The sequence below is a fragment of the Nuphar pumila genome, chromosome 11, assembly GCF_984573655.1.
Source record: "Nuphar pumila chromosome 11, dmNupPumi1.hap1.1, whole genome shotgun sequence".
NCBI lineage: Eukaryota > Viridiplantae > Streptophyta > Magnoliopsida > Nymphaeales > Nymphaeaceae > Nuphar > Nuphar pumila.
In genome coordinates, this window is record NC_143259.1 from 16,076,968 (window position 1) to 16,221,146 (window position 144,179).

At 37.3% G+C, this 144,179-nt stretch overlaps 3 protein-coding genes across 4 annotated transcripts; 1 reads left to right on the forward strand and 2 right to left on the reverse strand.

Annotated features, from left to right (window-relative positions):
- The first annotated feature begins 1,464 nt into the window (after nucleotides 1–1,464).
- Nucleotides 1,465–6,243, forward strand: LOC149822096 (cinnamoyl-CoA reductase 1-like). Its single transcript, XM_089980789.1, has 5 exons — nucleotides 1,465–1,685; nucleotides 2,781–2,941; nucleotides 4,383–4,571; nucleotides 5,553–5,887; nucleotides 5,996–6,243. The coding sequence occupies exons 1-5, from the start codon at nucleotides 1,553–1,555 to the stop codon at nucleotides 6,084–6,086; spliced, it is 909 nt and encodes a 302-aa protein (XP_089836915.1). The 5' UTR covers nucleotides 1,465–1,552; the 3' UTR covers nucleotides 6,087–6,243.
- Nucleotides 6,244–37,386: 31,143 nt separating this feature from the next.
- Nucleotides 37,387–62,407, reverse strand: LOC149822097 (plasma protein). Of its 2 annotated transcripts, none has more exons than XM_089980642.1 (7): nucleotides 62,188–62,407; nucleotides 61,743–61,844; nucleotides 61,481–61,595; nucleotides 58,697–58,812; nucleotides 52,451–52,639; nucleotides 38,222–38,321; nucleotides 37,387–37,741 (listed from the first exon to the last, which is right to left on the reverse strand). In XM_089980642.1, exons 1-7 carry the CDS (start codon nucleotides 62,307–62,309, stop codon nucleotides 37,670–37,672), a joined length of 816 nt encoding a protein of 271 aa, XP_089836768.1. In that variant the 5' UTR covers nucleotides 62,310–62,407; the 3' UTR covers nucleotides 37,387–37,669. The 2 variants fall into 2 exon arrangements, with proteins under 2 accessions (XP_089836768.1, XP_089836767.1); XM_089980641.1 differs by having other exon boundaries at nucleotides 38,176–38,321.
- Nucleotides 62,408–86,835: 24,428 nt separating this feature from the next.
- Nucleotides 86,836–90,348, reverse strand: LOC149822098 (WEB family protein At5g16730, chloroplastic-like). The gene is made up of 3 exons (XM_089980838.1): nucleotides 90,138–90,348; nucleotides 89,596–89,815; nucleotides 86,836–89,480 (listed from the first exon to the last, which is right to left on the reverse strand). Exons 1-3 carry the CDS (start codon nucleotides 90,155–90,157, stop codon nucleotides 87,156–87,158), a joined length of 2,565 nt encoding a protein of 854 aa, XP_089836964.1. The 5' UTR covers nucleotides 90,158–90,348; the 3' UTR covers nucleotides 86,836–87,155.
- Nucleotides 90,349–144,179: the final 53,831 nt, after the last annotated feature.

Consider the following 144,179-nt stretch of genomic DNA (forward strand, 5'->3'; position numbering starts at 1 on the left):
GTTTTGAAAAATAAAAAAACCAAAAACTTTGTAAATTTGTGAGGCTCAAAATGTTATTTTTTATTAAAAACACACGAATTAGGTGTGGATGCTTAGTAAATTGATCATGCCCAATAAATGCATTTATGGAGTTGAAACCACGAAAAAAAATATCAAAAAAACCACTCAGCAAGGATGTATTACCCATATATAAAGGGAAATGGAAACCTACAAAATACAAAACCTAGTAAATGAAACATGCTATTAGATTTTTATGAATTTTTTGATGTTTTTCAAAATTCTGACAGTACAAATGTGATCTATATCCTTGTTTTTATAGGAAATCTTTTTGAAATATTTGATTGCTATGCATAGATAGTTTTTATAAGGTTTAAAAATTAATAGCTTACAATTTTCATAAATTTTGGAAACTCCAAATACCATTTTTTCATTCAAAATGCATAACCCAAGTGTTAACTTCTAATAAATGAATCATGTCACGTTCTGATTGATACAAAATATTTTTTAATTATTTTTTTTTAGCCGCATTCATAAAGATTCACTTGAGAATTGGTATCGGCCGATTCATCTGAATGGTTGGCCAAACCATTAGGGACCGATACTGATACCGACAACATTGATTCAGACCTTTTCACCCCATCCTTTTGGTCTCATTAAAAACCAAGCTACAACCCTGCCTACTAATAAATGGGCCAAGGTTGTTCCGGAGCCGGGTGATCACTTCCAAAAACACATTGGACCAAGGCTAAACAGAGTAAGGTCGGAACGGCCCGTTAGTCCTTGTGTTTAGCGTTCAAATAACTAGTGAATCCCGCTTAGGGATGGCGATGGACCGGGGCGGTTTCAAAATCTGAACCTTCATCCCCGCACCTGGATGGATTTCAACCTCCCCCCCCTCCCCATGTCCTCCATCCCTGGTCCAAATGGGGGCGAGGCAGGGCTGGGGCCCGTTTCCCCTTAGTCTATAGTCATCCCTTAAAGGATTAGAGACCGGGCGGGGTGGGGTTAGGCGGAGATTGGGACGGAGACAGAGTGGGGCAGGGAGAAGCTTAAGTCCATCCCCGCCTCCATCCCCGCACGGGGATAGATTTTAACCTTCATCCCCTCTTCCATCAACGTTTCATGCCCTTCATCCCCGGTCTAAACGGGGCGGAGCCCCGTTGTCCCCTGGTCCACTGCCATCCCTAATCCCGCTATGCTGGACAGTGTGGACACAGGTTACTCTTGTATTACGATTTTCACTTAAAACCGTTTTACGAGAGCCGTTGTTTGCACTTGAAACCGTTTTGCTAGGGTCTCTCTCTCTCTCTCTGCCAGTACTTCTACTCGGACCAACTTCAATAACTCTCTCTCTCTCTCTCTCTCTCAACAAGCACCGGCAACCCGTCTCCTCAGACACTCATTGAATGCTGCTTCCTCCATCCTTTAAATACTCAGCCCCATCTTCTAACTCAAACCAACCCCATCTCTCTCTCTCTCTCTAAAACCTTCAGCTTTTCTTTTCTCCTCCAGTAGTAATTGGGTTGAGAGAGTCCTCTGTGGTCGCACCAACATGGCGCCTGCCTCAAACTCAGTCACACCAAAGTCCGTGTGCGTCATGGACGCCTCTGGCTACCTGGGATCGCGCTTGGTTGGTCAGCTCCTCCTCAAGGGCTATGCCGTTCATGCTGCTGTCAACAATGGAGGTTCGTTCCTTCAATTCCCCTCCCCTCATTTTTCTGTTCTTGTTCTTGTTTCTGTTTCTAATTATGGAGATGGTTTTCGTGTAAGTGGCAAAATTTTTTTGTCAAAGGACAAACAGGACTAGCAAAGCCAACCCATGTAGATAGGACCAAGGCCTGATGAAGAGATTGATGATGGTGATGATGTATATCATTTGATTACGTCAATAAAATATTTGTTTCTCATACACCAAGTTAACTGTTTAGAGTTTAGAGCTTAGAGTGCTCCCCTTTAAAGGTTGTTTGGGATGCATGAATTTCAGAAATCTCGGTATTGGGGTTTTCTCAGCAAGGGAAATCTCACACTAGATTAAGATTTTTTTTTCTTGGAAAAATCTTGCAAAAATATGGGTATATATAGAATTTACAAATATAAGAAGATACATAACACACAAAGAAAAGTATAAAGATTTTGTGCAATATCACCATAAAATCATGATATTTTTATTTGAAATATCACTTTATGGGGGATTATCTTTTCAAAATATTGCTGATAATTGGTGACTATTTGATCCACCCACTTATGCAAAAATGTTTGTGTAAGTTGGGAACTTGGATTGTTATTTTTTTTTTACTCGGATAAACTGCTCCAGGCGTAGAGACCTAGCAGTGTTGGCTCAGCCAGACGTAATTACGGTCTCTGTTCATGTCAGCATAAAACTCCAAAAGGCTTACCCCTCGTCCTCAGGGAGTCACCAAGCTTCACCTTACGCCGCTCATGGGATTTGAACCTAAACTGCCGTACGTATGGTCTCCGTCCAAGTCAGCGTAAATTAGATTGTTAACTGCCATGTAATTCCACAGTTTTATGGATGAGTGGGTGCATCCAAATACCAAATTAACTCTAAGGACAAGCTTTTCAATTCAAAAGAAAAAATATGGCAGCTCCTCATATCCCTCATTCTTGTGGTGTTTCTTATTATGGAAAAAAGAAATTTTTTTTTAAGGAAAATTATGGACAAAATAATCAATATGTTAGTTTTCAATTGAAGCAAAAGTAGAAAATAAAGTTGGAATTTAAATCCCCTGATGGCTTTTCTTTTTTCTTTTGGTGTGCAGGGGAGATGGAGTTCCTGCAAAACCTAGCAGTGGAGAATTGTAAGAATTTGAAGATCTACTCATGTGATCCATTAGATTACCAGAGCATAGAGGACGCCCTCAAGGGTTGCAGTGGGCTGTTCTACACGTTTGAGCCTCCTCACTATCAGCCAACCTATGATGTAAGTGCACAAATGAAAAACCCCATATTGTCGGATGGAGGATCAGGTTTAATGTGATTACACACTTTTAGGGTGCTGCTGCCTATGAGTAGGGATAGCAATTGGGGGGGGGGACAAGGTCTCCACCCCTACCCCATTTCAAAATCTGAACCTTCATCCCTGCCTCCATCCCTGCACGGGGATGGATTTTAACCTCCACCCCGGTCTCCATATCCCCGTTTCATGTCCTCTATCCCCGGTCCAAACGGGGGGCGAGGCGGGCCCCCGTTTCTCCTTAATCTATAGTCATCCCTTAAAGGATTCGAGATGGGGCAGGGCGGAGAAAAGCTTAAGTCCATCCCCGCCTCCATCCCTGCACGGGGATAGAATTTTAAACTTCAGCCCCGCCTTCATCCCCGTTTCATGCCCTTCGTCCCCGGTCCAAACGGGGTGAGGCGGGCGGAGCCCGCGTTGCCCCCCCGGTCACCGCCACCCCTACCTATGAGCCCAACAGCAGATGCAGCATCACACTTAAAGTGTCAAATCACATCGCATCTGATTTCAAATCAAATGGTCCCAACTAGTTAAAACTTGTTCACTCTCTGTGCCACCCACAACAGCTCTTCTCATTGTTACAGCACGGTTCAATCACTCAATATAAAGGGCATCCATAATGTTTTTTACTTTTTTATAGTGTTACTGCACTTACTATATCAGTAATGATAGGGTGCACCATGCTCCTACACCCATCTAGCTGAAAAAAATAGGTGTCGGCTGCATCTGCTCCATTAAATATTTAACCAATAAATGTATTCAGCATTGTCTGTTCGCTAGGGATCACACCTTGAATCATGTTTTCTTGAGGCAAAAACGCGATTTTTCTAGTCATAAAATTTTAATATGTTGTGGGCTATTGATTTTTGATGCCCTTGTAAATCCTTCTTATGCATCCCACTCACGGGATCCAAAATCTCTTCTTTACTAAACAAACAATGTAGATCATTTTTGTAGGTTTATGTTTGTATGTGTGCTTGCTCGATGGTAATTTCAAGGGCAAAATAATTAAAAAAAAAAAACCATCCTCCTAAACTTACTCCAATTTTCATTAACCATAGAAAAAATAAAGTATGCTTTTAAATTACAGGATTTATTGTGTGTGTCATTTTCACATGATCCATTCATCAAACCTTTTGGAGTTATAGGACGCTTTACAGCACTGACACAGCTAAGCCATATGCCATATGATGAAAAGGACCACCAAAATAGATATAAAACTCAATGGTGCATTAGGGTCCTGTCTTTGGCCGAGTAGATGATAATATCAAGCCAGTTTACTGCTAATAATATTAGACCATTGGGCTAAATATTTGGATTGATTTCATGCAGCTAGTGTTACAAAACTTGAGCACTTTAGAGGTTATACTTAGAGACTTAATTAAGTAATAATAATCATGTTTTGCAGGAATTGATGATGGAGGTAGAGGTCCGGGCGGCGCACAACGTCTTGGAAGCCTGCGCGCAAACGGCGACCATGGAGAAGGTCGTGTTTACGTCGTCTGTTGCGGCCATCATCTGGAAGGAAAACCGGAAGATGATGACTGAATTTGATGAGCGAAGTTGGAGTGAGGCCAATTTCTGCAGAAATTTTAAGGTAATTTTTACTATGATAAAAATATGTAGGTGTCTAGGAGGGCTGGTTTATTCACTTGACATGGGATGACCACTGTTCTAAACCCACAGGGAGCAACCCTTCTTGTAGGGTTGAAGCTAGGTATATTCCTTGGTGGACAAGGAGAACCTTTAGGGTTTTACCAGCCGGAGGTCTACCAATTTGTAGTAAGTGGGAGGTTGTTTTTTTTTTTTATGACTAAAGAGCCTTTACCGGGAACCGGGTCACTTAATGGACCCGCCTCCTTCAAGGTAAAACTCTGGGTTGATGACACGACCATCCAGCCTTACGTGCCCCCACCCATGATAAAAACAACGGCAGCTCCTAGCCTCCATGCGCCAGTGGGATTTGATCCTGGGCCTTCAGCTTGACACAGGACCCTGCTGACTACATTGGTAACAACGGTGGTGGTGGTGGGAGGTTCCTTCTTGGTGTAGCTGGGAAAAAAATTGTGAACAGACGGGATTCGGTTCAGATCTTTGCATAACTATGCATAACTCGATCCAATATAATTAATCAGATTTGAAGTATGAGATCCTTAGTTGCAACTGGACTCAGGTTTAGCAGAGTCCATAACTATATTTATGCAATTAGCTGTCTCATTTCCCCCTATACAGATTTGCATGTAAAATATTCTAACTGGATCAGGCTCTTTATTGGATCCAGATACTTTGGATTCTTATCAGACCCAGATGTAAACGGGCTAACCAATCATATCCAACATTCCAATCCAAAATCATGCAAACATATAAGAAAACACTATTATCATGATAAGATCACGATATATCAAAATATATGATTTTTAATTTCTCGTACATTTTACTTTTTCACATCATGTGAATTTCTCGCGATAAAATTGCAATAAATTCAAAATATCAGCGATGTTTGTGACTATTTGCTGCAATCAACCTTCTTTGTATTTCCATTAGTAACTAAAATGCCCTTTTGTTTTGGTAATCCCAGTTGTGGTACGCCTTGACCAAGACGTTGGCTGAGAAGACTGCATGGGCACTTGCTATGGACCGGGGAGTCAACATGGTGTCGGTCAACTGCGGGCTATTGATGAGCCCGAACCTAGCGGCGACACACCCATACCTCAAGGGTGCGGCCGAGATGTACGAGGATGGAGTCTTGGTCACGATGGACATCGACTACGTCGTTGACGCCCACATCGGCGTCTTCACCAAGCCGTCAACTTATGGACGGTACATCTGCTTCAACCGGCTCATCAACCGTGAAGAAGACGCGGTCAAACTGGCCCAGCTGTTGACTCCGTCTGCGACCAACCTACCCCAAAGGTATCCTTTTTGCTTCCTTTCATAAACTTAACTGCAATTTAACAGAGTGGCGAAATAATTGTATTGAGATAAATAAAGCCTAATGTTGTTTTTTTTCTTTCTTTGCAGCAAGGAGTCAAAAATACACCAGCAAAGGATCAGCAACAAAAAGCTGAACAAACTCATGGTGGATTTTACTGGTGGAGCCAACCTGGATTAAACTAAAAAGTGTATTTTGGGTTCTCTAAAAAAAAAGTGTTATATTTTGGGCACGTCAATAAGGGCTGTCAATTGTACACATACCATCCATGTTTATTTCTACTTATGAAGAATTATGTATTAATTATTATTTTTAAGCAAGAATGCAACATTTTGAAGTTTTTTTTGTTTCTTCCTATTGAACTTCTATATACACACAACAAATCATGGTGTCAACGGGCCTGGTTTACCTGGACCCGACCCGACCCAAACCCTATAGGGTCCGGGTATAGTGATAAATAAGAAGACCCAATTCTTGATCCGAAGGTCCGATTAATACATGGACCCAGGTATAGTTTGTGAAATTTTATACAGACCCGGACCCAACCCGAGTTCCGATTAAGACCCACAAATTTTCAATGTAAAAATGAAAAAAATTATGGTTTCACCGGGTATGGTCCAGGTTTGATTCATGTAGTTCTTATCGGATCCGGGTATGTTTTTTCTTATAGTGGACACGATTAGACCCAGGTCTGGACCCGATACCATACCCAAAAATCTGATCCAAGTCTGGTTACACCTGGGTCTGAACCAAACTCGACCCGTTGATACCCCTAGTTGCATACTCCATGATGCTTGCTCCTACCAGTGCCCCAAGAAAAAGACCCAATTTGGCACAGAAGTGTACCAGATTACCTGATATGAGAGAGGATTCAATGATCAGGCGGAGTACTTAAGGCGTCACATTCAGCGATTTTCTGTGTTTTGTGTAGTCTGAGTAATTTGTTAAATACTCGGTGTGATTACCTGATTTGCAGAGGATTCAATGATCAGGCCCAGTGCTCAACCCCGCGTAACATGCAGTGCTTTTTGCTATTTCATGCAGCGATTTTGTGTTTTGTATAGGCTGAGTACTTTGTTAAATACTCGGCCCGATTACCAGATTACCTGATATGGGAGAGGACTCGATGATCAGGCCGAGTACCGAACGATGCGTCACACTCACTGATTTTTTGCTATTTAATACAGCAATCTAATGTGTTTTGTGTAGGCTGACTACTCTGCCCGATGATCACTATTTTCGTTCTCCTGAATGGGCTTAAGTTTGGACTCATCACAGGCCTCATGATCGTCTAGACTTGAGCCTGAATGCACTATTGGTTTTGTGATATCTCGTGATTTTTAGGGCTTTTAGAATTGAATTAATAACCTTTTATGCAAATAATAATGGTTTATGCAATTTTGGTGTAAACTAATGATAGAAGATTTCTTTTATGTAATAAATGTGGGTTCAAGCTTTGGATCCCAAGTGGATCGTGGACTCATTAGCTGAGGTATAGTTTGATTTTTATGTAATAATGGTATAGTTTTTTTTTTTTTTATATATCTATTGGGTTTTTTTATTGAACCCAAGAAGTTGTCCGAAACCAGATTCACAATGGACTTGGGGTAATGAAAGAAAAGAAGGAAACTTTATTTTTTTGGAAGTTCAAGGTGGATCGTTTTGACTGAACCAAGAATCAATCTTTGGAGGGTTCATTTTGATATCTTTGACTGAACCAAGAGTCGATTTTCTTGGTGGGCTCAACCCCAATTTTGGACAAAACCAGGCATTGAATTTTTGTTGGTTTAATTTAGACTTTGCGACTGATCTGAATCAAGGGGATCATTTCATCGTTGCTTTATGTCATATTTTTGGGACTGAATGCTAAAAATCTGTTTTATTTTATTATCCACAAGTATTGAATATTCTTTTTATATACATACATCTGCTGAATGTAGATTTTATATATGCCTAGGATAGAATTTTAAATCTGTCAAACTTTGATTTATTGATTCATGAATGTTTTGATTCATGATACGCGGATGCACGCCCACATTGTTTTCGTCATATCGTGTTGAGATTTATATTCTTGTTCATATCATGTTCAAATCGTGTATTTAAGCTGGGTTTTGAATTTATGAATATAGAAAATTTTTAATACACGTTAAATCCGGGATTTAGTTTGAGATGAGTGAACCTGAATTTTTATGTATTAAATTTGAGTTAGAATTTAAGCTATAAAATCTGATTGTAGATTTAACTAAATCTAAATTTGTCTGATCAAATTAAATCTGAAGTTTTGAGAAAATAGAACCGGAGTTTTCGGTTGAGTGGAATTTAATAGAAAACAATATGAGTTTTAAATATGTGAATCTGGATTTTTACTGAAGAAAATCTGAGTTTTTGCTTGAATTCAAATTCTGGTTTTAGGTTTGAGAACTATGTAACTGGTCAAAATCTGATTCGATCTTTTTTCAGCCTTATGAAACTAACTTTTGGCCGATCTTAAAACTAAATTACTAATTTTAGAATCTAAATGAACAAGCTTTAGATTAAGAGTCTAAGAGTAGTCGTAAATCTGGTTTTAGATTGAATACTAATCCAAGTCTTATGGCATAATTTAAAGCTAAATTTAATTAAAGTAAAAATTTGATTTTGGTCTGTTATAAAAATCAGACTTTAGTCTGTCATAAAAATTTGATTTTTTTCCATTATAGAATTTGATTTCAGCCTGTTATAAAAATCTGGTTGTGGTATGTTATAAAAATCCTTTTTGTCATGATATCAATTGGATTTTTGGGAGGGTTATAAATTTGATTTTATTATGATGTGCAATCAATTTCTAGCTATGAATTTGCATGTTTCAGGTGAAATTAATATGAATACAAATCAGTATTCTTTTATTTATGTGAGTTTGGTTTTCACTTAAATTTGTAATATTATTTAAGTATATTAAATTGTATAGTGGTTTTGGTTGAACTACTTGTAAGCCTTTGGAGGCTAAATGCTTTTGCGTTGTTATTACACCATTAAAATTAATGGGTGTAAAGGCCTAATAAGATAATGCATGTTGTTTTTGTGTTGAAAACTTTTAATTAATTAAGAATGGTATAAGAGACCAAACAATGTAAATTAATGGTTTTTCTTTGGTTGCCCTCTAAAATGGTGGGTCCTATGATGGCGGTCATGGGGACCGTAAGGATACTGAACGCCATGCGTATTGTTTACCTCAAGAATTCAATGAGTGGTTTATGTTCTCAGCCATGGTTGTAGAGAATATCTACCACTTTGCTTGGGAGTGGTGTTGTCTGACTCAGCTGCAGTTATTGGTATACCAAGAAAGTGGCGTCGAAGGGTGATGATGCCCTTGTCATCACGACATTAGGTGATGATTTATAATGTTCTGATTTAGGATGATGGTTCTTGACATTGATCAAGAGGCATGCATGAGACCTAGTTAATAAAATACAATTGTATGATTAAAATACAAACTAGGGACTACCTTGGACTTTGAAATTTGACTTATTTTTAGTATCTGTGAGTTTTATGTAAGATGAAACTTAAATGTGCTGCAATAAGTAGAGACATGCATTCAAAAGCAATACTTGATAATAAAATTAATAATCCATTCATGAAAGTTACACTCACTCATGCATCCCTAAATGTTGATGTAGGATGTGGTTTTTAGGTGCCTTAATTAAATTGGTTTATATTGCAATCGTGTTTTAAGTGTGAATTGTATGTTAAGACCCTCTTAAAATTATGTTTGATTTGATATATGTTTTTTTTTATTATTATTGAATTTTGGGAGGGTCTTGTACGAGAACTTCAATTTTTACCCATTTTCTCTAAACCTTTTTCAGGTATTAAGACTCAGTGATAGTGGAACCAGCTTTCTGCAGGAAGCGACAATTTATGATTTGGTGGATCAGATTATGATCGTTATATAAGTTTAATATTTTTAGATAACCTATTGAACTTGAATTTTGATTATTCAGTTAAATTATATTTAATTTAAATTTGTAAGTTGAATAAACTGTAATGTGCCTCAGATCCCTAGGATATATTTCTTTAATATTTTAAAATTATTTATTTATTTAAAAATAATAATATTTTTTTAAGGTCAATTTGTTGTCATTACATATTTATATTTGTCAGATCTATTGATTATGACTTGAATGAGTCTTTATGAAATTAGGACTCACATATCATATAAATAAGTCTCTTTTGAACTCTTATTTAGAATCTCATATGAGATGAGAAATATGAATCATATGAGGTTCGTTGTTGTATAAAGATTCTAGCTTTGAGAATAGAAAGAGAGTGTGTACTATCTTTTAAAAAAGAAATAAAGTTTTTTTTGCCTGAGAGATAGAAATTTGTGTCTTCTCTAGGGTTTTTAAGATTCTTTTGGGTTTTAGAGCTTCTCTTGGGTTTTGAGAGGAGTGTGAGAGAGAAGGTGTCAATTTTCCTTGACGATGAAAAAGAAGATCTTGAGTCGCATACATTGATCTTCTTGGTGGGTTAAATGACATGTGCAATTGTTCTCTTTTGGCTTTATTTATTCTCTCTTATATCAGTGATTGATTATATGAATAAAAACTCTTGATACTCTTCTCATGAATATAGGCAATTTTGTCGAACCACGTAAAATTCTCATGTTGTGGTTATTTATTTTTTTATAAATTTTATTATGATTATTTGTGTTTTTTAATCGCATCAATATTAGATCTGACCTAGTGTGACCTCGGGCACCGGGCTCAAAATCAGGACAAGATCTGAGCACCATGGTGATGAAAGTTTAAAATGAGAGAGGATCCTATAAAATGCTGAGTGCTCACCCAACGTTTACAACCACAAACCGACCAGTGTAATATAGCTCAGTACAAGTGGGACCACAAGTGGGGTGGGTGTTGTGGTTGTAAATGATGGGTGAGATTGCTAATCTCACCTAGCGTTTTACAAACCACTCTTTGTTTAAAATGGCAATTATTCAACTATGAATTTCTAGTGAGATGTTCAACTTTTTTTCCTATTTTTCTTGAATATTTTAAATAAAAAAGTAAAATTCAAATAATAAAATAAAATATCTTATGAGAAGACCGTGGTTAAAAATTTTATCATAAAAATAATCATGAAGAAATAAAAGGGTTATATATCACATTACAATATCTTATCATTTTTTATTTTAAAACAATAATATTTTCATATATTAAATATACCATGATACATTAAACATTTAAATGGCTAATAAAATATGGTATTTAGCACTTGTTTGAAAAGGGACGTGATATCTGTTACCATGTTGATGCAAGTAGTGTTCTGGATATGAACCCGAACCTTTGCAATCCATAAGTTGCTGATAGATAAAATAAAAGAAAAATTTTCAAATACCTCTCAAACATTTCAGCCTAATTCATCAGCACATCAAACCTTTCATACTTTGCAAATGTCCACCAAAGTATTTACTTAGGTTAATCAAATGACCCCAATCATAAACTAATGTTGGGTTATTCTTGGGTTAATCTAACTCATGTTGTAAAGTTATCATTTTACCCTTTTAACTAGGAAAATAAAATGTATGTATTTAGCAAAAAACTTATTACCTACAATTATACTTAAATCAGTAACCTTCCTAACATAAGCCACAACCCTAACCACTACACCATAAAGCTTATTATTGATTCTTTTATGAAAAAAAAAATATTTAGATTGTGATAAGCCAATCAACCCAACAATTACTTGACCCACTAAAATCTGATCATACATGCTTAATTTTATATGAATAGACTTAAAAAAGTGGTAGCTAACTAATACTTTTTGAGCTTATCGCGAGCCTATCACCAGTAAATAGTGGTTTTAGGTTGTTTTCTGCAAATCTGACCTTGCATGTGTTCGACATAATTGATTTGCTAAAAAATGATACTTGAATCATATTTTTTTGATAAAAAACATGATTTTCTAAGCATTGACTATTTTTTAAAATTATAGACTGTTGTTATTTAAATCTTATAAAAACCTAACTAGGTGTCATAATCCGAAGATTCAACAGTCGATTCCTATAAAATTAAGCACATAGATCACATCCCTATGATCAGATTTAGTGGGTTGAGTAATTGTTGGGTTGATTGGTTTATTACAATCTAAATATATAATTATTTTTATAAAATATTCATCAACAAGCTTCATGGTGTAGTGGTTAGAGTTGTGATTTTTGTTTGGGAGGTAGGCATTGGCAGCTTTACACATTTTAGTTATAATGAAAAGTTTGGTGTGCGGATGGATTAGGCCAAAAAATTTGGGGGTATTTTGAAAAATTTCTCAACATAAAAGAGTAAATTTGTAAATTAACCAGGTTCTTTACTTTATTTTGTGTAGATTCAAACCAAGAACCCTCAGTGGGGCTGACAACGGGTCAAGTACCTGGGCCAGAAAACTGTACCCAAATATGCCCAAGTAACAAAACAATGGGATTGGGTTATGTCGGATCAAGGGAAAAAAATGGAATCCCAAACATAGACCACATAATTTAGGGAGTATCTAGAACATATCTTTTTAAATAAAAGTATTGAGAGAACAATCGGGTCAGCCAGATCGGGATGGATATCTGACAGAAAATCATAGTCCAAACTAGGGGTGTCAATGGATTGGGCTTGACCCGGACCCGACCCATACCAAACCCTATAGGGTCAGGGTTTGGTGATAAATAAGAAAGTCCGATTATAATCCCGGTCAGACCCAAAGGGTCCGGTTAGTGTATGCAGTTGGGTATTGCTTGTGAAATTTCATATCAGACCTGAGTTTTGATTATGATCCATGATTTTTCAATGTAAAAGAGATAAAAAAATTTATTTTATAGAGTATGGACCAGGTCTGGTTCATGTAATTCTTTAAGAGTCATGTATGGTTTTCCTTATGGTGGTCCTGATTACACCTGGGTCCGAACCCAGTACCCGCACCTCAAAGTGAGATCCAGTTTCGGACTCAACTGGGTCCGAACCAGATCTGACCCTTTGACTCCCCTAGTCCAGACATAACCCACACGTTATTTGGGTCAATTTCAGGTCGGCTCAAATAACAATCTGCCTATGTCACAGGCACCATTTTAGTAGTGTGCTCCTGATGACACAAGCGGACATGCTCCGACACCGACACAGACACCGACACCGACACCGACACCGACAGGTATGGTGAATATTTAATATCAATTTAATAATTTTTAATGTTTTACGTATTATTTCAGTAAAAATACATTTTTATATTAAAATATAAAAAAATAGTTTCTATTGATTAAAAAAAAAATCCATGTTCTTGTGTCCTATTTTCCAAAAAAAAATAGAACTTGCGAGTCAAATCCATATACCGCGTCCTCTTGTCCATGTGTCTTTGTGACATATCATTCTGTCAGCAAATTTTAGGCTCATACCCTGGATATCTGGGTTTGGATCGGGTCAAGTACCATTGACAGCCCTACCACTCAGCCCCCACCTCCTAATTGGGAAAAGGGATAAAGTGATGGAGGCTATTATCTGATCACTTTTTCAAACAATCCTGTGAGAGAACGTCCTTGTGGGCCCCATGCTTTGTTAGCTGTGGGGCCCAAATCGGTTGCTAACCATTTTCCCCAACTCCGGGTGCAAATGGGTTGTATTATGTAGATCTTCGATTTGAAACCAGATAAATTATTTTATAATATGGATCTTATAATCGAGGATCAGATTCTGAAGATTCAGATTGAGATTGGTCTTTTTATTGGATATGTTTCCAGATCCGGGTCTGGCCTAATTTGCTTGAACCTTTTACATGTGGATACTTCCTCCCAAAATTTTCTTTTTATCAGTCCCAAGAGGGGTTAGCGTAGTGGGGTGGGGCCTTGGCTGCTAGACAAGCAGTCAAGGTTCAATTCCCATGAGCGCCGCCTCTTTGCGCAAGCGGACGCCCATCATAGGCCTTGGAGGCAAGGGTCCTAGCTTTGGAGTTTTATGTCGCCCGCCTGACAGCTAAAGGTATAATAGGCTGAGTCAGCACAATCAGATCTTTATGCCGGGTGGGAAAAAAACTTTTCTTTTTATTGGCTGAATAAGAATTTTAATTTTAGGCAAATAAGTTTAAATCTGAAACCTTATTACTTTGGATCCAGTTCAGTTTCACATCTAAACTTGTTTGCTCAAAATTCAAATTCAAATTCAAATTAAAATTCTTATTAGGATATATACTTATGATCCTATCTATATTTAATTCTTTTGCACCACCATGCCCAAAACAGAAAAGGACAAATATTTAAATACCCATTCAACCCCTTAGTGAAGCTTTTATAAAAAAGTAGTTTTGGGCATAGTCACAAATATCACTAATATTTCCAAAGTATTGATTTTATTGCTGATGAAATAGTACCTAAAAATGTGATATTGTCATTGACTATTTTAAAAATATCATGTTAATGAGATAAAAACATTTCTTGTAGAGTTTTTTTATCACAATTTTATTTACATTTTATCTGATTCTTACATCATTACCTAAAAATACATTTTAGAACTGTGTTATTTAAGAAAATTTGATGGTAATGGGACATTTATGTTTCTTCAAGTTTGTTGAAGAGCATTTATAGTTAGGCAGGATTTGGTCATGAAGTGAATGCAAGGAGGACACCCTTTGTTTCATTCACACAACTCACCTCACAATAAAAAAAAATAACCAAGGGGTTTGGTGCACTGTGATGGGCTTATTTTTGGTGAGATTCAAAAGCTTGTGGATCTTTGTCACGCTCATCTTATGCATAATTGGTTTCGTCATGGCAAACACCTGTCATGGCTTTGGCTTGCTTGTAGAGGGAGAGGGTGGTGTGTGTTCTCCCGAAACACAAATTCGTGTGTTCTTGTGTGTACGAAGGAATATCTTGGGACCCATGATAATTCATATGCTAATGTTTTCCATGATGATTTTATAACAAAATAACATGTAAAAAAGGTAGATATGCTTTTGATGAAAATGTCCTCCTGTAAGATAGATATGCGTTGGATGAAAATATCATTCCATTCCCCATAAATAAATTTGCACGTTTCGCCTTTGTTTTTAGTTTGTGTTACAAAATATGGCTACCTTTTCGTTTCTGCCTGATGAGTTGTGGAGCTTGATTCATAGTTTTTTCTCTTACAAAAAGGGGGTTCGGGGGGGGGGGGGGGGGGCAACTCCCCCCGGAAGAAATTTTTTTGGGCTTATGTTTGAGACTCGGTTTCGTATAGATCAGACCCAACTTGTTTAGGTTTAGGGTTGTCGCCCTTACCTTGTATACATTCTTTTTTTTTTCCTCTCTTGTAATTGTTGAAAAGTGCAATAAGATTTCTCTCTGAGCAGTCGTGGTTTTTTTTATTCTCTCTCTATTGAAAAAAACAATTTACAGTAGAAATCAAATCAAAGAGTAATGATTTACAGTAGAAATCAAATCAGAGAGTGACGATTTACAGTAAAAATCATATCAGAAAATAGCGATTTACAATAGAAATCAGATAAGAGAGTAGCGATTTACAATAGAAATCAAATAAGAGAGTAAAGATTTACAGTAGAAATCAAATAAGAAATTAACGATTTACAATAGAAATTAGATAAGAGAGTCGCGATTTACAGTGAAAATTAAATCAGAGAGTAGCGATTTACAATAGAAATCAGATAAGAGAGTAGTGATTTACAATAGAAATCAAATAAGGGAGTAGCGATTTACAGTAGAAATCAAATAAGAAATTAGCGATTTACAGTAGAAATTAGATAAAAGTGTCGCGATTTACAGTGAAAATTAAATCAGAGAGTAGCGATTTACAATAGAAATCAGATAAGAGAGTAGTGATTTACAGTAGAAATCAAATCAGAGAGTAGCGATTTATAGTAGAAATCAGATCAAAGAATAACGATTTACAGTAGAAATCTGATTTGTACTGTAAATCGCTACTTTCTGATTTGATTTGTACTGTAAATCGTTACTTCTGATCTGATTTCTACTGTAAATCGCTATCTCTAATTTAATTTTTATTGTAAATCGCTACTCTCTGATTTGATTTCTACTGTAAATCGCTACTCTCTTATCTGATTTATACTGTAAATCGCTACTCTCTGATTTGATTTCTACTGTAAATCGCTACTCTTTTGTCTGATTTCTACTGTAAATTGATACTCTCTTATCTGATTTCTACTGTAAATCGCTACTCTTTTGTCTGATTTCTACTGTAAATTGATACTCTCTTATCTGATTTTTACTATAAATCGCTACTCGCTTATTTGATTTCTACTATAAATCGCTACTTTTTAAATTGATTTCTACTATAAATCGCTACTCGTTTATTTGATTTCTACTATAAATCGCTACTCTACTCAGTTTGACGTTGTCACCATTATCGCTGTTGTAAATCGTTATTCTCTGTCTACTCAATTCGACGCTTGCACCCTAGTATCATGATGAATAATAGATAAAATGCTGATTTTTTGGTAGTTCAACTATTTCTCATGAATAGATGACGACAAAGGGTGCTCCAACGATAATAGACGACGACGATAAAGGGTACTCCGGCGGCAGCAGACAACGATAAAGGGTACTCCGACTATAACTGAAAGCGATAAAGGGTGCTCTGGCGGCAACAGACGATGACAAATGATGCATCGTCAATCAAAGCTCCTGTTACAGCAGATGATACATTGTCAAAGGGTGATCCAGAATATTTAGGGCGACATATTGCGAGGAGCTCCTATTAAAGCAGATGAATTTACTCCTTAAGGCAAAAACGATGATGATTTTAACCATTTCTGACGAGAGGACATTTTTGTTATTTTCTCAAAACATCATTTTATGACGCTAATGGCGGAAAATGGTACTTAAGTCTTTGCAAATGTACCAGACTCTGATGCTAAGTGATGTCGACGCACACGGGGAAACGAGCCCCACGTGATTATATATGTGGTGCTCATTCAAACCCGAGAATAAGCACCTGCGTGCAGGGGTGTTGCTAGGATTCATGTGACGGGGGGGGGGGGCAAACAGGGGTGTAGCAAAAAAAAATTTATTTGTGACATAGTTGGGGGTTCGGGGGCAGCGCCCCCGAAAAATTTTTTTTGAGATAAAATAAAAAATGGCTACAATTATTAATAAAAATCTATTTCATATGGACAAATCAAACTATTTGCTGCAATCAGGGCTGGGCTACAAAAATGGATAAAAATCTATTTCATATGGAATCGGGGCTGGGCAAGGACTGGGCTTTTAAAAAAAAAAAAAAAATTTAACTGTTTTGGGAGTCAGGACTGGGCTACAGCCCAGTCCTGCCCCCCCCCCCCCCCCTAGCTACGCCCCTGCCTGCGTGTTCCGGGGGGGAACAAATAACCTGCTTCGTTGTAGAGGACCTAAGCTTTGTTGGTAGTAAAGTCTTCTTAAAAATTTGGTTTTATGAGCACGTTTGCGACTTTAAACCTTAACTTCTTTTGACAGAGAATCAGTCGGAGAAGTATGCTGACTTTGAAGGATCCTGAAGACATCGATCCTTTAAAGTTTATTGGAGAATGCTCAACAATTCAAAGGATGATTCCATCACTTAGACCGGAAGCTTAGGTTCAAATCCCATGGGCATCACCCCTGCATAAGCCAAAGTTTGGCGACTTTCTTGGGGAGGAGTAAGCCCTCAGAGTTTTACACTGACAGGACAGTGACCATAAGTATGGCAGGCTGAGTCACTGGGGCTAGGTGTCTAAACCTGGGGCGGTTTCTCAGAGTAAAAAAAAAACACCTCACAAAAAAGTTTGCTTGTGCTTACAGCTTTACAACTTGAGTCAGTTCTACCTCTCTTGTTGAAAGCAACAAGACTCAATTGATTGGCATACTTTGAGTTATGACAAGGACTCATTGGTCAATGACCCTTGAGATTGGACTCAAACATTCAATGTAAGTCACACCAAGTTGGTTATATGATGATAAGAATTCAGCCAAGAACAAACTTTGCCAGCACGTTGGTTTGACTTGACCAACTATGTTCTCTCGCTAAGCTGACTCCTACATTAATGTCTATTGACTCTTAAGGCTGGAAGCCCTATTTGATTTGCAGACCTTTGTTTGGTCCCAAGTCTCACAGACCCTTGAGACCGAGGTCTATCTTACAAAGGTAACTTGCAAAACAAGTTAGATTTTTTTAAAAAAGACACGACAATTTTTTTTTTTATTTTTTAATGGATAAAAAACATTTTGATATTTTAATATACAAAAATATATCTGATTTAAATATTATTAAAAATCATTAAAATATTAAAAAAAAATGTGTGTATCCGTCTAGGTCGTGCCAATACATGAAAGAGTGTTAAACTTGTATCACCAAAATGGTGTCTCCTATATGTGATATAGGTGTAGGTTGTGCATAAGAGGAACACTAGTAAAAAGGTATCATCAAAATGGTGTGTCCTATATGTGATATAGGTGTAGGTTGTGCATAAGAGGAGCACTAGTAAAAAGGTAATTTCTTGTAGTAATATAACATAGCCAACTTTGTTCGGCCTTCATTTTTTAGACTAGTACACAGTTTCTGCATTCATGTGGCACCTCAATATCAAAGGCTACGAGTACTATTTGACTTACATGTCTTGATCATATCATACTTACTAGATACCAATGATATCAACTCATGCATTCAATTTCAGTCAGACCAAGTTGGTTGTCTATATAATTATAAAATGCAGTTGAGTGAGACCAAGCATATCCACCATGGTTTTTGACTATGCTTATAAATTCAAAAGTTAACAAAACGTATCCTTTCTGACTATGTGAATATAAAATCATGATAATCTTCAACCTTTAAAAAACTTGATTATCATGGTTTTTGACTATGTGAATATAAAATCAAGTATTTGAAATGCAGATGGGCTCGTTAAGAGAGAACACTCTAGAAGGTCAGGATCACATAGTATACTTTCTGCACCTGACTGCTTTTTTGGGCTCTACAACTGACAGACTGTCAGCAAAAGATGAACGGCACCAGGTGCAGCGGCACACTTCAAAGTGTGACATGTGATGGCACCTTATCCTGGCTTCTAGAAGGACAGCTACCAACAATGAAGGTAGTTGCAGGTAGCGGTTCAAATTATGACACAACCACTCTCCATGCTGTCCATCTTGTGAGTGATCGTGAAAGCAATAAATGGTGACAACTAAAAATCAATGAAAAGATTTTGACATCATCCATGAGCAAAGAAAAGTAAGTTTGCTCAAGTTGCTTTTGACATCATCCATGAGCAAAGATGATTATGCAATACTTACACCCATTTGCAAAAAATAAATAAATCAATAAACAATTCCAAACTGTCTTTATCATATTTTTTTCGAAAACAAATAAAAAGATTTTAAAAATAGAAAGAACATCATATTTTCAAGTGATATTTTACTAAGGTTTTGTTAGGTTCACAAGATACTAAGCTCATTATTGGTTATTTAATTCGGTCAAAGAAATTATTGATGAACTGCAACATGAGTATACCAATTATTGGTGAACTGCACATTCCTAACCAATGTTGTCAGTATCGGAATCGGACCAGTATAGAATTTGGCCAACGATTCAGGTGAATGGGGGATACGGATTCAGTGAATCGTTCTGTTAAAAAAATAATTAAAAAATATCCTGTTATTTCTTTCTTCCCATACCTTCCACTAAGCACAACAGAACCACCGTTTCCAAATTTTCCTTCATTTGATTCACCGGCGGATTTTATCAGGGCCAAATATGAGCTGTCGAAAGCAGGAAACCGGATCAACCTGCAAACAAGTATCTAATCAGATCGATTTGAAAATCACTTAGAAAGAGCTACAAAACCAAAAGAGATGTGAGGCTCATTCAGAATCATTCCTACACATAAGGCACTGATAAGAAAGATGACAACCCCTTCTTTGTAGTTGATCTCGTGTATTAATTAATATGATCAGCAACGAGTAGCCAAGCTAAAAATCGTGCTCTAGGTGAGTGACATTCAATAAAATTGGATCGATATAGAGAAGATTAGGATGACCCCTAACTAGGGGTAGCAAAATCTAACATGACAGCCAACCCGACCCGGCTTCTTAGCCGGGTTCGTGTCGTAAACGGGTCGACCTGCCTAACCCGTTTAATAAACGGGTTAGGCGGGTGGGTCAATCCGTTTACCCGAACCCGCTAACCCGCTCACCAACCCATTTACCCCAACCCAACCCACTAACCTGTTTACCTGACCCGACCCGCTTATTAAACGGGTTAACAGTGTCGTGTCGGGTTACCCGTTTAATAAATGGGTCGGGTTCGTGTTTGCCACAGCCGATCTGTTTAATAAATGGGTCGGGTTAGTGTTGAGGTATGCTGACCCGCCAACCCGACCAGATTGTGACCCCTACCCCTGACCATGGATGACAGACACAAATTGAGTAAAAAGGCAGAAGTGTTTAAGGGTGTGTTTGCTTGTCACGGAAGAAGGTGCTGTGGCAGCACCTGCCACGCCACCTTCTTCTACAGAAAATGAATCGGCGCACCCCTCCACGGGAACTGAATCCGTGGAAAGCGGCTCCTATGCAGTGGAAAACTCTCCTTTTCAGTGACATGCAAACGGCTCCCAAGTAAGACTATGTTTGTTATATTTTTATTTCAAGGTAGTAATGGTATTTTCAATAAAAGTGGGGGCTATCTATGTTATTGCATAAAAAGATATCTATTTTATCCCTACTATAAGTTTTGAAATAGCATGATATTGTAACATGAATACGTGATGTCCTATCTTTAGCAAACAAACCATGCCGCTTAGATTGAGTCAACAGTTCCTACCTTTATTAGAGACAAATGTTTACCCACATTTATTTGCTTAAAAATTAGGGATGGCAGTGGACCGGGGCGCTGGCAGGGGACAAACTATCCACCCCTGCCCTGTCTCAAAATCCTGCCCTCTATCCACGCTTTCATCTCTGCACGGGTTTTTGATTTTAACCACTATCCCTGTTTCATGTCCTCCATCCCTAGTTCAAACGGGGTGAGGTGGGTGGGGCCCCATTTTCCCCCGGTCCACTGCCATCCCTAAAAAAGGATCAAGGGCGGGGCGGGGGAAAGCGTAAGTACATCCCCGCCTCCATCCCTGCATTGGTTTTAATTTTAACTTCCATCCCCGTTTTGTGTTCTCCATCCTCTATCCAAATGGGATGAGGTGGGGGCAGGGCTCCGTTTTCTCCCCAGTTCACTGTCATCCCTATTAAAAATGTGCAAACGTTTTAACTTGTATTTCATTACGAGAGCGGATCCTGTCAAACACAGTCTCACCCCGCATTTACAACCACAAAACCCACCTTCTGTGGGTCCCACTTGTACTGTAGCTACAATACAAAGAGGTGGGTTTTGTGGTTATAAACGCTGGGTGCGTTTGACACGATCTGCTCTCCTTTATAGACCTATTAATATACACTAGTCGTGGACATTCAAAACATTGTTAAAGAATGATACAGTGGTGGCTACACTACAAGAAAAATGTTAATTAGCGACAGACTCTATCCAACACTAATCCATCACAAATCCATCGTTAAATGGATTTGCGATGGATTAGTGTCAGATAGAGTCCATCTCAAATTCTTGGTTTCTAATTAGCGACAAAACTGATTTATTGCTAATTTTGTCGCTAATTTGCGATGGATAATCGACGGACATGATCCGTCATGAGTTCGTCATTAAATTTGGTTTTGTGATAGATAAATATTCGTCCATAATTCGTCGCTAAATTGGTAATAGATATTAGCGACAGATAATATCTGTCGTTAATCCATCACAAAATAAAAATAAAATAAAAATTTTAAAAAAAATCTTGCTCTTTTCTTTTTCCGTTTAGGGTTTAGGGTTTTTGGTCTTAGCCCGCGTTGCTGCCTCCAGATCTGCCTGCGTCGATTCTCTCGCCTCACGGATTGAGCAATTGGCCTATTCGCCATGGGATCCCAGAGACACCAACGATCTGAAATGGGTCATCGACGACCTCAGGAAAGGAGCGGAGCTGAGAGATGAAGACGGATCATCACCAATGGACCTCTCCAACTCGGTGGTCTTGCTGGAGAAGTGCCCGTTGGGGAGCTGGCCATCGATCTGCAGTAACGAGGGAAGCGATGGCCAGCCGCAGAGGTGCGACACAGGTGTGCTGAGGTCCGCGAGGCATCGACAAAGCAGACAGAGACGATCAAGTGGTGGTGGAGGGAGCTCGGTCAGGACTAGCGAGAGCTCCTACCGGCGGGTGTTCTCAGCCTCATTATCATCGTCGGCGAAAGTGAGGGGTTGTGATCGTGCTCGATACCGAAACTCGCGAAGCCACGAGATTGTCGAGAGAGCAGCAACGGGTCTGGTCGGAGTACAACCAGGCGTAGGCGCAGTTGCGTTCATAGGTCTGGCCGGAGGAGAGGATGACGGGGTTAGCCTTATGCGATTGGGTCACCGACGATGAGGAACCAGGAGATGGCGATGTACTTATATAGGTTTGAGGTGCACGACACTTTGTGCTTTGATTGGTAGAACATTGTCTCACACGGATTGCCAACGTGGCAACCAACTACAAATTAGCGATGGATTTTGCGAAGGAAAAAATCTGTCACTAATCTATCGCTAATTAGCGACAGATTAGTGACAAATTTTTTTCGTCGCAAAATCCATCACAAATTCGCGATGGATAAATTCTACCGCTCATTCGTCGCTAATTTGCGACAGATTTTGAAATGGATTGTTTCCGTTGCTAATTAGCGACGGATTTTGAGACAAAATGTATCCATCGCTAATTCCAATTTTAAGGACGACTGGTTTTCTCTAGCTAATCTGTCGCAAATTTACGATGGATTATTTCCATCGCTAATTAACGTTTTTCTTATAGTGCTAGGGGTGTAACTTGGTCAAGACTTATCAGACCCAATTCTGAATCGAGTTTAGAAGTAAGACCCAAATATGGCCCAATCTAATTCGGGTTCGATTTCAGCTAGAAACTGTGAACCCATATGGGTTAATGGATTCAATTATACATTGTGTCGGGTATAACCGAGTTAGATCTTTTGTAGTCCTATTTTGATTCAGGTCGGTTTCGGGTCGGGGTATGGCTGAAAAAGGTAGACATGTAGGTTAAAGGGTTCGGGTTTCAGTTCAAATCTTAATATGATCAGTATTCTAGACCTAATTACACCAATAAAAGATATGTAAATTAATAGAATCAAGTGTTTATTGAGAAGATTATATGCTAACAAAATAGAAGCTTATGAAATATTCTAAATCATATCAAAATCTTAATATAAAAAGAATATATCCATGCCAACCAAACATTTTAAGTTGAAACAAAAAAAACAATGATATATCATATTCAAAATATATCAAATTCAATGAGTTCTTGAGTATTATTCTGAGATTCATTTCAATGTGACAATTTTCACCATAAAAGGGCAATAGAAAGTATATTAAAAAATGAATTAAGGTTTATATTACTAAAATATAATACATATTAATTCTAAGTTTATCAATGTCTTTAAATGTTTGAATGAATATATAATATTTGTCAATTAGAAACTTTCAAATGGATCAGGTATGAACTGGGTTCAGGTATGGGTTGTTTCGGGTTTGGGTGTATAGTTGATTCTGGTTCAAAGCTGGTTTGGATAGATAATCAAGTCAGTTCGGTTTTAAAATATGGAAAATCATTTGGGTCTGGGTACACAATTGGGTTGGGTCTGCTTGGGTTCAGGTCTTCATTTACAATGCCCAACACCCAACCAGTTCTCACTATGGGTCTATATTTTGGGCCCAACCCAAACTCATGGATTCACCAATATCAGTTTGGGTCGGGTATAATGGGTACCCGACCCTGTTGCACTCCTAATGGTGGCTTGATGTACATGAATAACCCATCATATAACAACGGATATTAGAAACACCTATGTTGGCTGACCCCATAGTTAACTTAAAAGTAATTATGATTTCCATTCTCACTGACTAACTCAAGTTCCAACATATCTGATTTGCAAATGAATTCACCAAAAATGCACATGCATTCAATAGGCCGCTCCAATTAAAAATAAAGTGACCTTTTACCATGTAAAGATTCAAAAGATTGATCACAATGAGGGTATGAAACCTTTCAATTCTTTGTATCGTTCTTATTTCGGTAGTCAACCCACCCAAATGAGGGGATTCTATAGAGAACGTATCCTAAACTTTTGGCCATTCTACATGTGAATGGGCCTAAATTAAAATTTATAAAATTAGTGCTAAATCCTTTATCTGATCATCTCAATGCTTGTTTGTTCTAGATACTTCTTGTTAAAATCATCTTAAAAATTTTGGCCTCAAAGATAAAAATGATTATAAACCCGATAATTTTCAATTTTTAAAGTGCATTCATTCCCGATAGAAGGCTTCATGAATCTTGCATTGTGGCCCATGAGGTCATTCATTTTACGAAGGCCTTTGGCAAACCTCTTTTCATTTTGAAAATTGATTTAGAGAAAGCTTTTGATTCACTTGATTGGTGGTTCCTCTTTATATTGAATGCAATGTATAGGGTTTGGCGACAAATGACACTCATAGATAGAGAGTCTTCTAAATGCAACCTCTATTGTGGTGTCTATTAATGGGCAAAGAGGTAAAATTTTCAAACCCAAGCGGGGGTTACATCAAGGTGACCCACTCTCACCTCTTCTCTTTATCATGGCTATGGAGGCCCTTTCAGTTATAATATCCTCTATGGAAGCCACAGGGAAGTTTCACGGGTGTAAGGTCTCTTCGAGTGTTTCAATTTCTCACCTTCTATTTGCTGATGACCTCTTGGTTTTTGGGGAGGCTACTGGTCAAACTTTTGCAATGGTTATTTTTAAAACATTATTTTTATCGAAGTATCTTTGGGAAAATCGCCAACCAAGTAATAATATCGATCTTCCACGTAAGTGGTGAGTTCAGATCGATCCACAGAAACATAATATACTCAATTAAAAATAAAATTTGCAGTTTATTGATATTGAACTTGTTCAATTACAAGGAATAATATATTGAAACTTAAATTGAATAAGTCTTAAAAAGAAACTACACAGTGACTTAAGCCGACAAATGCAAGGGCATTTTTGTCAAACTTTCACTAATGAGTTACGCTACCACTTGAACGAATTGCTCTTAATATGCAACTTAATATCACCTGCACAACACGAAAACAAAGTTAGTAAAACTACGTAAATGATTGAAACGATTAAATCTATGTTAATGCTTGAATTAACTAATAATCTAATTTTTACGTAAAACGAGAAATAACCATAGTTAATTCACTGACTAAACTAACCTAATGCTAAATTAACTATGTATTAATACTAGAATTCTAATAAAACACTTAAAAATGAAATTAGAAAAACTACGTAAAAATAAAAATGATAACTATGCCCCTCGCCCTACGTGAAACTCTAATTTCTGATAGGTGGTCAGAAAATGAACAGTAGACGGCTCAAACGAAGTCCAATTGGAGTGATTTTTGTTTTGTTGTATTTCTGACATGATAAAAAATTCAGCGAAACTTTCAGATCCCAAATATCACTCCAGGAGCTTCGGATATAGGCATCACAAATCTAGACAAAACTACGTAATGGACCTATCTAGAAAATCAAATGTTGCGAAGGGCAAAACAATGAAGAAATTAAACCTAAAATGCTAATTATTGAACTAACACATGCATACACTAATTATTAACCTAAGTATATTGTTAAACTACAGAAAACAGTAATTTACCTAGGAATTTTCTTCTCACAAATTGACAAATCTGGCTAGATACACGATTATAGTCGGTTTTGGCGTAGGAGTTAAGAATCGTTGCGATGAAGATATAAAACACACGGGAAAGCTAATTTAAGCTAACTACAACCTATATAAGACTAAATACTACCTAATTGAAAGTAAAAACAAGCTGAAAACACAAATCTAACAGCTCTGCAAAAATTTAGACAATATCCTCAATCGACTAGAGTAATTCTAGTCGAGTTATGGGGTTTGAGCAAACTAACTATGACAAACAATAACATTCACTACAACAGCTAATCTAACTTATTTAAATGAAGTAACACACTATATGCTGACTAACTAACATCTAAACTTGGCTGGAAACACGGAAAAACACAGAAATCACACAAACCTAATCTAATGCTCAATACCAAACTCGCTTAGAGGGAAAATGCATGTAAGCAATGCTTAATGCAAGAGCTCAACTAACACATAAGCAAATTCTGCAAATTAACCTATTCTACTCTAAACTAATTCATCAAACAACAAATACACTAACAACATTACATTACCAAAACAACAACTAACTAATTACTTATTCCTTGGAATACACCTAAACCGAGTAGACAAAGGCTACTCGGTTTTTGGGTTGATCAATCCCTAAAAAGCTAAAAACTAAACAAGAAACAACAATTGATATCTAATCTAAATTAGTACAATCATTGAACATACTATAAAATAACTAATGTAACAGGAAAAACATGTGGAACAGAAAAATGACAGTCACTACAAAGACCTATGCTATTGAGCAAACACAAAAATCGCCTAACACAAAATTACCTCGAAGCAAGGCTAAAATTAGAATTCAGCTACCCTACTAACAACTTTCAGCCAAATACTACTACTCTATGCTAACTTATCCTCCTACACTGTAGCTAAATGACCACAGTCATGATGCTGGAGTAGAAAATAATAATCTATGTGCTACCTAACAAAAATGCCTAAAATGAAATATCATCTAAGTATGGCTAATATGAAAACTATTTTGATTCACACACAATATTCAACAAACTAGCATCACACCACACTGAAATCTGATACTAACACAGGAAATCAACAATTACAACCTATCTACACAAGACACATAAATTGAAATAACATCTAAGACATACCAAAACAGAATTGAAACTAACATTTGATTAACACTATACTACTATAACCTAACTAAATTCTTTAATCAACAATTAAACACCTACAGAAAAGCTGCTAATCACAGAAAATAAATTGAGATTACTAACTACACCCTAATTGATAAAACGCCCATCTCGGTTAGAAAGGATTCTAACCGAGCTTTGGCAATAGGGCCCCTACAAATGCACAATTAAAATTCCAAACTGATTATGATAATTACAGAAACTTAAGCAGCTAATAGACATTCAAAACTAACAAATTTACACCTAATAAGCATACGTCAATCTCTAGGCTAACCAAACCACCACCGGCTAGAATCATTCTAGCCGGTTTTGGCGCTAGAGAGGAAATTGATTTTATCTAATTCTGAAACAACAAGAGCAACAAAACAACAACTAATACTACTACTTAGACTCGATCCAGGTGATATTAGACACACCAACTACACACTAAGGCTGACAGTCACACCAAAGACACAAAAAATAGAAAACAAAAAACAAAAAATGCGCTTAATGGGTTTCTAGCTACAAGAGAAGGATGAGAAGATATACCGGTTGTCCGACGAGTGAGGATGTAGGAGGTGAGCGGTTCAAGCCGTAGGAAGGATGCCATCTAGGCTGCTGAGGTGTTGCTACCTCCACGTTAATGGCTGTGTGTGCTGGAGCTGCTTTCACGAGAGAGAGGCAAGTTATGGAGGGAGAATCAAGTCTAGCTCAGGTGGAAGGGAACTGGCAAAGGAGGGCCGATCTTCCACGTAGTGTAGACGACACACTTGTGGAAGAAACCACTCCCCACGACCTGCTATACCTGTACAACACAACCAAAAACGATTTAGGAGTCAACAAAGGAGGAATGGAAGATGAAGAAGAAAAGGAAGAAGAGATGGTGAGGAAGAAGGTGATGGAACTGAATGGGCGACTAAGGAAATGGAAGAGGCAAAGAAGGAGAGCAATGAAGAAGAAGAAGAAGATTGGAGAAGATGGTAGAGGGAAGGAAGAGAGCAGTTGAGCAGTGCATTTCCCAAGGCAAGAATGCCCTTCTTAGGGTTGATCATGCATTTTATAGCAAAACCTCATGTTTTGGGTATTTCTAAAACAAGGATTAAAAACAAAATATTGACTAGGCACCTTTTTCTGAAGGGTATTTAGCAATTACTTTTAAAAATCGAGTTTGGGGCTGGATTGGGTTGGATTTGGTATGTTTTGTACTTATCCAAGATCCAAATTGGTCGTTTGGATTGGATCTTGACTCTGTTTGCCTCGAGGTCCAAATTGATGCACTGTAAATGCAATATCTTTCTCATTTTAACTCCGATTCGATTGAAATTCAAATTGTAGCTCAATCATACTTAAATGCATCTAAGTGCAAGTTTTAAACCTAAATATGATGCTGAAATGCATGAATATTTGGTTATCTTGATGTGCATTTTATGCTTCATCAACTACCAAAATGAATATGCGGACATTATGGATTATTCTTAGATGCTTTGCTGAAACATTGGGCTTGCATATGAATAAGGAGAAAAGTCAAATTTTTGTATTGAATGACCCCTCTTGTCAGTTGCACCTATTGACATCAAACATATTTGGCGTTAAAGGTGTTGAATGTAGGAAGAGATGAGGAGGTAATTCAAAGAAGAAAACAATTGGGGGCCACTCCTTTATGGAGTGCTTTTGGACTTTGATGATGTGGAATAGTCCCATATTGAAGAATCTCAAAAAGGTTGTGGGCTTTATAACCTACATGAATATTCTATCACTTGTTCCAAAGAACAAGGGGATGGGATGACTACCACACACATACTCACGTGCGCGCATGCCTACCGGGTCGGGTTCAGGTTCGGGTAATTGGCCCTTTAGGGCCATATCCATTCGAAGTTCAATATTCTTTTTGTCCTGCATTTATTGTTTCTATTTGGATTAAATATTGGAAAAAGAGAAATAAATAACTGATTATTCCGTTAACAGGTCACATTACTTCATAAATAGTAATGGGTCTCTTCCACGTTTTGTTACCCGTTCAGGGGTTATAAAACGTGGTTAGAGGGCTATGGTTACGCAGATACACAGACCGAAGCAAGTGACTCTCAGTTTTCTCTCTTCCTGCTCTTTCTCTCTTTTGCTCCTCTGTAGGTGTTTCTCGGAAAGGGAAGTTCTGCATCAGTCGTTCGTTGAGGTTGTCTTCGAAGGGCGATCTATCATCGGAGTGCACCGACTCAGATCACCGAGGCTATTGTATCCTGAGAGAAGGATGCCAGACCATTTTTGCACCGTATGTGGGGGTGAATCTTCTCTAAGGGGAGTATTCTTATACACCTTAACCTTTCTCAGAATAATAACATATTTTATTTGTTGTTCTTATTATATTTCGTACATATATTTGATTTGTTGCCTTTGTCTGAATTTTGGTTTCAAACCGAATATGACATGCTTGAACCCTGTAACGATTTGAATCAAATGTTTTATTTGCATATCATCTTATATGAAAATTTGATTTATATCATGATTCTGTTTTTTATTCTAACAGTCCTAGACAAGATTCTAAGCATGTCAATTTCATCTGGTTTTATACCAAAAGTAGACATGTTCGGTATGCCTAAAAAATTCGCAGATCAAAATTTCAAGTGTTGGAAACAATGCATGAAAATATGGTTCACGATAATAGGCTTGTTATTTGTTCTGGAGTTCGAATGCCCTTCAATTTCTGAGATTGATTCTGATCCAGCCGTTGTCAATGCGGCTGTAGAGTAGAAAGAAAAGGATGGTATATATCATGGTTGCATTCTGTTGGCTCTATCCAACACCTTGTTCGATGTTATTTGTTCTAGAGTTTGAATGCCCTTCGATTTTTGAGATTGATCCTGATCTCACTGCTATCAATGCAGCTGTAGAGTAGAAAGAAAAGGATGGTATGTATCGTGGTTGCATTTTGTTGGATCTATCCAATACCTTGTTCGATGTATACAGTTCCTCTTCTACCACTATTAAAGCCTTATGGAATCAACTTGACAAAAAGTACAATACCGAAGACCAAGGTCTTAAAAAGTACTATGTTGCCAAGTTTCTAAAATATCAGATGGTTGAGGGCAAGTCGGTCACTGAATAGGTACATGAGTTTCTACTATTGCTTCATAGTTTGGTTGAGGCTGATATGAAACTTCCTGAGAAGTTTCAAGTAATGACCATCATGGAAAAATTTCCTAAGTCTTGGGTAGACTTTTGCATGTCTCTCAAGCACCGTAGATGAAAGATCTCTCTGGATTATCTTATGGTAGCCATAGCCATTGAGGAAGAGCATAAGAGTCAAAAACAAGTTGTGATGCCAACTGAATAGCATAAAGTGAATATGATGACCGGACCTTTTAAATGCAAGAGACAAAAAGTGAAACCTGCAATGAAAAACTAATTTAAACCTAAGGTCAAAATCTAGAAGAAGGCAAAGAACAAACCTTGCTGGAATTATGGACATGTTGAGCACTGGGCTAAGGAATGTCCTTCGAAGAAGGCCAATGTTCATGGGACTACAAATGGTACACATCAAGTCAATATGGTGACTGAGGTCGTTGGGACCAATGCTGGGTATGTTTTTGTTAACCTGCAAATCTATCATGTTTATAAGCCAACTGAGTGGCTGATTGACACTGGGGCAAATATGCACGTTTGTACTGATAAGTCTGTCTTTGTCTCCTACTAGGCAGCTGCAAGCAGATCCGTGACTATGGGCAACTCCACAGCTACAAAGGTGTTAGGGATTGGACGTGTAGACCTGAAGTTTCCTTCAGAATGAGTTCTATTTTTACATAGTGCACCATGTGCCTATAGTTAGAAGGAATATTTTAAGTGGTTCATGTCTAGTTAGATAGGGTTATGTGAGTTTAATTTTAAATATAATAAAGTTATTATTTTATATTCTGAAATATTTATTGGCAAGGGGTATTTAGATGATGGCACTAAATACTGCTATGTGTATCTGATAAAATCAAAAGATGACACTTTTGATAAGTTTTTTATTTTTAAGAATGAAACAGAAACACAAACTGGTAGAAAACTTGAAAGATTGAGATCTGATAGAGGGGGAGAATATACGTCTAACAAACTTGATGAGTATTGTCGATCTGTTGACATAGTTTATGAGTTTACCGCTTCATATTCTTCGCAATCTAATGAGATTGCAAAAAAAAAGAATAGAACTCTAACTGATATGATAAATGCTCTACTTGAGAGTTCTGGATTACCTACCTATATGTGGGAGGATGATCTGAATACGGCTTGCCATATTATGAATAGAGTTTCTCAGAAGCATAAGGATAGTAGCCCATTTGAACTTTGGAGAAATAAGAAATCTAGCTTAAAATACCTCAAAGTGTGGGGGTGCCTTACAAAGGTGTTTGTCTAAGAGTACAATAGGAAGAAGTTGAGTCCTAAAACTATAGATGTTGTCTTCTTGGGTTATATAGAGAACAATTATGCCTATAAGTTCTTAGTAATTAAGTCTGAGATATTTGGCCTAGATGTAAACTTTATCGTTGAGCTTCGAGAAGCTACATTCTTTGAGGATGTATTTCCCATGAAAGTTAGTGTACCTTAGAATCTATCTTCTTTAGATGTGCCTTCAACTTCTGGTTTCATTCCTGAACATGTGAAAAGGATGACAGATGTGGGGGCTAAGTCATCTTGTTTCCACTCGGGACCAATTGTGTCTGAGGAAGTGGTTGAAACAAGAAGGAGCAAGAGACCACAGATTACCAAGGATTTGGGAAATGATTATATCACTTACCTTATCGAGAATGATCCTCTCACTTTTCGAGATGCAATGGCTTCACCTAAAGCAAGGCATTGAAAAGAAGCTATAAATAGTGAAATGAACTCCATTGTCTCTAATGACACTTGGGAACTGGTTGACCTCCCTCGTGGTAGCTCCACTATTTGGTGCAAATGAATCTTTAAGAAGAAGTTAAAACCATATGGATCCATTGATAAATACAAGGCTAAACTAGTTGTCAAGGGGTTCAAACAAAAGAAAGGAATAAATTAATTTGACACCTATTCTTCGGTTACTCGAATGACCACAATTAGGGTGCTTATTGCACTGACCTCCATTTATGATCTCTCGATCCATCAAATGGACGTGAAGATTGCCTTTTTGCATGGCGATCTTGAAGAAGAGATCTGTATTGATCAATCTGAGGGTTTTGTGGGTCCTGGTAATGAAAATAGAGTTTATAGACTTGTTAAGTCATTATATGAACTAAAACAAGCCCCTAAATAATGGCATGAGAAATTTGATAAAGTGATTTTATCATTTGACTTTGTTGTCAATGAATCTAATAAATGTGTTTATTACAAAGTTAAAAGTGATGCATGTATCATTCTATGTCTGTATGTAGATGACATTTTATTGTTTGGTTCTAATATGAGAATTGTGAATGAGACGAAGTCGTTTCTTAGTAGTAAATTTAATATGAAGGATATGTGAATTGCAAATGTGATCTTAAGCTTAAAGCTGACTCGTTCAGCTAATGGAATAGCTAATTCTCAATCTCACTTTGTTGAGAAAGTACTCGAAAAATTTAGTTATAACCAAGAAAGATCTGTAGCAACTTCATATGATCATTTCACTCCTCTTTATAAGAGTACGACTGGTGTTCCTATGTCTCAATTAAGGTATTCTCAGACTATTAAAAGTTTGATATATCTTACAAATTGTACGAGACCGAATATTTTGTTCTCTGCGACAAAATTAAGTAGATACACAAGTTGTTCAAATCGCACTCATTGGAAGGCATTGGACAGGGTACTTAGGTACCTGAAAGAAACTATTTCCTTAAGTTTGTATTACAAGAGATTCTCTGCCGTTCTTGAGGGATATAGTGATGTGAGTTGGATAGCCATGAACTCTGGGAGTTATGGCGTAACATGATATATATTTACCTTAGGTAGCAACGCAGTCGCCTGAAGATCAGTAAAGCAAACCATCTTGTCACGGTCTACTGTTGAGGCTAAGCTCTATGCTTTAGAAATTATAGGAATGAAAGTTGAATGGTTAAAGAGACTTTTAGAGGAACTTTCTTTAATGAGCAAACCAATTCTTACAATAACTGTGCATTGTGACAATATGGCCACAATTACAAAAATCAAAAGCATAAAATATAATAAAAAATAAAGAAGACACATTCAAGTCAGAATAAAAACTATAAGGAAACTAATATCTCAGTTAGTGATTGTTGTGGACTATGTTGGATCCAAAGAGAACACAACTGATCCATTAACGAAAGGACTAGATAAGTCATTGGTCTTGAAATCTAGAGAGGGGGTGAGACTGAAACCCATCAGTAGTTCATCTACAGTGGCAACCCAACCTATCTGAGTGGAGATCCCACAAAGTAGGTTCAATGTAGTAATAACAAGCTGTAGGGTGAACTGGATAGCACCTTCTTAATGTGATACTATGTATCTGTGTCTTTTCTCTTGATTACTCTAGAAAGGTGATGTAGTTGCAAGTTAAGGAATAGTTACAACTCTGAATGAGTTCAAAGCCTTTTAGGCGAGATGTTAGCAGTGCATCTCTGGAGAAGTTCACCTATGTGAGTGTGACTGTGTAGCCGCAATTTAAGGAATTGGGTTATTCATAAAGTCACTCATGAAACAGGATTCAGGCGCATGGCCTTTAACACGCTGCCCTTAAAGATTACAACCATAACCTTTATCATGTTATTTTTAATGGACACTCTCACTCCAAAGGTTCAAGTTCAAGACTTTAGTTCACTTCGTTCCTGTGGGAGTAAAGTTAGTTAACTAGGATAGTGGTTCAAACCAGATACCATTACTGAAAGCATGGTATGTCCTGCTGCAGATTACTCAATCTTGCATCTTTGTTTCCTCCTATTTTCATACTTTGAATTTGTGGGGGAATGTTGGATGTAGAAGAGATGCGGAGGTAATTCAAAAAAGAAAATAATTGGGGACCACTCCTTTATGAAGTGCTTTTAGACTTTGATGATGTGGAATAGTCCCATATTAAAGAATCTCGAAAAGGTTGTGAGCTTTATAACCTACATGGAGATTCTATCACTTGTTCCAAAGAACAAGAGGATGGGATGACTACCACAGACACATGCGCGTGCGCACGCCCGTCGGGTCAGGTTCGGGTAATTGGCCCTTTAGGGTCATATCCATTCTAAGTTCAATGTTTTTTTTGTCCTGCATTTATTGTTTCTATTTGGATTAAATATTGAAAAAAGAGAAATGGATAACAGATCATTCCGTTAATGGGTCACATTACTTCGTAAATAGTAATGGGTCTCTTTCACATTTTGGTACCTGTTCAGGGGTTATAAAACGTGGTTAGAGGGCTGCGATTATGCAGATACACAAACTGAAGCAAGTGATTCTTGGTTTCTCTCTCCCTGCTCTCTCTCTCTTTTGCTCCTCTGTGGGTGTTTCCTGGAAAGGGAAGTTCTGCATCAGTCATTCGCTGAGGTTGTCTTCGAAGGGTGATCTATCATCAGAGTGCACCAACTCAGATCGTCGAGGCTATTGTATCCTGGGGGAAGAATGTCAGACCCTTTTTGCACCGTATGTGAGGGTGAATCTTCTCTAAGGGGAGTATTCTTATACGCCTTAGCCTTTCGCAGAATAATAACATGTTTTATTTGTTGTTCTTATTCTGTTTCGTGCATATGTTTGATTTGTTACTTGTATCTGGATTTTGGTTTCAAACCGAATATGGCATGCTTGAACCTTGTTACGATTTGAATCAAATATTTTATTTGCATATCATGTTATATGAAAATCTGATTTATATCATGATTCTGTTTTTTATTCTAACAAAAGGTGGTTCCCTTCCTATGAAATACCTAGGTCTACTCTTGCACTTGGGTGTTTCAAGGGAGTGACATTGGAGTGCGTTGGAGGACCGTGTGAGGGCTAAGACCTAATCTTATGTTGCTTGCTTCTTATCTCTTGCAGGTCACATTAATCCAGTGAGGTTCAACATATCACTCATGTTACTACACTTCTTGCATATTTTCAAATTGCTCAAGAAAGTGGAAAAGCATCTTATTAATATTTTTCAGAGGTTTGTCTAGTCGAGTAAATCTGAAGGCACTTTCACTTTTCTAGTGGCTTGGTCTACTATCTCTAAACCTCGTGATTTAGGGGGCTTGAGAATCCATAATTTACACATTTGGAACAAGGCCTTACTCGCTAAATGGTTGTGGGTAATTTGTAGCAAGGAGAGTTGGATTGCAAATATTTACATTGAAAAATAAGGTCATTGTGGATGGCCTTCTAGCTGGTCCAAAAATCAGAAGTGGAAGAAGGGATCGGGGATTTGGAAGGGTTCAGTCTCCATTCTGCCCAACTTTTGTCATGGTGTTCGTTTGGTCGTTGGGAACAATCGACGCACATTGTTTTGGCAAGACAAATGGTGGAGCGAGGGAAGCCTTCGGAAAACATTACCTAATCTCTATGATGTGCCATGGGAAAGTATTCTATGGTTAGGGATGTGTGGTCGTCTTGATATAGCTTTTCAGCAATGGTCAGTTCTCACTTCCCAGCTCGCTTCCTTTTCACTCTCGCAACGTGAGGACCAACCTAAATGGCTGTTTGCTAGTGATGGTTCTTATGGTCGAACGCCACTAACTTGTACATCAGGAAACCTGAAAAAAAAAAATCTCTTCAAGCCACTTCTCAGAAGCAAACTTCATCTGATATGAAGCTTTCTGTGCACTGGGGACCAAGGAATTGTTCAAGAGTTGCATACCCAATAGGATACCACGTCTGTGTCAAGCCTACTACAAGTGTGACGTGCGTTGGTTGCAAATAGGCGATTTGATTTGGAGCCAAGTTTTGCACCAGTGTTGCCTTTTTTTTATTTTTATTGATGGCCTTGTTGATGCATCATGTATCATTGCCAACCCCCGAGCAGCTGTCTGGTTGTCATCGCCCATCAGTTTGGACTTGCGTGTGCCATGTTGATCTTCAGATTTTTTTTTTTTGAAAGAAAGTATAAATATGAATTGATAGAGTTAACAGAAGATGCATAGACGAGTGTGATGAGATGTCACACCCACTATGTCAAGGATACATAGGGACACGAATCTGGTAAAGGTAAGAAACCAGACCCGAAAAACCGGAAACATATCAGATTTAAAGAACAATAACGCATTGTCGGGGATCCATCAAAAGATCTCCTGGTTCCTCCAGATCCATTCAATTGGGGGTCCAGGCCATTTAGAGCAGGCCCTTTTCAAAATTTTCCACCGTATTCAATTCATATAGGCAGCCCAATTACTGCACAACCCTCTGAAAATGCGTTGATTACGTTCCTTCTAAATAATCTCCCATGTCATAAGTAACCATATGCACCAGACGAACTTTCACCGTTTCCCTCTGTCATCCAGGTGTGGAGCAATAAGGTTGTCTCTAGGAAAGAATAGGCCACCCCAGATCACCCCAAGCATTTTCTAACATGTGCCTCATATAGTCACATTCTCCAAAAAGATGGGAAAGTGATTCCTCCGCATGCTGGCATAAACTGCATCGACTTGCAAGGAAAATACCGTATCTCTTTCCCATGTAAAATTTTCCAATCACCATCCACCTGTCTCATTCAACCCCAGCTTGAAGAAAGTTAAGCCAATGCCAAACATCAATGACTGCCTGAACATCTTGCAGAGGCTTAAGCCAAAAATCAACTGGCCTACCTCATAGAGACATCAAGAAGAAACTCACCGTAAATAGCCCACTACGATCAACTAGGCAACTTCCACAGATAACTAGTTGGATTGCTGAGACTCGCAGGCTGGATATGAGAGAGAGAGAGAGACCATGAAACGCAATCTATCTTGCCAGCATTGCACATTACCTCAACATCAATAAATGTTTTTTGGCTAACAATTACATAAAAGAACTTGAATGAAAATAATTGGCACAACATGGTGATACCTCAACTATTGCCTTCAATGTTCTTAGGAAAAGGTGATTTGTTTCCTTTGATAAATTTCTTTGTCAGTCTCTTATCAAATGACAACTCTTATCAATCAACAGAAATGTCTGCTTGCCTGCTAGCATCCCCTCTGATTTTTGTGGCACCTTGCCCAATGACCTTAAAATTAAATTTCCATGCCCATGGACATGCTCTACATACGGATTGCATTAAAGTCATGTAGCATAATTGCCGAAGAAAATAACCTAATTTTGTTCCTAAGATATGATTAAATTCACACATAAACCAAGTATTCATTTGATAAAAATGTCGTCCCAAAATTATGATTATTGTATATTAACATGACGAAACAAAATACCATACCATTACATTCTAATCGTGAAACTTATCAGACTTCACACATCTTTCATATAGATACCCTGGGCCATTACTTCTAGTTCATCAGGATTTTTAATCAGGCTGATGGGTTCATGTTATCTAATGACCTGATATTTTCAGCCTTGGAATCCTGGCAATGGTTGGTGGCTGAAGTAATCACCAATTCGATAAAGTCCAAAGTTCCACAGTCAATCTTTCTTAATTCACCCAAAGTCAGCTTCAGCATGACAACAAAAAAAATATGCAAAACAGTGGCCTGATGTTCCTTTCGCATGATGCATTGATCATTTAGATGTATGTGGTTCTGTTTATCTTGCCAGCATTTGTAAGGCCGGTATTTCTCAGTTATATTTGATAACTACAAACATTTACATTACATGTCCTCTTGTTCATAGAGAAATGCTGAGAGCTCTCCTCAGGCGCTCAGTGTGAGAGACGTGATTTTTGAAAGCCTAAACTTTGTAGTTTTCTTTGATTCCAATTGCTGAAATACAACCTCAGTTTTATTCTGTACCGTGATTTCTTTCAGTTCACATGCAGAAGATCCTTCACTACGATAATCACGAAGACTGTACTGCACCACGATCTGTGATCCACCTGCAAAACATCCGTGTTTCACATCAATATGTTTCTTTTGTTTTTTATAGTCGAGCAAAAAATTTCTCCCAGTGGAATTTGAACCTGATCCCTCAGCTAAGATAGTGTGCCAACTCTAACTGGGTCTATGCATAAAAAATGACAAAAAATGAAAATAAGAACTGTCACTAAAGCCAGCAATAACACTGACGAACTACAACTGGAAAACATAAAAAAGATGGATGAATATCCAATTAACTATTAAGACTCGATAAAGAAAAACTGGAGGCGCTCTTAGATGGGCAAGCGCATTACAGAGGTTGCCAAACTGAATTGAGGGCGCACAATTTCAGACAAGTCATGTGCATCATTAAGCTAATAAAGATTGAAGAAACAATTTAAAATAAAGTGGCCAATGTTCTTAAACAAATTAAAGTCGAATGGAGTTTACTAACCTAAAAAGCCAAACACGGTTGACTTTTGGATGATCAATCTACTCACTTTAGATCTCTTCAAATTTCTCAATGTTTGCATATCTGCAGCCTTTCCTTTAAATTCAATAAATTCTCCAAGAACACGTCTACCACTTCTAAGTTCCAATCTGCACATGAAAATAATTAAATAAGTTGAACCAGAAAACTGAAAATTTTGAAAGTCGAAAACGTGCCCCTGATATTTATTCCACGAGGGGATTGCAGCAGATGTAATACTGATGGATGATTTCAACTATGGAATAAAAACTACAGTTACAGTCAATGAAAACCTATGTCACATGGGTACGGGTATGACACGGTGATTTCAAAAATTGTAGGTACGAGGACACGGCTATATATATATATATATATATATATATATATATATATATAGTCATAGATATCGGAGATATTTTCAAAATATCGCGATAATATCGCTGTATTTTCAGCAAACAATATTATAGGTATAATATCACAAGAATATCATGATATTCATGTGATAATATTGTGATATTATCTGTAATTTTTTAGTTATTTATTTTATTACATATGTATTTCATTAATATAAACATGATATTTTCTTACTTATATATATATATATATACATATATATATATATACATATATATATATATATATATATATTTTTTTTTAAGCCCCGAGATTTTCCCAAGATTTATCACCAAACCTATAATATTGTGAGAAATAACCGATACTGATATTTGTGACTATGATATATATATATATATATATACAACAACAACAACAACTACGCCTTCATCCCAAAAAAATTGGGGTCAGCGATATATATATATATATTGTTTGGACTTTGGATCAGGATGGATCCAATCCATAATGTATATATACATATATGAGAGGATGATAATTTGGGGAGATTGAGGGGGTTGGACAAAATTTTTTGAGAAGAAGAGGGGGTTGTTTGATAGTTTGGTTTATAAAATAAAATGCAAAAAGAGAGGGTTTGGGGCTTGTGACCTCTCCCTCTCTCTCTCTCTCTCCACCGCTTTCTTCCCCCCCCCCCCAATCTTCTTCTTCTTCACTCTGATTTTTTATCAAAGAAAAACGAGTTTCAAAAACTAGGTTTTGGGTTGGGTCATAGTTGGAACCGACCCAAATGACCCACAACATACCCATGCCGCACCCGGTACCCATACCCAGGCATGTCGACACAGGTATGGTGGGTCATATGCCGCGTCTATGTTACATAGATGAAAACTTTAAGTTTACTATATTGAAGATTTTAAAACATTCCTCATCGCCTCTTGTTTATAGGATGCATACAAGATATTAAACTAGAAAACTGGATGGAAAAAAAATTTGAAATATGACGAAGCCACATGAGAAATTTTTTTCACTCCCTGCAATTTAGTACTCTGGAAGCCTTGAATCGATTTTCAAAACGATTCAGACTCTGGACCAAATCGAGCTGAATCAGCCAATTTTTAACCAGCAGATGACACATGCCAATTCAGGCTGATTTGCAACAATTCTTATAACAGTGCTCTGAAAGGCAGCAAGATTGAAAAATGGTTTCTCAGAACTTAATAGCTCTACAACTTGCAGGTACGTTGCAAACAATGCTGAATATGAGAACGGAAAAAGAATGGCAATCAAGACATACATGGAGGTCAAAGAACTAATCCTTCATACAGGAAGCAGGGATATGCAAAATCCCACCAGAATCAGAAATCCCTCATATAGACAAGCCAATTTCGCTAACCCATTGACAGACCCTATTCTTACATGAAAAAATAAATCACTCTCTAATATAATAAAGAATAACTAAGGTTGTCCATTGGATCGTCTGTGCCATAGCTATTCATAGGAATCAGTATCTTGGTCTAAGTGTATCATATTGTTCAAGGATAGGATTACCCTTGCCATTTATCATGCTGTTTTGTAGTGGTTTAGTTCTTGGTCTTGATGATGGTAGTTTCAGTATGTTGCAAAAGGAATTTTAATCTTCTCTTCTTATGTTGTAAGAAGTACAATGAAAGGCTATCAATTGGCTGGTCAGTATCATAGCTGCTCAAAGGAATCAGTATTGTGGTCTATATGTGTTATGTATGCTTGTTGCTCAAGGATAGGATTATACCTCTCTCCCTCTCTCTCTCTCTTTATATATATATATTGTTAAATTATGTATATATAAATATATATATATACATATACTTATATATATACATTAGTATATATATATAAGTATATATACGTATATATGTATATATACATAATTATATTTTCTTTTTCTGTTTTGTATAAACCAAAAACCCGATAGGGGTATTTTGGTAATTCCCAAATGTACCTTTTTCTTTTTCACTTTTTTCTCTTTTTCCCTTTTTTCTTTTTCCTTTTTTATTTCTTCTTTTTGCTTTTTGGAATCATAAAGGGGCCCCACCCATCTAGTCGTTGGGGCCCCAACAGTCATATTTATGACCGTTGGGGCTCCCAACGACTAGAAGGGAGCCCCCTTTATGGGTCCTCTTTAGTGCTTCCCTCCTCTATTTAAAGAGGAGGTTCCCCCTTGTAAATGTATGGGTTTTTACACCCTTCTCTTCCTCTCTTCAATAAATCCAACTTATGACTTTAAGTCATTTCCTATATTTGTGAGTTTTGTGTGTGCACATTTGGTGTTTGGGTTCTTGGCTCTTGTAGTCACTCTTAAGGAGTGACTTTTGCTCTATTGGTGCTTCCGCCTCTTTTCATTACATGGTATCAGAGCTCGGTTGGTGATTGGGCTTCTCTTTTGACATCTTGGAAAGCGTGCCTCTCAAAGTTTTGAAGAAAGGAAGTATATTTGGTGCCGATGGAACGTGACTCTAAAGTGGAGCTCTCTTTCAAGCTAAATGGGTCCAACTATCTCATGTGGGCCTCCGCTATGGAAAATCACCTAAGAGGTAAGAAACTTTGGGGTTTTGTTATGGGGACTACTCCCGAACCCTCTCTTGTTCTTGCCAAAATTGAAAATGAAGTTGAAAAGGCTTTAGATGGCGATGAGCGCATCAAAGCCATTAATGAACATCAATCCAAAATCGAGGATTGGGAAAGTAACCATGCCAAAATCTTGGCATGGTTTATGAACAACGTAGATCTTAAAAATTGTGCCAATATTGCCAAGTTTAGAAGAGCCAAAGAGGCTTGGTTTTTTCTTAAGGGTATGTATACCCAAAAGGATCTTGCTCGGCAATTCTTTTGCCAAGAAAAAATTCGTTCCACCAAACAAATGGATATGAGTGTCCGGGACTATTTTAGCTCTCTAACTCCTCTTTGGGATGAGCTTGCCCTTCTTGAGCCCAAATGGGTTGCTCCACAAGACATTGAACTAAGAAGGGAACAAATTGAAAATGAGCACTTTTTTCAATTCCTTCATGGACTTCTCCCGGAATTTGAACAAGTGAGGGCATCTCTTCTCCATAGAAGCAAAGCCCTACCTATTGAAGATGCTCTTGCCGAGGTATGTCAAGAAGAAACTCGACTTGGCTTGAGCATTAGGAATGATGAGGTTTTGGCCGTTAATAGGCCCGGTTCTAATGTTAAAGCATATAGACCTCTCCACTATTGTAATGAACCGGGACACATTAGACCGGTTTGTCCTAAGCTTAAAGGAAAGGTTGCCGCGGTTGGAGAAAATTCTCCAAAGAAGGAAGAAAGTACCAAAGAAGGAGATATCAAAGAAACTCTTAATCATATCTCCGAAGTTCTCCAACACCTTCTCAAGTCTTCTCCTTCAACATCCGGAGCCGCCATCGCCTACTCTTCATCACCTCCAGGTATGTGGATACTAGACTCTGGTGCTTCTTTCCATATGACATCTCATAAAAACTCCTTTTCCAATGTTTTTTCCGAACCTATGTCCTCCTATGTCTCAACGGCCGATGGAACGTCTTTAAAAATTGAAAGTATTGGAACACTTGACTTCAAAAATTCTCAAAATTTCTTTGTTCCTAAAGTAAGAGTTGTTCCAAAAATTAATTTAAATCTTTTTTCCGTTTCCCAAATCACCGACCATGGATGCCAAGTCTCTTTCTCACCTAAAGATTGCATCGTGCAGGATCTCCAGTCAGGGAAGCTGATTGGGCAAGGCCATAGAAGGGGTGATCTCTATTTTATGGACTTTTTGACGCTTCCATCTAAGTCATCTTGCAATCTTGTTAAAGATAAAAGTATTGGAATTTGGCATGAGAGACTTGGTCATCCAAATTTTGTAAAAATGTCTCTTTTCCCTTTTTTGAACAATACTTGTAAAGACAATCACATGACTTGTAAAGATTGCATTTTTGGGAAATCTAAAGCTATTCCGTTTCCTCAAAGAAGTTATTTTGCCACTCGGCCATTTGAACTTGTTCATTCCGATGTGTGGGGACCTTCCCCTATTTTATCTAAAGAAGGCTTTTCGTATTATGTGGTATTTATTGATGACTTCACTAGATTTACGTGGATATACTTCTCAAGTCGCAAATCTGAAGTCTTCTCGTTCTTTAAAGAATTTCATGCTATGGTTAAAAATCAATTTTTGGGAAATCTATCTATTCTTAGGTCCGATTCGGGAGGTGAATATATGTCTAATGATTTTCAAACTTACTTAAAAGAAAATGGAATTTGTCATCAACGTTCTTGTCCCAACACTCCGCAACAAAATGGTCTTGCGGAAAGAAAGCATAGGCACATAATAGAAACTACAAGAACATTATTGATTTCAAAAAATATCCCAAAATCCTTTTGGGCCGAAGCGGTTCTAACTTCAACATATCTCATCAATAGAATCCCTTCATCCTCTTTGAAAAATCTTTCTCCATTTGAAAAACTTTACAATATGTCTCCCGATTATAAAAGATTAAGAATTTTTGGATGTAAATGCTTTGTTTTAACTCGCAAAAATGATAAACTTTCTCCTAGAGCTATTGAGTGTATTTTTCTGGGATATGGCGAAAAACAAAAAGGATATCGATGTTTTGACATCCTTAATAATAAACTTTATATCTCAAAAGATCGAAGAAGAAAATGGTTTTTCGCATCAACCAAATGAAAATATTGACTATTCCTTTTTATTTGACTTGTTACCTCAAGAAAACATCATAGATGATCATATTGATCTTAATGAACCTCTTGAAGATCTTGTTGAACATCCAAATAATGATCAAAACTTAGAAGAAAATGCTTCAAGACAAATACAAGTCTACTCTAGAAGGAATGAAAGAAATCCTCCATGTGCCCTTGAAAGATTTTCTCAAAATGAGTCGATAGAAGAAACCTCTCAAAGAAGATCAAATCGCATTCCTAAGATTCCAAATAGATTTGTTTCTTATGACTCTTTTTCCCCTAATTATCGAGCATGTCTTCTTGCTCTTCACTCATTTCATGAACCATCACATTACAATGATGCTAAGCAATATGATCATTGGAATGAAGCTATGGAGCTTGAACTTAATGCCCTTAAAAAGGCACAAACTTGGGAAGTCATTGATCCTCCCAATGGCAAGAAACCCATTGGATGTAGATGGGTGTTTAAAGTAAAAACTAAGAGTGATGGTTCATTGGAAAGATATAAGGCTAGGTTGGTAGCCAAAGGTTATGCCCAAGAATATGGGGTAGACTATGATGAAACTTTTGCCCCGGTTGCTCGAATGACTAGTGTTCGAGCCCTTATTGCTATAGCTTCTGTCAAAAAATGGCCCATTTTCAACTTGATGTTAAAAATGCTTTCTTGAATGGTAATTTAAATGAAGAAGTTTATATGGAACCACCTCCAGGTATGAATTTAAATGGAAAAGTTTTAAAATTAAAAAAGGCTTTATATGGACTTAAGCAAGCTCCCAAAGCTTAGTATGACAGGTTTAGTACTGTATTAATCAATTTAGGTTTTTCTTCTTGTTATACTGACACTGCTCTTTTTGTCAAAAGAACAGGTGACTCCATTATTATGCTTCTACTGTATGTTGATGATATGATCATCACTGGGAATGACAAAAAGGGAGTAAATGATGTTAAGTCTATATTAAAAGATACTTTTGATATGTTTGACCTTGGTTATTTGAGATATTTTTTAGGGATTGAAGTGGCCTATTCAGCACGAGGGTACATCTTATATCAAATGAAGTTAGCTGCGGAAATTTGTACCAAGTCAGGAATATCTGATGAAAAGAAAGTGAAGACCCCTGAAGTTATCAATGCGAAACTAAGACTTGAAGATGGTGTTCTTCTTGAAGATCCAACCCCCTACCGCCAATTAATTGGATCCCTCACCTATCTATCCATCACCCGTCCAGATATAGCTCATGCGGTTCATGCAGCGAGCCAATTTCAGCACGCTCCTACTACGGTTCATATGGCGGCCGTAATGAGAATTGTGCGATATATCAAAAATACCATCTCCAAGGGACTCTTCTTATCCTCTTCCTCATCTCTTGAATTAACTGCTTTTACTGATGCTGACTGGGGAGGAAATCCCAATGATCGGATCTCAATTACGGGTCTTTGCATTTTTTTAGGTGAATCTCTCATCTCGTGGAGATGCAAGAAGCAGCAGAAGGTCTCCTTATCATCTACTGAAGCTGAATATCGGGCTATGACAATGACAACTATGGAGATTGTGTGGCTCAGAAGTCTTCTTGGTGACATGGGCGTTAACATTTCCACTCCCACCAAGATTTGTTGTGATAACAAGAGTGCGATATACATTGCCAGCAATCACACTTTTCATGAGCGGACCAAGCATATCGAAATGGATTGTCATTATGTTCGAGACGAATATCTCAAAGGAACCATCATATTGCCATATGTCACTTCAGAGTATCAACTAGCTGACTTCTTCACCAAGGCGCTCCCAACTCCACGATTCATGTTTCTTCTTGGCAAACTTTCGGTCTTCTCCCCGTAAAGTTTGAGGGGGCGTGTTAAATTATGTATATATAAATATATATATACATATACTTATATATATATATATACATTAGTATATATATATAAGTATATATACGTATATATGTATATATACATAATTATATTTTCTTTTTCTGTTTTGTATAAACCAAAAACCCGATAGGGGTATTTTGGTAATTCCCAAATGTACCTTTTTCTTTTTCACTTTTTCCTCTTTTTCCCTTTTTTCTTTTTCCTTTTTTATTTCTTCTTTTTGCTTTTTGGAATCATAAAGGGGCCCCACCCATCTAGTCGTTGGGGCCCCAACAGTCATATTTATGACCGTTGGGGCTCCCAACGACTAGAAGGGAGCCCCCTTTATGGGTCCTCTTTAGTGCTTCCCTCCTCTATTTAAAGAGGAGGTTCCCCCTTGTAAATGTATGGGTTTTTACACCCTTCTCTTCCTCTCTTCAATAAATCCAACTTATGACTTTAAGTCATTTCCTATATTTGTGAGTTTTGTGTGTGCACATTTGGTGTTTGGGTTCTTGGCTCTTGTAGTCACTCTTAAAGAGTGACTTTTGCTCTATTGGTGCTTCCGCCTCTTTTCATTATATATATATATATATATATATATATATACATATATATATATATATATACATGTGTGTGTGTGTGCTGGGGGTGGACATTGGGCTGGGCTCAGCCCAATAATGTAATTGGGCCAGAAAGGGGACCTGCCCAGTTAACTGGGTTGGGCCTAAAGGGCCTGACCCAACCTCGATTATGACTGAGTCGGGATGGGCTTCGGTCTGGATAGGGTTGGGCCTCTCAAGCCCTTATCGGGCCAGATTATATACATAGGACACTAGCAAATGTTAACTACAAGAATGCAAACCGGAGTGTGAACTAGGCATTTCCGATTTCTTTTTTGCAAATCCGACCATGCAGATGTGTTCAGCATGGTCCATTTACTAGGAATTGTCTCTTGGATCATGTATTTTTATGAAATATAAGATTTTTGGATGCTCGAATATTTACAAAACATTCTCACCGTTGATTTTCAAGCCTTAAAAGAGATTCTGCTTATGCATCGTAAAGGAATGATCCAAGAGCTGGTCCCTATGAAACCAAGCTTGTAGATCACATCCATATGGTGAAATTTAAGGAAAAAAACAATGAAAATCCCGGTTCATACTCCGGTTCAGTTAATCTAACATTAAACTAGTTGTATTTAATATTAGATGGATTCAACCTTAGCAAAATGACTAAAATACCCTTCCAAGAATGGCATTAAAAAAAACATGGTTAAGCAGAAAATAATGGCTTAGTAGGGTCCGAGTCAAGTTTCTTAGATATCATTGCAAGACCATTAAGGAACCATGGTGATGATCAACTTTATATGCTCAAGTAATAAAAGCAATGAAATCTTAGAAGCCTAAATCTTGAAAGGATTGGGTGAGGAAAATGATGAAATAAAGAAAGAAAAAAAACAGAAAAGGAAAAAAGCACACAAATGCATAAAGCACAAAAAACAAAAAGGAAAAAAATGAGAGGTGCACTTAGGCAATATTTAACCAAGGTCTATGGTGAGGAGGCAGGCTCCGTAAGCGGAGGTTGGGTTAGAATAAATGTGTGATAGGAGAAAGCTAATGCTAACCTCACTGTAGCAGACTCCGATCATATGGCCGCGTGTAGGCTAAGGGTGGATAGTGAGCGGCACCTCTCCTAGGCTAGCTTTCTTGAGGCTCATGATTGTCTAGTCACAGACCAAGGGGTAGGCAAAACAGAGAACACCTTTTGAGTTTAAGCCGAAGAGACATTGTCTCCATTTCTTAGTATAAAGAGTTCATCCGTCGAATCCTAGTTTGGCGGCCAGGTGTCCTAAGGGCTTAACTGGGGCAACACTAATCAGTTACTTCTAGCCAAGAATTGGAAAGAAAAACTAAGATTTGAAGACGCTTAATGGGATCCTTATCCATAATAAATATTTAACAGAGGATAAAAACTAAAAAGTAAAATTGATTGGATTCGAAAATCAATGTTCAAGAAAAGACAGAATATTTCATCTTAAATGAAATAAGAGATTCATTTATCATTTTCCAAATGAAGATAAGAATGAAATGAATAATGATCCTTCAATCATAGATTGTCTCTCCAAAAATGCAAATGGCAAAAGAATGGTTAAGCTTGTCTATCTCGAGCGGGAGATTGTTTTTGCCAAAATAACCAAAATTAAAAGAAAATCACAAGTCTGGCCTACTTCATAGCACCATCATGAAGAAACATCAGCATTTTAAACTAAGGTGTTTTCTCGAAAAGAAATTTTTGCTCAAAATTTCATGAACCCTTAGTTTTCCTTGAAGTTGGAAAAGCTTTTCATCAAAACCATGAATTTTAGATTTCTCTAATCATGTCTTGTCTATGTCAACTGCACTTCTAGGAAGTGCATTTGCCTCATTATCCCATCACGCACAGAGGTTTTCTTTGTAAATAGCAAATTCAAAAATAAAAATAAAAATAAATTGAAAATGAAGAAAAATAATGAAAAAAAGAAAACCATCAAAAAAATAAAAATAAAAAAATAAAGAATATCAAAATCAAGAAAAAACAATAAAAAACTTCAAAATCCTTACAAAAATTCTTGATGATCTTTCATTGATCAATCATAAACATATCAAGAACAAAAAAATCAGATAATCATGAAAAGTTTCATAAAAATTATAAAATCGCAATGAAAATCAATAAAAATAAAAAATATATATATAACAAATCACAAACAAGAAAAAAATGTCAAGTCACCTCATTCGACAAGCATGTTTTTTTTTCGGGTTGTCCATTTTGGACAAGAACCCCTTGACCAACAAGCAACTATGCTAGTTGGTGCATCTCTTTAAAAAATGAGAAGAATCCAAAACAATCATCAAATTTCATCAAAATTTGTCTAATCTTTTGTCTTTCGCTATTGGAGCTTGTGCAGTTATGGCAAAACCAGTGTAGCGCCAAGCGCTAACTTAAGTTCGCAAGACCTTAGCTCAATGCTGGCAACACCAGCAAATGGAGAGACTAAAATCATTGTCTTTGGGTTCTCTTATTACAGAGAAACCACTAGCTTAGTCTAGATCAAGATTTTGGGCATGTCAACTTCTTTGTTATCAACCAAGCTTTGCACGCTTGATAACAAAAAGGGGCATTTATTGACACTCAATTTTTTTCTCGGTTCTCAACCAACATTCGTGTTGGCTTCGACGTAAGTCAATGTATGATCAAATAAGAGGAGAATAACCACAATTTCATTTTACTAGAATGATTTTCGAGAATACCTTTCTAAAGGTTTTAGTGTTTTCGGGTCTTTTAAACAATAAATCGGTTTTTACCGTATCTTGACTCGTAAACTAACATCCTCAATCATTTTAAACCAAAAGTAGAGGTTTATGGCTTTCCAAGGAACCAAAAATTACTTCAATGCGATATCGAGGTGATAAGTTATAGCCAAAACATGTTTTGGATAGGTGCGGGAGCAGATGCGGCGATGCGGTACTTTAAAAAAACTTGGGTGTGGGAAGGGTATATATATATATAATTTTTAGCAGTTTTAACACTATGTGTATGTGTGTACATTTATGTATTTATATATATAATATAGATAAAAATGAACTTGATTAGAGTTAGCTGAATCTACTTTTGGATAGAAATGGACCTCACTGTGGTTGATTTCACCTAACACAAAGGAAGTTGTGTCCAAGTGTCGCACCCGCACAACGTAGGTGCGGTGCCATGTTAGAAGAGTCTGTGTTACATAGTATTTTGGTTTAAAAAATAACATGTTTGAAAAGTAGGGCCCACCTTGAGTGCATTTCCAACCAACCAAATAGTCGAATTTCACCAAACTGCTCGTCAAATGGAATTATAGATCTTAAGATATAGGTATTTATCCGCAACATGTCAAAACATATCCAGACCCACCAGGATTTTTGACCTGAATCGGATCCAGATCTATGTCACATAGGTGCGGGTGTAGGTGCAGCGATACGACACTTTAAAAAAACTTGGGTGCCGGAGTGCGAGAGGGTATATATATAAAATCTTTTTACCCAAGTTTGACTTGAACCTATGTCACATAGGTGCGGGTGAGGATGCAGTCTTTTCTTTTTTATAAGGGGTAAAATAATTTTTTTTACCCAAATTTGACTCGGACCTAGACCAGAGTCCAGACCCCAGCCTGATTGATTCAGATCTGGATCAGACACAAGTCTGGGCCTGACCCAAGAATGATATATATATAGAATATATTATATTTCAATCTTGACTTTGACACAAGTTTGACTTGGACCTAGATCAGATCCAGGTCTGATTCCTATATAGGTTAGACTCAGGTCTGAATCAGACCTGGATCAGATCAGACCCAGGCCTGATTCAGACCTGGGTCAGATCCAAAGTCTAATTCAAATCTGGTCTAGGTCGGATACAAGAATGATTCAGTTACAACACTAAAAGTGCGCAATCGATCTTTTTTCATTTATGGATGTGATCAGAAAGGTTTATTTAATAGAAAATGGGTTTTGAGTCACATGATTGTGACATGTAAACCAGGTTTTTGTCAAAAGCACCAAACATTAACCCATAAACAAATTCGGATCAGATATCGGTCCAAACCCGATCAACTTTAAAATCCTACCCTGTGTGTGTCCCCTATCTTTAAATCCCTAATCTCTACGGTTGTTTCCACTCTGCGAAGAGGAAGAACAGAGAAACCCTAAACCTCCCTCCTCTCTTTCCCTAAGATCTAGGGTTCCTCTCTGATCTTCTCTACAACAAGAGGGATAGGGCGAGTGAGGAAGAAGACGGTGAAGAAATCGTCGAGGCAGGTGATCGAGTGGTACTACTAGAGGATGACCCTGGACATCCACACCAACTGGAAGATCCTGGAGGAGGTGGCCATCATACCCTCCAAACACCTCCGCAACAAGATCGCGGGGTTCACCACCCACCTCATGAAGTGCATCCAGCTGCCTCTCTCTCTCTCTCTCTCTCTCTCTCTCTCTCTCTCTCTCTCTCTCTCTCTCCATGCGAAGAAGAACGAGGAGGTACCCACTCTCTCTCGTTACTTCTTCATCTTCTCCTCCCCTCCTTATTCTCCCGTTGATTAGGCTAAAGACGGGAAAATAGCGAGACAGAGTTGGGGTTCAGGTTGGGTTTCAATTGGACCCGACCCAACCCAGGCCCAGCACACAACCCCCCCCCCTCTCTCTCTCTCTCTCTCTCTCTAACGTGTTTGCTGCACTCGCACCCACGTCGCGTCGATGCGGGTGCGAGGGCCCTTTAGCCAAGTCCATGTGACATAGATCCAAATCCATATAGATCATTGTCAGTTGACACAACTGGCGATGACCAGCATGGATCCATGTCTGGATCGGATCAAACTTGAATCATCCTGAATCCAGATCCAATTAGATCATCGATAGTTGAGCCAACTATCGACGATCTAAGAGGATCTGGATCAAACCCTAACCAATCTGACCTGAACCGGAACCAGATCCAACTGATCATCAACAGTTGGTCCAACTATGGACGATCTAAGTGAGTTTGGCCAAGATCTGGACCTGATCTGACCAGATTGGCCCATATCCAAGCTGATAGTCGATAGTTGGCCCAACTGTCAATGATCTAGGTCGTAGACAGTTGGCCTAGCTCATGACAACCTGGCCGTTCACAGTTTGCCCAACTATCGGCGATCTAGGCAAGTTTATCTCCAAAAATGCCTATAAATACACCCCATTGGCTCATTTTTTTTACACATCTCGAATTTTTTCAAGCTTGCTCACTTGAGTGTGCATCCTTAGGAGAATTAGAAGTGTATAACTTCCTCTTTCCATTCTTTTGCTTCAGGAAGCGGCCCCTCGAGGTAATTTTCCTATCCTTCTCTCTAGGATAGGTAGCTTTCCTAGGTAGCCAGTTTTCTAGTCTAGTATTCCCGCTTGGGTTGGCCACCAAGCCCAGGAACTAGGGAGAGTGTCAAACACTGCCTTAGCCTAGGATAGCTTTCCTAGGATTTTTTCATGTTTTAGTCGGAAAATACTCTAGTATATTGTATGAATGAAGTAGTTTTTCCAATGAGTGTCCCTTCCCAGTAGGAAACTCCGGTTTGAGTAGGGATACTCTGCAGAATTGTAAGTTCGCAATCAGAATGGGGAGACTATGCAGGCATCACAAGTGGGGCTAGGAATTTGACAAGCCCGAGTAAGTTTTCTAACCTCTCTCTTTCTTATATAAATAGTTAAATTTTTGTTATTTTCATTTGCTAATTGCCAGTTTTTCTTTCTTGTCTATTTCTGAGGCTTGGTGGGTCCCACCACCAAGACATTTTCTATTTTTCACAGGTGCTGCCGAAACTCTGTAAAAAGTGATTCTCAAGGAAAGTCTCAATCTTGATTGGGTAATCCCTCGCTGCTTGGGGAAATTGGATATGAAAAGTCTCAATCATAACAGTAGGGTTACCATATTTTCTGAAATCAGAGATGAGTTATCTAAAGAAAATCTTTCGAAAATCAATAAAATCTTTTGATTGGGGATTTCACATCTATAGGGCCTGATTATCTAATCGGGCCAGGCACAACCCAACTTCATTCAGGCTTGGGATGCAAAATGCAACTCGAGCCCAACTCGATACGGGCCAGGTACCTGACAGCCCGTCCAGCACCCGGGCCCAATGGCCACCCTTAGGTAAGATTCTAATGTGCCTGGCCCAAACCCAGGCCAGACATGAGCCCTGCCTGATTATAAATGGGTTTGGGCTAGGCCCTTTAGGCCTGAACACTAAATGGTCCTGGCCTTGTCAGGCCCCACTTATTTTGGTAATGGGCCAAGCCTGGGCCAACTTTAATCAGGCACAGGCTGCAAAAAGCAGCCGAGCCTGATCCATGGCAGGACCGGTACACAATGTCCACCCCTGTATGTATTTGTGTGTGTGTGTGTGTGTGTTGTCTTTGACACTATATCTACCTTTCCATGCAAAATAGAATAAATATTAGTTGAGTCACATGATAGCCAATGAGTAACCACTTTTGTAGTGTTCACTTTTCTGGATGTTACAATCAGATCAGATTGTAGCAAGGATGATGAATTTCTCCAGACAAAACTTCCGTATTTTGGTTTATTTGACATGCATGATGAATTTCTTCAAGTTATAACCCACTGCATATTTTGCAACTACACTTTATAAACAGCTAAATAAGGTTACCTAAAAGATCGAATAAAAACATAAGTTTTCCTATCAGTTTTTTCAATGGATGAACCAATACACACTGAACAATTGCTTTTTTCAGAATTCAGGAAAAAGTAAGTTCACATGCACCAAATTCAAAAGGCATCAACAAACCTGTCCCACATTGGTGCAGTGTTAAGAGCAAAATGAAGCTTTTGAATGATCTCATTCTGCAAATCATGCTTTGGTCCACGAAATGTGTCTTTTACCCAATTAGAAAATCCTGCCTTAAATTCTGGCTTAAGTTCATTCCATTTCTCAAAGCAAATAACCTCAGGTAGAGATGATATTGATTGAGTTGTCCTGAAAAAAAAAAGGAAGTGAAAATAGTAAGTTAGAGCAAGACTATGACCCATAACACACAGAAATCAACCACAAAATCAACAAATCAATGTACGTCTAAGACCTAGAACCTGTTGTATGTCACAGGTGAACAGAATATTGATGTCTGTCCTAAAGAGTACATGTCATTGAAAGGGACAAAAATAATAAATTTATACAAGTAGCAACAATGATTTTAATATCTTCCACGAAATATTGATTTGATTGAAGAGATAAAAGACTCTTCATGAAAGATTCAACATAAAGGATTAGGTGATTTGTGTTATTCTGTAAGCATGAATCAAACCGCCTGAACAAAAATATGTCTGTGCAATGTTGCAAGGATTCAACACAAACAATTATAAGTTTACTGACAGATAATTTTAACGAATAGAAAAACATCAAGAACTAGGAGAGTTCATGAAAAATATAGGAGTAATAGATTGTGCATTGCAACATTTAACCAAAGCCAAGCCATACATAGCCTTATGTCATGAATCAAGCATGTTACTTCATGCATTCAAACATAATTTGCCTATATGAACACATTGAAAAGCCTTACATATACATACATACATATATACATATATAATTGTTCTTGGTCCGAATTTTTATAAAATTGATCCGAAGGGCTTGCAAATTCAATATGGGGTGAAATTTTTATGATGACTGAGTCGGATATCCAAATTCACGTAAATCAGTTCCAGGCTACATTATCTATTTGCGAATGAATCTTGCCCCGTGGAATAATCAGTCAAAAATAGTTAAAAGTAAAAAAGTAGAATATGAAACTATAATAGATATAGTAGCAAAGTTGATATGGATAAGAAATCTCTTGATGGTTTTTTAATATAAATATTAAAAGATCTGATTATGACAATAAAAGTGGCCTTGCACTGGCATCCCATCCAGTTTTTCCTAATCATTCTAAGCAATTCAGATAGACTATCAGTTTGTTCAAGGAATAATAGAAGCAGCGGAAGTTGGCACGAAGTCCATGAGGACAAAAAAATCAAACTGCCAATTCATAAAAAGTTTGTCAAAGGTGAGGAACAATTATTTGAAAGATAATTTGTGCATGCTTTGAAACAAGCATTTTGGTAATTTATGCAATGCATTTAATTGTGAGACACCTGTAGTTTTTTTTTAGTTTCTTGTATCTGCCACTCATAACAATACAATTGATGGCATAATTGTACTGTTATGAGAGAAAAAGAATGACTTTGTACTGAATAAGGATCTCCAACTATGTCACACGGACTCGGCTAAAGGGTTGCCGCACCCGCGTCGACACGCACGGACTCGGGTGCGGCTTAGGACTCGGCCCGGACTCGGTCAACGCCGAGTCGGACTCGGTCAACGAGTCCGGGCCGAGTCCGTCAACATTTTGGACTCGGTCAACATTGACCGAGTCCAAAATTGTCCATTTCAAGTTTTAAATTATGTTTTGGATCCGGGTCGGGTCCAAACCCGACCCAGATCCAAATTTTTTTTGGCAGCCGAACCCTAAAAGGGGTTTATCGACAGGGAGAGGGGCTTACCCTCTCGATTTTGCCTCTCCCCCTCAGCCCCTGCAGCTTTCTCCTGCACCCACGCCGGCGATCCGAACTCCGACGACAGGCAGCCACCGTCTCCCCCTCCGTCAGGTATGTCGACCCTTCTGCACCCTCTGCTCGTAGCCTCCCTCCTTGCACCCTTTGCACGCAGAAGAGGGGCTCGGCCCCCCTCCCTGCACCCTCTGCTCGCAGGGGAGGGGCTCGACCCCCTCCCTGCACCCTTTGCACGCAGAAGAGGGGCTCGGCCCCCCTCCCTGCACCCTCTGCTCGCAGGGGAGGGGCTCGGCCCCCCTCCCTGCACCCTCTGCTCGCAGGGGAGGGGCTCGGCTCCCCTCCCTGCACCCTCTGCTCGCAGGGGAGGGGCTCGGCCCCCCTCCCTGCACCCTCTGCTCGCAGGGGAGGGGCTCGGCCCCCCTCCCTGCACCCTCGGCTCGCAGGGGAGGGGCTCGGCCCCCCTCCCTGCACCCTCGGCTCGCAGAGGAGGGGCTCGGCCCCCCTCCCTGCACCCTCTGCTCGCAGGGGAGGGGCTCGGCCCCCCTCCCTGCACCCTCTACTCGCAGAAGAGGGGCTCGGCCCCTCCAATATTCCCTGTTTTATTAACTTTATTTTATTTACTTATTTAATTATTTTCTTTTCAGTTTTCACTTTTCAGATATAATGGCGAGTTCTAGCGGTAGTGTCAATACATTTGGTTCAAGTTCTAACCCTGAATTAGATGTTTCTCAACCACTTTGGAGGCTTGTGACAAAAGGGATAAAAGCTAGTAGTGGTGGTGGTGGGAATGTGCAGTTTCATTGTAATCTATGTAAGACTGTTTTCACAGGTTCTTATACGCGTGTGAAAGCACATCTTTTGCATATTCGTGGTCAAGGAATTAGGGCATGTTTTGGGGTTGACAAAGACATGTTAAAACAATTAAAAAAAGAACAAGAGGAAGCTGAAAAGAAGAAAATTGCAGAGATGAAAAGCGATTCGATTAATTTGTCTTTTCCTACTGCTAGTGATACACAAGAAGAGCTTTTAAAAAAAAGAAAGATGGAAAGCAATAAAACAATATAAGCGTCATTCAAAAACATGGCAAGAGCAGAAATTGATAAAAAGATTGGTCGATTCTTTTACTCAAGCTCAATTCCTTTTAATGTAGCTAGAAGTCCATACTGGAAAGATATGATTACATCTTTGGCTAATTGCAATTTGAGTGGTTATGTGCCTCCTAGTTCAGAAAAACTAAGAACAGTCATTCTTGCAGAGGAAAAAAATAGAATTGAAGACTTGCTAGAGACCCAAAAATTTGCATGGAAACGACATGGAGTGTCGATTGTTTCTGATGGGTGGACTGATATACAAAGGCGACCACTGATAAACTTCATTGCTTACTCACTAAATGGGCCAATCTTTTTGAAGACTGTTGATGCATCTGGAGAGTATAAAGATGCTGAATATTTAAAGAGATTATTTGTTGAAGTGATAAAAGAAGTGGGTGAAGAAAGTGTGGTGCAAATCATTACTGACAATGCTCCATTTTGCAGTCGTGCAGGAATGAATTTGGCAAGTGAAGATACATATTCACATATTTTTTGGACTCCTTGTGCAGCACACAGTTTAAATTTGGCACTTAAGAGTATATGCAATCCATCAAAAGATGATGCACATGCACATGAAATGTGCTTATGGATTGAGGAAATAGAGCATGATGTTCGAAATATAAGAAATTTTGTTGTAAACCATCATCATGCCCTTTCTATATTTAATAGGCATTCTGATCTCAAGTTACTGAAAGTTGCTGAAACTCGTTTTGCTTCTCTAATTGTTATGATAAAAAGAATTAAGCAACTCAAGAATGCATTGATGATAATGGTGGCTGATCAAGATTGGGATTTTTATCGTACTGAAGATGATGTCAAGGCTCAAGCTATCAAAAAATGCATCTGTGATGATTTTTGGTGGGATAAAATTACATATTTTGTTGAATTTACAGAGCCTATTTGGGAAATGCTGAGAGAAGTTGACAGAGATGTACCCATGCTTCATAGAATTTATGAAATGTGGGACAATATGATTGAAAAAGTTCAAAGTATCATTTTTAAACATGAGAAGAAAGATATTGCACTTGATGATTCAGAATTTTACAATCATGTACATTCAGTTTTAGTGAGAAGATGGGATAAAAGCAATACACCTTTGCATTGCATGGCACACTCTCTCAATCCAAAATACTATGCAAAAAAATGGTTGACAGCAGGTGTTGGTCGTGTTTCTCCAAATGAAGATCCTGAGATATCAAGAAATAGAATGATATATTTGGGAAGAGTTTTTAATGATCCTCACATGTTTAAGGTTGTAAATAGTGAGTTTGACAAGTTTTCTACTGGAAGATTTGATTCTTTAGCAGCACTTGTGGCAAGGGACAAGGAAGATCCCCTTAATTGGTGGGCAACATATGGATCAGAGACACCAAATCTGCAACGTCTTGCAATGAAGTTGTTATCCCAACCTGCTACATCATCTTGTTGTGAAAGAAATTGGAGTACATATGCTCAAATTCACAACATTAAAAGAAACAAACTCACCAGTAAAAGAGCAGAGAATTTGGTATATGTTCACTCAAATCTACGATTAATTTCTCGCCGGATCAAAGAAGAGTATAGGTACTTTTTTTTTCTTTGTATTCAAAGTTTGTATTTAAATATTTCATATTTGTATTCAAAGTTTTAACTTTTAAGTTAGATACTAATATAGTGATTTTTTGATGCAGTTGTGGACCATCCAAGAATTGGGATGTAAATCCAAAAGATTTTGACTTGGAGGGAGAACATAATTTACATACTCTCAACATGGACTACCTCGATCCTGTTCTTCCTTCTAATTCAGACGATGAGGCAGATTTATGATAAGTTTTGTTGTTTATCACACTCACAAGCTTCTTTATGTGTTATATTTTGGTAAGTTTGTGTTGTTAAGAATTGCTTTTTTTTTGCTTTAAAATTTACAAACTTTATGTGTTAATTTATTGTTACATATATATAATTATAATATTTAAAATATATATATTTATAATATATATTTTTTAATATATATATATATATGTATATAGCCGAGTCCCCGTGTCCAAATTTTTTGGAATTGCGCCGCACCCGTGTCGCACCCGCACCCGCACCCATGTGACATAGATCTCCAAGAAAGAATGTAGGGACTACAACTGGTGTTCTCTCTAAACCAGAGTTACCGGAAGCGCCTAGGCATGTGGGGAAGCGTGCTTCCCCGAAGTGCATTTCGGAAGCTCGAAACGGCACGCTTCCGAAATGCGCAGGGAAGCGTCTTTTTTTTGGGAAGCGCACCCTATTTTCATTTTTTCCCCTTTTACTCGCTTCCCCCTCCCTTCCTAAGTCGCTTCCGGTTCGCTTCCTAGGTCGCTTCCGAGACAGTTCGTGATTCGCTTCTAAGTCGTCCTACGCTTCCCGCTTCCTAAAATTTTGAAAGTGCCTCGTTTCCCGCTCCCGCTTCCCGCTCCCACTTCCTCGACTGGAAACCATGCTCTAAACTCTTTTCTACTTCTATGTCATAGACTCATATATTATCATTATGGAATACAATGAGCAATATTGCTTTTCTAAATTTGATGTTCATGCATCCTGCACCTCTAATTTCCAGTTACTGATCAGACAATGCACAAATAGATGGTTTCTGTATCAGAAAGGCATGCAGTTCTTCAAGCTGGATCCAAGATGTGAAAAAGTTTATACATGCCTGACAGGCTGACATGTTAATACCAAAACAAAAAATAATTTTTTTTAGGTAACAATCAGGTTTTACTTTTCTATAATATACAATTACATGCAACTTCCATAGGGATGTAAATGGGTCGGATTCGGTTTGCATGTAGGCATTACAAAACCTGACAAATTGGATAGGTTTAATTGGAATCAGATTTGAATTCAGACTCAAATAAAAAATTACTAAAACTAAATTTGAATCCAACTGAGAAATAAATAACTGAATTTGACCTGAAGTCGTCTTAAAAAGACAGTTTTGGTCAGATCCATTGTAATGGTCTATGAGATATGTTGTTCTGCTGTTCATCACAAAAACTGAAGTGCTCTGATGGTTAGTAGTCATCATGAAAAGTTGTTCGTGTGCATGAGGGTAGTGCGTTTGGGTCTTATGGGCGACCTTTTTTTTCAATGAAAACATTATACCTTGTGAGAATCCAATCGGACCACTGTAAAAAAAAGTCCAAATATGAATCCGATCTGATTTCATCATGTAAAACCGAATCTGATCTGATTTCATGATCAGATTCAGTTTTTTATACTAAACCTGACTAATCGGGTTTGGGTCGGTCAGATATCTGACCCAAACCTGAACTGTTGACATCCCTAAACTTCCATACAAAAGCATCATCAAACTCAAAGGCAGCACATTTGAGAAGAAAATTTGACTGGAAAACTTAAATTGAAACCTGATCAGCATTCTCAGGGCTTACCTGCATTTTGGATTGGGAAGTACCACTCTGCCTTTCAAATATCCGCTTGGCAAAATGACCCCTCTTCTTTCCAGATAAGTTTCGAGAGTAGAAACTTGCTGCCTCATTTCCATTACCTAAATAGATGGAAATGAAAAGAAAACATAATTTCCAACTATAATATCTTCACATTGGCAAGAATCATTACTTTTTCCAAAGAACATATGGAGGTAAAAACATCAAAAAATTCAGTGGACAAGTCCTAAGGAAGCAGCAGTTAGAAGGTTGAGGTTAACAAATTTTACAACCGAGCTCCTAAAAAAACATAGTGATTAGCACCATGGTTTGTATTTAGCAACTAGGAGGATCCTGTAACTAAGAAACATTAAATAGATAACAAAGTCACGGACTTCAATTCATTTGTTATAGCCAAATAAAAAGAAAACAGAAAACAGCAAACATGAAAAGGAATGTTTGGCAAACTGCAACTAAAAACTGTTGTCATGAACAAAAGCATGCAGCACCAAGAAGATATATCTTTTCAAACCATGGGAAAATAATGGATGGCAATGCTAACACAATACAAATTAGCAAGCACAACCAATGAGACTATAGAGGCCCTACATTTTAAATTGGAGAAGCCTTCTTGGGATAGCACTATTTGTTGTTATCATCATCCCTGTTGTTATAGATAATGGCATGTAAAATTTTGAAATTCTACTCAAGGCATATTTTCTGTTCATTTCATTAAAGTTCTATGCTGATGCAGCAATCAACAGTTTTATCAGATTCTGGCTTCATTAGACACATTGAGTAGAATTCAAAAGAATTGGTGAAGCTAACACTATTTATGACTTGCTATAATCAAATCTTAAATCAGACACTCACTTGAAAGAAATCATTTTCTCCAACTCAAAGACCCCCACGAAATAATGATATTCCACCAGCCTATGTTATCTGGCAATCCTACTCAGTCAGTTGTCACTAGGTGACGTTGACACTGAAACCAACAGTTTGAGCCACTCCACTTTTTAGTTCATGCAATGATTAAGTCATCCTAGTAGATGTACCTTTAGGCTTTCCATTTTTCGGTTTAAACACAGTTTTTAATACTTTTATGATTATTTCTGTCAAGTTTGTCTAAAACTTGAAAAAACAAATCTAAAGAACTTCACATTGCTTACAACATCATGGTTCAAGTTGAATAATGAGAGAAAGGATTGTGGAACAAAATATTACCCTCTTATTAATCTTCAGTCCGATACATTAATTTACTAAATTGACACCACCTTTCTGATGTTTGATGATTAAACATGTTTTACCTTCTTTCTTTGCAGTTTGATGTTCAAATATGTTTAACCTTTTCACATTGTGGTTCGAAGTTCAAACATGTCTTACTATTCTGTGTGCATGTGTGCAGTTGTGCAAATGTATCTTGTCAGTCATATATACATATTTTGTTCAAAATTTTACAGATGAAGTGGGGCAAGAGAGGCAATGCAAAGGGAGGATGAGTGGGGAGGGAGGAAAGGAGAGAGAGGATAGGGAGGGGATTTTCTCAAAGTCATGGTTTGTTTAGTAAAAACCTATGTCACACAGACTCTTCTAACAGGGCACCGCACCCATGTCGCACCCGCACCCAGGCGGGTGCGACACTTGGACACAACTTCTTTTGTGTTAGGTGAAGTCAACCACACTGAGGTCCATTTCCATCCAAAAGTAGATTCAGTTAAACCTAATCAAGTCCATTTTTATCTATATTATGTATATAAATACATAAATGCACACAAATACACGTAGTGTTAACTTAAAACTGTTAAATATATTTATATATATATATATATATCCTCCCTGCACCCAAGTTTTTTTAAAGTGCCGCATCGCCGCACCCGCACCTATGTGACATAGGTAAAAACATATTTTGGATTTTCTGTTACATAAGCCGGTTTCTCAGAAAAAAAACTGTCCACAATGTGCCAAATTTTCTTGCTTCCAAACATGGCCTAGGTGTGACTGTTAACAAACATGCCCACTCACTCTTTTTTCTCACCATTAAGGTCATTATTTTCTAACATAAGATTAACAAGTCACTCACCTCAGAAGCTTCTTGCAATTAATTCCTGGAAATGGGAATATGGGCATCCCCCAAAATGCTAGTCCTGGGATCACATATATCATCACTGAGAAGCTCTGTGAGAGTTTTATCTCATAGAACCCAGTAATAGCATCTCCTCTCCTCCACCAATGTCTAGGAAATCATTTTCTTAACAATCATATAATGGTTGTGTCGATACACCTATGTAAGTAGAAAAACCCCACTGTAGAGTCCAATTAAAAAGCCAAATTATGGAAACAGACAGCATACAAAATACATAAGCTTATGACAGGCCTCAACTACAGCCAAAGTTTTGTAACTGGTTCACCCTCAAATGAGTAAGAAGTTATATTCAGAAGGATATAGATATGCCATCTTCACCAGGACGTCTTTGAGGTTCACATATCACAGTTGCCATTACTGAAAAGGCAGTAAACACAAAATATTAGGTGGAGAGCAATGATATGTCCAATCCAGTTTCATTGTAACGATTTCCACGACTCGTACTAACAAATTCGATCAAATTTGATCATCTGATCATTTGTAGAACTAACGCTACTACTATATAAGGCAAAACATTGATTCTTGAGAATTACCAACAACGATTCACCCACAAATATTTGTTGAACTCCATAAAATCTATCAAAACAGGACCACCAAGTTTCATAATGAACAACAAGAGAACAATTGCAGGTACATAAGAGGCCTACTGGATCAGGGTGCCGCTCACGGCGATCGTGCTTGGTCGTACAGACCCAGCTACCATCATCGCCAATCTCCACAAATCCATCTAAATTCTTAACTGTGATAACCAGAACTTCCTTCCTACACACAACACCAAAAACAGAAAATAACAATCCACATAAAAAATCGTCATGAAGCTTCAGAAAATTGTAAGATCCAATTCAAACCAAGAAAATAAGGAAGGAAGTACATTTTCCCAAATAAACAAAAAACGGAGAAGTGAGTCACCCTCTTGAAACAAGGACCATATCAACGTTCCTGCGATCACCATTATCGGCATCCGGAATTCGAAGCCCAATGTACACCTTTCCTCCATACGTCTTCTCAATTCTGTGAATTCAGATAAACCCATAATTTTTCATCCATAAAATCTTGAGAAAGAGATAAAAGTATGGTCATTCATCAATTCTGTGAATTCAGATATACCCATCATTTTGCATCCATAAAAATCTTGAGAATGAGATAAAAATATGGTCATTCATCAATTCTGTGAGTTCAGATATATCCATAATTTTGCATCCATAAAATCTCGAGAAAGAGATAAAAATATGGTCGTTCATTAGTCAGGATACTCTAATTTCTTATCGAAATATGGGCATTCGATAGTCAGAATACTCGGTAATTGCTCGCCTGGTGTGTTGTTGAACGAAAGTTTAGAGAGAGAGAGACGTACTTCTCTGCAACGACGACGTTGACGTTGGACTCGTATTTGGTGTCGAGGTCGTCGTCTTCTTCGTTGAGCCACCGCCGGAATAGTTTGTAGATTACCAAACCGCAAACGATCTCCACCCACATGATTACCTCCCTCTAGAACGCCGGAAAATACGAACAGGTCGCCGGAAGAAAAAAAACTACCGGCGGAGAGAGAGTATGTGGCAAGGATGAAATATGAATGTGGGGGAAAATGGTGCGATGAAGGAGAGAAGATTTAACAAGTGACAACCGTCCGTATTCGAGATGGACGGCGATCTATGCCATCCTTGCTCTGAAAGGAACATGAGAGTATAGAGGAACAAGACAAAGTGGACAACAGGAATTGAGGGAGAAAAGTATTCTTGTCTGTTCATCTCGGAGATGGACGGTGAACAACATCCCTTAGGTGAGAAGGAACCCGAAGTTTATATACTAAATGACGAAAGCGCCCTCATCTTTTGTTTCACACCCCACGGGTATACAGTGGTGGGACCGATGTAAACGGTTTGGATTCGGATCGGATATGGCTAGTATCATATTTGTCTAATAGGATGCTGGCTAAATGGATTCAGATTCGGATGGTGAAAAGCTCATATCCAATCCACTTTTTTATATGTAAACGGATTTGGATATCCATCAGATTCAGATAGTTGTTGAATTCAATAGCAAAAAACAAAACCAAATCCATATCCAATTATGATGGTTTTGGCTTACCAAATGTAACTAAATGAAATCGAATTTAGTCGGATATCAGATAAAATCTGATCCATTGACATGCCTACATGTGTGCCAAACATCATGGATTCAGGTTCTTAAGGTTTAGTTTACCATTGGCTCGGGTCTCCATCGAAATTCAGCCAACCCGAACCCGAGTCCATTTCACATGGTTTGCAGGATTCTATTTTATCAAACCTACTACAAGGGTGTGATCCGACATTAGTAGCGCATTTGGTTGCACTGACAAATAATCAGTGACTATTTGTCTCCATGAAAAATGTTAGGGACCTACTACATGGGTGTTATTATTTATTATTGAAACACAAACCAAAATAAGGATAAAGAAAAAAAAAGAACATTCTTTTGTATTGTTCTCACTATTTCTCACTCATTTTAAATTTAACTCGAAGAGTTACAATTGAATTGGTCAAATGATATAATTAATCAAATTATTGGTTAATACTAGTTATTAGCTTTGGATATGGATCATGAAATCCACAAATAAATCGACCCAACAAGATCTAATTATTTTATCTAAAAATATTAATTAATTTAAATTTCATGTAAGGTGAGCGGGTTTACAAAATTGGGATAAATAGTCCAAGTCCGCATGACTATTTGTCAGCCCAATCAAACTCATATTTGAAGGACTTCTTCATGTTTTGGTACACCCAAAAAAATCACCTATCTAAAAATCTCATTATTAGATTATTTGAAAATTTAAGTTTACTTCTTAGGGACATGGTTATGAACCATGTGCTTAATGAGACCACATAAGATATTACATGATATGACTTGTACATTTTGTTTAAAGAATTAGTCTTAGAGCTTGTTTATTACATTGTTCTAAAAACTCCTGTCAGTTTAAATTTCTCATGAAAAGTTCTTTCACACGGAGGAAAGTATAATGGGATTTTAAATATAAAAACAAAAAGTTTGTGAAAAACACTAGAGATCACTTGTAAGATGAAGTGTGAAAATGATGGAATTATGGAGATTCAATTTCTATGGGCAAGACGGTCACTTTCTTTGAGTTAGTTTTCATCCTCCATGATGATGCGAGGAGTTAAGACCTATACCTTAGGGATAAAATAAGCTAAGCCACCACCACTTCACTTTGATTCGGCTTGTGCAACCTTTGAAAGCTTAAAAAAGTATGCCAGGAAAGCACTCGAAGAGCATTGAATTTGCAAAATAACATGATGCTTACATTACACTATCTCTGTTGCAGATAATAGACAATGATGCTTTATACTGTCTCTATTGCAGATGAGAGACAATGTTCCTAATAAGAGGTTTGTCCATTCAATATTATTTAAAAGTAAGGGGTAGTGTCTAATTTCAATAGTCTCATCAATCAACCACTCTCAAACTAGTCTAAGACAACCTTGACCCTCTATGTAACCCTTAAGAAGAGTAACAACCCTTGGACTGATTTGACCTCCAACACTCATGACTGTCCAAAAAAGGCAACAAGAACAAAAAGGAATGTTGGGTTTTGAAACCAAACCAAACCAAAACCAAGGCCTACACTTTGACTTGGGGCATAAGAAAATACAAATGCAATTACAAATGAATACCCCCCAAAACGACCTCACTCTCTAAGCCAAACCTAGCTTATATAAGTCCACTTGAATTTCTCTCCTCTTCAATATAGGAGTAAACTTTTTACCTTATCAAACTGTTTGACGTAGGTCCCAAAAACCATTTTAGTTAAGTTGAAGTCTGTCTTGTGAATGAAATGGGGCTTATATATAGGCTCTAATTGAGAGCCATCTGCCGAAGGTAGCTACGCAGAGATAAGAAATCCACAACTATTGTGGATTTGGCATTTCCAAGTTACCTGTTTGGGAATACGTCAAAAATGTTGGCTAAGAATTTAACAGTTACATCACTTGTTTGGGGCTATCAACTTTGAAGGCTGGAGTTTTGCAGTTACCTCCCTAACTACTGGTTCTCAAATAGATGTTTTCAGCATGGCATCTGTAGATTTGGATTTTGGATCATGCTCTGGATCAATTCTAGTCCAAAAAATGACATAAACAGTAACCTTTTTGGTCAAAGAGAGAGTTGGCAGAAAAGCCCTTTTATGGCCAGAATAAGAGAGAGAGAGAGAGAGAGAGAGAGAGAGAGAGAGAGTGTGGTTGAGAGCTGGCTGAAAAAGGGTCAAATAAAGCCCTTTTCTGGCCATAATAACAGAAAGACCATCGGGAGGTCCTTTTCGGCTAAACAGAGAGAGAGAGAGAGAGAGAGCTCTGGCCAAAGAAAAAGCCCTTTATCTCAGCTGGAGCGTGCTCCCTATCTTTGCTAGAAAAGGGCCAAAATTGGACTCAAGAAGAGAGAGAGAAAGATAGTTGTTGTAGTTGGGAGGCCCGTTAAAGGAGATGTAGGAAAGTGAATCAAAGAAGAAGCCAGAGCGGTAGGTAATAATTACCATATCCATACGAGTAATCGATTTGTGGTTTTAGAGGACAATTATTAGCCCGACATGCTCGGCAACCTATTTTCCATGCTTTCGGGCATGAGTCCAGCCCTTTTTCAACCAGAACAAGAGGGAGAGAGAGAGCTTTGGCCAAAGAAAAATCATTTATCTCAATTGAAAAATGGACATAGTCAGGGTTTTTTTCTACTATGAGAGAGTTGTAAGAACATGGGGCCATAAGATGACTGTTGGGAGGTCAGCCCAACAAACTAAATTACAAGACAATAATATATATTAAGATACAGTTATATACATGAATTTCAAAGAGATGTGTCTCTTGGAGGGTGAAAGGATTTCTCCTATGGATGTGTCTCAAACTTGAACCCTTTACATGATTATAAGTGCAATGTGTTGTAAACTTATGTGGATTCATACAAAAAGCAAAAGTCTAATTCTTTGGATCTAAAGAGAACAACGACAACGTAAGAGGTTGAAAAGTAGGGACCTTCCTGGCAATTTCAAGTGTAACAGTTCCTACATTGGTATCAGAGCTAGGTTCGACAGAACCCTGCTAGTGATCGTGTGTGCCAGTCAAAATTGTGTGCATCACTACAAAATAAAAAACCAAAACAAAGCAAAATCAAACAAAAAATTAAAGAATAAGGTTAGTGAGTTTTATTTGAATTTGTTTTGTTTTGGGCAAAACGGTGAACCAGCGGAAACCCTATATATATATATATATATATATATATATATTTTGTTTTACATCCAACATCAAAAGTTGTAGTTGTGATCGGCAAGTTGGTTGTGTTTGAATTCTTGAAAAAAAACAGAAAAAAGTGAATAAAAAATAAATAAAACCTTTCTTTAGGTCGTCCGAGGTTGTCCAACGTCGGAGAAGGGGGAAACCTTTAGAAAGAGTGAAGAATCGTGAGAGAGAGAAGGGTTGTGTAACATCCAAAAATTTTCAATGTTTAATAAATTTCGAAAATCAAGTTTTTATGAATCTTGATCCAGTTTAGATATGATTTGAAGTCTAAAAATCCTTATTTGAATAGTTATTGGATCCAAACATTGATATGAACTTGTATCTCAACATCTGATGGATTCAAACAGAGAGTTTTTTAAAATCCACAATTTAGGGATATATTTATAAATAATTAAATTATCAAGGGCAGAATGATAATTTGTCACTCTAGTGGCATATTGAGGTAAATTTCTTAACTATAAAGGAGAAAAAGTATTTTTTATGTTAGAGGTATTTTTTAAAAAATTAATAAAATTATTAGGGGTAAAATGGTAATTTATAACCAAATGGCAAGTTCAGGTAAAATTCTAAATCACTGAAGAGTAAAATAGTAATTTTTCATACTCAAGCGGTAATTTGGTTATATGGGATCTGAATAAGTGTACTTTAGGTACTAAAATATGATTTAATATTTTATTATTATTTTAAAGAATAGAATATGGTTTTCTGAAAACCATGTTCTTAAAACCATGGGAGAACGTGGTTTTCTAAAACCATGTTCTCTAGGTGTCCAAATCCTAAAGAGAAGGTGTCACTCTCTCTCTCTCCTAAGTCCCCTCCTTCTATCTCTAACCCCAACCCCTTCTCTCTAAAAATTCTAACCCAAAACCCAACGAGCCCCTTGCATCTATCCAAGTGTGGTCTTTCTATCCTTGAAAGAGTGTTGATGAGTGAGAATAGACTTCTTGAGTGCAGATAGCGGAAGTTCTGCTTAATTCATGGATCAAAGACAATTGTGATAAATTGATCATCGTGCTTGTTGAGATAACTTGGCATATGTTGACGATGTTTTTTATGGAGAGTAGAAAATGTAGGATGATGCTTGCATACGATGTGTCATTTTATTTTTTAATGTTTGTATTACTTTATATACTTTGAGTTAACACAAGTATCTCCTTTGAACTTGGAGGATGCCACGATAACAAAAAAGAAGAAGATTATGGCAAGGGCATGGGTCACTACATTGAGTCGACAAATCATATAAGCAATAGTGTTGCTTTAGTTAAGTTAATATGCAATATCATTCCAATCTCAAATTATTTGATATGGTCTTTCAGTGTGTAGCGTATTCATTTCTTTATAAGGTGACTTGAAGAATTACACAAAGCCTCAACAGATAAACATTACACATGTGCTTTCATAACACCAATTTTAATGGTGAGTAACATGCAATATTGTTAAAATTGATGATCTTGTTCAATTTTGATTGAAACAAATTCCTATGTGATATTTGCAGCAAATAGTGTTTAATGGCAGCCCTAATACGCTTGATGTAATAAATGAGAAGAATATCAATTGTTTGATTCTTAATTTTGATAAGGTTCATATGTTGCTGCAGTATTTAGAGATGTACCTCTAAATGTATGATTTTATGTTATGGTGTTACTTATACTATATTATTTTATAACTTTTAGGTTTTTCTTTCGTGTTGTTGGTATAATGAGCATTATTGGGTTCTCTATGTGATGCATCTAAAACAACATGAGGTTTACTTTTACAACTCACTATGGCATCCATCACATGTAGAGAAGGATCTTACAAATTGGTATTATGTGCTATGATTTATTGTTAAGAAAATTATTGTGTTTATTATTATATTAAATATGTTCATTCTTTTTTAACCGTGCAGTTAAAGTTCATGTGATGGTCATTTAGATTGAACACAAAATTGTGGAACCTTAAAATCGTTAGAGCAACCCTAAAGTAGGTGAATGGATAACAACATGATACAAGATCTCCCGTGCATGTGGATTATTAATATATACGAAACATGATATGATGTAGGTATGATTGTGGTGTACATGTTCTTCTCTCCGTCACACAACTACTCAATAATGATCACCTTCTATTTCGTGAGGTACTTCATATTAGTGTTTATTGTTCCTTCATAGCACGCAAATTAGATTAGTTAGATTGTAGATTAAACTTTTGTCTCTAAAATATATCACAGAAAAATATCAAATCTTATCAAGAAACCCTAATCAAGAGATAAAGCAAGAAATTGAAGATAGAAAAGCAACAAGAGAAGAAAGATCAAGAGGTGGCAGAACAAAAGAACCAGAAAGCACATGAGGACCAAAAAATGGATGGCACAACAACAACATGAGTCTTTTTTTGTTATTTTGTGTACTATTAATTGTGCTAGGCTTTGTCCAATTTAAAATCTCTAAACTTTTAAACTCATGATATGGACAATTTGATTTGGTTTATACAACATTATCTGTTATTATCTATTAAACTCTTAAACATGATTATGCATCATCTATTATATTTATTATTGTTATTGGTTAGATATATTGAAATTGAATTCATGTATTTCACTTCAACTTTCTTAAAAAAAGTGAGTTTCACTATTAATTCTTTCTTATATGAAAGTGAATCTCAGTTTCATCAATTGTTGTGATTTAAATGGATTTAAAAAATGAGTTTCACTATTGACTTGCTAATGCGAAGCTTAGTTCCATCAATTTGTATGAATGTCAGAGTTTCACTTTTCAATTGGCTAACTTGAATATCAATTCTTTTAGTTTCTATGGGTGGAATGAAATTACAAAATGAGTTTTACTATTGATTTGATAATGTGAAGTTTAGTTTCTCCAGTTTATTAAATGTTAGAGATTTGCTTTTGATTTTCTAACGTGAATATCAAATTTATTAGTTTTTGTGGTTGAAATGAATTTGAAAATGAGTTTCACTATTGACTTGATAACATGAAGCTTATTAGTTCCATCAGTTTATACAAATGTCAGAGTTTTGTTTTTCAATTGGCTAACGCAAATCTCAAATCATTTAGTTCTGTGGTTGGAATGAAATTACAAAATAAATTTTCTATTGTGAAGTTTAGTTTCTTCAATTTATATAAATGTTGGAGTTTCGCTTTTGATTTGCTAATGTGAAACTCATCTTCATCAGTTTTTGTGGTTGGAATGGATTTGAAAATGATTTCTGCTATTGACTTGCTAACGTGAAACTTGGTACAAATATCAAAGTTTTTCTTTTTCAATCGGCTAACGCGAATCTCAACTCATTCAATTCTATAGTTGGAATAAAATCGCAAAATGAGTTTCACTATTGATTTGCTAATGCAAAGTTTAGTTCATTCAGTTTATACGAATGTCATATCTTCATTTTTAATTTGCTAAATTAAATCTCATTTTCCTCAATTTTTGTGATTGGAATGGATTTGTAAAATGAGGTTTGCTTTTGATTTGTTAAAGTGAATTTACATCAGTTTGTATGAATGTCAAAGTTTCACTTTTGGCATGAATCTTAATTCATTCAGTTTCTATGTTTGGAATGAAATTGTAAAATAATTTTGCTATTGGTTTTCTAACGCATAACTCAGTTTTGTTAGTTTCAACAAATCAAAGATTTACTATTGATTATAAAAAATGAATCTCATTATACCAGTTTGAGCAGAACTCTGTTTCGTCAATTCTTTAAAGCGGAAGCCAGTTATTTCCTCAAAACTCGTAACAGTGTATTATGTACAAAAAACACAAAAAACGGTCAACTCCGACAAAGTGGCACCCAAAGAAGGCATCGGTCGACAACTTTCCAATGAAGCGGCACTAGTGGTTGTATTGCATACATGATTTCTGGCGAAGCACTCCAAGAAGTTATGGTGAAGCAACACCAAGATGTTTTTTCACATGTATTCCCTTTCCTCTTCCTCTTCATGTGTTTTTTCATGAGTAATAGAGTGTCACCACAATGATTTCATGTGAATGAAAATTTTCCCTTGGTGTTTGAGTGATTTTTCATTAGAAGTGGTGTTTCACATTTATGAAGAGTTTGAATATGGAAGTTTATCTTTTCTTTATCATTATCAATGCGGGGTTTCACAAATAGGGTTTAAGTTTAAAAATGAGTGGCTGTTTTTTTAATGTTCATTTCAATTTACTTTATTCTTCTTTTTTGAATCATAGTGATGATGTTGTATTGTTCTTTATTGTGGTTTTATGGCAAAATTGAGTTTCATGGTTTACATGTGTTCGCCAATATGATTAAGTTTGAAAATTATTAGTTGTTTTTAGTGTTCCTTTTTGTTTATTGTTTTCTCGTTTATGTATCAAATTTGAGAATGGTGTATTGTTGCTTGTTGTGGTTTTGTATACCAAATTTGAGTTTCGCTTTTATCATGAGCTTCACTAATAAGGTTCAAGTTTGCAAATTATTAGTTATTTTTTGGTATTGCTTTTTGTATCAATTTTGGGAATGATGTATTGTTGCTTATTATGGTTTTGTGTACCAAAATGAAGTTTTGTTTTTATGATGGGCTTTGCTAATAGGGTTTGAGTTCACAAATTATTGATTTTTTGGTATCCTTTTTTGTTTACTATATTTCTTTCTTTGTATCAATTTAGAGAATAGTGTATTGTTATTTGTTGTGGTTTCATGTACCAAAAATGAGATTCACTTTTAACATGGGTTTTGTTTTTGACATGTTTGTATAGGAAAAATGAAGAAATTTATTCATTTAGCAATGCCTTATATTTTTTATGTTCAGATGGTTGCCAATAAGATCTATTCTTTTGAAGACCTAGCTACTGGTGTAGTGAAGTTGGATGAAGACAATTTTAGTCTTACTCATTATGATTATCAAGATAAAATAAATAACAATTTGGAAGATAACATATTTGTTAGACAAGCTGAAAATGATAATAAAGAAGGCTAAAGAAAAAGTGCCAAGCTATATAAGCATGTATTTGATATAGACGCTTCTACCATATTGAATTTGAACTTAGTAGATCTGATTGCTGCAACTATTTATCCTGATGCCACTTTGAATTTGAGCTCACCAGTGAATTTGGGAGGAATAGATATAGTGAGTGACACTATTTTTCCTCCAAACACTAAGACTATTTGTACTATAACTAGTGTTGCTTCTCCAGGTGCTCTCCATGCTAGTGAGGATTGACTACAATATTTGACATCTATAGCAAAGCATGCCAATAAGGGAAAGTTGGTCATTGCACAAGGCAAAACCATGGATGTTAAGTACCTTCTCATGGTGTTTGTACATGTGATAATAAAGGACATTGATGTAGTAAAGGAGGAGAGACAACATCAACAGAAGCAAGCAAGCAACAACAATAGAGCTCAAGCAGTCAAAGGAAATACATGGACATGTGCAGGATGAATGAGTGTCAATGCATACATAAGAGTACATCAAGTGGTGGTCTACTCGTCACCCAAAGGGGATGAATCACTAGTAGTGCATACAAGAAAGGATGATACAAGAGAAGAGAGTATGTCTCTGAATCCAGTAGAGAAAGATGTTAAGAACATCACAATGCCTATCCCCGAACCACCTAGACTGAAATGAATTCAAGGAGAGGAAAGAATAATAAGTTTATTAAAACTTATTGCATGTTATTAAGTAGCTCATCATATAATTAGCTAACTATTGATATCAAACATTGTTATTTTTGAAACCATTGTGGTTCTTTCAGATACATTAGAGTTGGCATTTGATTCATGTGTGGTATATATCACTCATCGAGTTTCAGAAGGCACAACTCGATGTGATGGACTTCAAAAAGTTTTTGGAGGTTAAGCCATGGAGATTTAAACATACCAAATTAAATGCAATGGTCGATAGATAGAATGTGAATACAAACACATTCTAGCTTCTAAATTTTGAGATAACCATGACTTTAAAATATATGACACGCATTACTGGTTTGAAGTGTTATGATAGACCCTTCTCTGGTAGTAGGCTGGTGGATGTGAAGAAGTTGACAAAGCAGTATTTAGGAGCACTAGAGACGATAGTTAAAGTAAAGAGAATCCTATTAAGATGGTTGCGACATACATACCATGAGAAGAAGAAAAAACTAGTTTAAGCTCCAAGACTAGATGCAGGAAAGATGTGTCTGGCAGCCACATCACTACAACATATTTATAGTTTATTATTAAATTGGACAAGATTCGAGAGTATGCATGGGGGACACTACCCTTGCACACATCTATGTATCACTTGTTGCAGTATATAAATGTCTAAAGGATCATTGCAACATGATTTTGCTTGTGGAGGTATGCTTATCAATTATTTGTGTTTTGGTTTATTTGACATTTGTCAATGTTAATATATTGACAGATTTGGATCTGAGAGCATATTGACATCCACTAATGCCTCAAAATTGTAACTAGAAAATACATGTTTTTTTTAGTATATGAGGTCTCATATATGGCATTGCCTTAACGAAATTGAGCCCTAAGGAGTCCGCTTGCGCAAACACTGGCATTTACTAGCTCCCTCGAACAAACATCCAATTGATAAAACCTTTTATTTTGAAAATATAACTATTTTAAAATTCACAACAAAAATATTATTGGTTAAAGATTCTGGGTGAGTTACAAGTATTTAAAGCAACGTCAACAAATCATAAACCCTTATAATTCATCTCTCTATAATCATATGATTCATACTAAGGTTCAATTAAATAAACCGTTATCAGAGTCAAATAAATTTTATGAAAACTAAACAAAATAAATAAATGATTCTCATGGAGCCCCCTCAACATCCTGCAAACTCTCTTAAACTCATTCACTATTTGTACATTATAAAAGTAGGGTGCCAGACAACCAACCCAGTCTCAGTAGGACACACATTAATGTTGTATGCATACACAACACTAAGCATACATAAGCATGTATTCATAATATCACACAACACATAATAACATGCATTCAATTGAACTTCAACAATAGTTAATTTCAGAAAACACATTAACATAATATGTCATCATTCAATATCATATCAACATAGGTATGCTTTCAACAAAATAATAAATAAACATAACTACATCATATAAAGTGATCCTAATAATTTTGTAGGTACCCCAGACAAAATTCTTCATCCAGTCGAGACCATTCGAGCGTTTGTTATGCTATACATTTTATTATAACTCGAATGACTAACTGAATGGATCCAATAGAAGAACGTTTAGCAACTGAGAGATTTTTTTTTAAAGTTAGCAACAATAGGATCGATCTCGTAAAAAAAGACTTTGCAGGTCAAGGGACCACCACTTAGGACAAACTAGTAGTCCAACCCCCTAACTCTTGTGATTGGAGACCAAGTGAGACATTTTGCCCACAAACAACAATAATGTGTCCAGAGTTTCCACCCTCTACCCTCTCTATGATAGACTTGGGATGCTAGATCGTGTGATTCTGGCACTCTGTCAAGGTACCAGAAAGCATTCAATGTGAGGTTATCTTTATTAAGGTCATATGTCAATGATATGTTTTCACAAATTGATGCACAATTGATACCCTATGGATTCTTAAAATCCCTTCACACAACTGAGTCGTCCCATGTACTTGCATGTCACACACATGCCTTACAATGTAAGTCATTTGACACTATCCCCATAATAGTGTACACACAAGGTACATCTATATGAACAAATGCAACACAATAATTCAGACTCTTAAGCACTGATCTGTTTTTTGAACTGTGAGCTCACACCAGAGTAGTCAATCATGCATCAAGCAATTCATATATTATGACATGTAACAACAACAATCAATCATCTTGATACATGCACATAAAACATATCATAACATACGTTGCATATCATACTCATGTAAGCACCTAAACAGATCATGTATTCATTTAAATATGTAAATATCATTCAGCAAGTGCATAATCATAATATGACATATCATAAACATTATTCAAAATACACACACTTCTCTCTAACCATTAGTGTGTTTATTTGGTTCAGTTCTGAAACCAGGACTTGTCTAACTGGTCCTCTTTCGAGACCCGAACACATGTACCACAAGAGTTTCAACTCAAAACTATAGGAACTGGATTTTATTAGCCGATATAAATTCTTTTTTTATCAGATTATAGTAAGGAAAAATTATAAAATCTTATAGTAGATTCAAGATATGTTAGCTAAACATAGCCACAAATCTTGCCTCAATTAGAGTCTAAAGCATGGAAAAATAAAAAATTTACCAAAACTGGTTTTTCTGCTCTATGACTGACCTATCTGGTTCAATCCCTTCAAAGAAGCATTAATTCAATAATATAATACTCAAAATTTTTTATAATTATTTCAATAAATAAAGATGATTTATTATCTTAAAAATAGCTTTTATTTATTTAAATATGCTTGTGAGTTATAAATTATGTGGTATATTGATTCGAAATAAAATTCCAAGTGACTTAGAATTTTATCCAAAGATAAAATGAAATTCAAATTTATTCTGGAGTTAAAGTCGTATAAATTGGAATTTAAATTGAATTTGGATGTTTGTAACACCTATGATTTTTAGAGCATTTTAATAAATAAAATAATATTAATAAAGATTTTTATGAGAAAGAAATATAAAAATACAAATTAATCTAGGTTGAATTTTAAAAGATATGTAAGGAAGAATTAAAGTTGATTTCAGTAAAATTCATGCTCAAAATCAAATTTATAAAAAAATAGAATTTTAATAGAATTTTAATAGAATAATTGATAAATTTTATCAAAATAAAGTTGAATAGGATTTCAGTTGAATTTAGGTTTAATTTGATATGTATGTAATGTAATTGTATTAAATTAGAATTGGGTTTGTATGGATTTAAAATCCAAATTTTAAAAAAATAAAAAATATTAAATATATATTTTATGGAATAGAAAACTTGAATTTATTAAGTTTAATAAAATGGTAGAGGTCCATAGGGTGGCGCATCCCTCTATGTGGGCCCATCCTATGTGACAGCTCATGCTGGAATTAAATTTAAAAGTTGTAAGTTAAAACCCTTAGAAATTGATATTTCAAAAGTTTCTTAAAAACAAAACAAGTAAATAGAAAAATAAATAAAAATAAATTCAAAACTTACCAAATAAGTTGTATAGTAGTGCTTAGGCTAACGATATTGAAATTTAGAAAGTTTGAGCTAAAAATTTAGGAATTTCGAAGGTATGAAAACAAGAAGAAAAAATTATATAAAGGGGATAAAGAAGGGGGCTATGCTTCCTATTAGGATTTTCTAGAGTTTTGCCTATTTTCTCCTTTTCTATTTTTCTCTTTCTCCTCCTCTCTTCTTCTTTAATTCTTGAAGGAGGTTCTAGCATTCATTGGAGATGCATTTGAAGGTTTCACAAAGTGGAAAAGATATCTAATTTGTTGGATTTTGTTGTTGAGGTAGGTACCTCTATCGTATGGGCTCGAAAATGAATTTCAGGTATGTAGAGAATGTAAAATCAAGATCAATGGTGATCCATGGTAGATCAGACATAGATCTTGTATTAGAGAGGTTATAAATATTTGTACATGACATACCTCATGGTGTAATGTTTCAAGAACACCAATTTCTTTGAAAATACATGTTTGTTTTTTTTACCAAAAGTGACTTTAGGAAATTGTATAATATTGAATGTTAGATGCAAATTGATTTTTATATGATTGTTTATGGATTCAAATGCATGATTCAATGTGATATGATGTTAGAATTGATATGAACAAGGTTTTCATAAATCCAGAATCAAACTTGTTTTATTAGATTTTATAAAAAGTTATAAAAAAGATGTTTTTCCAAATATATGTTTAGATCTTGGTAAGAACCTAAATGTGATTAGGTTTTATTGCATGATTTGATTTCTATTTTATGTTACAACATCATGTTTACTAGATTATCTGTGTACCATACTTAGAAATCCATGATTAGACATTTTTGCACATAAAATTTTATGTAAATAGTTTAATTATGAAAATAGCTATGTGAAGTATGTATTTTCCTAACTGAGTAATGTCAGTAGGAAAATCATAACACTCAAACAATTTAAAGTTTGATGAAATCCTTTTACGTGAGTCATGTGGACATATACATGAAGTCTCAGTAAATAGGGTTTGGCCAAAAAGTGGTTTGTTTGAGAGTTATAGCTTTTGGGATACAAACCAAAAAATCTGGCTTGTGTACATAATTGGATCTGGCATGTTTTACCATAAAAAATCTAGTAAATCTCAATTATAAATTTTTTAGCTAATTTTTTGGATATGTATTGTTATACATCTTGTAGATATCTTTAAAAACAAGAGAAAAATTGTAACCCTTTCCGTTTAGTACTAAAACTTCATCCAAGTTGGTAACATTTTATTACTTATAAGAAATTAAGACCTGTGAAATTGCTTGATAAGAGTCTGGTCCAAAATATGTTTAAAAATAATGGCATGGTGTTTAATAGCAAAAGTGGACTCTGCTAAAAAGTGACAAATAAGTCTTTTACTAAAAAAATAAATAAAATTATAAGCCTTTGAAAAGGATGTTGAATCACTATTTATTTAGCGAACAAAGTTCTGCATGTGCAACTATTGAGAGAGAAACCAGTTTCACTTTAAGAATTACTACTGTAAAAATATAATAGATTTTATGAATCTGTAATTTGAAAATGTTAGGGAACACATGAAGGTATTACCCAAATTTTTTTATTGTTTTTGGTGCTTTGTATGAGCCGTGGCAGAGCCTATAATAGTAGCATGATTTTTGTAATTTACTATTTGTAAGAATGCTTTATAAACCTACGTGATTCAATTTCTATCATGTTCACACACACATAGTCAATGTATGAATTTGTGTATAGTCTAAGAAATGTATAAAATTGATATGTGACAACATGATAAGTGTATGCATGATAATTATGATGAATGTCATATTTTTTAATGTGATGAATTATGATGAGATAAGTCATGTATAAGGATAATTTGCATAAATGGTTTACGTTATAGATATGGATACCATGCATTATTTTGAAAGATGTATGTAAAGCATGTTGGATGTGACATGGGTTGTAAGGGACCCTACATGCACATGGCTCGTGAGTGAGCCTGGGTTCAGTGAAACTATTGTGATGATAGTAAGCACCATGTTATGAATAATTGTAATGCATGCACACATATTCTTAAACCTCAAAGGAAGTATGACTCAAGGGTACTTTCGAAGGAAGTATGTTACCGTGAGTCTAACTCAAGGGTATCCTGGAATGGAGATATGTTACCGAGGGCTTGGTTTGAATGTGTATGTCATTTTGTGTTTGTGAGAGCATCCTAAGAGAAGCTCAGGCTGGAGGGCCCTTGTGTAGAGGCACTTGAATTGACTAGTGAATCTAATTAATTAACACTAAGTAACCCGTTCAAACCAGTGTCTACCTTAGAGATGTTAGGCAATACACACGACCAAAAAAATAGATGTTTGTTTTGGAAAGTGAGGCATTTCCCCATTTTTTCATTATCGGCATAGGAAACCAGGACTACCTGATAAGGCATAGGTTGGTAGATCCACGACTTTGCAGAGTAGGAATCGATTTCCTAGACCACTGGAGTGTCTCTCAGTTGTGGACCCACCTAGTAGATGTTTGCAGATTCTTCTGAGTTTATGGGGATAATAAAACATATGAAATAATGAACACCCCATCAGATTGGTTGGATCAAAGTTTGAGTCGCTGAGAGTGTACCTTTACATGATAAGAAAAGAGAAACAATGCATTATAGATGAGGTTCACTTGGTTCACATGTTTGCATATTTTATATTGAAATGTATAAAATGAACTTATGCGATGTTGCATGATTTTGATTACTAATGAACTTGTGTGCATGTTCCAAATTAGAGAGTAAAAAATGTGATTTATTTACCTTTATGTTCATCTGCGTTGAAGGTAATATGAATTTTTGGGTTATGTATGACATGATCATTTGCATACTTTGTGTGTTTGAAATTTATTTCCTTGTCTCTATGGTAGAGTGTTGCCTACTGGAGCATGGTTGAACCCCCTACCTTTACCATTTTTTAGGCAATGAGTAAGTTGGGTGACGGGGCATGCTTAAGGTGGTGCAAAACGTTCATCAAATCTCTACTCTCGATGCTATGGCTCTTGGTTTTTGGCTCTTGGGCGTCCAAGATATTTATGACTTTTAATTTATTTGTTAAGACTATGATTTATTTAAGATTGAATTTTTCAATTAAGGAATAGTTTATTAAACTTTAGCTCAATATTGTTCATGTGGTTGATTCGATTGTAACCTACCCAAGTTTATTTGGGTTTGTGTATTGTTTGAAAATCACTTTTGTTGTTTTAAAAAGAAAATTCTTCAAAAAAAATTTGATACAAATTTTGGGCGTTATAAGTAATCTTATAGAATGAGAAAAAATTCTGTAAAAATTATTATACATAGATTGACTTGTCTGAAACAATATTCTATAGAGATTAAGATCAAACTCCATTCAAGTTGTGAATTAAAATTCATGAACCACAATTTGGTCAGGTTCTTGGACAGGTAGTGCCCAATTTTCATGATTTTTAACTCACAGAAAGTAATAAATATATGCATCAAAATTTTATTGAAAGTTCATCAATATATAATCTAACATACATAATATTTTTAGCCATAACCATGATACGAATTTAGAAAAATAAAATTAACAAGATAGTGCAGTTGAATACATAAGACAAATTTTGTCCCAACTTCTGGAGGTCATATTTTTTAAATCTGAACCTCAAACAAAGCCAAATTTTTTCTTGGGATTTCTCTCTGAGTCTAAAACATCTCTTTAAAGTTTGATAATTTTTTAGTCAAATTGTTTGAGTTTATGATAAAGTTTTTAAAAAGTGTCTATACCCATGAAAATAAGATAACATATAAAAGATTAAAATCAATGATGAAGAAGGTCAAAGCTCAACTGAGGTAATTGGGTGCTAGTGAGGTGGAAGATCACTCAGATGATGCTTCGAAGGACTTTGAAGACTTCTTAAGGCACATCTCACTTTATTATCAAGAAAAATTATTGATCAATATAAATATTTCAATAACTGTGTGCTTGTTATGTATGTGTATACATCTTCATATATGTTCATAACTATTGCTACATGTAGTTTTTAGTTTTTTTGCACAAAACTGAATTTCCTTATTCAGTTCTTTATATACATGTTTTGTTCATATATGTGAGGGGTTCATTTTAGTTTAATATATATGTTACAAATAATTTTAATTTTTTTTTGCAAAGAAAGTTTTGCTATTCTTTGAACAAGTTTTGTAGGTTTCAATTGTGTATATATATGTTACATATAGTTTTTTTGCACATAACAAATTTTCACAATTTGTTGTGTAGTTTTGCAGCTTATAATTATGTATTTTTTAGAATTTATAACCTGAAGAAACGACAACCGGCATGAAAACCTGATCGTGCTAGCTTAGCCTGCCATACTTATGGTTGTCGTGCCTGCAGCATAAAACTCCGAGGCTAGGACCTGCCATACCTATGATTGCGCAGAGGATGATGCCTATGAGAATGGAACCTTGACTGCCCGTCTAGCAGCAAAAGGCCCCACCCCACTATGCTAACCCTCCTAGAGGCTGCTTATAGTTATGTCTAAAAACATGGTTTCACTTTTTCTACTTTTAGGCAAAACTCGTATCACCAAAAAGTAGAGTTTCATTGGTTTGTGATAGCAAAAACCATTGTTATATTTCACCGTCGGAAGGGTGTTATCGTCATCATGACTCTGAATCCTCACTTCCACTATGTTTAGATCCCTAGGTGAATCTCAGTTACGCTCTTATTTAAACTTTCGCAAGAAAGGAGTTTCACGAAAATCATAAAAAATACCTAATATTCAATGAAAATCGAGCTAGTATGCAGAGAATATTGTGATATCTTGTGACTATGCTGTGAAATAACATTATTTTCAAGGGTAATATACAGTTATTTTGCATTTTTATTTACAAAAAAAATCATGTCTCATCTTATTGTCAAATCGGTTAACCTCGAGTATAACTCTATGGTGTCCAATGTCAAATGATATATAACTCGAGTATAACTTGTGGGTCTTTCATTGAAATCCCGCAAGAATTATCCACCAGCTTCTTTTTTAGTTATCAAAGCCTTTTTCTTAATAACGAAAGAAGCCACCTCTACAGGACCATTGGAGAAAAATTCATATTTATTCTGTCAGGCTTCAATCTTCCTCTTAGATTTATAAAACCTCTGGGTGCAATCACATTGCACATTTCAAATGTGCTGCTTAACTTAAGCACACCATCTAGGCAGGGGAAGCGGCACATCAACAATGTGCATTGTGATTGCACCTGATTTAGCCTCAGGGCCTACTCCCTGCTTAAGCTAATTAGACTGCACTATCACAACCAAAGGGCTTTGGGCTCGAATCCTATCAGTTTTTTCCCCAGCTCGACTACTTTTTTTCATTTATAACCTGAAGAACCACACCCGACATGAAGACTTGGTTACACTTGGTCAGCCTGCCATACTTATGGTCGTCATGCCGGCAGCGTAAGGACTCCTGCCACTGGAGCCTGTGCTATGTGTTGGGTTGCATATAGGGGTGATGCTCATGGGAACCGAACCTTGACTGCCCATCTAGCAGTCAAGGCCCTACCCACTAAGTTAACCCCCCTTGGGGCTTCCCTTGCTTGACTATGAAATAATAATAATAAAAAATTATGCAATCATAAGATGCTTTCTTAGCCAATTATCATAGCTATAAGAATCACAAAAATATATAAACATGTAAACAGACATTTAATGTCTTAAATTAAAATCACTTTATGATCAGGGATACACATGGTTGGAAGTCTTGATATCAGTTTGGTGGGTTTTTATGATTCCATTAGAAGCAAGATGTGTGCACGAGCAAGGCATTCAAGGCACAGTCCTCGCCGTTATTGATAAAGCAATAACAATAAGATTCATGGCCATAACAGAGTAATAATGGTGCAATATATATATCATCACTATTACGTATCAATTAGCGGAAACAAAACTCTCTTCGTTATTGCTTGATCAATAGCGGCGAGAGTTTTTGTCTAAAGAGTCACCACTATTATCCCTCATCCTTGTAGTGAGTGCAAAGAGATTGATCCAAGGTGGGTAATGGCATGACCCCAGCGGTTAATCACACCTAGTCAGCAATGGGTCCGTGAAGACACTCCCGTTAGGCAGGCCCATTACTTGGTGAGGGTTCATTCATCATAAAAAAAAAATCAGGATAAAACCCCATTGCTGTTAGGATCTACCTTATTGTTTTCACCAGTCAGGCATGGGAAATGGTAGACTACTCGAGTTTACTTGGTAGGAAAGCAGAAGACAGAGTTTTACGCTGTCAGGACAGTGATCGTAAGAACGGCAGGCAGAGCCAGAGCGACTAGGTCTCTGATCTTGGGACGGTTTCTCTGTGTAAATAAATAAAAGAAAAAACAATATGTCCACAATCAGGCCGACCCCGGGGGTTGAGCACACCTAACCAACAGTGGGTGCGTGAAGACACTCCAGTTAGGCAAGCCCATTAAGTGATCTGGTTCTTGGTGAGGGTTCCTTCATCATAAAAAAAAAAAAAAATTCAGGATATCACTTTTGCTGTTAGGATATTGTACCTTATTGTTTTCACCAGTCAGGCATGGGGATTGGTAGGCTACCCCGGTTTACTTGGTAGGGAAGCATATGACAGAGTTTTTACGCTGTCAGGACAGTGATTGTAAGTTAGGTTTCTGATATTGGGACGGTTTCTCTGTGTAAATATAAAAAAAAAAAACAATAAGTCCACAATCAAAGTCTGATTATGAACTAACTTTTAACTTTGATGAAGAAAAATTGAATCCAGATCTAAACTTTATATGATAACACTGGATCCTATAGAAAAGAGGGTTGAAAAAACTCATCTCTCCCATGTAAAAGTATAACCCGGTTAGATTTAATTCCAATATAATATCAGATCTATTAGGGGTTGCGTTTGGATAGTAGGCAAACCAGGTTAAAAATGAATCCTACTTGGGGCATCCTGTGAATATGAGATGTAAGAATTGTCAGGTTATTTAGGCCCCATGAATTTGTTTTTTTTTTTTTGGAAAGAAATAGGCTCCATGATTTTTAAGAAATCCATCTAACACTTCCTTTAGAAATCAAGGAATCGACTAACACCACCTTTCTTTTTTCTACCTTTTATCCAAACAGTTGAAACCTGAGGTCCATGAGAATTCTCACTATAAGACGACAGCCTACTTCCCAGCCCATCAGCATTCCTATATCAAAATTTCTTCAACTTGTGAAATAAAAAAAAAAAATCATTAAATCTTAACGTCTAATTCCACTGGCGTTGCCTGCAATTCAACATGTGGGCATCACCAAACCGGGTCTCTTTTTCCCAATAGTAGTGCTGCAAACAGTTGGATATCTGATCCGAGTCTGACACATTAATTCCTGAGTCAGATCCTTACAATAAGATCCAAATGTGGATTTAGATTGGATTTGGACTTGTTAAGTCAGATTTTTTGGATTCAGATCAGCATTTTAGATTTTATCTAATTCAGATCCGGATCAAAATCTGATCCACTTTCATTTTTTACTTTTTTTACCAGATCCAACGTTACCACGTGGATACGAATTCAAGCTTACCACATTCGACCTTATTGAGTTATTCATTGTACATTTAAGATTTGGATCTAATAAGAACAGACCCGTATCAAATCCGTCTGCAGCCCTAAATTCCAGCCAATAGCTAGTACAGGATTTAGCCGTTGATAGTAGCATTTTCTAATCCAGTGTTTGGTTTTAAAAATAAGAATCTTAGAAACCGTATCCAGGCTCCATGTATGGAAGTTATCTGAAAAAAATAAACAGCTTTGCTGTTAATATATCAAAAGTACCCCTGCATTCAGCAAACGATGTAGACGTGACGTTTTGAGTTTTACCAGGCTCACGCATTCATGATGACTAAGAAAAATGGAAAATTTTCAAAAAGAAAACGATTTCTATCTATTTGTCGCTATCCAACCCATTACATTCCCACTCAACGAAGTCACTTTCCTTTGAAAGGCCACTTTGGAGGGAAATTGCTTTTTCACAGGATAAGGTTTTCCATGGGAGGAGGATGAACCCATTTTGACAGAAAAACTGTTTTTTTGGTATCACCGTATATGTTTCATGGACATGTTTGTTTCACCCTTTGTAAAAAAAAGAAATCCTATTTCACATGAAAGAGAGCCTCTTTCATAGGAAAGGGCGTGAAACAAACACCCCTTTAAAAAAAAGTTTAAATAAAAATGATCATTTTTTAACAAGTTCAATTGCCCTTGATTTGACACAAGCAAACGCTGAATTAAGGTTGAAAAACCAGTTCGGTTGCACTCATCCCCATCTTCATACCCCTCTTATATCTTATGATGCAACTTTTCTTTTTTTTATCAAATCTGACCCTACATATGGATCCAGCATGGCCGATTTAATAAAAATTGACCCTTTGATCGTATTTTTTTCAAGAAAAAGTATAAAATTTTAAATTAGACTAATTTGCATTATATATTGATTTTTGAATCGCCAACAAATCCTCCATACAAGTTTGATTTCAGTCATTCAAATCATCATCTTTATCTTTACTAAATGAATGATGCAGATCACATATATAGAGTCGTGTTTGATCAAAACAACTTGCATTAATGAAATCTCAAGGAAGGGTATGAAGATATAGATGACATAGGGGATGAGAAGAACCGATCTGGCTGGAAAACAAGTTGAGTCATTCCTGGCTCGACTTATATTAGGCCTATTTTAATAGAATCGATTCACTAGGTGAATTCGGTCGCTAATCAGATTCGGTTTTGGATCAAATATGGGATATATATCCGAACCTTTGACATCCCTAGCCTACAGGTACTAAAAATTACCTCAAGCTAGTACAAAAACAGGACTTGGTAAACAGTACTAGACGGCAACCAGAAAATTGACAGTGTTTTTTCTCAATTATTTAAAAAAAAATACCCTAATAAATATTCACGGCCAACTAAATGATCAAGTAGGAGCAACTAAGATTGTTTTTTTAATATTTTCTAAGCATTATAAAACTTAAAATAATAATATTGGTCAGCAGAACGTTGGTTGCCAGCAGGAATCCACAGAAGCAAACACAGAAACAAACATGCAGGCGCGCTTATATATATGCACTGCATGTGGAACCCTTTGAGATTAACAAATCAAAAGGATAGAACTCGGGGCCTGTTCCAGTTGACCTGATGCACACCAACTCCAAGTCAAATTTCAGAGTTCACTCTGTTGGTATTTAGTCAGTGATCCCTTCTATAATGCATACTCAAAGACCCTGTCACATGGACACGCGTACAAGGATACAGGACAAGCTATTTTTTGTGTAATTTTCTATTATGAATAGCATACTATGGGATCACAACACGAGAGTATCCCTGTGAAAGGTTTAGAGGCCGAGCAAGGTTGAAAACCATAGTCACAAATATCACCAACTTTTTGGAAATATCGCAATATTTTCAAAGGGTGATATTTATACTGAGAAGAACACATTATTTTCAAAATACCACTTGTTTTGAAAGTGTCGCATTTCTAACCCAATATTAACACGATAAAAACACCTTTTGACTATATATATATATATATATATATATATATATATATATATATATATATATATATATATATATATATATATATATATATATATATATATATATATAGTCAAAAGGATAAGTCTCTGACTCTCTGGTGCGGATGTGCATACGGTATCAATGAGTTGAAACGAGCAACTTGTATCTTTTAAGTGAATTTAACCTCACAGATATGATCCACATGGTTTGTTCGGTGGGAATTGACTTTTAGGTCACCAAAATCGAACAAGTGTACAGTTTTTTTTTGGTGATTCATAAATCAACAGCAGTAAAACGCATCAAATTTTCATGACTTAAAATAAAAGATTTTTTTTTTCTCAAAAGAACATGATAAGTATTGATGAACACAACTCTAGGGTCAGATTGAGTCAACAACTTGCTCCAATGAGTTTCCACTCGTTGATCCACACCAAAACTTATCCTCTCTCTCTCTCTCTCTCTCTCTCTCTCTCTCTCTCTCTCTCTCTCTCTATATATATATATATATATATATATATATATATATATATATATATATATATATATATATATATATATATATATATAAACAAAACTCTCCTGAGAAAAACACGTTTTTTCAGAATATCAAAGTTTTTCGCAAGAACAAGATTTGCGACTGTGTGAATCCGTTAATGAATTTGTGGAGGCCCAGTAACAGGAGAACCAAGTTGGACCAACCAACGAACCAAGACTGAAGGCCCTTGCATACAGAATATCCAGAAAGCTGGTCTGCAGTCATTGTTGCAAACTACAAGGATTCACCTTTCACCTCACCCATGGGATGTAGTAATAATACCACACATTGAGCCATTTCTCAGAATTCCTATGAAAACTGAGGAAGTAATCTAAACCATCCAGAAACTTTATACAGAAACTCAAACATACGTGTATCCAAAGTTAACGGATTTCAGAAGTGTCTACTTTCATCAATGCCAAAGTACTTGTCTAACTCAGTACTTTATCATAGCACCAAAAAATCTAAATGAAGAAGTGCAGTTGCAGTTTATACATCACGTTCTCGGCTGAGCCATTGAGCTCCACTTTTGACATGCAAAGATCGCAATGGAGACGATGGTGTGAGGCAGTTTTGTCATGTAAAGATGGTCCCAGAGCAAATATGCCCACAAAGTTTCCACATGATTGATATTAAACTGTATAGACATCTTGACATGTCTCATATAAGACCACCCATAAGTGTAACATATCATAGTCTGAATGTGTGTCCCATCGTTCATCAGTACCAACAGCATGGTTCACAATATAAAAGATGCCACATCTTTCAAACTAGACTGTAATTCCCATAGTTACCAAAAACTTCTTGAAACCTCAGAAGTCGCTTCAGAAGCATCTTTCATGCTTCAAAGACTTTATGAGAAACTAGCTTTGAAAATTGAAAAACTAGCTTTGAAAATGGAAAGCTTGCTTCTCCCATGTATAAAGTGAAGTTCCTTCATATTGTAAATGTCTCCATCATGTTAAAAGAACCGTATTTTTGTTTTTAAAATATTTATTTTTTATAGTAAAATCAACATATATAATGGGTATTTTTTATAAAAAAAATTAGATTTCACTTTAAGCAAAGTACACGAGTTAAATTTTTACCACTTTCTACTTGTTTCTATTGCTGTTTCTTACTCGCTTCCCCTTGCGCTTACTAAATGTTTCACACTTCAAGCATACATACATTTCCTATAACACTTCTCGCTTCATGCTTCACATTGTTGCTTCTCAAACTTTCTTACTCTGGTAACTATGGCAATTCCCTAAGAACCTCAATCAACGCAAATTCCCATTACCAAATTAGAGGCCTTAAAATTTACAAACACACTGTTGATATTAAAAACTGTGAAGTAATTAATATTCTCTGTGGTTGATACTCATGTAACTCCAAATAATCTTCAAATGAAATAAAATCCTTTTCCAAATAGATACACTAACATCTACAGGAACCACAGTTTAATTAGATCCGTGAGATGTAACCTATAGCATCACCATAGCCATTACTTGCCTCAACTATTCAGTCATATAGATAGTACAGATAGTGCTGAAAAGGACTTCAGTAGGAAAGAAAATGCTAAAATACAATTCAGTTCTCATCTCTCTTTAGATAATGAGAAAAAGAAGAAAAATGAAAATTGTGACAAAATAAAAAAGGTAAAAAGGCATAAATGTAGACGGACACTCAATGGTATTAGAACAGGCTGAAGTAGGCAATCTTAAACAGAGGAAACATAGCAATTTACATACCAATAAGCTTAAAACCAAGGTATAACCAAAGGCGCATTGCAAAAGCACAAGGTGACACTAGTATTCTGCAGAAGAAAATAGTAATATACCTGTGCTTCTGCAGATGCTATTTGTGGCTATTTTTTTTCTTCAACAGGCCTCCAAACTTATGTAATAATGCCTTCTTCTTCTTATGCTGCTGCTTTTGCATCATGTTTACACCATTATCAGTGCTTTCTGCCACCAATCCATTTGTCTGGTTCAAACCATCAGAATCCATCTTCGAATCAAAATCTTCATCCAGAGCTTCCTGCCCATTAGTCTTGGGCGATGAGTCCTTGTCACTAATCTTGCAGTTTTCCCATGTGGAAACCTCTACATCCACAGAATCAACTTCATCTTTGCCATTCTCATTGTTGTTCCCATTGCCATTGTCATTGCCTTTCTCAGACTCTGGTTTCACTTCTGCCAGATCAACATCAATGGAAACAATATTCCCATGTTGCTTCTCTAGGTTACCAGGGGAAACAAACAATAAAGACTTCTCATTAATCTCTTCATCAGGTGTCTCATCAGCAAACTCAGCCTTCTTTGGAACTTCTAGATCCTCCTCTCTGCTCATTTCTTGGCCATATTCCTTGGCTTTTGGTGAAGTTTTCTCTGCTAACAGTTTCGACAACTCTTCAATTTTCTCCAGAGCAGCAGCTTCTCTTGCATGAAGGTCTTTATTTTCTTGGGTGATCCTTGCTAACTCATTCATTTTGTCATCTAGAATCTCCTTCAATCGAAGGCTCTCATGTGTAGCATGATCTGCAACTTGTTTTGCAGAGGCCGTTTCAGACTTTAATTGGTTAAGAGAATTTTGCAGCTGTGCAGCTTCCTCCCTTGCCATTCGAGCTTCAGCCTCTGAAACTTTAAGAGAACTTGCCAGCTGATCCAATTCTTCTTTAAGAAATGTGATTTCATCTTCCGAACTTTTGATACAACTCATGAAATTAAGTTCTTTTTCACTCCAATCTTCTTTTGAGCTCTGCAATTCAAGGTCGTTTCCCTCAGCGACATCTTTATAGTGATTGATCTCCTTCTTTGCTTCATCAACCATGACCTGATACTTCTCCTCCGTCACTTTTACAACCAGATTCAGATCTTCTATCTCAGTCTGCGCATCTGCCAGTTGGCCTTGAATATTAGCAAGATTTTCCTTTCCTTTGTTGGCCTCCATGGAAACTTCACGTAAAGCCAAAGCCAAATCATCCATTGCACTCTTGCTCTTCTCTTCTTCTTCTCTAGCTACTTGCAGCTCATCACTGAGCTTGATCTTTTCCTCCATTAGACTTTGAATCTTCAAAGCCATCATCTTTTCATTCTCATCAGTCTGTGTCTTTTCCTTTTCCATCCTCTCAATCTCCTTTTTCAGAGATTCAATAGTCTTAGCCATGGAATCTGCTTCAACTTTCACCATCTCAATTTCTCGATCTGATTTCTCCAGATCACCTTGTTGTTTCCCAAGTGACATCTCCAAAGATTCAATGCTTCCTTTAAGTGAAACTATATCAACTTCAGCCTCTTGAAGGAACTTGTTGCTTTCCTCTAACTGTTTCAGCAATGAAATTACTGATTCATTTGCAGTCTTCTCAGCAGACTTTGCCTTCTTGAGTTCATCTTCCAACAATTCTACCTTCTTCTTCCACTCTACTGCCAAATCAACAGCATTAGACTCTGAACTTTTTGCATCTTTAAGCTCAAGTCTCAACTTTTCAATCATTCCTTCAGTTTGCACAAGTTTGACTTCAGCTATCCTTGCTCTCTCCAATTCTTGTTTCAATGATTCAGCTTCAGAGCCAAATTTTTCCACTAACTCAGAAGCTTCCTTCGCTTTGGATTCCCACATTGCATCAATCAAAGACTTTTCTTCACTGGCAGCCAACTGAGAAGCACGAGTTGCATCGAACGCTTCCCTCATTTGAACCAACTCCGCATTCAAATCCTCCACTTTCCTAGCATTCTCTTCTGCAATCTTCATCGCATCTTTGGCGTGCACCAAGGCCGAATTCTTCGCTTCAGTGACCATGGACAGCTCCTGCTTGATCCTGTCCATCTCCTGATTCACAGAGAGCAATGCCGATACATCATCAGAGTGCTGTTTCTTGACAAGTGCAATCTCTGATTGCCACTTCTGCTCAATCTTCTGAGCTGCATCGATGCTCGCCTGCTCCAACTCATCTGCCCGGAACTTTTCGATCTCAGAATTCTCCTCGGCTCGCCTCTGAAGAACAAGTGCTTCACTCAATTTCTCATTCGCTTCCTGGGCTGATCTCTTTGCCTCTTTCAGATCTTCAATTGCTTGTGTTTTCTCTGCCTCGGCTTTCTCCAAGAGCTCCTTCGTCTTCTTCAAATCTTCCTGAACAAGCCCCAACTGGCTCTGCAACTCCAATCCCTTCACAACTCGCTTCTACACAAAAAAACCCAAGTGGAAAATCTATAATAGCGTCCTATTTTCACAAAAAAAAGTCAAAATGTGAGGTGAGTTTTGATCCATGGAGGGGTTTAGGCTGTCTATTGCTCACCTCAGGCGTAGAGATTTTGGGTGATCGGCGTTCCAATTGTTTTGATTCGACTGTTCTCGGCCGAGACTCGACCGATCTCGGCGACCTATCGACCGAGAGCCTCCCGGGTTGAAGAGGAGAAGGAGATGAATCATGGTCAGACTTGCTTGATGCCTTGCTCAATTTGCTAGCCCTAGGTGTAACAGGAGAGGTTTTGTGTGGTGCCTCATACAACCCAGTTCTGCGTTTAGCGCCCATCTTAGTAAAGATTTCCATAGCCAACAACAGAAACAACACAGACAACAAAATCTAGGAAAACCAACAAAGGCCATCCAGACAAATAACAAAAAAACATGCATTCTAGAATCATAAAAAGAATGCAGACAACAGAAAAAGAGAGAAAATGCAAGTAAAACCTATCAACAAAAACCGAAGAAGGAACCAAAAGGGTCATGAGATATGCATTCCGCAGAGAGAAAAAAAGCAAAAAAAAAGCGCTACCGAGATCAGATCTAAATGAAAGAGACTAGGAAAACAACAGGAAATGTATGAAAATGACTTACTTGGTTCTTGAGGAAATCATTGTTGCAGAGCTTTGAGCAACAGAATGGAGGAGTACAGTGAAAATGGGTGTTTTTTTTGGTCTTTTCCTTTCCTATCTTCTTGTTCTTCTAAGTTTCTAGTCAGTGGTAAGACACCCACATTGTAGAAAACAAGAACAGGCAACCAACTTCTTCATTGTCAGGGGGGCTCAATGGCAAAATGGCTTCAGTTGATCTGAAATCTAGTCCTTCCAGTGTAAGTAGTCATCAAAGTACAGACAATATTCTAATCATGTCCTTCTTGGTTTTTGGAAATTACCAGTCAATAACATTCTTCTGGGAATGACCAAAATGCCCATGAGCCACACGCATTAATAGGCCTTAACTCTTTCACTTACCAAAAACAAAAAAAAATGAAAAAGGTTTTAGCAATAATACCCACCTTTGTTAGTCTCATTATTATTTCTTTTGAAAGAAGAAAATTAGCTTATCTCATATATATATATATATATATATATATATATATATATATAAAAAAAAGAACTGAACCTATTAAGTTCAGACCCGTTAGGCCCCTATAGTTTGAAGTGTTTATGATAGATCTGAACCGTTAGATCTATTCAGCATGCCCGATTTAGTATGAATGGACTCTTGAATCATGTTTTTTTGATGAAAAATATATTTTTATGAGCAGCAAAAATTAATGCCTTCATAGCTATTGATTTTGAATAAAAACAAAACTGTTTACAGGTCAGATTCCGTAATCCTGTTGTCACTAAAAAAAACTATAAATCACATCTACAGTGTTAGATATAAGAAAAAATATAAAAACTATGTTTTTTAAGGAGCCCAATGGGGGCAGAACGAGTGCATTTCTCTCTCTCTCTCTCTCTCTCTCTCTCTCTCTCTCTCTCTCTCTATATATATATATATATATATATATATATATATATATATATATATATAAAATGTTGCGGAAGTTTTGGTTACGAACTCATGTTGTTGAACCACTTGCAAATTTTAAAACGAACAAAGCTCAACATAGTGAATAACCCAAAAAGTAATTTGGTGAACTTAGTTTTCTGTTATTTTTATGAAATTCGATGTTAGTTAAACAAGATGCTATGGAAAAATATTACTGAAAGCTGTTGACTCGTACACTATCACTGATAAGGGTTTCAACCGTTCGGGTTTAGTTTGGACCCAGGTTGAACTAGACTTGCATTAGACTTTTGGGTATGCTATCGGGTCTGGACCTGAGTCTAATAAGGTCCACTATAAGAAAAACCATACCCCAATCCGATAAGAACTGCATGAACCAAACCCTGACCATACCCAGTAAAACAATACTTTGTATCATTTTTACATTGAAAAATTACAGGTCTTAATCGGAACTTGGGTCAGGTTCGGGTCTGGTATAAAGTTTTACAAACTATACCCGGATCCATGTATTAATCGGACCTTCGGGTCCGGACTCGAGTCTTAATGGAGTCTTCTTATTTATCACCATACCCGGACCTTATAGGGTTTGGTTCGGGTTGGGTCCTGGTAAACCAGGCCCATTGACACCCCTAACCACTAAAACAAGTTTGAAGTGTGAGCTATTTGTCATCTATAGTTCGGAGTCGTCAGACCCGAGTCGTCGGACCCGGAAGCATGTATTGAGAGGGAAGAAAGAATTTTTGGATTGATAAATGACCATCTTTCATGGAGATCACCTTTAGGCCTGGTAAACCAACAGAACTGCTTGTTCACCTCGGTTTGTCTCGCACTAAGCACATTTATACTTGTCAATTGAGCTAGCTCGGCAAGCTGGGCTACAAACAGCTCAGGTAGTATAAGCGAGCTGAGCATAACCAATGAATGTTCAGCTCTGCTTGGTATGACAAGGATGTGCTGAACATATGTAGATTTCAGGTTAAATTTATTAAAAAAAATACATGTTAATCCAATTGGTTGAATAATATGCCTATGCCAACAGGTTGGAGATTCCATTCACACTGTAATTAAACCTATGAAAAAAAGTTTTTTTTTTTTTATTTACACGTCAACTCAAACTTGCTTCATTGGGCTCGGGCTTGTCAAGTTCAAGCTCGGCTTGCCGGAGCCAAACATGCTGAGCCTGAATAGTGTCTGTCTGCAAACGAGCCAAGCCCAAACAACCCATGTTCCATTAGTTTGGCTGGTTTACCAGCACTAATTGCCTCAAAAATGAAGACAGCTGCTTCATGTAGGATGTCACTAAGAGAAACTGTGAAAGAAAATGTCCAAAGCAAGCCATGCAAATTGCATTTATCACTTTTAAAATATATAGATATAATTATATATATTATATAAAATATAATATAAATATTATGTATACTATATATAAAAATTGATTATATATGTATTAATAAAATTATACATTAAACATATTATAAAAATACAATATAATATAAATTATATATAATATATTGGTAAAATATTATAAAATATAAATAATATATACATATTTTATATATTTTATATAAAATATAAAGTTAACATGACCTGAGCCGAGTCACCGAGTCACTCAAGGACGAGCCGAGTGACGAGTTACCGGGTTTTAAAACCATGCTTTTAGAAGGAAATAGGATGAATCTAGTCAATATGTGGTAAAATTGAATTTGAACTTAAATATTCCTTCATTTTCATATAAACTATTTCTATCATTTGCGTTCCTTGTTTTAACCAGTTATGAAATTGTTTTTTGCATTAATTAGCCAAAGGAGCTTAATTATCTAAGCATCTCAATTCTTTTTCTGCAATAATTATAGACTCAGCAGCAGGTTTGCTTGCATCTCAAGGGTTTTATGCACATTGGCCAAGCCAGAGTAAGATGCCACCTAACTTACCAAATTATCAGATCCACCTAAACAAATGGGACAAGCCTAACCCTGCCAAGAATATGTAACACTGAAACCCAACACGCGAATCAATCTATTCGAGTTTGGTAGTCCTACCTGGGCCATCAAGCTAAGGATCTAGGTTGGACCCAAGGATCCAAATCTTGTTCACCAAATGAGACCTGCCTCAATACACTTGTATGTCAGGCTCAGAATGACCAGAGGGCAGAAACTTGTTGGTCTTTTACACCACAACCAGGACTGAGAAACACTGAGTCACTCATGGCTTGGCTCGTAAAGAGCTTGTTCGAACTTGTAAAATAAACTCAGCAAGCCACACATGAGTGATAAGTGTTTGGAAGTAGTCATAAATATATTTTAGATGGGAAATTGAAACCTACAAAATACAAAACCTACTAAATGAAATATTATAGTGGATTTTCATTTTTTTTTTTTTGAAATTCTGACCCCCTAGATGTGTTCATCACGCTTGATTTACTAAAAATCGATACTTGGATCATGCATTTTGGATGAAGAAATGGTATTTAAAAGCTCAAAAAATTGTGAAAATTATAAGCTATTGAGTTTTGAAACCTTATAAAAACCTCTGGCATGGGAATCAAATGTTCCAAGAAGTGATTCCTATAAAAAAAAACAAGCATATAGATCACATAAGTACTGTCAAACTTTCAAAAAAATACCAAAAATTCATGAAAATCCATTAGTGTGTTTCATTTAGTAGGTTTTCATTTCACTATTTTAGATTTATATCATATAATAAGTATTTAATAGGTTTAGAGATAAATCTTATTTATTCCAACTAAGAAACGATGTATTGTTTTTTTTTTTTTTGTACTCGTGTTATTTGCACATTGTTGACACATGACAACTGCTAGCTTCTCAAATAATTAAGGTTGTGTTTGAGTACCTCAGATTTCCGAGAGATCTGATCTGAGTACACATGAACCAAGGCACGGTGCTCCGCCTTAATTTGGCCTCTCTCAAGTGAGGTATCTCAGATCTGAGGAAGTGATGCAAATGGGTCAGATCAAGGGTAGAGGTTTTGCAATTTTTTACTGAATCCAAACAGTTTGCAACCCTAGGATCTAGATCCCTGCCTTTGATTGAGGCCAAAACCTCTCAACCGAAAATATGTAGTTGGACCCAAGTAGGGGTGTCAATGGGTCAGGTTTGGTTTGGACTTGGGTGGAACCAGACTTAGACCTGATTTTCGGGTATGGTATCGGGTCTGAGCTCAGATCTAAGGGTCCACTATAAGAGAAACTATACCCAGACCCGATAAGAACTATATGAACCAGACCCGGTAAAATAATATTTTTTTATCATTTTATATTAGAAAATTGCAGGTCTTCATCGGAACTTGGGTCGGGCCCAAGTCTGGTATAAAATTTTACAACTATACCTGAATCCATGTATTAATCGAACCTTCGAATCCGAACCCGGCTCTTCTTATTTATCACTATACCCAGACCTTATAAGGTTTGATCCGGGTCGGGTCCTGGTAAACCCGACCCGTTGAGACCCCTAGACGCAAGGAGGGGGATGTTGGACTGGAAATCCTTCAATATTGGGATTCTTGAGAATCTCAAATCCGAGTGCATCAAACGCACCCTTAATTGATTGCCACCATAAATCCATGTCATTTTTAGAGGGGCATCTTGGTAATATCATCCTAATGCAGGTTAGGGAGCAAAGCTCAAGATATTTGAATGGTAGCCACCGACTGTATTATTGTGTTGTCTAGGTCAGATCTGAATACATGGGTATTTTCGTAATTTAATAATGAGAAGAATGTGAATTTCGGAGATAAAAGGATAAAAATTATAAAAAGGAAACACGAGAAATATCGGTGAGTCGAGAAAAAAACAAAAGGCTGGGAAACCCTACTTTTCTTTGGGATGGATTTTGGTAGAATTAGGGTTAAAAACTTTAAAATAAGAGTGAAAAAGTGAGGAGTATCAAACAGCCACAGACAAAAGCATTTGAGATAATGACGCATCTGTCCCCTTTATCTTCACATGTGATGTGAGGCTTAGAGATTATAACAATTTGATTTTTTTTTTTTGCTGATAAAAAATGTGGCATTAACCAAAAATCTAGAAATTTGAGAAATTTTTCAATTATTGAGTCGACGAATTTCAGGATTTGAATGGCACATGTTTCAAACATGGTAAATTGTTTTTTTTATGATAGAGATGGCCAACTTGCAAATTAGGCATGACTTCTACGGTGAAAGCATGTGACTTCTTGTGAATGGTAAAATAAATAAATAAAATCTTGTGGTTTTTTGACAAAATCTTGACAATAAAAAATAAATTAAATAAAATTTTATGTAAAAATAAAATTTAAAATAAAAAAACATGTATTTTTTTTATGATAAATAGCTGATAAAAACATAATTATCATGTTTAAAAACGTGATATTTATTTTTCTCATGAAAAATTATGAGAAATTGAATATTATTCTGAAAAACTACCGTTTTTAACTTTCAGGTAAATTTTTGCGAGATTTTTTTGATAAATCTTGCAAGATTTGTCACTATGCTTGTGAGGGCTTCACATTCTTGGTTTGATCATGCTTAGTCATCTGACGTGGGTGACCATAGTTCGAAACCCCACGAGAGCATATGCATCCCTAAGGTCGAAGCTGGGGGCATACTTCTTGGTGAGAAGGGGAATCACAATAGTTTTACCAACAGGAGATCAGACAATGCACGGTCGGTAATAGAACCAAAAGAAAAAAAACGCATCATTTTTTTGCAAAACTGTCCATTCACTATCATAGAAGTTCAGGTGGCTCATAAAATAAATCATGTCATGGTGCAACACACAAAATACTGATCTATTTGAGTCATAGAAGATTGGATCGAGGAATTTGGGCCGTTGGTTGTTGGGAGAGATGACACCCGTAATTCATCTTTATATTCATGTAAATGTAAGAGAGTGTCCAAATGAATGGGGGAATTTGCTGTTATTCAAGGAAAAAAAAGTTGCTTATTCAACCATAGATTTTTAACGCAATTTACATATAGCCACCTAATGTATGAGGGAATATACTTTTAGCTACTGCTTGTGTTACTTTTTACCCCCTGAAATTATTCACTTGCCCTTTAGAAGGTGCGTTTGCTTGTCACGGCATCCCTTTACTGGATTCTTCTGCTGCGGAAACAGAATCGGATCCCTCTCATGGGAACGCTTTCTGCAGAAAAGGAGCGTCCAGCGTGCATTTTGGCATTCCTATCGATGCACATTGGTGGTCCCATGTTTGTTTCCGCAATTTGGCTCTGCGAAAACGCATGCTCGTTTTCGCAAAAAAGGATAGTTTAGCAAACGCCCTCTAAATGTTGCCGCAACAATGAAAAACTATAAAAAGTGGCACTAAATAATCTAAAGAAGGAAAAAAGTTAAAAAGTGTAATTTTAAAGAACTCATTGTAGTTGCGTTTAAATCGCGGTATTTATGTTTTTTCATAAATCTCTTGAGAAATTACCGTTTTATCGCGAGATTTTCATAAATCTTCTCGCGATATTTGTCACTATGCTGGTGTCATTTAAATAAACATGTAGCAAGATTTTGGTAGTCAAGTTGCAATGAGTCCGAATCGGGGGCAATCACATGGCACAAAATTTGTGCATTAAACACCTGACCCTCTCCCCAAGATGGAGGGTGATCACGTGCTTAATACACAAATATTTGTGCAATCATATTGCACCTGATTTTTTTTTGCAACTGGCAGTTAGTGCACGTTACCTTGTGTTGGGACGTTGCAAGTTCAAAACCCAATGATACGATTGATTAAAAAGGGGTGGGTCTTACTAACCCAAGCATGCATTTAAAAAAAGAAATTGGTACTGGCAGCATTTGCATTCAAATCATAAACCTCTCGGCTAAGTTAGTGCAACTTTATCAATCCACCTTTCACGTTCACCATGCTTTTATGACACTCATTGAATAGTCAGCATTCTTTAATTTGGATAATTAACAAGGAGAAACCATCATCATTATGGGTCGGACATTTCGGGTATGGGCTGAAAGGTATCACATTGACCATGACCCTATGTCAATAAAAACTCTACCAGTACTTTTTATTGGCTTCAACTTGTGGGAAGAGACACCCCCTTTTTTTAGATGACCAAGGAACCCTCTCTAAGAACCGGGTCACTTAATGAGCCTGCCTCCCTGTAAAGTAAAACTTTGGGTTAGCTTTACCTGCCCCAATCGCGATAAAGCAACGAGCACACCCATGTGGCAGCGGGATTCAAGCCTGACACAGGACACTGCTGACCACATAAGAAACACATACCTTGAATATCAAACTTGCGACATCTTTTAACTTAAATGCCTTAAGCTGACCCACCTAACCAGGTGCGCTTAGTCTTTGTGGACTAGTAGTTCATGTAAATAAAGATTGGATTGGGTTAGTCACAGATGGATTCATAAAATCATTGTCTAAAGGTCTTAGGATAATATCTTCTCGATGGATATTCAAAACCAAAGAAAAAAGAGAAAAAAAAAAAACATGATTTCATGAAATTGGTAGTATAATTTTTCAAAGTAAAAGCATTGGAGTTCACAAACTTTGTCACTTTTGCTATAATGCATAATCATATTCTTAGTTGGTTACATGGAAAACGCTCCGTCAGGCATTCAATAACAGGGAAATTATGAAGGATGTAGCAGTTGTATAATGCAATAATTTTCTCACTCGTCTGCTATGAAAGATACTGGTTTACCAAACAGGTCATGGTTCTGTGGTCCATTATAACCCTGTTTGCCGATGCAGAAATCAATGGCAGAGACAACTTCCAACGGTAGATAAGACAGGTTCTCCTTCATGTGATTTAGCCCATACATATGTATATAAAAATATATATAATTGCTGGTAAAAATACATGACGACCTCTGTTTTGATGTATTTTTAGAAGCCTTTTTTTTTTCTAGCAAAACCGAAAATCTTATTGAGGAGTCTATTAGTTTTTATTTGGTCTCCTAGCAATTTTAAGATGGAGTAGTGTCCCATACTTAGTTGTCCGTAGTACAGCGCTGAAAACCAATAATTTTGATTTTTCTTTTTCCTCATAAAGTCGAGTCCAAGTGGTAGAGAGAGATGCTTCTTTAGGAGTCCGGATCTATTTGTGCATTAAGTATCTGATTGACCTCCATCAGGCCTTGGGCCCTACAACTGACAGGCTATGTCCCCAAGATGAAGGGTTATCAGGTGCTTAATGTATAAATATCTGTGCAATTATATTGCACCTGGTCTTTTCACCTTAGTTCTTTATTTTTTGCCATCAAGGGTTCCGCTAACGGGGTAGAGAGGAAGCAGATCAGGTCATGCTTAAAATGAGCGTTTTTGCTCATGCTGACATCGTGGCCATCCGATTTGCATTTTAAAAAGCTCAAAAGTCAACAAAACCACGTGGCATTCATCCAAAATGCAAACAGACGGCCACGATGTCCGCATGAGCAAAAACGCTCATTTTAAGCATGACCTGATCTGCTTTCGGATAGAGATGGCAGTTGACGGAGGGAACAGTGGACGGTGGAAACGGGGCTCGGCCCTGCCTCGCACCGTTTGGAACCGGGGATTGAGGACATGAAAAACGAATGAAGGTTAAAATCAAAATCCGTGCGGGGATGGAGGTGGGGATGGACTTACGATTTTCTCTACCCCACTCCATCCCGTGCAGATTCTCACATTGCCCCGTTCTTAATCCTTCTTTAGAGATGACAATGGACCGAGAGGAAATGGGGCTCTGCTCGGCGTTGCCCCATTTGAACTGAGAATGAAGAACATGAGAAACGAGGATGAAGGTTAAAATCAAAACCCATGGAGGGATGAAGGAAGAGATGGAGGGCAGGAGTTTGAGATAAGGCGGGGGTGAAGACCTTATCCCTCGCCCTCACCCCCTGGTCCACTGCCATCCCTAGTAGTGGATAGGAGTGACCGGTCAGTGTCACCAAGTTGGCAGGATATCACAAGTTAAAAACCCACGGGTAGGGGTGGACCCGGACTGTGCCCGTTTGGAGCCCATATCAAATATGCTTTGTAATCAGCTTTGGATATGCATCATGCCTGCATATCCATCGGATTGGTTAGCCAAAAAACAAAACCACATCTGCAACTGATTATAATTGGGTTTTTGGACCCCCAAAGCCCAGTCCTTCACAAGGCCATCCCATCCCTGTGGATAGGGATGGCAGTGGACCGGGGGAAAGCGGGGCCCTGCCCCGCCTCGCCCCGTTTGGACCGGGGATGAAGGGTATGAAACGATGATGGAGGCGGGGACGAAGGTTAAAATCCATCCCCGTCCGGGGGTGGAGGCGGGGGTGGACGTGCACTTTTCCCTGCCCCGTCTCATCCCCTCCCCAACCACTTTTCCCCGCAATATCCCCGCAATATCCCCGCCCCGTCTCATCCCATCCCCGACCACTTTTCCCCGCAATATCCCCCCGCCCCACCCCACCTCATCCCCGTTTGAACCAGGATGGAGGACATGAAACGGGGATGAAGGAGGGGGTGGAGGATAAAATCCATCCCCGCCACGGAGGCGGGGCGGGGGTGGAGACCTTGTCCCCCGCCCCGCCCCACTGCCATCCCTACCTGTGGATCATCACGTTTTCAGAGGCTTTGGCTCATAAAGCTTTCTTTCCTTGAAACGTGGGGCCCATCTCCCAGTTGGTAAGGACTTTGTCTAATAAAAATAATAATTAAATTAAACTTGTCGCGGATAACATTTGGTAAAGGAGTGGGTATCAGGTAAGACCCGTCTGCTTACTCTGATGCCGTTCATGTTCATTCAAGTGATGAACGACATATCAAATACTATGGGTGGATTCCGCGCCTTCTAGATGGGTCCCACATTTTTTTTTCAGAGCCATCGATGCCCCCGGATCAATGGCATCTAAGGTTTTTCAAAATGAACGGTTGAAAAAATAGTCCCTCGATGGTAGTTGGGGTGCCGTTCATCCCACCAACTACCGTGGCTGTCAGTGCTTTTTATTTTTTATTTTTAAAAGGCAAGCTTGGTTTAGACAGACCCCACCAGTTATTATTCAACTTACCACTGGTTTTGAACCTGCAACGTCATACCACAAGAAGACGTGCACTGACTATCTCCTACCAACCACGCGGAGCCTCCGTTGGTGTGGCTGTCATGTCAGTGCTTGCTCTCTGATACAATTAGACCTTATACATGTCTTCAACATGTAACCAATTGGGGCTCCGCTTGTCTGGTAGGAGCAGCTAGTCCACGTCACCTTGTGTTGGGAGGTTGCAGGTTCAAAACTCATTGGTATAGTCCTATAACTGGTAGGAGTCTGCCTAACCCAGCTTGCCTTTAAAAAAAAAATCTCTTCATCATGTTCCTAATGCTATGGTTCTATTACTGGATCGTATTTTTTTTATGAAAAAATGTGATCTTATAACCCAAAAAAAGTGTCAAATTGTAAGTCATGGCTAGTGTCATGATGGGATGATTCAAGAGCCGATTCCCACTATGCAAAACATGTAGGTTTCATCTAATAAAAATAGAAAAATGAGGGGCTTGTGAGTTGTGCCTCGTGTTATCATGTTGCCAATTTGTTGTATCCCAATGGGATTTTATATTTTTTGCTTAAACAAATTTTTTTTTTAGGTGCAGGAAAAATATGAGGTAAGTGGATTGTTTGGACTAGATAAAAAAGACAATCTAGGTGAGTCCAGCTAAGATTTGACATACCATGGGTGGGTCTAAAGATATCGACGTGGTGAAGCCCATCTGCCCTATTAGTTGAGCCCAAACGGGTGCATGCCATATTTATGTTGCAAAGGAATCCTGGGCAGAACTTAGGGCCCATTTGGATGATAGGCCAGCCAGCCACCGGCAGGAAAATGGCTGCATTAGTGTCTCCCCAGCTCGGCCATTTCTTGACCAATGGCTGGCTGACTGCTTTTTTTGTTGATCTAACCAACCATTGACTAGTAAATAACCAGGCTGGTGTTGCCAAGTGAGGGTGACACTGGCTTGGCCATTTTCCGGCCGGTGGATATATTAAAAAATAAAAATAATTTGACTAGTTACCGATAAGAAAATGGTTGAACTAGCACCGCCCCCACGAGGGCCTGCACCAATCTGGTCATTTTCTAGCCAATGGTCGATTGGAAATGGCTAGACTCACTATCAGGGTCGTGGGAGTTCTACACTTTAGAAGGGAAGATGGGAGAAGCATTGTGGAACAGGCAACTACCGTCCTCTGACTCTCATAAACTAGGTTGAAAAAAGAAGGGTAGAGGGGTTTGTTTTGCAAAACTGGATTGAAAACTCAATTTTTTCCCTAAACAAAGTTAGCCCAAAACATGGTTTTGTTGCATCCAAACAGCTAGAAAACCAGTTTTTGAGGTTAAACCTTAATTTTGACTGGTTTTGGGTGTCATCCAAATGGTACCCTAAGAATTGTAATTGGACTTAAAGTAAATCAAAATAGACTCTCACAAACTAGTGAAATGCATATTCGAGTTGGAGCGAAGTGTTATATATATATATATATATATATATATATATATATATATATATATATATATATATATATATATATATATATATATAGAGAGAGAGAGAGAGAGAGAGAGAGAGCCGTCCTCTCCTCCCCAAATGTATAGACTTCTTTTTGTTGGTGAGGTAAAGAAAGACCCTCCATCCCTAACTGCACATTGGCTGGCCTCAGGCCCTCAAGTTGGCAAAACCCTTGAGGTTTCTTTTAACCACTAAGGGCCCGTTTGCTTGTCAGGGAAAGTGAGCGCTTTTTGCAAAAATGAATTGACGGGCATTTGTTTTTGCGGGGCCCAAAATGACAAAACAAACACAAAAACGTGGATTTGCCTCGATGGGCATGTCGAAATACATGCGGGACCCTCCTTTTCTGCAGAAAGCATTTCCGTGAAGGGGTCTGATTTTGTTTTCGCGGAAGAGGAAACCATGGAAGAGGTGCCGCAGCTTCCTTTTACATGACATGCAAACCAGCCCTAAAAAGTATATCTATCTGGCTTTGACCTTGTGGCAAGGGATGCCTCTTGTGAGTTTTGAATTGTAGTTGTTACATGTTAGGGGAAAAACCAAGATCACCCTTAGCCAATAAGGCATTACCAACCGGGAGGGGTGGTGGGGCTCCGCTTGTTTGGTAGAAGCTATTAGTGCAAGTCACCATGTGTTGGGACGTTGCAAGTTCAAAACCCAACGTTGTGTTGCCTAACTGGCCGGGGTCTGCTTGCCTTTTAAAAGAAAAAAAATGACCAGGGATTCACATTCCTCACATGGGGAATGACAAAACAGACCTCATTCTTTTATTATTATAGTCATTAATTGTGATTACTAAACAACATAAAATTCATGCCTCTCTTTATAAGGCATTAAAATGAGAATGTACTGGCGTACCAACATGGTTTTTTTAAGATATAGCCATGTTCAACACCTAAAATGGTCAAAATAAGTGGTCAGGGAATCTGAGATTTGCTCTCCTATAAGGGCAATGGTGCCATGTGGATAGCATTGCTCTCTAGGGCTCGTGATTCAAAGAGTTTCCAACAAAGTTTTTCCTTATAAGCTAATTTTTCCGTGGGATTTTTCTTAGATAAGCTATTTTTTCAAAATATGGAGCCCTTGCCGTGATTTTCCCGGACTTTTTTGACCATGTCTTCAACAAAGACCAAAATGAAGACTAATAATGTTGAGAGAGTACGAGCAGCTTGAATTTAAACTTTAAAGATAGTCTATAAAAGAGTGCAGCACATGTATAAAGGCCGTGGATCAATGGCAAGAAAAAAAAAGACACCCGTTGGACAACTGCTGCCATTTCCACCAGAACATAAATGTGGCCTTACCTTAACAATTAGGGATGGCAGTGGACAGGGGGACAAGCCCTGCCTCGCCCCCTTTGGACCGGGGATGAAGGTTAAAATCTATCCCCGTGCAGGGATGGACTTACGCTTTCCCTCACCCCGCCCCGTCTCAATCCCCGCCGTTCCCCGCCCCACCCTGTTCCCAATTCTTTATGGAATAATTATAGACCAAGGGGAAACGGGCCCGCCCTGCCTCACCCCCGTTTGGACTGGGGATGGAGGACGTGAAACCGGGATGGAGGCGGGGGTGGTAGTTAAAATCCATCCCAAGGTTCAGATTTTGAAACGGGGCAGGGCTGGATACCTTTCCCCTGCCCCCACCCCGGTCCACTGCCATCCCTATTAACAATGAGACAATTGAGTCAGAAAACCTCATTTATTTTTCTGATTATTGGCCCCACTTTTGTTTAAATAAATTATTGGCGAATCTGTTATGGTTCGGGCTGCTAGGCTCAGTCAGAGCTCGTTGAGGTCCATAAAATAGGCTAAGCGAGCCAAGCCTTGAGATGCTTATAAAGTCATGCAAAGATTTTCGTGTGGTGAGGCTCCGAATATTGATACCCTGCTGTATGGTCCATCCCCAAACGGTTAAAAACCCCTCGGTTGCCCTCTTATTATTTTGGGTTAAGCTAAGGGATAACCGTCTTGCCATGGATAGGGTGTCAATGGGTCGAGTTTGGTTCAGACCTAGGTGAAACCAGACCTAGACCTGATTTGAGATGATGGTACCGTGTACATAACCTGATTCAATTGGACCCACCATAAGAGACACTTTCTGCGGGTTTTGAACCTTATTTCTGCAGGTTTTGAACTCATGTCAACTTGGTGACATTCAGAAGTTGAACCTACTAGACTAAAGGAATGGCGATAAACATAAAAAATTGTAATATTTTTTTAAATGAGCATACTCAAACTCAGGCTGGCTCACCATGAGCTCAAATAGCTTCGAAATGGGTCGAGCTCGGCTCTTTCAACTTATTGACCAAACCTAGTGGCACCAGCACTAATGACAGCCAGAATGTCAGTTTGCCTTTCAGATTTTATGCCTTTCACTGCACATGAGCATGATTCTCTCTTCCGATGGTGACATCGGCAATGAGCCTCCCTCCAAAAGAACAGCATCAACGTCAGGCTGGCTGGTGCTGTCCATGCCGTCTTTGGTGAACAATTTTTTGTCCGAATAGGGTTGAATCAAGCTTCAAACTCAAGCTGATTGTTTTTTTCTCGCCAACTGCGGAAAGTCACCTCAGTCACTTGCAAGCTCATTGGTGTAAAAACCCTAGGTCTCCTTCATCCACCAAAGAGTACACTTAACTTCAGCATCGCAGCACGGGATGCACACGGAAGCAGATCAGGTCATGCTGAACATGAGCGTTTTTGCTCATGCCGACATCGTGACCGTCTGTTTGCATTTTGGATGAATGCCATGTGGTTTTGTTGATTTTTGAGCTTTTTAAAATGCAAGTCCGATGGCCACGATGTCGGCATGAGAAAAAACGGTCATGTTCACCGTGACCTGATCTGCTTCTGATGCATACCCATGGGTTTCAAACTCGTAACGCCCTTTCAAGCATAGTTCAAAAGACGGGGCAGGTTATATGTTCCCCCTAGGATGTTCCTGGGTCTCCACTGAGCGCCGTGTGACGCTCAGTGGGGTGCACGAGAGAGTCATTGCAGGCTGATGTATGGTAGTGTATGGCTCCCCCGTACACCCCACTCAGTGCCACACGGCGCTCAGTGAGAACCCTGAAACATGCACTGTAGCCGGGGGTGCACAGGCAACACCCTCTCGAAATAAGCCCTTATAAGCAACTCAAGCTGAGGCTTTGCAAATGATTTTGGTAGGCGTAACTTTTTTCTTTTCTTTTCTTCCTTAACAGAGTTGGGGAATTAGAGCCCCCTCCTTTTACTAACAGCCTTAACTCTGACAGATGTCATAGCCTGTTAATACTTTTTTTTTTTTTTTGAAAGGCAAGCTGCGTCTAGGCAGACCCCCACCAGTTATTATTCAACGTACCCAGGGTTTTGAACCTGCAACCTCCTACTACAAGGAGACATGTACTGACAGCTCCTACCAACCACGCCCAGCGCCGTTGGTCAAAGTCTGTTAATACTATCAGGCAGTTATTCAACCACCCATATACCAGTGGCGTTCGAACTTGCAACGTCCTATCACATGGTGACTTGCACAAACTGCTTCCACCATATGGTCGGAAACCCTGTTGGTTGGTACACGTCACTTTACAAACCCCAAACCCTTAGAGAGACTTGGTCACCTTCAGTTCTAACACATGGTCCCAGCTTCGCTGACTGGTAGGCAATATCGCCTTTAATCTTGCACTGTAGAAGATGTTTTAGCTTTCTTTAAGTAACTCACAGTTAAACTATAATCACTTAAATTAACAAAATCAAAGTCCATGTTTTTCTCAAGAAAATATGGATGTCCATTCTTGAAATATAACCCTCTTTTTCCATATAGCTAATGAGGGAAACCCTAATTCAGGTGGTGAGACTCGAAAGAGAGTGATGCCCTGCCGTATTGGCTCAACCCCAAGCAGTTAAAACCCTTAAACGGGGCACCGTTGGATGTCAATGGGACGGGTTCGGTTCGGACCTAGGTGAGACCAAAACCAAATCTGGTACTGGGTTCAGTCAGACCCACTATAAGAGAAACCATAACTGGATCCTATAAGACTTACATGAACCAAACCTTAATCATATACGCGGTAAAATAATAAAATTTTTATCATTTTTACATTGAAAAATTGTAGATCTTCATTGGAACTCAGGTCGGGGCCCGGGTCTGGTATGTAATTTCACAAACCATATTCAGCTCCATATATTAATCAGACCCTTTGAGTATGACCAGGATTATAATCAGACGATGTTGTTTATCATCAAACCCTGACCCTATAGAGTTTGGTACGGGTCATGTCTGGGTCAAACCCGACCCATTGACACCCTTATCTTTGAGCTTGCTGCTACGGCCTTGAGACAAAGGACTTGCACCCTTATCTGTAAACGATTAAGATTCAGATTAAACGTGACCAATACCACATTCTACTGATTGGATGTTGGCTAAACGAATTCAAATTCAGATTTGAATGGTGAAAAGCTCATCCCAAATCCGCTCTTTTACATGTAAACATATTCGAATATCCATGAAATTTGGTCTAAAAAATGATCATACTGTCCTCAAAATTTGGCTCATTCGTGCAAATACCTATTAATTTGCACATATTCTACATCTATCCAAAAATGCAGATTTCTGCTGGTGTAAAACCCGTTAATTTTATGGATTCTTAAAAAAAAAGGATATGGATCTAGGTTAGATTCAACTGGATCCAACCCAGATCTGGGTGGGATGTCGACATCCCCCTCCCGGTTAGTCTATTTAAACTCCCCACAGGGGGGTTTCTTTCCCTGACTCCCTCCCGTCTCTCTCCCTTGCCGGAATATCCAGGCCCGACGCCTCGACCTCGACTCCCTCCCTGTCACTCTCTGCTTACTCCTCTCTCGTTGAGACCACCTCGTCAAAGCTCTCCTTTGCTATTAAGTTCTCTCTCTCTCTCTCAATTTTGCTGACAGGAGGATGGTACCCTCCTGCCTATTGTGATTTTTTAGGCAGGTGGGTGCCGCCCTTCTGCCTGTTTCATTTTCTTTGGCAGGAGGGTGCTACCCTCCTGCCTGTTTCGATTCTTCCAGCAGGAGGGTGCTACCCTCAGGGGCGTAGCTAGGATTCATGCGAGGGGGGGGGGGGGCAAATAGGGGTGTAGAAAAAAAATTGTGTGATAGTCGGGGGTTCGGGGGGTGCTGCCCCCGAAATTTTGTTTGAGATAAAATAAAAAATGGCTACAATTATTAATAAAAATCTATTTCATATGAACAAATCAAACTATTTGCTGCAGTCAGGGTTGGGCTAAAAAATGGATAAAAATCTATTTCATATGGAATCAAGGCTGGGCTAGGACTGGGCTTTAAAAAAAAAATAACTGTTTCAGGAGGCAGGACTGGGCTACAGCCCAGTCCTGCCCCCCCCCCCCCCCCCTAGCTACGCCTTTGGCCACCCTCCTACCTGCCTCATTTTTCTTGGCAGGAGGGCACCACCCTCTTGCCTAAATCTCATTTTTTGGCTAGAGGGCACCACCCTCCTGTCTCGTTTGGGGGTCAGACTTGGCTTGGCGTAATAGCCGAACCCTTTGTTCCCCTTTCTAGTTGTGCTCAAACATCAGCATCTCCTAGTGTTGTTGTTGTCTCGAGCATGGTCGAGCTGAGCAAAACTGAGCTATCATCGAAAGCAACCTGGTTTGGTCTAGTACCCTGGGCTGATTCGTGCGCACTAAATATTAACTCGGTTCCCTACCAAACCAACTTTTTATGCCTCATTCATCCCGGCTCGTCTTGCCAGTGAAGTTGGCTCAATTTCTTGTACTGAGCCTGGCTCGGTTCGGTCAGCTCAAACTGGGTTCGAGTTCGACCCCTTTGACGCAATCATCGCCTCGTCCGCTAATATAAGGTTTTAACATCCTTTTTTTTTAGCGCTCTACTTCAGCACAATGAATGAGACATGCTTATCGAGGCATGAGCCTTTAAAAACATACACTCGGAATCGTCAAAGATTCAAACCATCTCTGAGGTAGGGAAAAGTTGCATGCAAAAATAATATCGAAACACTTCTAACATATATATATATATATATGTGTGTGTGTGTGTGTGTGTGTGTGTGCTTTTAACTCAAGAACACAGTTTTGCTTATTCTTTTCTATTTTAAATTACGTCATTTACTTAGACATCGCATTGTAATGTACACAGACTCCAACTTTCTGTAATTTATTTAGCTTGATGTGTAGTTTCACACATCGGCCATTGCTTTATGTCATTTACTTTGCCATTGCGCTATAACGTGCATAGGCTTTTGCTTTACACAATTTACTTAACCTGATGTACGATTTCATACATCGGGTCTTGCTTACGCAATTTATTTAGCTTGATATGTGGTTTCACACATCGGGCCCTGCTTTATGTTATTGACCTTGCCGTCACGTTATGATGTGCACATGCTTATGCTTTAATATATATGTATTATATATATATATATAATATTATAAAGTACATAGTTTTGCATACTCTACCTGCTTTAAGTTACGCTATTTGTATTTAAAGACACAAATTTATGCATCCTCATCGAAACTCGATTTTTGAAAGATTTCACATGCAAGATTTCAAACTCTCATTCTCCGATATCTCAAAAAGCAAAATAAGTATTTTGCGTTTGCATATTTGCAATTGAGTTTTCTCTTCAAACCAACATAACAAAAAGGCCTTGACTACGTAGCCTTCTATAGTACGTATGTCTGGTCCTTCTTTTCTATATCCGAAATGACTCAGATATTTCCTAGTCTAAGGCATGGGGTATTGAAATTTTTAAATGTTGTCTGTTTTTTTTTTTTTTTTTTTGAGAAACCAATATTTTCTCATCATAATGGTACTATAAGACATTCACAATATGTTAGTATGATGATGATTGGACTGGAGGTTTATGGTAACCTCATAGTGAGACAATACACCATGATTAAAAAAAAATCACATAAATGAATATGATTGCCTTTACAGAAAAGATGCTTGATTTGGTTTAAAAGACCAGAATATATTGAATGGGTTGTCAGATAAAATAAGACCTGACGTACCCTTTTATTCTTTGGTTTTGTAAACTGAGAGGATAAGATGGTATAAAAACTTCGATGGACAAGCTGTTAACATCTATGCTCCTCGAGTAGCAATGACTCGGTGTCCCCGATCATTGGAGTTAGGGGACTGGGCTACCAAATATTATGTAGATCCCACTGACTTATGTAGAAGTTCAAATGCATCCCCCGGTAACAAGTAACCTATGAGGAATTCTTTCTCGGTCATTAGGCCATCTCCTTGGGAGTAGACTCAACTAATTGTCATGGGTATCAAAATACATAGAATAACAACCCCTCAGATAGTATCAGTTGTTTTTATGCTTATTCTATACGTACCCATATGACAATAATTATCAAAACAAGATTACCATGCTCATTTTACTTATTATGAAACTGCACATCGTGAAAGGAATAACACATATATTAGTCTTGTTTTGATTTTTGATATCTATGCACCTGCCAGGCTTTCATAAGTCTGACCCATTTTATGGGATACATGTGCTGATTAGGTTGATTCAGTAGGCGATGGTGTGATAACGAGATAATATCAAGAACCCACTCTCTCTCTTTATTGTTTCACTCCTAAGCACATTTTGTAATGTTTTATAAGGGTTTCTTTTGTAATACGTCATTTTGTGTAAACTTTAATTATCAAAAACCTTGTTTTGAATCTATGTGGTTTTAATGATTATATAGAGATACAAATCCATTATATAAAGGAAAGTTCGCCTGTAATGTGCCCAAGGTTCGTTGACTTGTTCTTTCAAACAATGTTTTCTGCTGAACTACCATTTTAAACTCTGAAAAATGATTGATTGTAAAACTTCAAAAAAAATTCTAAAAAGTTTACAAGTTTGGGATTTTGCAGCATTACAAATGGCCTTATACTTCCACACCATTATGTAGAGAATGTCTAGTAGACCAAACCTGCATAACAGATTAACAATTTTACGTTGTTGACCTGAGAATTTTTGAGGTTTTGGAGGAACTACATGTGCATCTTCTCTCGAAAGTTCAAAAATATTTTCACTCTCAGACATTCTCCATTCATTATGTCCATCATACAAAGGTCACAAGGGCTCACAGATAATTTATAACTTGCAATCTGCTAATGCAATTTACCCCTTAGTCGTATCAAACATGTTCGATTTTTTAGGGTCTTATTGTAAATATCAGCGGGTGCACACATAATATAGAAAAAACTAGCGAGCCCCTTCTGCTAAGACGTTTCTCATCGAACATTTGCATTTTCTTAAAGTTTTATTGTGAATGGTAGAGAATTTGTGAATAATTTAGAAAAATCAGTGAGTCTCATTTCTCTTTCAGCAAATGTTAAAGATAATACACCCAAAAAGTTGGTCGGAATATACTTTAATCACCAGAAGATCACAACCACTAATCAATTGAAGATTGGAACCACACCGCACAACAAAACCCTCAGCAATCATGAATGTTTGAAATAAGGGGCAAGGTAGTTAGTGGAATGTCTTTCGAAGTACGACAATTAGCAAATGAGATTTGTCAATTTTTCTAAGTCATTTGCATTACATGCCAACATTCGCAACAAAACCCTAAGAAAGTCTGAATGTCCAATGAGAAATGTGTTAGTGAAAGAGGTTCACAAGTTTTTCTACATTATGCATGCATCCACTCAGATTCACAGTAAAACCCTAAGAAATTGTGCATGTTTGTTACAACTAAGAGGTAAATCACATTAGCGAAAGGTCAAAAATTGTTATAAATTATCCAAGTTTTCTCAACCTTCACAGGAAAATCCTAGTGAATGATGAATATCCGAGAGAGAGGACTTTCAAACCTTTGAGAGGAGATGTGCACATAGTTCCCGCGAATCTCCGAACATCCGTAGGTTGTAACGTCTCACAAAATTCCAACCTTTTAAAACTTTTTCCAAAACATGAAAATTTTTATTTGTGTAAAACTAAACATGACTTCCAAAGGGTAATGCGTTAACGAACTTATATAAGGCCACATTTTAACCATTCCAAATATTGGGTGACCCACCTGAGCGCAAATGTATATTAGCCTCCCAGTATCAGATCTGGTACAAAACCATTCATAGATACAACTCAATTGAGTTTATTACACTAACGAGAATCATATAATAAATGCGGAAAACAAAATACATTTAGAGGTTAAGACATTTGAAGAGTTATATAATAAAATTGAGATTTAAAATATTCGAAAGGATGAGCTTAATAGTTTCACCATTGGAATTAAAAGCAAACTATGACACAAGCAAAATGTTTTATTCCATTCTAAATAACAAAAATGTATAAAACATAAAAAATGTTTAAATTCAAAACAAATTATTTTGATCTCCTAGAGATCGATAACTCGGTAATAGCATGGCCCTCCAAAAAGCTTGGACACGTCCTCCCTCCTCAATCCTCTTGGATGATATTTGTAGTTTTTGTTTGGGTGTTAATACAATATACCCATAGGATCCCTATACTAAACTTGAAGAATACAATCGAGTTTAATTGGTACAACCATAGCATGATTCTCATCATTTATAAAGTGAGGGTCAATGGAATTCACTTATAAACATACATTCACATTGCATTCATCACTCATTCATTTATTTGCATAAATGAATAAAGCAATTTCACATAACAAATATAATTGTACTAAAGGAAAAACATATCAAGTCCTATTGATTATATCCAGCGTGAAACACACACACACATGCTATCCCCATAATTTAGGACATACGTGATACGAGTCCAATTGGAACCGCACCGCCTAGAGCAGAGGTCGACGAGTGAATGCGCAACAACATGTGTGAGCAGCAAAGGAGGTTGCCCAGTCAGCAAGAGAACCTGTTAGCAGCAACAGTTGGCATGATTCTTTGCAACCAGAGAATAAGGGCGTCACCAGCAGATCTTGAAGTGTGGGCTGCCCAATGAGCTGGCACACACTTCAACCAGCCTATAAATATGTAGATGCAAGTGTAAATTTCATTCATGATCATTTTTATAATCTGAGTTTGATTCAATAAAAACAACTTGACTTTTGACTCCAGTTTTGAAGTGGCCTCAATGAGAGGATTGACTCCTTCAGCTCTTTCGCAAGTTGAAGAAGATTTTCTTAGATCATTCTAACGATCTTCCTCATGTTTCCATCCAATCTCATTCTTCTTAAGTCGATTAGCCTAAGATTTCCAGAAAGATCATGCTTGAGTGAATGACTCCGCCTTCGATGACATTAGAGTTCTATCTAATACACTGATCTATCAGCTACAACTAAGTGCATACTCAACTATCTCTAGATCTAAGTTGTAAACTAGTTGAAACACAGTTTCCTGCAGGAAGGGATCGTAGATCTTCCAGCAAGGGCGCGCGTTTCACTTGAAGACATTCGATCTGGACATTGTCCGAACGCCTCAGTGAATCAAGCAAATCCTCATTCACTGTTCCAATATTCTGAGCTAAGTGCATCAACACACGAACCTATTATGAACATTCTGCAACTCATAATTACTGTATTTTGCAGACAGAACCTCAATCAATTTATCTCCAAACGACTATGGAAGATCATTTGACTCGATCTTAAATCGGCTAAGGCTACTGTTATGTGTGCAATATATCACTGTACTTGAGGTATCTGCGTGCGCCGATTAGCTTAGATCTGTAACTGGTGCCTACGTGCACCATGTAAGCATGACAGAGATCTAGAAATCAATCAGGACCGTATCAATTGGTATGAGAGCCGAGGCCGCCGAAGACTCTATTTAAAGAGGATCTGTTGGAGACGCTGCAGCTGAAAGTCGACGAGAAGAATGAACCGATCATGTCAAGGACAACTGTGGTCGATGCCAGAATGGAACAATTTGACAGTCAGATGGTGTCTCTTCAACAGGATATGAGTGACAAATTTGCAGAAGTGTTGGCTCACCTGCGGGCGAACTAGAAGCAGAAGGCTCCTCTTGAGGCGCAGGGTGATCTGCCACTTGCGGCTGTTGCAGAATGACCTGGCACATGCTTGCCTCAATTGAAATCAAACGTGTGCGGTAATCTACAGCAGAATAAAGATTGTCAAAATATCGCCCATGCGCACCACACCTTCCACACGAAAGAAACACCGACCTTCTGTGATGCACGTGTGGTATGGTATGGCCGCAACACGCAGAACGTGCATAATGCATGAGGCACACACAACTTTTTTATGCAGATGACAACAGATTTGTGCACGGTGCCGACCAAGCACGCAATGCATAGCGCACGCACGGGGCCATGGATGCACATGATGTGCGGGCCTTGCGCTACGGCCCTATGGTGCACGATAGATGTTATGATGCAGAGAAGCCTTACGTGTGGGACACACGTGGGGCAGACGATGCACACGATGCGCGAAGCGCACACGGTGTGGTCGATGCATGTGACACATGTATGTGTTGTGCGAAGGTGCGTGACAGGCGCTATGTGCCGGGCGAATGCAACAGGGCTCCTAAGCACGGAGAGGCCCATGTGCGCCATGCGTCAGATGGACGCGAGCTACTGGATGCTCATGATGTGCATGAAACCAAAGAGAGTTTCAAATACTGCAAAGGAAGATACACGTGCGATGATGATGAATGTTATGTTGTGCATGAACGTGAGTGTCATGAAGAGCCCATGCTCTACGAGAGGGGTCATGACCCTAATTCAAGAAGATGTGATTTCCACAATCCAAATGAAAGAAACTCAAATATAGGCATAAAAAAGTAAGTCAAAGTGAACAATTCGAGGATGAGTTCCTTGATGATGATGAAGGACCTTGATATGGATATAATGAGGAGTTTTTTGGTAATTCCATAAGTCATGAAGAGAACCGAAGGAAAAATGGGTTCCCAAGATCCGTGAAAATCCCACTTCCCACATTTTTAGGACAACATCCTAAGGAATGGCTCTACAAAGTGTGACATTTCTTCACAAGCCATAATGTGAAGTATGAGCAAATGGTGCATTGCGCTCTTATGGGTTTCGAAGGTGAAGTACTTCGTTAGTTTAGGTGGTTGGAACAAAGAAGAGGATACCCAACTTGGGATATCCTAGAGTATGAAATAATGAAAATGTTTACACCCTACACCAACCATGGTGTGGAGATGAAACAATTGCGCCAAGTTGGTAGTGTGCAAGATTACCAAGCGCAATTTGGGGACTTATGCTCTTTGTGCAATGAGTGGAACGAAAGAGCTCTCTTAAGTTCTTTCATGGGTGAGCTCAAAGATGACATAAGGCATTAGCTCTTGGCTCATAACCCAACCACACTTTAAGAATGTTATCTTCAAGCTTGCATCATCGAAGACAAGTATAAGAGAACCCATGGGGTGCAGAATGCTAATGTCAACTCCAAAGTAGTGCACAAGCCTTCTTTCCAAAAGGGGGAAAAATCTAAAGATTTTTCAAAGAACAAAGTTGATCACATCTCTAGGGAGGAGATGGATGATCTTCATAAAAAAGGTTTATGCTTTAATTGCAAACATAAGTGGATGCCCAAACACAAATGTAATACTCTTAAATGTCTTATTATAACTGCGCAAGAAGAGGAAAGTGAGAAAGAACTTGAGTCTATGGATGAATTGGACCAAGAGGAGATTGATGAAAATCAAGAGCCTATTGGACAATGCTTTGCCTTGGGAAACAAGGTCACTTCCAATTTCATGCGTGTTACCGGCCTCCTAAGTGGCAAGAAGGTGGTCATACTCATTGACACGGGGTCTACCCATAACTTCATGCGAAGGGAGTTGATGTCCAAACTTAAATGCAAGGCAAGTGAACATCCTAAGTTTGATGTCATGGTGGGAGATGTAAGTCATTTCAAGTGCACTCAATTATGCAAAGACATGGAGCTCAACATCCAAGGCTCTTATTTCAAATTAGACTTACATGTTCTACTTGTGCATGGAGCCAATGGTGTTCTTGGAATGTGTTGAATTCGAACACTTGAAAACGTCACGTGGAATTTCATAGACATGGAAATGACATTTGCCAAGGTTAGAAAGCCTCTAAGCATAAAAGCCAATCAAGAATGTGAAGGTGAATTCGTGGATGGTCATGAAGCCTTGAAAAATTTTAAAGCTACTCACATGACATTTATTTGCTTAGCTCAACCTCTTTTGAATCAAGGAGATAATAAAGAAGAAAAAACCACATCTAGCGACATATGTGAGCTCCTTGACAACTTCAAGGATGTATTTGGAGAACCCAAGGGGTTACCTCCTATGCGCACCCAAGATCATCATATTCCATTCAAGCCGGGACAAGGGCCAAAAAGTGTGAGACTATATCGCTATGCCTTTGCGCAAAAGAGTCAAATAAAAAAATTAGTTCAAGAAATGCTTGAAAGTGGCATAATTTTTCCAAGTTCTAGTGCATACTCTTCATCGGTCCTTCTTGTATGCAAGAAGGATAATACTTGGAGATTTTGTATAGACTACCATGCGCTCAATGAAGTCACTTTGAAAGATAAGCATCTAATTCCGATCATTGACAAGTTGTTAGATGAATTGTGTGGAGCCAAATATTTTTCCAAGCTTGACCTAAGGGCGGGTTACCATCAAATATGAATGACGACGAATGAAATTGAGAAACCGACATTTCGAACTCATGATGGTCACTATGAGTTCCTTGTGATGCCTTTTGGTTTAACTAATGCACCAGCCACTTTCCAAAGGACAATGAATGACTTATTTAGGTCAATGCTAAGGAGATTTGTCTTAGTCTTCTTCGATGACATCTTGGTTTATAGCACTTCGTAGGAAGAGCACCTCAAGCATGTTGAGATGGTATTGAAGGTTTTGAGAGACCAAACTCTCTTCGCCAAAAGAAGCAAGTGTATTTTTTGCCAAGAAAGTGTGTCTTACTTGGGCCATATTGTGGGAAGTGAAGGTGTGGAAGCCGACCTTGAGAAAATTGAAGCCACGGTCAATTGGCCAACTCCACGTACCATAAAAACTCTAAGAGGATTCTTAGGCCTAACCGGATACTATCATCGCTTTATCCACCACTATGGGATTATGTCACATCCCTTAACGGCCTTACTTAAAAAGGGTGCTTGGGGATGGAATGAAGAAGCCAAACAAGCATTTACAAAGCTTAAGCTAGCAATGGTAGAGGTACTGATCCTTGCCCTACCTGACTTTGGAAAAACCTGTTTTTAGAAATTGGTGCTTGTGACATAGGCATTGAGGCTCTGCTCTCACAAGAAAAGCATCCTTTGGCTTACTTGAGCAAGGCTCTATCTAGCAAGAGCAAGAGCTTATCAACCTATGAAAAAGAGTTACTCGCTATTGTGTTGGCCTTAGAAAAATGAAGGTCATATTTGCTTGGAAGGCACTTTCAAATACAAATCAACCACCAAAGCCTTAAGTACATAATCCAACAAACGATCACTACACCGTTTCAACAAAAATGGCTTACCAAATTAATGGGGTATGACTTTGAAATCAAATACAAGAAGGGGGTCGAAAATGTGGTGGTTGATGCCTTATCTAGGAGGATGTAGGATGATACCTATTTAGTCATATCACATGTTTTTTCCTCACTTGGGGAAAGTATAACTCGAATGCAAGGTGAAGATGAAGAAATAAAGAAAATGATTCAAGAGTTAAAAGAAGAATCAACCAGTCGCCCTTCCTATACACTAAAAGGGGAAAGGTTATTCTATAAAGATAAGTTGGTTGTGCTCAAGAACCTAACTCTCATAAAGGAGATCATGGAACACTTCCATGACTCACGAGTGTAAACACCTCAAATTTTTCTCATCCATTTTCAGACACACCCCTCGTGCAACGCCAACCTTGGTAGGTCAGTATAGGATTCAAACCCCAAGTTTGTGTCAAAAAATTACCATTTTACCCACCTTCATTAGGAAAATTATCATTTTACCCCTAGGTCATCCTAGACTCCCGTCAGTCAGAGTCAACCAAGCTCATTCTCAAGCTCAGAATAGTTAGAATGTCAATCATTTCTAGCTCACTAGAGCTCACAGTGAACAGACCATTTTCATTTCTGACCATTCCTGCCAAAATGAGATCATTTCTTCAGAAATGACTTCATTTCTCACTCAAACCCAAGCCAATTATCTCCGAGTCAGTCAGTCTCAGTCGTTCCAAGTCCTCTGAGTTTAGCTTGAGCTCATCAAAAGTTCAAGTGCTCCAGTTTCAGTTCAAAACCATTTTCAAGTATTCAGGAACCCATTTTAGCCCATTTTAGCTCTTTCAACTGAAATTGATCTAAGTTTAGCCAGTTGAGCTAGTGTTCGAGCTACAATTTTAGTTCATCTCAGTATTACTGATCTTTGTTCCAGCTCAAACCCAACTCTGGTCTGTAATTCACTTCACTCCATTGACCATTTCTCTAAAAATGATAGTTTTTCTTGACAATTTATTCAGGGAGTCCAGTTGAGTCGGTATCTTGTCAGTTCATTTGAGCTCTGAAACTCTAAAACCCAGCTTAATTCAGTTCATTTCAGTTCAATCCAGTTCACACCCCAATTTGCAGTGTCACTCCGGCTCAGTAGAGACCAAAAATCATTTCTTAATCCATTTTGCCATTTTTTATCAATTTTGTCACTTTCTGAACTGGTACAAGTGTCAATCAAAGTCCAATATCCAAAATTCTCCATTCAGAGTTAGCATTTCGCATAGCATTTCATATCATTTTTTATCATTTCTTATCATTTTCCATCATTTCATAACATTTCATCACATTTCATTTCATTTTCGAGGTCCAAAGCTCCAGTTTTATAAATTTCAATCCAGATTGAGTTTTAAAAGTTTTCAGAAATCAATTTCAAACCCTGGGTTTCCAAAATTAACATTTTTATTCCCAGGAGTCTAAATTTGGAAATATTTTCTCAAGAAAAACAATCTAGATTTCTTTCAAACTCAAATTTTCAAATTCTAAACTCGATTTGCTTCATAACGGGGTATGAAATTTCAAATTCGGAATTTATTTCAAAAACTGCCAAAAATAACTCATTTCGTCCATAATTTTTCTAAAAAGACAATTCTACCCCTCTGATCCTCAAAATGAATTTCAAATTGGGAAAGTGAGCCCACTTTGAGATGGCTCCTTCATTTACATCTACATTTTTATTTTAAAATAAAAAATTATCATTTTCTTTTCTTTCTTTTCTTTTATTTTATGTTTTTTTTTTGTTTTGTTTTTTTTGTGAGAGGAGGTGGGACCAACAAGGGGGTCGACCCCCCCTTCCTCTTTTTTTTTTCTTTCTTCCTTTTCTTTCCTTCTCCTTCTTTCTATTCTTTCCTTTCTTCCTCTCTTCTTCTCTTCTTCTTTTCTTTCTTTCTTCCTTTTCTTATTCTTCTTTCTTTCCTTTCTTTCTTTCTTTTTTTCCTTCCTTCCTTCCTCCTTTCCTTCTCCCTCTTGGTCGACCAGCCCCCTACTTCCTCTTTTTATTCCCTACTTTTTTCTTCCCTCTCTTCCTTCTTCTTTCCTTTTCTTTCTTTCTTCTTTCTTTCCTTCTTCTTTTCCCTCCTTTCTTTCTTTCCCCTTTCCTTGGTTCAGCCTCCTTATTACTCCGACCTCTTTCTAAATCCCTTAGGCATCTCACACCCAGCTCTCTCTCTCTCTCTCTCTCTCTCTCTTGGTCCCTTAGTGGCTTTAGCCACCGGTTCCCTTGTGACTGCAGTCACCATCACCTCCAGCCACACCAAAGTGGTGGCATAGCAGCACCACCACCTTCAGTTGGCGCCATCTCCACCTTCAATCGGTTCCAGCCAGCCCCCTTTAAAGCATATCTTCTAGCCGGACCTCCATCCAGCTTCAACACTTGGTGGCAGCCCAACTACATCCAACGTCACCTCCAAGGCTGCATCACTACAGCCCCAACTCCGCCATCGATTCCACACCAGCCCTGCCCCAACTTCTATCATCTTACTCCAGCCTCAGTCACCAAAACAGTAGCTGCAGCTGCACCTGCACCTTTTTGTAGCAGCTATTCCCTCTAACCTCCATTAACAGTCGTCCCCACTCATCTCAAGGTAAGATCCATTTTGTTTTGATAGGTTTCATTTAAATTTTGCTAAGTATCGTGTGATTAAGCCTCACCTCCATGAGTATGATGTAGGGCTAGTTTAAAAACCAGATTCAAAATGATAAAATCTCTTTTATGGCCTTGTAATAAAAAAAACAGAAAAACACACATACTATATGTGTATGGGCTAAGAGAATGAAAGATTCATCTAATCGATAGATTGAATCTTTCGTTTCATAAGCCAATATCAAGAAAATGAATCATATCCCCCATTGAATTTCATTTTAGTTTTATATTTTATGAAATTTTATTCAAAAATATGCATTTGGATAAGTTTATTAGTCATTTCATTCATGTTATATAGATTTCATTTCTATTTAACTTAGAATTCATTAGATTTTGTTCTTATACAAAGCCCATGTTTTATTTCATGTGAATTCTTTTGTCAATAAATTTTGTAAATTTTATTGTCATTAGATTTATGTGTCCTTAACTTCCTGTAAAAAGCTTGATTTAATTTGAAATTATTATCATAAAAAAAATAATTTCATACTTCCTTTTAGCAGACTTGTCAGTCTGAGATCTTTCAGATGGATGATCCAAATTTTCCTTTAAAAAATACAGTGAATTCCTGTTAGAATCTATTGTTTTTCAGTATTTTCCTAGTTTTTTCTAAGAAGATTTGGTTCCTTTTAAAAATTGAATTTTTCAGACCTCTGTGAAAATCTTGATTTCTCCTTGTCAGAGTCTAGACCGATCCTAATCTGTAGTGATGCTTCAATCCGTAGGTCGGGTGTCAAAACTTTAAACAAAGGATATGTTTCAAATTATTCCTTATGTCCTTCTCCAAAATTTGAGAATTTTTGGAGCATCATAGTTACTTTTTCCGGAATTAAACTCCCAGTCTGCCAAATTATAGTGTCTGAGAATTACAGAGATTTAGATCTCTAATAATCCTCTGCTCCTTTCCAAACCATAGCTCAAATCCTAATACTGTCAAAAGAGGAAATTTTCTTCTGTTTGTCAGGGACATTCTCTCAAAATTTAAGTCATTTTCTCCACTCTTTGATATTTTTTCCATAATTGTTTTTTGAGACCGGTTAGTCTGCCCTAAGTCCTAGAGTCACCGGATTCTGATCTGACTTGCTTGTGTTGTCACACTCCGACCATAAGTCAAAACCAGAATCTATAAAAGGAAAAAATCTTTGCCTAACTGTTCTCTATCACCCCATAAAATTTGAAAGATTTTTATGGTGGTTTAGTATCCGAAATTCAGTTTAGATTCAGAATTTTAGGCAAAATCTTGATTTTTAGGATTTTTAATTAATTTTCATATAAATAAATATCAAAAAAATAGATTTTCGAGTTACATTCTGTTTTTAGCATTAGTCTAGGTGTCCATGCCAAATTTGAATCAATTCCAAGTTCATTTACCTTATGTGTTAGTTTACTTTTAAATTCAGAGGCGAAAATCAAGTTAAACTCAGTAATTTGTGATATTTTTGCCATTTTAGGGTTTTTATCATGTGAATAAGCATATCATATCATATTAGGGTTAATTTTAATATCATTTTCATTTCATATTTCAACTTTTTGTAAAATTTATTTCAGAAAACCCTGGTTTCAAGGTCAAACTCTTGTTATCAGGGGCATTTTGGTCATTTTGACCTCAATTTCAAAATTCCAATATTTAATTTTTTAAATTTTCATGTATATCATCATATTACATCATCTCATGTTTAAATTTATTTCATTTGATTTCCAAATTCCTAATTTTTACAAAAATTCTTTTAGAAAACCCTCATTTCAAGGCCATAGTCTTGTTATCAAGGGCATTTTGATCATTTTGACACCAATTTCGAATTTCTAAGTTTTATTCTTTGATTTTACATTATATGTTTCTCATGTTTATATCAGAGAGGTATGAATTGGGTTTATATCTGAATAATATTCAATAACTTCCAATATTTTTGGATAAATTCAGATAAACCTACATTTTTGTGATAACATATTTTCTAGTTTTGCAAAGATATTCAAGAAGAAGACTTTTATTTATTTATTTTATTCAATTCAAATGTAATATCATATGTAATAATTTGGAATAAGATTTACATTTCCTGCATAGAATAGGATCGCATTGTATTTAATTATGCAAATTTCAATATCTGATGTATCATTCATGCACATTTTTCCAAATCCACTGTGGTTGACACGAATGGCACGTGCACAAGATCTTAGGGAGTTAACAAACTTGGTGAAATTCATATTTATGGCCATAGTCAGAATACGAATGAAACCCAAATTTGTGATCTTCGTATTAGCCACATTCAGCCTACACTTTTAAGCTAACTTAAAAAATGCACTGCATTTCTCAAAATTTCAAAAGGATTTTCCCAATTCCTCAAAGAATTCTCTTTCAATTTTATATTCATTTATTCAATTTGCATTACTTTCAAACTCATTTCCCAATTTCATTTCAGAAAAATTGATTTTTTGAGAACTTTCTAAGTCTTTCTCAAGAATTGATTTTCTCAAAAATTTCTGAATTTTCAAATGGTCTTTCAAAGTATTTTCCAAGTTCAAATCATGATTTTCCAGTGTTTTGACATTCTCAATATTATTTTCAAATCCCAAAATCGATTTTCTCAAAAACTTTAAATTACTTCTGAAATTGATTTTCCCAGAATTCTCAAATCCTATTCAGAAATCAATTTTCTTAGAAAAAGCAATTTCAATCTCAAAAATCAATTTTCTCAGAATTCTCATTTTCCTGAGAATCCATTTTCTAATGCAAATTCTTGATTTCCAATGAAATTTAATGATTTTCCCTAGGAATTCCTTTTTCAAGCACTTTTCCAATCATTTCTCAAGTACATCTCAATTTTCCAAAGCAAACATCATACTTCTCAAACTTACATCTTTTCAAAATTTCATAGCACATGTCTGATTCTCTGTGCATTCTAGGAAAATAGAACATGATTTAGATATTTGAGTCAAATCAAAGCACACAATTGATCCTTGGTTCGATTACTATTGGTAAAGGCGCCAGGAACAGTTGAGTCTCGTACCGGCAGGCGAATCTCATTCCACAGGATTTTCTTGCAAATTTTAAAAAATAGAGGCGAGTAATTTTCAAAACCATTTTCAAAACTTTGGTTGAGTTTAAGTCGCAGAATCGTTCCTCTCTCTAAAAAAAATTGTGATAATAACAGGTTTGTCGACTGTGTTGGGATATGTCTTCGTCTGATCAACAGTGTGCTTTGACTTAACTCAATTATCAAAATCGTGTTCTATGAAATGTCAGCTTTACTTTATGATATCATGCAAACCTAAGAGCCTAGACTCGAACCCAACTGACATGGATTGCATATAGACTAGGCATGGTTTGGTAGGACCAATTAAGGAGAACTATTCATGCTCACTTAGACTTAGGTCTGAAATACAACACTCCTCAATCTAGGATTTGTATGAAAACAATGTTTGCTTCTTCAAATTTTTAAGAATTCTATCTCTTTAGATCTTAAAGCCCTCTGTTTGCTTACATGTGCTTATATTTCAAAAACCACACCACCTATATCTACTCGGTCTTCACGTTGTTGGGCTCTCTTCCAGAACCATAGTTCAGAACAGAGCCCCACAACTGGGCCACTTATTTGGGCCAACGCCTTCCTGCCACATACCAAGGACCATAGTCCAACGTATATCGACACGCACTCAAGGATGTTAGAAAAACACAAGCTTAGAACCGGAGATGAATCTTTATGTCACGTACTTCGGGTTTTGACTCGAGTATATAGGCATAGCATGATTGGACACAGCTGATATGAGCCTAGAGTTAGGATTAGGGTCCTAAAGCTCTTTTAAAATTGATGCATCTAGAGTCGGCTTCTTAAGGAATGTTGTATGTGCATAATTGTATTGTGTAGAATGTAATTGTCTTGTAGTTATTTTTCCTTTTATTCTCTTATACTTTCCTAATTTTTTAAAAAATCAAAATCAGAAAATCTTTCAAAATATCCTCATTTTCCATTTTCATGAAATATTTCCTTTACTTTTTCCTGAAACCCTAGACAATTTTCTAAACTGTCTGTTTTCTCTCAAAACTCCAGGTGATTTTCCATTCTTCTGTTCCTCTAGACTTCGAATTTCCAGCTTTTTTATTTTATCCTACCTGCAATTTTTAAAATTCTTATATTTTTTTAAATCTAATTCTAATCTTCCTATCTTTCAGTCCAATGGCATCCAGTCAGCTCGACTCTGTCTTTTTTTAGGGTCACATCTCCTACAAGGTGAGACAAGGTCTTCCCGAGCATCGAGCTCTCAACACCGGACCCTTCTTTCCCCGATGGTACTATACTTGGTTCAAGAACTTCTCCCGTATGTTTCCGAACCACTTGAGCGATTGCAGGTTGAAACTGGCATCCGCAGTGGGAAAGTTGACAGTCAACGACCATTTGATCCATGCACTGGCAGAGCGGTGGAACCCACGCACTTGTACTTTCTGGTTCCCATGGGGTGCGATGACCCTGTTGATGGATGAGTTTTCAGAGATCATGGGATTGCACGAGCCAGCCGGTCAGCCTGGAGATCCACTACAGCATCAATTTTTGATCAATGTCAAGGGTTTGGATCCCAAAGATGCTTTAGTTTGCATCACAAGGCATAAGTCTTGGCCACTGATTGAGGAAAATAGAAATGAATATGTGAACCTGATCGATATCTACCGACAGTACGGGGCGTTCGCAGAAGTTAGCTCGTTATCCAGAACAACTCGAGATAGAATTCAGCATGCAATGGTTTTGTGCATTATAGGACTCGCTTTCTTTCCAGACTGAAAGAATTATGTGGATGTCAAAATAGTTCAGCTCCTACGAAGGTGAGAAAGTCGACAGACCAGTCGTCTCTCTCTAGCTATGGTCGCACTTGCTTTTCTATATCGAGGGTTGACTCGCTTCACGCTTGGAGAGTCTATCTTAGACGAGGGATGTACCTATGCACTTCAGTCCTGGTTCCTCCAACATGTATTGACCAGAGCTAGTTTGTTCTGATATAACGATAAAGAGCTCATTCTAGTGGCACAATACTGGTTCCTGATTGATCACTTATAGGAAGAAGAAGTGGTGTGGGACTACTTTGATCGAGAGCTATCACCTCCCAGATACACCTATGCATGCGACAAGCGGTTCAAGCTACTTGGTCCATTCTTCTGTGCCTACTATCATCCGGAGCGGTGTGTCCGATAGTTTTTCCAGAGACAGAAGCCCGTAGAGATGCAACTGCTATCAGGAGTTGTGCTAGAGTTTGACCTTACATCAGCACAGTAGTTCAGAACATACCATTCTGCCAGATATGGCTGAGACTCTTTTGTTACTCTTTAATTTTTTTTTTATCCTCGTGTCTCTGCTGATTATCAAGAGATGTGGCAAACTGTCTGTCCGCCCCCTCTTTCTCAAGTTTATTATTAATGCAATCATGTTTTTCCTTCAATGAATAAAAAAATCTTTCAAATTTTTTATTCTTGGTTTGACGACCTAACCTAGGTAACACGACATAATTTTCAGTTGTCTTTTTTTCTGTAATGAAATGGAAACATAATTGTCGTAATTCCAGCGATGACTCAATCTCTAGTAATGGGATATTCTTTCAATTGTCTACCAAAATTCTCAACAAATATTTTCTTTTAATCAAAATCTCTCTCCAAAGTCTAACCATCAACTTTGCCCTGCAGAGAGCATTTGCAAAATCTAATGGTCCAAACGAGGTCAGGAAAGAAGATCATAGAGTACTCCATGGCTTCAGAAGAGAAAATGGATTCCCCGCGGTTAGTCAAAAGTCAGAGAAAGTAAGTTGATGATTGCATCGATCCTCAAATGTATGCCATGTTTAAAAAGATAATAAGCAAGATGCTGGCAAAGCAAGCTGAAGCCAGTACAGAAAAGACCTAGGTCAAGCAGAAGACAAAAGGTCGGGTAGTCAAGATGCTTTTAAAGCTATTTAAAAGGCATATCTAGAATACTGATACAACAGATGAAGAGGAATCAGTAGAGGGCACAAATGAAGAATTCGAAACACAACCGACATTTCGCAAATTCACTCAGGGGCAGGGGTCAACCCACAAGTTTAGAGAACAATCTGCCACTGATTCTTACCAACCACAACTTAGGGATGTGGTTAAAATTGTTAAGGACCTGCAAGCCCGTGACAAGGGCAAGAAGGTCTTCACGAGCGAAGACTTTTATGATGGTCTGGATGGGGATGACAATCTCCCAAGGAAGTTCATTAAATTTGATGGCTCTGGCGACCCCAAGGCATATCTAGCTATGTTCTTCGCTGAATGCGCCAAATTCAAGTGAGCTGAAAGGGACCACAACTAAGTGGTATTCAGAGCATATAAACCTGATTAAATTAAAAGATTTTGACAAAGTAGTAAATATGTTCATCGAGCGATTCCTCTTCAATGCTGAGGCACTTCTCACCCTCAGTCACCTCTACGGCCTCAAGCAGAGGAAAAATGAGAAGGCCAGAGATTTCATTCATCGATGAAGGTCGGCATGCAACAAAATGAGAGATCCCATATCAGAGGGACACACATTGTCACTAATTCCGAGTAATTTTTTACAGCCTTTGAGAGGCCTCATTTCTACTGCACCATCAAGAACATTCATCGAGTTAACAGAGCGAGCCGAATGACTTGAGTTGAGCATGGAAAATGGAGTCTATGAAGGCTTCACTTTCACTAAGAACAACAATCAGAATGAGCAGAAGAAAAAGGCTCACTTCACCCACTCTGTCAGAAATGACAAATTGAATCATTGCAAGGGGCAAAACAGAGACTTCTGTTATGGTGCAGGGAGTTCAAATCTCCACAAGAATGATCAGAAAAGTCAGTCAGTCCCTTAATACAATTAGCCACTACAGTTAGAGCAGGGACCAAAATCCCAAGAAAAAGTGAAGCATGAAGGGTGGAGCTATGACAGGAAATTCACTCCACTCGACAAAACACTCGAGATTGTGCTCGAGTACATGTTGACCAAAGATATGGTCAAATTTCCCAGGTTGGTCGATCCCCCTGTGCCCATGGGGAAGTTTAAGGATCAATTCTGCAAGTTTCATAGAACAGTAGGGCACAATACTGAGAACTGCTTTGTTCTCAAGAACATTGTTCAGAATCTCATTGATAAAAATCTTCCGGTAGAAGGTGCCGAAGATGAAAACATGGAAATTCTAAAAAAATCATTTTCCCATCATTCTAGAGTGGTCATCTCTGAACAACCCTTTCAGCCGCAGGAGCATATCAGGCCATGCTCTAAGAGAGATATGCAAGTTCAACATCAGGTCCTCGTACTTTAACGGGCTCAGTCGAGTATTAAGAAAATGGACCTTATCTCAGCCTTCGGCAAGATGAAGATATCTGCTAAACCTGCCAAGGCATCCTCTGAGGCTACCAAAGGAATTCCTGAATTTCTCAAATACTTCATCAAGCCCGCCCCAAAGAAAAGTGAGACATATGCACAAAAGTCGATAATTGCCTTATCCAATGTCTCAATTATGGACTTAGCACAGGCTGTTGCCAGGCATCAACAGGTATTGGATGATCTACTGAGAAAAATCAAGGTGAAGCCGAGCATAACTCCTAAAGACATGACCCAGATAGTTAATCAGGCCATGACAAATGCTCCCATTACTTTTTCAAACGAGGATCTCCTTATGTATTTCACAACAACACTCTCTATGTTGTGATTCAAACCAGAGGAATGATTGTTCTTCATGTGCTAATAGATGGAGGCAGCATACTCAATATATGCCCAAAAATGACAACCAAAGCTTTGGGCATCAAAGAAGATAAATACATCCCAGACCCAATCACCATCTACGGATTCGACAATCATGGCCAGACGACAAAAGGAAAAATCTTTCTAGAGATCTTCATTAATTATTCCATCCATTTAGTTCTCTTCCATGTGGTCAATGTATCACCAACATACAATCTGTTGTTGGGACGACCATGGATCCACAACGCGAACGCAGTGCCATCTACTCTTCATCAGTGTGTCAAGTGGTCAAAAGGTAAAATGATCACAATAGTCCTAGGAAAAGATCCAGAACAGAGGCTAGCACAACCCATGATTCTCAGACCTACTTTCACTACCGATATCCCTAGTATTACGGGAATTGACAAGGTCAGTTTCGAAGAGAATTCAGGAATACTGCAGATGGCAGAAAAGCCAAAGCATACAATGGCTATGACTCGATGGAGGGGCCCACAATTCTTAAAGATTGGAAAGCGAATTGACTACAGCGCACTTAATGATCATCCTTTGTTTTCCCAATTCATGAAGGCCAAGAAAGGGTTTGACCTATTATTGAAGCATGGCTACCAGCCTTTCAAAGGCTTGGGCAAGAATGGAGATGGCCGTCTCGAGCCAGTAATTCCTCAGCACTATCCTCGAGGAGCCAGATTGGGCTTCAATGGCAAAAGATCTCAGAAGGGCACTATTTTCGTCAAGGGGACACATTGAAAGCATCTGCTATCTTTTCTATTCTTTTGTTTTCGCACTGGGATGATATCCTGTTTCATTTTCATCATTGTCATTTGATCAATTCAATCTTTCAATAAAGTTGCAAGTTTTCTTTGTCTATATGGATGCCATTTGTCTTCTTACTTCTTGTTATCAAATCTTCACAAATTTGTCATTATTTTACTCTTTTATTTTGCCAATTATTTTAGCAAAAGCAACTTGTTTTATGATGGACTATTTCCCTGAATCAATTTATTATCTAATTTTCAGAATGTCTTCCCGATCTATCAAGAAGCTCGTTCTTAATCCAAATGTCTTTTTGAAGCCGACAGTGATTCATTAGGTCAAAGCAAGAGCAGAACGCAGTCAGACTACAAAACAGTCAAAAGAATTCACAGAATTCGATTCAGCTCTTCAAGAATTACTAGAATTTGCATCAATTTAGGAACAAGATGAATCATCATCCTTAGTTCAAGATCCGACTGAAGACATCAATATTGGATGAGAGGATGATCCCAAAATTCTCAAGATCGACTGCAGTTTGAGCCTGAAAGAGAAAGAAAGGCTCACCAATTTTTTCAAACAGCATGAAGAAGTGTTTGCATGGACTTATGAAGACATGCTTGGCCTGGATACCAAATTGGTTGAGCATCACCTTGTCCTAAAACCAGATGTCAAGCCAGTTAAGCAAAAGTTAAGAAAGATGGATCCCCGAGTGGAACAAGTTAAGGAAGGTCTGGAAGACCTACTCAAAGCAGGGTTCATTCGAACCATTGACTATCCAAATTTGCTAGCAAATATTGTCGATGTTCCCAAGAAGAATGACAAAGTTCGAATTTGCATCGACTTCAGAGATCTCAACAAAGCGACTCCTAAGGATGATTATTCGCTTCCTAATATTGATCTTCTGATCGATAGCACGACGGATCACGCCATGTTCTCTTTTATGAATGGATATTCCGAATACAATTAGATCAAGTTGGCCGCTCGCGATCAGTTCAAGACATCTTTCACTACTCCTTGGGGCACTTTCTGTTATACGATCCTGCCATTTGAGCTCAAGAATGCTGGAGCAACTTATCAGCGTGCTATGACTGTCATTTTTCATGATCAGATGCACAAAATCATGGATGCATATTTTGATGATATTTTGGTGAAATCCAAAAAGAAAGAAGATCACATCAAAGCTCTCAATCAAGTCTTCAAGCGGCTCATTCTTTACACGCTAAGACTCAATCCTCAAAAATGCATTTTTGGAGTTGAATCTGGCAAGCTGTTAGGCTTTTTGGTCAGCAAAAAGGGCATAGAACTGGATCCCGCTAAGGCAAAGGCTATCATTGACATGCCGCCTCTGACTAATCTTAAAGAATTGCATAGCCTTCAGAGATGCATGCAATCAATTCGTTGATTCATATCCAATTTGGCTATGAGATGCGAGCCTTTTAATCATTTACTCAGAAAGGGAGTAAAGTTCGAATGAGGACCAAAGTGCCAACAATCATTTAAGCGTATCAAGAAGTATCTGCTCAATCCTCCTATATTAAAGCTTTAAGAATTGGGGAAACCCCTCTTGCTATACATCTTAGTTAATCAAGTCGCTTATGGTGGATTCTTGGCTCAATATGAAGAAGGCAGTCTGATAGAACATGTCATCTACTCCGTAAGCAAGACCTTTATTGATTATGAAAAGAAATACTCTCAAATAGAGAAGACATGTTTAGCTCTGGTTTGGATGTGTCAGAAGTTGAGGCACTACCTGCTAGCGTCTGAAGTTAAGATCCCATCAAAATTAAATCCTCTCAAGTACATTCTCGAACAACCCTTTCTCAGTGGACGGATCGCCAAATGGCAAGTCCTATTGATGCAGTACGATTTGGAGTATGTCTCCCAATAATCTATCAAAGGCCAAGCAATTGCGAACCAATTGACAGATTTTCTTTTAGCAGAGGATGTTAAAGTCGAGAATGATTTTTTCGATGAGCGAATCTGCAATATTCAGCAATCTCCAGTTTGGAATTTATTCTTCGACGGTTCCAAGAATATGGCAGGCATATGAATCAAAATTTTGCTAATTACGCCTGAGAAGGAGATGATCCCCTTTTCTCTCAAATTAGATTTCCAGTGCACTCATAATATGGCCAAGTATGAAGCTTTGTTACGAGGACTAAAAATTCTACAAGACTTCAATGTCAAGAGAGTGCATGCCTACGGCGACTCGTTGCTTGTAGTTAATCAAGTCCTAGCTGAATGTCAAGTGAGGGGATAAAAATTACTTCCTTATCAGAAGATCGTCTCAGCTCTTGTCAGCAATTTTGAAGAATTCCAACTTTTCCACATCAAGAGAGACTTTAATCAAGTTGCAGATAGTTTAGCCAATTTAGGTTCCATTATGTCTTTCAAGAGTGGAGAATCTTGTCACTTCTTTGAAATTGATAGACTTGATCAACCTGCTTTCGTCCCAGCGGAGCAGATAAACCAAGCTGAGCAAAAGAAGAAGCTCTGGTATCATAACATCAAGAATTTTATTAAAACTGGTGAATTTTCTCCAGAACTCTCGAAGAAAGAGCAATAAGCAATTCAGCGCATGTCTGCCCGATATTTTATTCTTGCCGATGTTCTCTATTATCGCAGATTCAGTTTCGAGTATTCTAGATGTTTGGACAAAGAAGAAGCCAAAAAAGTTGTGCAAGAGGCACACGAAGGTATTTGCGGTGGTCTTGTCGGCAACCAAACTCTTGTCAAGCAAATCATCCGAGCAGAGTATTACTGGAAGACTATGCAGCAAGACTGCTATTGTTTTGTGAAGAAGTGCGTTCAATACCATATGCACGCACCTTTCATTCATGTGCCAGCAACATATTTGCAATTTGTCGTCTCTCCATGGCCATTTTCTATGTGGGCCTTCGGTGTTGTGGTCCCCATCACTCCTGCTTCAAATGACCACAAATATTTTCTTGCTGAAATATAATATTTCACTAAATAGGTAGAAGTTGTCACTCTACACACAATAGAAGGTCGACACGCCGTTTCATTCATCCACAAGAATATTCTTTGTTCTTTTGGCATACCACACAATATCATGTTAGATAATGGCAGTCATTTCAAGAATGAGAGAATGAGAACATTCTGCTCAAAGTTCAGAATCCATCATCATTTCTTCGCTCCTTATTATCCTCAAGGGAATGGACAGACAGAGGTCACCAATAAAATTCTGATTCGAATACTGGAGCAAACTTTGGAGACAGGTCGTGATTGGCATGAGAAGATCCATGATGCATTGTGGGCACATTGGACTACCATTCGAACTTCAACTAATGCTACTATGTCATAACTTGTTTACGGAACTGAATTAGTACTGCCTCTATATGTTCAGAAACTCGCTCTAAAATTCGCATCACTTCTAGAGTTACCGCTTGATTAGTATCAACAACAGCGACTTGTACAACTCGATTTGCTCGATGAAAAAAGACTCAGAGTAGTAGAGCACGCTCAATCATATCGTCAGAGGATAGCCAGACAATATGCAAAATCTGTCATTAAAAGGAAATTTTGAATCAATGATCTAGTGCTCAGATCAACGGCTTATCTCAAGCACCGCCCGGGTGGCATGTGGTCACCAAATTGGGAAGGTCCCTATGTTGTCAAAGAGGCACTACCCCGCAATTCATATCGGCTCATCAATGCCGATGGAGTGGAACTGCCAGATCTCATCAATGCTCGACATTTAAAAAAAATTTATACTTAAAATCATCAATTCTCTGTAATTTCTCAATATACTTTTTCAATAATGGTCAAATTCTTTTTTCCCAGTTACACTGGGGCATTTTTAAAATTTTGTTTTTATCTACAAAATATCCTGTATGCAGGAAAGATAAACAAATCTATCATTTTGCACGCATGCGCATCCATTTACATCATTTGCATTCACTTGCATTCGCATGCATTCATTTGCATCCATTTGCATCAAATTCATAATTTCTTCTTCAGGTTAAGAGATAAATCTGAGTTACCCATTCACGATAAGGGATAATCTTGAGACCCCGACAATCATTCTCGTCATAATTCTCAAATATTTTTAGAGCGCTGGTCTCTTTCCAAAAATTCAAGCTCGATTGAAAAACAATGTTGATTTTTAAAATCCAGCACTCGAACTGGTATATTTTCAAAATCTAGTGCTCAAACTGGTATATTCTCAAAATCTAGTACTTGAACTGGTACATTTTCAAAATCCAGTGCTTGAACTGGTATATTTCCATAATCCAGTGCTCAAACTAGTATGTTTTCAAAATCCAGTGCTCGAACTGGTACATTTTCAAAATTCAGTGCTCGAACTGGTATATTTTCAAAATCCAGTGCTTGATCTGGTATATTTTCAAAATCCAGTGCTCGAACTGGTATATTTTCAAAATACAGTGCTCGAACTGGTACATTTTCGAAATTCAGTGCTCGAACTGGTACATTTTCAAAATCCAATGCTCGAACTGGTATATTTCCAAAATCCAGTGCTCGAACTGGTATATTTTCAAAATCCAATGCCTATATTGATACATTTTTAAAATCCAATATTCATACTGGTGTTCTTTTAAAATTGAGCACTCGTGTTAGTGTCTCACTGGTTGGTCGTGTCAGTCGACCTCTTGGGTTCAGTCTTCGTGCTGACCATTCATCAAAATTCAAGTTCTATGCCAATTTCGGCCCTTAGACCACCCAATTTTCAATTTCGACCTTTGGATCACCCAATTTTCAAAGTCTCAATTTCGACCTTCAGGTCATTCAATTTTCAATTTCTAAATTCCAATTTTCAATCTCCAAATTTCCAATTTTGACCTTTTGGTCACCCAATATTAATTTCAATCATTTTTTCTTGCGAGATACCCTTTTACAGGGAGAGTTTGAGGGAGCTCGTTCTTTTCGCATGGTATCCTTTGTTCACTTAGCCCCTTTTTAGGGAGAGTTTGAAGGGACTTGTGTCTTTATGAACCATTTGCAAAATAAATTTCCAATTTCACACAAGAAATCCTTAGTTCAGAAAGAGCTTCGACGAAAGCTCGTTTTCCTTGTGGCCCCCCAAATTTTCATATTAGGTCATTTCATCATAGAGGATCCCCTTTTCAGGGAGAGTATGATGGACTCGTTCCTTCATGACTAATTTACCGACCTCTCCATTACCGGTCCCCTTTCTATAAGAGAAGCCTAATGTTAGGAAGTTTTGACGAAAGCTTAATTTCTCTTCGAAAGTTTGTTTTGCAAACAACTCCTCTTCAGGGAAGAGAGGAGTATTTTCTATTTCCCATTATGAGTCTTCTCCTTTGGAGAAAGGAGAGAAGAATTTTTGTCATGGATGCGTTAAGTCGTGCTCTAAATGCTCACTTTCACGAAGGATTTCAAGAACATTTTGTCAATTTGTCTTTAAATATTTGTTGATTTCAAAATCTTTATTGCATAAAACTTTACCTCAGAATACCTTTAGTATTACTTCTGAAAGGACAAAGCTTTCGCGAAGAAGGATTCAAAATTCAAAACCTTTGTATTGGCCAACCAAAAGGATGAAGAATAAATCCTCGATATGGCCAGCAAAGAAAATTCAATGTTGTTGCAAAGCCATAAGTGATCGATATTGATCGCAGTCAATGACACATTTTTAAAGATCATTCTTGGAAAATAAGACAGTCGAAATATCCTGGGTAAGAAAGAAAATTCACTCAATTTTCATATCTCCTCAGTCATTTAAGCTGCAATTAAATATCTTCAAAAGAGATCTCTCAATTGTCGTCAAGTTGAAGATGAATTATGCGAGTTTGACCCCCGGGGCCAAAAAAGATTTGAATCATCTCCAAGATGAAGGAGTTTGTGACGGATCCTTCCAGGAAAAGTTCAAATCACCACCAAGTTGAAGGCGAATGTGATGAGCCTCCCGACAAACCCTAAAAGATATTTAATTTCTGTTATCATCAAGAGATTTTCAACCAAAGAGCCAATATCGTCAAGATAATCCCTGAGGCAAAGAAGGATCAGAACATCTCTGAGTTGAAGGAGTTTGTGACGTACACTTCAAAAAAAAAGAGAGAAAAGTCAGGCATTTCTAAAATGAAGGATGATGTAATCCTCAAAAACCCAAGAGAGCTCCAATTCTGTCACAAAAAAAAAGAGTGCAGAAAATTCATCATGAGAAAGGAATCCCAGGATATCAAATTGCCAAATATACTAAGAATCCTCTTTAAATTTTATGAAATTCTATTATCAATATTCTTTCACCAATTGCTTTCACAATAAGAATTCTTTCTTTTTCGTTCATATCAAGGAAATTGATAGTTTCCTCAAAGAAAGCCAATGGCAAACAATTTGAATTCGAATCTTGATTCTACGGAGTTAAGCCTAATCAGAGGTAATACTTCAGGTAGAAAAGAGGAAATATTTTTACATCAATGTGCATCAATTTCAATTATTTTGAATCAACAACAATTTTCAATATTTTGATAATATTTTATAGTTATTCTGGCATGAAGTTAGAGCTTGTTGTCCACTTTTGACACATCCTAGCATCATTTGTCATCCCTTTTTAGGACTTGATAACGAGAGTTTTCAAGATTCCTTCCCTTCTTTTGGTATAATTTGAGCGCCTGGGCTCTTAGATTCGGACACTTCCCTATGTCTTCACTGTCCCACCATAGACAGTCTGATTTCGGCTCGAGGTTAAGCCACCAATCATTTTCTCACAAAAGGTCATTAATTTCAAAAGTTATTTAGTCTTAGCAATGAGGCGTCCAAAATCAAACCCCTTTTCAAGCTTTAGGGATCCCCACTTTCATCCTTTTGCAAAGCCTCTATCATATTCATTGTGCGAAAGTCCGAAGGTTCCATCACAGGTTCTTCTTTCGAGAATCCCATCATTTTCATTTCCGATCAGGTTAAGGGTTAAACCTGAGCCTCATTCTGATGAGGTATTTCATTCTCTCAGTCAGGCTAAGGGTCAAACCTGAGTCTCGTTTGTACACGAGGTATTTTCCGTCCCATTCAGGTTAAGGGCAGAACCTGGGTCTCACTTTTTTGAAGTAAATCTTTCTTCTTCATTCGCCATTTCATACCTACCATTTTTGTAAGGGCCAATTTCTTCACACCAGTTAGATCCTTCTAACTAGGGCATTTTTTTAGCCCAAATTTGGTGTGTTTTTTTTTGCCACTAAGCTTGACATTAAACCAACTTAGTAGCAAAAAGGTGCATCTATAAACATCCTAATTTTTTTTTATCTATTTTCAGATACACCCCTCGTGCAGTGCCAACTCTGGTAGGTCAGTATAGGAGTCAAACCCCAAGTTTGTGTCAGAAAATTATCATTTTACCCCTAGGTCATCCCAGACCCCAGTCAGTCAGAGTCAACCAAGCTCATTCTCAAGCTCAGAATAGTTAGAACGTCAATCATTTCTAGCTCACCTAAGCTCATAGTGAACAAACCATTTTCATTTCTGACCATTCCTACCAAAATAGGATCATTTCTTCAGAAATAAGTTCATTTCTCACTCAAACCCAAGCCAATTATCTCTGAGTTAGTCAGTCTCAGTCGATCCTAGTCCCCTGAGTCTAGCTTGAGCTCATCAAAAGTTCAAGTGCTCCAGTTTCAATTCAAAACCATTTCCAAGTATCTAGGAACCCATTTTAGCCCATTTCAGCTCTTTCAGCTGAAATTGATCTGAGTTTAGCCAGTTGAGCTAGTGTTCGAGCTTTAACTTTAGTTTATCTCAGTATTACTAATCTTTGTTCCAGCTCAAACCCAACTCTGGTCTGTAATTCACTTCACTCCAGTGACCATTTCTCTAAAAATGGTAGCTTTTCTTGACAATTTATTCAGAGAGTTCAGTTGAGTCGGTATCTTGTCAGTTCATTTGAGTTCTGAAACTCTAAAACGCAGCTCAATCCAGTTCATTTTAGTTTAATCCAGCTCACACCCCAATTTGCAGTGTCACTCCGGCTCGGTAGATACCAAAAATCATTTCTTGAACCATTTTTCCAATTTTTATCAATTTTGTCACTTTCTGAACTGGTACAAGTGTCAATCAAAGTCCAATATCCAAAATTCTCCATTCAGAGTTAGCATTTCGCATAGCATTTCATATCATTTATGATCATTTCTCATCATTTTCCATCATTTCATAACATTTCATCACATTTTATTTCATTTTCGAGGTCCAAAGCTCCAGTTTTATAAATTTCAATCCAGATTGAGTTTTAAAAGTTTTTAGAAATCAATTTCAAATACTGGGTTTCCAAAATTGACATTTTTACTCTTAGAAGTCTAAATTTGGAAATATTTTCTCAAGAAAAATAATCTAGAGTTTTTTCAAACTCAAATTTTCAAAATCTAAATTGGATTTGCTTCACAACGGGATATGGAACTTTAAATTCGAAATTCATTTCAAAAACTTCCAAAAATAGCTTGTTTCATCCAGATTTTTTTTAAAAAGACCATTCTACCCCTCTGATGCTCAAAATGAATTTCAAATTGGGAAAGTGAGCCCACTCTGAGATGACTCCTTCATTTACATCTATATTTTTATTTTAAAATAAAAAAATATATCTTTTTCTTTTCTTTCTTTTCTTTTTCTTTTTTTATATATATATTTTTTAAATTTTTATTTTTTGTGAGAGGTGGTGGGACCAACAAGGGGGTCGACCCCCCCTTCCTCCTTCTTTTCTTTTCTTTCCTTCTCCTTCTTTCTATTCTTTCCTTTCTTCTTCTCTTCTTCTTTCTTCTTTTCTTTCTTTCTTCCTTTCCTTCTTCTTCTTCCTTTCCTTTCTTTCTTTCTTCTCTTCCTTCCTTCCTTCCTCCTTTCCTTCCCCCCCTTGGTCAACCAACCCCTTACTTCCCTACTTCTTTGTTCCCTCTCTTCTTCTTTCCTTCTTCTTTTCCCTCCTTTCTTTCTTTCCCCTTTCCTTGGTCTAGCCTCCTTATTACTTCAGCCCCTTTTTAAGTCCCTCAGGCATCTCACACCCATCTCTCTCTCTCTCTCTCTCTCTCTCTCTCTCTCTCTCTCTCTCTCTCTCTCTCTCTCTCTCTGTCCCTTAGTTTAGCCACCGGTTCCCTTGTGACTGCAGCCATCATCACCTTCAGCCACACCAAGGTGGCGGCATAGCAGCAGCACCACCTTCAGTTGGCGCCATCTCCACCTTCAATCGGTTCCAGCCAGACTCCTTTAAAGCATATCTTCTAGCTGGACCTCCATCCAGCTTCAACACTTGGTGGCAACCCAACTACATCCAGCGTCACCATAAAGGCTGCATCACTACAACCCCAACTCCTCTATCGATTCCACACCAGCCCTGTCCCAGCTTCTATCATCGTACTCCAGCCTCAACCACCAAAACAGTAGCTGCAGCTGCACCTGCACCCCTTTGTAGCCGCTATTCCCTCTAACCTCCATTAGCAGTCGTCCCCACTCATCTCAAGGTAAGATTCATTTTGTTTTGCTAGGTTTCATTTAAATTTTGCTAAGTATTGTGTGATTAAGCCTCACCTCCATGAGTATGATATAGGGCTAGTTTAAAAACCAGATTCAAAATGATAAAATCTTTATTATGGCCTTGTAATAAAAAAAATAGAAAAACACACATACTATATGTGTATGGGCTAAGAGAACGAAAGATTCATCTAATCGATAGATTGAATCTTTCGTTTCATAAGCCAATATCAAGAAAATGAATTATATTCCCCATTGAATTTCATTTTAGTTTTATATTTTATGAAATTTTATTCAAAAATATGCATTTGGATAAGTTTATTAGTGATTTCATTCATGTTATATAGATTTCATTGTTATTTAACTTAGAATTCATTAGATTTCATTAGATTTCATTCTTATACGAAGTCCATGTGTTATTTCATGTGAATTCTTTTGTCTATAAATTTTGTAAATTTTATTGTCATTAGATTTATGTGTCCTTAACCTCCTATAAAAAGCTTGATTTAATTTGAAATTATTATCATGAGAAAAAAATAAAAGATTAGCATATGTTTTGAACCCACTGGAAATTCCAGACTTCCTTTTAGCAGACTTGTCGGTCTGAGATCTCCTAGATGGACGATCCAAATTTTCCTCTAAAAAATACAGTGAATCTCTGTTAAAAACTATTGTTTTTAGTATTTTCCTAAATTTTTCTAAGGAGATTTGGTTCCTGCTAAAAATCTAATTTTTCAGACCCCTGTGAAAATCTTGATTTCTCCTTGTCAGGGTCTAGACCGGCCCTAATACGCTGTGATGCTTCAATCTGTAGGTCCGGTGTCAAAACTTTTAACAGATGATTTATTCTTCATTATTCCCTATATCCTTTCCCAAAATTTGAGAATTTTAGGAGCATCATATGTATTTTTCCTAGAATTAAACTCCCAGTCTGCCAAATTCTAGTGTCTGGGAATTACAGAGATTTAGATCTCTGATAATCCTCTGCTCTTTTCCAAACCATAGCTCAAATCTTAAAGCTATCAAAAGAGAAATTTTTTCTCTATTTGTCAGGGACATTCTCCCAAAATTTCAGTCATTTTCTTCATTGTTTGATATTTTTCTCGAGACCGGTCAGTCTACCCTAAGTCCTAGAGTTGTCGGATTCCGATCCGACTTGCATGTGCTGTCAAGCTCCGACCATAGGTCAAAACCAGAATCTGTAAAAGGAAAAAAACTTTGCCTAATTGTCCTTTGTCACTTCATAAAATTTGGGAGATTTCTATGGTGGATTAGTATTAGAATTTTAGGCAAAATCTTGATTTTTAGGATTTTTAATTAATTTTTATATAAAACAAATATCAAAAAAATAGATTTTCGAGTTTCAGTCTGTTTTTAGGGTTAGTGTAGGTGTCCATGCCAATTTTGACTCAATTCCAAGTTCATTTACCTTATGTGTTAATTTACTTTTAAATTCAGAGGCAAAAATCAAGTTAAATTCAGTAATTTGTGATATTTTTGCCATTTTTGGGTTTTTATCATGTGAATAAGCATATCATATCATATTAGGGTTAATTTGAATATCATTTACATTTCATATTTCAACTTTTTGCAAAATTTATTTCAGAAAACTCTGGTTTCAAGGTCATAATCGTGTTATCAGGGGCATTTTGGTCATTTTGACCTTAATTTTGAAATTCCAATCTTTAATTTTATAAATTTTTATGTATATCATCACATTACATCATCTCATATTTAATTTTATTTCATTTGATTTCCAAATTCCTAAATTTTACAAAAAAATCTTTAAAAAAACCCTAATTTCAAGGCCATAGTCTTGTTATCAGGAACATTTTGGTTATTTGACCCCAATTTCGAATTTCCAAGTTTTATTTTTTGAATTTTCATTATATGTTTCTTATGTTTATATAAAGGAGGTATGAATTCGGTTTATATCTGAATAATATCCAATAATTTTCAATATTTTTGGATAAATCCAGATAAACCTACATTTTTGTGCTAACATGTTTTCTAGTTTTGTAGGGATATTCAAGAAGAAGACTTTTATTTATTTATTTTATTCAATTCAAATGTAATATTAGATGTAATAATTTGGAATAAGATTTACATTTCCTGTATAGAATAGGACTGCATTGCATATAATTTAATTCTGCAAATTTCAATATCTGATGTATCATTCATACACATTTTTCCAAATCCACTATGGTTAACACGAATGGCACGCGCACAAGCTCTTAGAGAGTTCACAAACTTGGTGAAATTCATATTTATGGCCATAGTCAGAATACGAATGAAACCCAGATTTGTGATCTTCGTATTAGCCATATTCAGCCTACACTTTTAGGCTAACTTCAAAAATGCACTGCATTTCTCAAAATTTCAAAAGGATTTTCCTAATACCTCAAAGAATTCTCTTTCAAATTCATATTCATTCATTCAATTTGCATTACTTTCAAACTCATTTCCCGATTCCATTTCAGAAAAATCAATTTTCTCAGAACTTTCTAAGTCTTTCTCAGGAATTGATTTTCTTAAAAAAATTTGAATTTTTAAATAGTATTTCAAAGTATTTCCCAAGTTCAAATCATGATTTTCCAGTGTTTTGACATTCTCAATATTATTTTCAAATCCCAAAATCGATTTTCTCAAAAACTTTGAATTACTTCTGAAATTGATTTTCCCAGAATTCTCAAATCCTATTCAGAAATCAATTTTCTTAGAAAAAGCAATTCCAATCTCAAAAAATGATTTTCTCAGAGTTCCCATTTTCCTGAGAATCCATTTTCCAATGCAAATTCTTGATTTCCAATGAAATTCAATGATTTTCCCTAGGAATTCCTTTTTCAAGCACTTTTTCAATCATTTCCTAAGTACATCTCAAATTTCCAAAGCAAACATCATACTTTTCAAACTTACATCTTTTCAAAAATCCATAGCACATGTCTGATTCTCTATGCATTCTAGAAAAATAGAACATGATTTAGATATTTGAGTCAAGTCAAAGTACGCAATTGACCCTTGGTTCGATTACCTCAGGTAAAGGCGCTAGGAACGGTTGAACCTCGTGCCGACAGGCAGATCCCATTCCACAAAATTTTCCCGCAAATTTTCAAAAATGAAGGCGAGTAATTTTCAAAACTATTTTCAAAACTTTGGTCGAGTTTGACTTGCAGAATCATTCCTCTCTCGTAGAGGGAGAGAAAAAATTTTGTGATGATAACAACGAGTAGGGGGACATGACGAAATTCTCAAAACTTGGAAAAGGGTTGGAAATGATATCTATTGGGCAAGAATGAAAAGAGATATCAAGCAATGCATCAAAGAATGGCGTATATGTCAAGCAAGTATGAGAGGATTAAGGTCTACAACAACCTCTACCAATTCTGAATCAAATTTGGACCGATATTAGCATGGACTTCATTGAAAAACTACCAATATCTCAAAGGAAGGAAGTCCTTTTGGTAGTAGTGGATCAACTTTCAAAAGAAGCTCACTTCATAGCTCTACCAAGTACTTACTCAGTTCAAATGGTGGTAAAGATGTTAATTCAAAATGTGACCAAGCTTTATGGAATGCCAAGAACCATAACTTGTGATAGAGATCCAGCTTTCCTTAGCCAGTTTTGGAAAGAGTATTTTTCGTTGATGGGAACAAAAATGTGTTTTAGTATGGCAAGTCATCCTCAAACTGATGGCCAAACTGAGATAGTTAATCGAGCACTTGAGACATACTTGAGGTGCTTCACAAGTGAGAAGCAGGATGAGTGGGTTGAATATTTGCCTTGGGCGGAATTACTACAAGAAATCTGTGGATTAGCGACGTACGCTATCCATCGATAATCCACTGCAAATCTATCACTAATCCGTTTAGCGACGGATTAGTGATAGCTTAGCGATGGATGGCGTCAGTCGCAATTTCCTTGTCGCTAATTAGCAACAGAACTGATCTGTCGCTACTTCCATCGCTAATTCATGGCAAATTAGCGAATGTCATGATCCATCGCTAAATAAGGACTGATTTGGTTTTACGACAGATACATATCCGTCACTAAGCCGTCGCTAAAATTTCATGATGGATACGTTTCTGTCGCTAAATTCCGTTGCCCAATTAACGACAGCGTAGCGACAAATTATATTTTGTCGCAAAACATCGACTGATTCAGTTTTTGAGATAGATGAATATCCATCCCTAATCCGTCGCTACATTTACAATGAATATTAGCGACAAAAAATATCCATCGCTAATCCGTCGCAAAATTTTAAAAAAAATAAAAAAATTTATTTGAAATAGAAATATCGAGAAAAAAAATTTCGTTATACAATTTATATAACCTATGTATAAAAAATAAAGTACGTATAAAAAAGATATATACAAAGCAAGGGAAACAAATTTAGCATAAGCTATAAGTGAAACAAATTTAGCAACCCACTATAATCCTCGTCAAGTACTAATTAGTTACAAGTGAACATATACAATGAGTTTTTTTTGAAACAACAAGTACTTGCAAAAAATTCAACACATGAATCTAATCATCGCCAAGATTTGGAGCATCATCCTCTTCATTGTCTCGATCTGCCCCTTCATCCATGCCTGCATCAACTCCTCTATGTTGATCATCTTCAGCATCATACAAGAGAACCAAAATGTTAGTATTGATAAACAAAATATAATGAAATAAATTATATGCAATGCACCTAATCTAAGGAAATCAAAGTAACATAGTTGACTGACACATAGACTAGCAATAAAGTGAAGAACAATAACAACATTCAAATATGTGTTTTAAGACTGACAACAAAAATTCATAGTGATTTAATCATGCCGATATGTGTTCTAGGGTTGTCAAAAAAATGCCATAGTGATTCAAGCATGCATATATGGTTTATATGGCTGTCAAATAAATGTATTATGTATCATAATCATGCATATATGTATTCTAAGGCAGTAAAAAAACTTTCATAGTGATTCAATAATGCATATATGTGTTATAAGGAAGTAAAAAAACTTTCATAATGATGAAATCATTCTTATATGTGTTCTAAGGTTGTCAAAAAACTTTTATAACAATTCAATCATGCATATATGTTTTATAAGGCAATAAAAAAACTTTCATAGTGATGAAATCATGCTTATATGTGTTCTAAGACAGTCAAAAAACTTTCATAGTGATGAAATCATGCTTATATGTGTACTAAGGTTGTCCAAAAACTTTCATAGTAATTCAATCATGCATATATGTGTTATAAGGCAGTCAAAAAACTTTCATAGTGATAAAATCATTTTTATATGTGTTCTAAGGTTGTCATAAAACTTTTATAGTAATTCAATCATGCATATATGTGTTGTAAGGCCATCAAAAAACTTTCATAGTGACAAAATTATGCTTATATGTGTTCTATGGTTGTCAAAAAACTTTTATAGTAATTCAATCATGCATATATGTGTTATAAGGTAGTCAAAAAACTTTTATAGTGATGAAATCATGCTTATATGTGTTCTAAGGTTGTCCAAAAACATTTTATAGTGATTCAATCGTGCATATATGTGTTATAAGGTTGTCAAAAATTTATAGTGATTCAATCATGCATACATGTGTTCTAATGCTAGCAATAAAAATTCATAGTGATTCAATCATTCATACCTGACGGGCACCAGATCTCATGTTGAATGCAGACGAAGTTCCCTTGTCCCGAAAAAAGTTGTTAATGTAAAGCATCCTGAAAATTTGAGCTTTGAAGATGAATTGGATCCAAATTCAATTCCCAAGATCCAATCCAGGATGCAATTCAGGGTAGATTCAATCATGAAAGACTATCAGGGTCCAATTGAATCTCTGCCAACTCAGACCCATTTTGATTATCGTGCTACAATATTTGAGATATTTTGCATCTTTCTCAGAGATTGTATTTTTAATATTCGATTTAATTTTGGCATGTGAAGAGTCACGTTAAATATGTTTTTATTTGTAATTTTTTCTTTTGAGAGTCTGATTCTACGAATTCGGATAGTTCTGGTGCTCTGTAGGATCCTTTTGTGGCACTAGAGGGTGTATGGGGAACGCGGGTAGTTTTTATTTTTTCGCATTTGCATTTTTCTAATGCGTTCTATGCAGGATCCAGTTCACTGCCTATTTTGGATCTTGATCAAGATCTATTTCCAAAGGGAGTCATAGTTGGCGCCATTTTAAAGTGGACCATGTTGGACCTCATTCAAATCTCAGTCTTGACTGGTCCAAGTCAAAAATAGTTGTTGGACCTTTTAATGCTCATGGTCAAAATTAGCACAAGTCAAACTCGATTTTGGAGCATGGCTTGGGAAAGCCATTTGGATCTTTAATGTGGCCCTTTCCCAAGCCCCAAGCCTTTTAATGTGTGGAGGTCGACCAAGGGAGGAGGCCTTTTTATTTTTGGAAATTTCAAAATTTTTCTTGGTGGAGAAGAAGTGTTTGAAGGGTAAAGGCAATCTCAGTATTTTGATTGTATCTCTCTAGATATTTGTTCAAATTATGTGATCTTTAACTTGTTGGAAAGCTAAGATTGTACCCTACAAGTTTGTTGTTTACTATTTTGTGTGATTCAACTTAATTAGGCCTCTAAAATCTCTATCAAGTTTCTTGCTGACATCATCAAGCCCTTTGGTTGGTGGAAAAACTCGAGTTTGTGATCTTTGAGAAGATCGACCTTGACGTGGTTGTGTAAGCATTCTTGGTTCATGTTGGCTGCTGGTTTGAGCTGCGGTTTGAGAGACTTCTTATCGATGTCGAATGTTTCCTGTGACATCCATTGCCACCTCCATCCGGTTATCGTGTTCACTGGTTCATTTGAGTTTCATTTATGTTATTTTTATCTTATGTGTTTCATCTCCATTGTTATAAATTGCTTGAAAGTTGCAAGTAAACTATTTGTTGTTTGATTGGAATGAATGTTTGAATTATTTTCATTAAGAAGTAATTCTATTATTCATAAAATATCCAGTTTTATTAGTTATTATATAACACTGTTTTTTGTCAAAACTCAAATTCCTAAATCCCAAGTTGTCAGAAATGTTTCCAAAGAAATGATCGTATTGGGCTAGATACTAGTCAGTTTCTAGTGTTCTTTAGCTTTCCAAAAATTTAAGACATTTTCCTACAACTTTGTAGTTGAGGCCATTTCGTGAATCGACCGTTTGAGTCTTTGAAAAGGGCTATCAAAGTCTCAAACTGATAGGACTCCACTATCACCTGTTTGGTTCAAAACACTTCTAGTGGTGTTGGGTATTTATTCATTATCTAGAGATTCTCTGTATGGAAATTCTATTTGTGTGATTCTGTGGAAAGATAGAACCTATATCTACAATTTTCATGTTTTGAGTTTTAATTTAATCTTCGTTTAGGTACCTCAAAATTATTAATTTTTGCTGCTGTCGAATAGTGGAAATTTTAGTTATTTTATCAACAACTTATACCATTTTCCAGAATTTAAAAATTTGTAGAGCATTATAGAAAACTCAAAAAATTCTAAATTTTAGTTCGTTGGAAAGGTCTAGATCTGAAATTTGATTTCTCAGTTAAGAGCTTTCGTAAACTCTCCTATTTGTAAGGTCAAAAACCTTGTCGAACAGGCTATCTGCAGAATTTGGAAGTTTGTCATAACCTTGTTCGTC

Bases quoted from the DNA above. Each gene is read 5' to 3' on its own strand.
- LOC149822097 (XM_089980641.1), bottom strand. From the start codon at position 62,309: ATGTGGGTGGAGATCGTTTGCGGTTTGGTAATCTACAAACTATTCCGG. The intron at 61,596-61,742 runs GTGACTCACTTC...TGTTGTGTGTAG, and splicing joins ATGGTCCTTGTTTCAAGAGG to GAAGGAAGTTCTGGTTATCA. The intron at 38,322-52,450 runs GTTTGTTGATGC...TTTCATGTGCAG, and splicing joins ACTGCACCAATGTGGGACAG to ATTGGAACTTAGAAGTGGTA.
- LOC149822096 (XM_089980789.1), top strand. From the start codon at position 1,553: ATGGCGCCTGCCTCAAACTCAGTCACACCAAAGTCCGTGTGCGTCATG. The intron at 4,572-5,552 runs GTAATTTTTACT...TGGTAATCCCAG, and splicing joins ATTTCTGCAGAAATTTTAAG to TTGTGGTACGCCTTGACCAA. The intron at 5,888-5,995 runs GTATCCTTTTTG...CTTTCTTTGCAG, and splicing joins GCGACCAACCTACCCCAAAG to CAAGGAGTCAAAAATACACC.
- LOC149822098 (XM_089980838.1), bottom strand. From the start codon at position 90,157: ATGATTTCCTCAAGAACCAA. The intron at 89,816-90,137 runs GTAAGTCATTTT...CGCTAAACGCAG, and splicing joins ATGATTTCCTCAAGAACCAA to AACTGGGTTGTATGAGGCAC. The intron at 89,481-89,595 runs GTGAGCAATAGA...TTTTTTGTGTAG, and splicing joins CCAAAATCTCTACGCCTGAG to AAGCGAGTTGTGAAGGGATT.